We start from the raw sequence: 143,415 nt of genomic DNA, 5'->3' as shown, positions 1-143,415 counted from the left end.
CGGACGTGGGTTACTGACCTGGTAGCCTGGCTGCCCCTGGGTGGGTCCGGGATGGGCGTGAGGTTCTGGGGGCGCTCCGTCTCTGGGCTGGGGCCCTGGCCGGGCCTCGGGGGCTTGGGTCCTGGTTGGTGTGTTGCCGGGTGTTGTGGGCGGGTGGGTGCATGGGGGCCCAGCCCTGGAGCAGGGTGCCGCCGGTGCGTCGAGCCACCTGGGGGACTCTTCAACTGGGGAGCTGGCCCCAGGGAGGGGTCACTTGCCCCTCCCTTCCTTCCCTCCCCATCTTCAGCTGCCTCCCTCTTCCCGCTCCACCACAACCACCCACACATGCAGGGCCTTGGAGTAGGGGTATGTCACCAGGGTGCAGAGGAGGCTACCCCCCCTCCCCCTCTGTCCCCTTCTGGCTGCCTCTGCCTCAATTTTATCCCACAACTTAGACATTCACATTACTCACACTCTCATTACACATACATATAGGATCTTGGGGGTGGGCACGCTACACGGACTCCAAAAGACCATCAGTGTGTACACCTCACCCTTGGCGTCGTTGCCCACCTCTCAATTTTAAATACACATAGACATTGAGGGCTAGCAGGAGGGGCTATGCGCCTACCTGCTGCTGTCTGGCAGGTAGCTCCATGCCCTCCTGGGTTTTAAATGCACCTTAGAACACACATGCATCAACACTACAATGAGCGGGTGGAGGGAGGTTTGGAGTCTTCTCTCACCCCCATTCTCTGCGGCCTGCTGGAGCGGGGGGGCTAGGAGGAGTTGGCCGTCCGACTGCGGTCTGGAGTGTGGGGCCTCCCTGCTGCTGCGGAGTCGGGGCGGTCTGCCTCCCCCCACCGCAGGGAAAAGGGTAACACCACCTGGGTCTGGGTGCAGTTCCCCCCTCCAGGGGCAAGGGTACCTAGACCCAGTTCGTAGAGTACGCTTGGGGAGTGTGATCGTGCGTACAGCGTCTCTTTATGTCTGTCTCCACGTTGGTTGAGTGTGGAGTAAGTGCATATGAGAGCATGAGGGTGGGAATGGATGTTTGTATCTGTGTATGCCTGTATGTCTTTGTCTATATGTCAGGTTGGGTATCAGACGCCACCTCTCTGGGGACATCTCAGGCCCTCCAAGGTTTGGAGGTCTATCTCCCCCCACCACCACTTCCCCTGCCAGTGGCGGACTCCCTCAGACATCGGTGCGTTGGTGGTTCTTTGTGTCTGGGGATGGGCGTCCAGGTACACACCGGCTCACTCCTTGGCGGCCGCTTATCGGGGCCTGGAGCCTGGGGCTCGCTCGGGCCACTTCGGAGGTGGGGTGCCCCCAGCCTCTCGGCCTGGGGCTCGGTCACTCAGGCACAGCTGGCTGCCGGTGGAGCTCACGGGCGCGTCACTGCAACTCCCCCTGGCTTCTGCTCCGCGGCTGCTGAGTGAGCCCTCATCTGGGACTCTCCTCAGCTCTTTCTGGGACAGTGGCGCGGCTGCCCCTCTGTTGGTCTTCCTTGGTCTCTTGTGTTCTGGGGGCCTCTGGATGTCTGGAGTTTTGATCTCCTCCATACCTGCTTCATGCCCTGGAGGACGGGGCAGTGGCCCCCCCATACCCTCTAGCAGATCATTACATGAAGGAACCTTTTAAAAAAACAAGCTCGTCCATGCTCACAGGTGTACACACGGGTGATCACACCCACAAACTACACCCTTTTTGGCTCCTACCTCAAAGCACACTGTGTGCTGTCGATCTTACGTGCTGCACAATAATGTTTAATATTTAGTATTTACTGTCATATTCCCATATATCATTGTGATGTTGTTTATTCTATTACTCTTGTTCTCTTCTGCTTGTTTTCTTTTTTCTTTTTCAACAGGTGATCCAGGTGATCGATATATGCATTTTTTTCCCCCCTGCTTATTCTGTTGGTTTTTGCTTTTTGCCCTTCTCCCCCATCCCTCTTCTCAGCTGTTTCTCTTTCCCTCTTTCTTTCTCCCCTTCTTTCCTCCAGTCAAGTCTGTCCCGTATTCAGCAAGTGAAAATAAAATAAACAATAAAAGGTGAATCAAATGGACCATTATGGCAAGGCTGGGATGGTCAATTTGGTAAAGTAAATCCGTTGGGTATCTTTCTTTGCCTTTAGACAATAATTCTGATGGCAAAAGAGCCAAACGGGACAGGCAAAAAAAAAAGAAAAAGAAACAAGAATCTGGTAAAGTGTCTTAGTTTTTACATTCATCGGGTCCCAATCAGCCCAAATATCAAAGCGAAATTAAAAATGCATGCCATGAAAGAGTTCATAGGAGGTTGAATTGAATTGAATTGAATTGAATGAATGCTTTATTGGCCATATGCAGGTTGCCCTGCAGAGGAATAGGACCCCCCTAACATAGAGTCATCTCGTTTCTGACACTGTAACAAACTAAAAATATATCCATTTCCTTTTTAATTCAAGTTTCATTAAGAGTTCAATTGGATTTTGGTCAGCCGCGCGTGGGGGCCAGTCAGTGGTATCAATTTACTCAATCATTCAGGAACTTTCCTTCATACTCTCGAGCTATAAATTTATTCTTCTTCCTGCTCCTTTTCATGCATGGAAACAGTGTTACTTTAATTGAAAGGAAGGTTGTGTGTAGGAAATGAACTACTGCTGTATCATGTGTGAAACAAAATAAAAAATGAAATGAAATGACCCACAGCAGCAGGCTGTCTAGCCTTCAGCTCTGTCACCACCAGTCACTGCCCTTACATCAGAATAGCCTCTGTCGACTGGCAACCCTGAAATAAGATAAGATAAGATAGAACTTTATTAATCCCTCGGGTGGGTTCCTCTGGGAAATTCGACTTCCAAAAAGCACAGCAACGACCGAAGTTACAGTTACAGAATTGTTATATATATATATATATATATATATATATATATATATATATATATATATATATATATATATATATATATATATGTTACAGGTACCGGGTGGCAGCACCTGTAGACAGCTATATATGTGTCCTGTAAACAGGAAAGAAATGATCAGACAGGGAGACGTGGCTTGCCGTTTCCTGAATACTCCGCCATTATTTATTCAAATTCACAATTATGCACTCCTTTCATTACTTTTACAGTATTACAACTGTGTATTTACTTATTCTTAACATAGCTCACACACACATTCTCCATAACACATTCCAATGTTATAAACATGACCAATTTTCTTGTAAGACTTGGTTCAAAATGAATTCCAACAAGACAAATCTATAAATCTCAAATAGCTTGAAAGAATGGTATAATCAGCACCATCTTGACATGTGCACTGAATTCACGGAAACACTTTATGGCAGAAACAAGATACTAAAACAATACAGGATAACGGTGGAGCCGATCACTAACATCACAGAGCATAGGAGGTGTGCGACCCAAACTAACATGCTAACCTTAGCATGCTGCTAAAGCCGTAAACAAATACTTACAAAAGTGTAATTTACTGTACTACACAATGTTGTACGCTTTCACTTTCCAACCGTAATGGTTAGTCTATGCTATATAATGGATGTGATTGCTATTATATTCTATTTCGGGCACGATACGAACCTGTAAACAGGAAAGAAATGATCAGACAGGGAGACGTGGCTTGCCGTTTCCTGAATACTCCGCCATTATGAGAAAACAGCGCGGAGCATGCGCTTCAGGCTGCTAACAACAGGCCAAACCATGGTCTCACACTGCCACCTATTGGTATAAAAATGAAGCGTCCACTACAAATATCCCAGGGTAGTTACCAAGTTTCCTGTTACAATTACTGTAGTTATTTAGGGCATTTCCAAATGGAAATATCACTTACATTGAAAGTGAAATTACTTAAATTAATTCACATAAATGTGATCACACATTAGTGGGTATCACATATATATATACACACACACACACACACACACACATATATAAATACAGAGACAAATATAAATAAAATATACAAATGGGATAAATAGAATAAATAGGAATAAAAAATAAAAATACAAGTGAATTGCACATTTCAAGTATTGAGTCTATTGCACTGCTGACTATTTACAAAAGTATTGCACAAGGTATTGTACAGTGAGGTGAAGAGGCACTACAGCTTAGTTGTTTCCCCCTCCTTTGTCCTCCTGTTTCTCCTCCCTCTCCCCTCCAGAGAGGAGTTAAACAGTTTGATGGCGTGTGGGACAAAGGAGTTTTTAAGTCTGTTAGTTCTTGTCTTGGGGAGAAGCAACCTGTCACTGAACAGACTCTTCTGATTGTTTATGGCCGTGTGCAGAGGATGCCCAGCATTGTTCATAATGTCCATCAGTTTCTTTAATGTCCTTTTCTCTGCCACTGTCACCAGAGTGTCCAGCTTCATGCCGACCACAGAGCCAGCCTTCCTGATCAGTTTCTCCAGCCTGCATGAGTCCTTCTTTGCTGTGCTGCTCCCCCAGCAAAGTACAGAGAAGTGGAAAAAACTGTAAAAATGTAGCCCGAAAGTTTGCTTGTTTTCTGTTAATTTTTCTGTTTCTTTTTAATTTTTATTTATTTTTATTTTTGGGGGGTGGGGGGTTAACCCTCTTAGGTCTCAAATGTGTTGATTTTTAAAAATAACCCACCTCATACCATAATAATAAAAAATGTTTATGTTGTTCTCCACCTTCAACTTAACCAGGCCACACCTCTGCAGTGGAGCCCATCACTTCAACAGCCATCGTTCCAGGACACACTCTAGAATCCAGCATGCTTTTGGAATGATGAAGACCAGGTTCGAGGCCATCTTCCTGCAAACAGATGCACCACACCTTGGTATCTGATGTAAGTAATGACCAACCACCACACCGTCACTACTATTAACAGGCAGGTAAGCAAAAAATATATAAATCTAGGATTCCTGTTTTTTCACAGTGCTTTGTTAACCTTTTTTTTGTTGTTTTTGTTGAAGAGTTCCTTGTTTTATATTATAGTAGTAATATTTTGTATCCACCATCTTTTATCTTTGCACTTCTCTGAATCCATCTATGTGATGTGGCAGTGGACAATGGAAAGAAGCATCCCAAACACTCTCTGCAGCCCACCCTGTGTGACCACCCTGTGCTTACCAAAACCAGACTTCCTGTTAGGGCAAATATCAGGTTTGCTATTCTATTAAAATTCAAAGCTTTTTATTCTTGGGATTTTTTTTGTTAGAATTCCATTTCCTTCTCATTCAGCAATCAGCCATTAAAAATGTTTCTAGTTAGCTAACAGATTACTTAGTAAATAATAAGCAATAAACAAATACTGTAAATAAACACACTGATGCAAAATACCATTTGTGTAAATCTGTTTATTCATTAAACATCAGTTAGAAGTTAAAATAACTTCTTGAACTTTTAATTTAATTTAATTTTAAATTAGTTTATAAGAACACAGCTTAATCTGTGTTGAAAATAATCTATCCATGCTTTCCCTGCTGGTTTTTTTTTAAACCTTTATTTATACAAGCAGTCTCATTGCAGCTCAGTGTCTTCTTTAAAAGAGAGATTTTTTCCAGACAAACATATTAAAACTACAAAAATAACAGATACAATAAAATAGCTCAATTTGTCTTGTGTACACAGACAAAAACAAGTTCCCAGTGATGATTTCACAAAATCATTTGTACGTCTTTTGAAATCTGCAAGTGAAATCATTTGAGCGAGCTTCAAATCCTTCTGCAATGTATTTCATGAAGACGGGACAGAAAAGGAGAATGGCTTCTTCTCAAGCTCTGAATGTAATGATGTCCTGAGGCTGCAATCTATGACAGAAATGTTTGCGTAACATGTACTCTGATAAATATGAGGGAGGTAAACCAGAAATAGATTTATAGATAAAGTGATACCAATGAAACATCCTGCCCAGAGGCCCAGTCAACCAGAGCATATACAGTACAGTAGTGTGTTAAAGGTCTACAGCCAGTTATAAATATTAATGCTCCATGACAGAATCCAACAGATAAAGAGAGTGAGCAGAGGTATTCATGTAAATTATGTCACTGTAATTCTGGAGGGGTAAAAAAAATTTTTTTTACTTGTGGTGAGAAACATGATCTGTTTCTGAAAATGAACCCGAACTTCAGCCTCAGTTTCTTTCACAGATAGTCAATCTGTGGCTTTAAGAAAAGATTGACATCAATTACAACACCTAGGTATTTGTAGGAGGCTACAGTTTCAATGGAAATGCCTGCAGCAGATACTAGAGAAGGAAATACTGCTGGCACCCTTTTTCTTTTGAGAACATCATGAGTTTGTATTTTTCTGCATTTAAAACCAGTCTAAGCTGACTGAGATTGAGACTGAATACTGTCAAAAGCTTGCTCTTGTTTAAAAACCAACTCGAAAATAAATAATTGTATCATCTGCATAAAAATGGACAGATGCATCTTGATTTCCCCCATTGACATAAATAGTAAATAAAGTAGGCCCCAGGAGAGAACCCTGTGGCACTCCATTAGAGACATTTAAAAACTGGAAGAGAGACCACTGAGCTGTACGCACTGCTTACAGTACGAAAGATAATGTCGTGGTCCGCCAGTCCTTGCCAGTCGAGCTGCCATGTATTTGGATTTGTGTTGTCTACTTTCCTCTGTGCAAGTTTGTGTGTGTATGGCGATGTTCACGTTTTGGTGCAACACTAGGCCTGGATAGTTTTCTTGCCTTGGAGCCAGCCACACCCGTGTAGTAATCACACTCGCCTGATGCTGTTTAGCCTTGGCAAGGGATCACTATCAAACAGAGTAGCTGAGCTACAGACGATGCTGGATCGTTGTTGTACACAGTCAGTACTCCAGCTCGTCAGGTGAAAGTCGTTGTGATAAGAGTACTTACTGCAGTGTCTTATTGTTTCCAGGTGAATTACAGAAACGTGTGGAAGGAGCTGCGCACCATTTTACATAGACACAGCTGTAAGTTGTTTTGTCACCACGGACCATGGTGAGAAGTCACTGCACGGGAGCTGGGAATCATCACAAGGAGAGATCACTCACTGTGATTAATTTGCACCGTTTATCTTGAATTACTGTAAATAAGCACACTTTCAGAAACCTGACAGATAATTAGAGAAACAGCCAACTGCCTGGTTTGAAAGGCCTATTTCCAGTAATCGTTGGCATAAAGTGCCATGGTCAACAGTGTCAAACGCTTTTGATGGATCATATAAAAAGAGCTGCAGAGTAGATCTTTGCGTCCAGGGCTTCACTGAGAACTTTTAGGGAGGCAGTTACAGTACTGACGGATGGTGAATGCTCAGGCATAGTCAGTATGTCTTCCATCGTCTGCACAGGTGAATGTCCATTTTTTGTGTTTGTTGTCACTCTAATAGGTTCTTTGGTCTGGTATGACTGAGATGCAGGGTGTTGCTCATGGTCCAGGTTCCTTCTCACGGTCCTTTCAACAGGTGCTCTTAGCCAGTACCCCGAGCAATCACTCTCAGAACCGCTGTCAGAGTTATCCCACATGTCTGTTTGTCTTTGTGCATCTGCAGATCTTTCCATCCTTCGTCTGTTGCGTGTTGTCTTTCCAATCGCAGGCTTTGCCAGGGGGGGAGTGACTTGAACAGGTAAGTCATTTACAAGTAACAGCAGATTACGATGCAATGTTCGGGTTCTTTTTGGGTCTCCAGCTTCAGGATGGACTACGTAAACTGGGCTATCTGCTAGCTGCTCTTTTACTATATAAATAGTCCTCTCCCAATATGATCTCAACTTGCCAGGTCCTCCCCGCTCACTGAGGTTTCTGACCAGAACTCTGTCTCCTGGCTTAAGCATGACTCCTTTTGCCTTTTTATCATATGTTATTTTGCCTCTTGCACTAGACTTCTTGCTATTTTCACTAGCAATCCGATAAGCTTCCGACATTCGTTCGGCCCATTTCTTGGCATATCCTGTAGGTGAGTATGTTTCATTCTCCCCCTTCAATCCAAACAGCAGATCAACTGGTAGATGCGGGTGTCGTCCATAGAGGAGATAGAATGGTGAGTAGCCGGTGGACTCATGTCGAGTACAGTTGTACGCATGTACAAGATGTGGGAGGTGGTCTTTCCACTGTACTTTTTCCTTTTCGGTTAATGTTCTCAACATCTGGAGTATTGTCCTGTTGAGACGTTCTGAAGGGTTACTTTGAGGATGGTAAGGTGATGTTCTAGAATGTCCGACACCAGATAATTTCTGTAGTGTCCTGAACAGTTCATTCTCAAATTCACGACCCTGGTCGTGATGTAGTTTGGATGGGTATCCAAATCTGGGTATGAAATCCTGGAAAATCCGTTCAGCAGCTGTTTTCCCACTCTTGTTCCTTGTGGGGTATGCTTGAGCAAATCTAGTGAAATGGTCAATTACCACGAGAATATACTCATACCCTCCACGGCTGGCTTCCAAATGCAAAAAGTCAATACACACCAGTTCTAAAGGGTAGTCCGATCTTATACTACCCATGGGAGCCCTGACGTGTGTTACTGGTTTCTTGGACATGATACAGGGACACTTCTGGGTCACATAGGCTTCAATGTCCTTAGCCATAAAGGGCCAATAGAATCTGTCCCTTGCGAGATGTAGCACTCGGTCTGTCCCAACATGACCCATCGTGTCATGTAAATGTCTTAATGCTAAAGTCCTGTACTTGGCAGGAAGCACTAATTGTCTTCTGTCACTGGTACATCTATACAAGAGGTCATTTTCAAGATGTAATTTACCCCACTCGTGGAGGAGTTTATGGGCAGTTCCTCTTACCATCTTGCGTATTTCATCTGTCAGTTTTGCTCCATCTAGTTTCAGCTTGAGGATTTGGCCAATGGCTGGATCCTCTCTTTGAGCTTTAACTAGATCATCATGGCTGATGCTCAGCGAGTTGATATGAGGCTGCTGATGGGGGTCCAGAGAAGAGATATTGAGCATGGCTACCCAAGCAACATCTTTCTGTCTGGCCACCTGGCTTCCATCCCAGACTGCCTTCACTGCCTCATCTGGAAATCCCTCTGTACAAGCAGTTTCATATTTCTCTATATCCAAGGGGAGACGAGAAAGAGTGTCTGCGTCTACATTTGACTTTCCTGGCCTGTATCTGATGTCGAACCGGAAATCTGAGAGCTCTCCAACCCACCTATGTCCCACTGCGTTTAACTTTGCGGTACTCATTACATAGGTTAGGGGGTTGTTATCTGTATAAACTGTGAAGTGTGGGGCATAGTACAGGTAGTCACGGAATTTTTCACATACAGCCCATTTCAACGCAAGGAACTCTAATTTTCCACTATGCAGGTGGTAATTGCGTTCTGCTTGTGTCAGAGTCCTAGATCCATAGCCAATTACTCTCAATTTCCCATGTTGACGCTGATACAGGACAGCTCCTAAGCCCTGGTCAGATGCATCTGTATGCAATGTGAAAGGCAGGCTAAAATCAGGATATGTCAGAACAGGGGGGTTGGTGAGGAGGGTTACCAACTGTTCTAACGCTCTCTGGTGTTTTAGAGTCCACTCAACGTGCTCTCGAGAGGACAGCTGTGAGTGTTTGCTGTTTCTCACAGATTTTGGACACTGAGTTTTGCCTGGCTTGGTCTGAAGGAGTTCATAGATTGGTTTAGCTATCCGGGAAAAATCCTGGATATACGAGCGGTAGTAGCTTAGAAAGCCTGCCAGCTTCCTCACATCACCAACTGTTTGAGGTGTCTTAGATGTCAGGGTTTTGACAGCCTCCAGGTCTGCCGGGTCTATTCTGACTCCTTCAGCGGACACAAGCCGACCCACATATCTGACTTCTTGTTTGAAGAGGTCACATTTCTCCGGCCTCAATTTTACTCCATGTTCTTGGAGTGCCTGGAGAACCTTGCGGAGGGTCTCAACATGGTCGTCAAATGTTTTTGCATAGCAAAGTACATCGTCGAGGTATGGGATGCAACATTCATCTCTAAGAGAGCCAAGCATCTCTTCCATGCTCCGCTGAAAAGCAGCTGGGGCATTTGTGAGACCAAATGGGATGCGAACCCATTCATAAAGACCCCATGGTGTTATGAAGGCAGTGAGGTGGCGAGAGCCCTCAGCTACAAAACCCTGGTGGTAAGCTTTTCCTTGGTCTAAGATGCTAAACCATGAGTACCCACCCAGAGTATCAATCAGATCCTGTATCCTGGGCAGTGGGTGTCGATCAGGAACAGTCTTTTTGTTCAGAAGGCGATAGTCTATGCATAAGCGTAAACTGCCATCTTTCTTTCTGACACAGACGACTGGGGCGGCGTACGGGGACTGAGACTTTACTATCCAGCCTTTTACCAAAAGTTCTTGTATGTACTCTTTAACCTCTTTAAAAAGTGGCTTAGGGATGGATGAGTAGGTTTTCTGAACAGGGATATCATCTTTCAAGTTGATTGCCATTTGCAAACTGGGTATGCATCCTATATCACTACTGTCACGAGCAAAAGCCCCAGCTTCCTCGCAAAGCATTTTGTTAACTTTTGCCTGTTGTTCCTCATTAAGATGGCTGATGTCGACAGGAGGCTGCCATAGGGGTAAGTTGGTATGAGTAGATGTAGAGGTGGCACTATTGGCTGTCACTGTGGGCTTAGATTCTCCTAGTGAGTCCATTGTAATCACCTTCTCAACAGAATGAATACTGCCAAGGGCTGTTTTCCTTGGTAGTGTGATGTTATGTTTTGTGTTGTTGCCCACAGGTACCTCTACAAAGGGCCTCTTGGTGCTTTGCACTTCAAGCAGTCCTTCACAGACATCTAGCTCAGCAAGCTGTGTGTTGTTATCATCAGGCTCAAAGAGGAAAACAGATTCGGACAGGTTCATGGCAGGTGAGACTGGACACTTAACCCAAATCACCTGACCCGCTGGAATAAGGGTGTCATACCTGCCAGTCCGCAGGCGTCCACATTGTGCAGGGGCTTCATCAGCCTTGATGAGGTTTACCAGGAGCTCTGCCTTTTCTGTTGGTATTGACATGGCATTGCAAAGCAGGGTGACGAGAGTTGGCATGAACCGTCCTGGTTGTTCCTGCACAAGTTCCTCCATCACATTGAAACCCAGCAGCGGTCTCTCCAAAACAAAACTGCTTACAAGAAAAGGCACAGTTATTGACAAATTAGGGTCTTCATTCCCTCTCAAATTAACTGTGATTGGCACCCAGCCATCAAATGGGAGAGTGTCACCATTCACAGCACGGACTTTTAACTCTTCTTCATTATCAATGACTTCATCAAGTGACCTTACAGGTGTATCTGGTAGATACTTATTTTTCCACTCTCTGTCAATCATGCTCACTTGAGCTCCCGTGTCCAACAAAGCACTAACTGCTAAACCATTTAGATGGCACTGGGTGAGCGCTTTTTTTCCAATTAGTTTGGCTAATTTTTCACTTTTACTGTTGGGTGAACTGCCAAGAAGTATAGCAGATTTATTTTCTTGGTTATTCTGTCTCTGGGTTGGCACTACATTATGTTTGGTGTCAGCGTCACACTTTGCCAAACTTACAGCAACAGTCTCACTAGTACTACATAGGTCAGATTGGGACGGAGAGTGGGACACGGTCACTGTTTGTCCCATGACAGGGACCGGCTCCCGTTTCCCTGACGTATTGTTTTCTTCATGCAGCCAACTGCGCGGTGGCCTTCCTCACCACAGTGAAAACAGTGGGGACAGTCGGGGCGGTCTTGTTCTATGCACTTTTCACAGCCATACTTTCTTTCTCTGTGGTGATCGGTTTTGATTTTCTTGTACTGGCTGCTCTGTTCAGCTGTTATTTGTAGTGACTGTGTCATTTGTTCAACAATGCTTGCAAGTTTTTCGACTTTCTCTGACAGCTGCTGGATCATATCCACCTTAGGTCTTTTTCCTGCATTTTCCTCTTTCAATACAGGACACTGCATACCGTTAATCTCAACTTGTGTGCTGTGCACATTGGTGTTTCTCTGACGGGTGACTGATCCTAGACGACGCTGTCTTTCACTTTCATCACTCATTACTTTCTTCATTTGTTTAAGGATAGTCTCATCTGTGACATTGGCATCTGCAAGGAGTGGCTTTAACTCTCTACGAATGTCACTATGTTTGTGGCCCAGTCCTTGATACACAGTATGAAGAAATACATCCTGAACTGTACTGGCTGAGTACTTTACATCTGAGTTGGTATGTTTCGAGGTGAGCAAGATCTTTTGTTTGAGACCTATGACTCGATACAGAAACTGTTGTGGTGTCTCACTGTCACTTTGTTTGGTGCACATGAGTTCCTGGAAGAGTTCTGTGTTGTTTTGCTCACCAAGGTGAGAATGGAGGAAGTCTTTAAGCTCCTCTACTGTCAGTGCATCCTTGTTCATTAGCATGTCTTTGAAATTACCAGGTTTGATAACTCTCATGACAGCCCTCACAATTTCGGCATCATTAAACTGTTCTTTGAGACCCTCTTCAATCTGGCGGCAGATGCTGTTATAACTGATGTCTGATCCCTGGTCTCCAATCTGGCCCCCGTGAATCTTAAACTCCCTGCGATGGAGGTAAGACAAGTCTCTTAGGGACACCACCTTGTCATGTCTCATGGGTGCTTGAGTTTCAACTAAGCTGTCATTGTGTGGTGTGCTTCTACAATGAGCCTGTGATGGTGTCTGAGAGGTGAGTTGAGAACCTGATGTGGGCATGTACTGCTTAATTTTCTTAGAGAGCTCTTCGTAACTGAAGAGTATTTTTTGTAGTTCTATATCACGTTGGGAAACAGCAGTAGAGCTGGTATTCTGGGTCACACTGTCAGTTACTTCTGTACCACTATTATGACCATCTTCTAAAAACATTGCATTAGTTGGACTCATTTCAACACTGACATCATGAGGCTGAGCATTTGGACATAGATCACATGAATCATTACCAGTGGCAGCCTGTATCTGCAAATCAGAAACATGACCCTGGGTAACAGCATCAACAACATCTTTCAGTGACAATAAGTGTGACATGCCCTGATCTTCTGACTCTAATAAAGCCTTACTGCACATGAAACCACTGATGTACTCGAAGCAGCTGTCTTCATCCCCTGACTTAAGGCAAGACTGATCCACTCCTGGCACTGGACCCAGAGACTTGGCAATCTGGAACAGTTCATCAGCAGAGAGGGTGAGAAGGTCTTTCTTGATGGCCCACACCAAGCTCCTCCTCTCACCTTCCGCCATGGTTGCTTCCCTATCCCTTGCAGTGGGTCACACAATGTCAGCTTTCGTACAGTTTTTGCCTTGATGGGGGATGGTCCGAGCACCAAGCAGCACCAAGCAGCACCAAGCAGTCCTTATTTATCTTTTTTTCCTTACTACTTGTCCATTGCGCTAGTTGTGACACATGGCCAATGCATTTCCTGCACAATCAGTAGCATCTATTCTCCATCAGGCAGCAGCAGGTGTAGGTAACAACCAGCAGACTGGACTTGTCGGTGTTTTCTTGCCACTCTTGGCCCAAAGTACCGGTATTACTGGATCAGCTCCCAGCCTCAAAGGCAGGACTGATCCCGGACGAGCCCCCAGAAAACTGTTACAGGTACCGGGTGGCAGCACCTGTAGACAGCTATATATGTGTCCTGTAAACAGGAAAGAAATGATCAGACAGGGAGACGTGGCTTGCCGTTTCCTGAATACTCCGCCATTATTTATTCAAATTCACAATTATGCACTCCTTTCATTACTTTTACAGTATTACAACTGTGTATTTACTTATTCTTAACATAGCTCACACACACATTCTCCATAACACATTCCAATGTTATAAACATGACCAATTTTCTTGTAAGACTTGGTTCAAAATGAATTCCAACAAGACAAATCTATAAATCTCAAATAGCTTGAAAGAATGGTATAATCAGCACCATCTTGACATGTGCACTGAATTCACGGAAACACTTTATGGCAGAAACAAGATACTAAAACAATACAGGATAACGGTGGAGCCGATCACTAACATCACAGAGCATAGGAGGTGTGCGACCCAAACTAACATGCTAACCTTAGCATGCTGCTAAAGCCGTAAACAAATACTTACAAAAGTGTAATTTACTGTACTACACAATGTTGTACGCTTTCACTTTCCAACCGTAATGGTTAGTCTATGCTATATAATGGATGTGATTGCTATTATATTCTATTTCGGGCACGATACGAACCTGTAAACAGGAAAGAAATGATCAGACAGGGAGACGTGGCTTGCCGTTTCCTGAATACTCCGCCATTATGAGAAAACAGCGCGGAGCATGCGCTTCAGGCTGCTAACAACAGGCCAAACCATGGTCTCACACTGCCACCTATTGGTATAAAAATGAAGCGTCCACTACAAATATCCCAGGGTAGTTACCAAGTTTCCTGTTACAATTACTGTAGTTATTTAGGGCATTTCCAAATGGAAATATCACTTACATTGAAAGTGAAATTACTTAAATTAATTCACATAAATGTGATCACACATTAGTGGGTATCACATATATATATACACACACACACACACACACACACATATATAAATACAGAGACAAATATAAATAAAATATACAAATGGGATAAATAGAATAAATAGGAATAAAAAATAAAAATACAAGTGAATTGCACATTTCAAGTATTGAGTCTATTGCACTGCTGACTATTTACAAAAGTATTGCACAAGGTATTGTACAGTGAGGTGAAGAGGCACTACAGCTTAGTTGTTTCCCCCTCCTTTGTCCTCCTGTTTCTCCTCCCTCTCCCCTCCAGAGAGGAGTTAAACAGTTTGATGGCGTGTGGGACAAAGGAGTTTTTAAGTCTGTTAGTTCTTGTCTTGGGGAGAAGCAACCTGTCACTGAACAGACTCTTCTGATTGTTTATGGCCGTGTGCAGAGGATGCCCAGCATTGTTCATAATGTCCATCAGTTTCTTTAATGTCCTTTTCTCTGCCACTGTCACCAGAGTGTCCAGCTTCATGCCGACCACAGAGCCAGCCTTCCTGATCAGTTTCTCCAGCCTGCATGAGTCCTTCTTTGCTGTGCTGCTCCCCCAGCAAAGTACAGAGAAGTGGAAAAAACTGTAAAAATGTAGCCCGAAAGTTTGCTTGTTTTCTGTTAATTTTTCTGTTTCTTTTTAATTTTTATTTATTTTTATTTTTGGGGGGTGGGGGGTTAACCCTCTTAGGTCTCAAATGTGTTGATTTTTAAAAATAACCCACCTCATACCATAATAATAAAAAATGTTTATGTTGTTCTCCACCTTCAACTTAACCAGGCCACACCTCTGCAGTGGAGCCCATCACTTCAACAGCCATCGTTCCAGGACACACTCTAGAATCCAGCATGCTTTTGGAATGATGAAGACCAGGTTCGAGGCCATCTTCCTGCAAACAGATGCACCACACCTTGGTATCTGATGTAAGTAATGACCAACCACCACACCGTCACTACTATTAACAGGCAGGTAAGCAAAAAATATATAAATCTAGGATTCCTGTTTTTTCACAGTGCTTTGTTAACCTTTTTTTTGTTGTTTTTGTTGAAGAGTTCCTTGTTTTATATTATAGTAGTAATATTTTGTATCCACCATCTTTTATCTTTGCACTTCTCTGAATCCATCTATGTGATGTGGCAGTGGACAATGGAAAGAAGCATCCCAAACACTCTCTGCAGCCCACCCTGTGTGACCACCCTGTGCTTACCAAAACCAGACTTCCTGTTAGGGCAAATATCAGGTTTGCTATTCTATTAAAATTCAAAGCTTTTTATTCTTGGGATTTTTTTTGTTAGAATTCCATTTCCTTCTCATTCAGCAATCAGCCATTAAAAATGTTTCTAGTTAGCTAACAGATTACTTAGTAAATAATAAGCAATAAACAAATACTGTAAATAAACACACTGATGCAAAATACCATTTGTGTAAATCTGTTTATTCATTAAACATCAGTTAGAAGTTAAAATAACTTCTTGAACTTTTAATTTAATTTAATTTTAAATTAGTTTATAAGAACACAGCTTAATCTGTGTTGAAAATAATCTATCCATGCTTTCCCTGCTGGTTTTTTTTTAAACCTTTATTTATACAAGCAGTCTCATTGCAGCTCAGTGTCTTCTTTAAAAGAGAGATTTTTTCCAGACAAACATATTAAAACTACAAAAATAACAGATACAATAAAATAGCTCAATTTGTCTTGTGTACACAGACAAAAACAAGTTCCCAGTGATGATTTCACAAAATCATTTGTACGTCTTTTGAAATCTGCAAGTGAAATCATTTGAGCGAGCTTCAAATCCTTCTGCAATGTATTTCATGAAGACGGGACAGAAAAGGAGAATGGCTTCTTCTCAAGCTCTGAATGTAATGATGTCCTGAGGCTGCAATCTATGACAGAAATGTTTGCGTAACATGTACTCTGATAAATATGAGGGAGGTAAACCAGAAATAGATTTATAGATAAAGTGATACCAATGAAACATCCTGCCCAGAGGCCCAGTCAACCAGAGCATATACAGTACAGTAGTGTGTTAAAGGTCTACAGCCAGTTATAAATATTAATGCTCCATGACAGAATCCAACAGATAAAGAGAGTGAGCAGAGGTATTCATGTAAATTATGTCACTGTAATTCTGGAGGGGTAAAAAAAATTTTTTTTACTTGTGGTGAGAAACATGATCTGTTTCTGAAAATGAACCCGAACTTCAGCCTCAGTTTCTTTCACAGATAGTCAATCTGTGGCTTTAAGAAAAGATTGACATCAATTACAACACCTAGGTATTTGTAGGAGGCTACAGTTTCAATGGAAATGCCTGCAGCAGATACTAGAGAAGGAAATACTGCTGGCACCCTTTTTCTTTTGAGAACATCATGAGTTTGTATTTTTCTGCATTTAAAACCAGTCTAAGCTGACTGAGATTGAGACTGAATACTGTCAAAAGCTTGCTCTTGTTTAAAAACCAACTCGAAAATAAATAATTGTATCATCTGCATAAAAATGGACAGATGCATCTTGATTTCCCCCATTGACATAAATAGTAAATAAAGTAGGCCCCAGGAGAGAACCCTGTGGCACTCCATTAGAGACATTTAAAAACTGGAAGAGAGACCACTGAGCTGTACGCACTGCTTACAGTACGAAAGATAATGTCGTGGTCCGCCAGTCCTTGCCAGTCGAGCTGCCATGTATTTGGATTTGTGTTGTCTACTTTCCTCTGTGCAAGTTTGTGTGTGTATGGCGATGTTCACGTTTTGGTGCAACACTAGGCCTGGATAGTTTTCTTGCCTTGGAGCCAGCCACACCCGTGTAGTAATCACACTCGCCTGATGCTGTTTAGCCTTGGCAAGGGATCACTATCAAACAGAGTAGCTGAGCTACAGACGATGCTGGATCGTTGTTGTACACAGTCAGTACTCCAGCTCGTCAGGTGAAAGTCGTTGTGATAAGAGTACTTACTGCAGTGTCTTATTGTTTCCAGGTGAATTACAGAAACGTGTGGAAGGAGCTGCGCACCATTTTACATAGACACAGCTGTAAGTTGTTTTGTCACCACGGACCATGGTGAGAAGTCACTGCACGGGAGCTGGGAATCATCACAAGGAGAGATCACTCACTGTGATTAATTTGCACCGTTTATCTTGAATTACTGTAAATAAGCACACTTTCAGAAACCTGACAGATAATTAGAGAAACAGCCAACTGCCTGGTTTGAAAGGCCTATTTCCAGTAATCGTTGGCATAAAGTGCCATGGTCAACAGTGTCAAACGCTTTTGATGGATCATATAAAAAGAGCTGCAGAGTAGATCTTTGCGTCCAGGGCTTCACTGAGAACTTTTAGGGAGGCAGTTACAGTACTGTGCAGTTTTCTAAAACCAGATTGGAAAGGAGATAAAATACTATTTTAATACAGATAATTTTTAAGTTGATTATTTACCAGCCTTTCAAGAACCTTAGGTACGACACAAAGTTTGGAAATTGGCCAGTAGTTATTAGTCATGGAAGAACCACCACCTTTCCATAGGGGGAGTACAAAGGTGCACCTCCACATCCCTGCTAAAGTGTTCTGTTGTATAGAAAGATTAAAAATATAAAAAAAAACTGGCTCAGCTATGATATTTGTAGCCAGGCAAAAGACAAAAGGAGAACCGGCTGACCTTTTGGCCGTGCAGTGTCCTTGGGGATAGAAACAATTAGGACAGGAGGCCTAGTTGAAGAGCTCTCTCCTAGCACCTCATTCATAAGGACAAACCAGGTCAGCTGCAGTGGGCTTCTCACTGACTCCCTCTCCTGAACTAGATCCTTTCAATCCCGAAGACAAAGGAAATCAAAAAGGCAGCTGACAAAAAGACTAAAAATAAACATAAACTTCTTTTTAAAGATCATTTGTTCATAGAACTAAAAACAGGAAGAATACTGTCTGGAACAATATATCCTGGCTGCAATGATATCAAACGTTCTGTATAGGATGAGGGTTAATAAAACTGTACTCATGTGCACAAGGTGCTTATGAGTATAGTTTAAACTGACAGATTATTTACTCTCATACTTCAGAACCACAGGGGCAGAATCTTTGGTGAAAAGGAAATTTTCATCTGTCATTTGGATGAAATGAGCTGTTGGAACCTAAAACACGATGTTTAAATTCTTACTTTATATGAGTAAGAATTTAAACATCTAGTATTATCTAAAATGTGTTTCTTCATTTTTCTGGCCAGAGTGAGGTCAGTTTAAAAATAGAGCCTACAAAAAAAATGCTTCATGTTACCCAAAATTCATTTTTTACTTCCATAACGTTCTTCTTCTGTAACAATTATATTATTTGTATGTGTCATTTTTTTTGTATTTGTTATATCCTTGTGTATTTTTGATGATGAAAGTTATTTATTTAAAAAAAAATTAATCTGAAATACTTGTTTTGTGAAATCTTAAATAAATGTGAAAAGATGCTAGAGTGTGAACTAATTAACACAAAGAATGAACATATGGGGATAATATGTTAAAAGCAATTTATTACTGCTTAATTAATATTGAGGTAGTGTGCAAGTTATAAACAGTGATAATGGTTATATAATATTAATAACTAGCTACAACAGAAAGTGTTAATAATGTGGCAACTTGTTTGTTAGACAAATGTGTAAACAGTAGAGCCACAGTTTACACAAATTCAAATTTTATTTGTCACACACACAACCAAACACAGAATAACATGAGGTGAAATGCTTATTGCTGTGCAATGCCCGACCAGAACTGACAGTAATATTTACAGATTTAACTCAGAAATTTACAGTAAGATGTGCAAATAACAGTTTGCATAAGAAATTATTAATAAAAATTAATTATAAATCATAAGAAGTGTGCAAAAGGAAAAACTAGAGTGCGTGTGGAGATGCGTGTGAAAGCGTCCAGTCCTACAGTGATGTGATGTGTGTGGGCGAGTTCAGTCCTACACCTGGTTTAGGGCCCGAATAGCTTGGGGGAAGAAGCTCCTCCTCATTCTCTCTATTTTGGGCTTAAGGGAGTGGAAGCGCTTCCCAGACCTCAACAGTGAGAAGAGTCCATTGTTGGGATGGGAGAGGTCCATCATAATCTCCCTGGTGTTAGTCTTGCACCGCTTAGTGTAAACGGACAGCAGGTCAGGAAGCTCTGATTGAATGATGTGTTCGGCCGAGCGCACCACTCTTTGCAGATCTTGTTTGTCCTGCTTGGTGCTGTTCCCAAACCAGGTGCAGATGTTTCCCGTCAGGACTGTAATATTTCATGTATATAGATATTCTTTGACAGTGCTTTTTTTTCTTGTTCTAATGTTGTCATGGTCCTGGGTCCCCTGACCCAACGTTTTTAGTTCCTTGTGATGTTTGTAATATTGTACTTGTGTGAGTTATTCTATGGTTTCTAGTTTCGATCCCTTGCCCTTCATGTTTCTCTGTGTCCCCTCTGTTCTGTGTAGTCTGTGTCTGCATGTTTGAGTTCCCCTCTGTGTCTCTCGGTTCTTAGAGTCCTCTGCCTTATGGTTTATGTCTCTGTGTTTCTTAGTTGCTGTCTCCACTGTGTCAAGTGTGCGTCTCTGTATGATACTTCCTGTTTTACTTTGATGGTCTGTGTCTTATGTGAATGTGTCCTGCTTCGCTTGTCTCGTCAGTCCTGATTTCTCCCAGCTGTGCCCTCCTCCTGTGTCTCATTCCCCTCGTTACTTCCCAGTGTATTTAAACCCTGTGTTTCTCTGAGTCGGTGTCGCGTCGTCCCTCATGCTGTGTGGATCTCCCTGTGAGTGCTTAGTTTGTTGTTCCCAGTTTAGTTTGGCTGTTTTTTCCCTGCCAGCAAATAAAGCTGTGTTTTGAGTTTACCTCCCCGAGTCTGTGAGTCCTGCATTTTGGGTCCAACTCCTGCCTGCCGCACAGCGATTCATGACAGTACGACGCGACCAGACATGGACCCAGCAGCACTCAACCCACCAGAAGAACTGCGTCTGGACATAATCTACTCCGTGGAAAGACTCCTGCATCTGTGGCTCGAACATGAGGGGAAGGAATTTCGCCGTGCTGTGGAAACCAGACTACAGCGTTTAATCTCTGGTCTTCCTTGGCTATTCAGTGCGCTCCACCCACTCGAACAGGATTTAATCCTAAATGAGCTCCACCTTCATCCCCCAGCTCCTACTGCCCACCTGCCTGAAGGGCCGGACGTGGAGCTGCTCGGCCCGTCAGAGCCATCATCAAAAAAGAAACGGCGTTCCCACCGCCGACACCCACCGCCACAGCCGGACCCCGAGACTTCTGAGTTGCTAGCTGTGGTGAGTGGAAGGGACAATCAGGAGTTTCCTGACTCTGGGACTGTTTATTCCGGGGCTGTGTTTTTTCACTTAGCTGCCCAGCCAGAAGCGCTAGCTCCGTCTCCTGTGTCCCCGCTAGCACAGTCGTTAACTCCACCACAAGCTCTGTTTTCACCCCTACCATCACTTCAGTCTCCCTCAGTTCAGTCTGCCACTCAGTTACCTCCTCAGTTGACTTTAGCTCAGTCGTCTACTCAACCACCAACTCCACTCTCACCACAACCGTCACTGCAGTCTCTAGTGCAGTCCCCTGCAGCTCAGCTTTCCCCAGTGCAGTCTCCAGTGTCCCCAGTGCAGTCTCCAGTGTCCCCAGTGCAGTCTCCAGTGTCCCCAGTGCAGCCTCCCTTAGCACAGTCATCCACTCAATCACCAGTTCCACTTTTCCCCCAACTATCATTACTACCTCTAGCTCGGTCTCCTGTGCACTCACCTCTGGTTCATTCTCCTGTGAAGTCAGCAACTCCACCGCCTACTCCACTCTCACCACCACCGTTACAACAGACATCAGTGCAGTCCCCTGTGCCAGTGCAGACGCCCTCAGTTCAGTCTCCCGTGCAGTTATCTACTTCACCACCATTAGTAGCTCAGGTCCCCGTGTCTCCAGTAGCTCAGCTCCCACTCTCACCCGTGTCTCCAGTAGCTCAGCTCCCACTCTCACCCGTGTCTCCAGTAGCTCAGCTCCCACTCTCACCCGTGTCTCCAGTAGCTCAGCTCCCACTCTCACCCGTGTCTCCAGTAGCTCAGCTCCCACTCTCACCCGTGTCTCCAGTAGCTCAGCTCCCACTCTCACCCGTGTCTCCAGTAGCTCAGCTCCCACTCTCACCCGTGTCTCCAGTAGCTCAGCTCCCACTCTCACCCGTGTCTCCAGTAGCTCAGCTCCCAGTCTCTGCTCAGTTAGCTGGCCAGCAGCCACTCTCTGCTCAGTCTCCTGTGTCGCCAGTTTTGCTCATTCACTCCACGCAGGGAGGTACCTTAATTTCTACTCAGGGCACTTTTCATGGTTTAGCCGCCGTTGGCACAGTTTGCCACTCCAGGGCTTCCCCAGAGGCTGGGTCTCAGTCCCCAGCTGATTCTGGACCCCTGCAGTTTAAACAGCCCCCTAAGAACTGCACCATGTTAGCATTGCCTGGGCAGAGTCAGTGCTTGGTGCGGCGCCAGTTGGCCTCATGTCCGCCCCCTGAACTGTTTCCACGTCGCCGCCGTTGCCGTCCGCATGGTCGGCCCCCTGAACTGCACTGTGTTTGGGCTGTTTTCTTGGGCTCCGGTGTTTGCTGTGCTCTTCTTTTGTTTTCTGTCCCGAGCCCTCCGTCCTGGGCCCCCGCTGCCCGCCCTGGGTTGTTTTCTGTTTGGTTTTGTTTTTCTGTGTTTGGGCTGTCTGGAGCCAGCCCTTAAGGGGGGGTACTGTCATGGTCCTGGGTCCCCTGACCCAACGTTTTTAGTTCCTTGTGATGTTTGTAATATTGTACTTGTGTGAGTTATTCTATGGTTTCTAGTTTCGATCCCTTGCCCTTCATGTTTCTCTGTGTCCCCTCTGTTCTGTGTAGTCTGTGTCTGCATGTTTGAGTTCCCCTCTGTGTCTCTCGGTTCTTAGAGTCCTCTGCCTTATGGTTTATGTCTCTGTGTTTCTTAGTTGCTGTCTCCACTGTGTCAAGTGTGCGTCTCTGTATGATACTTCCTGTTTTACTTTGATGGTCCGTGTCTTATGTGAATGTGTCCTGCTTCGCTTGTCTCGTCAGTCCTGATTTCTCCCAGCTGTGCCCTCCTCCTGTGTCTCATTAACCCCGTTTCTTCCCAGTGTATTTAAACCCTGTGTTTCTCTGAGTCGGTGTCGCGTCGTCCCTCATGCTGTGTGGATCTCCCTGTGTCTCTCTGTGAGTGCTTAGTTTGTTGTTCCCAGTTTAGTTTGGCTGTTTTTTCCCTGCCAGCAAATAAAGCTGTGTTTTGAGTTTACCTCCCCGAGTCTGAGTCCTGCATTTTGGGTCCAACTCCTGCCTGCCGCACAGCGATTCATGACAAATGTGATGTTTTGTGAATACAGAGAAAAGTAGTTACGAGTTTGTGTTACAGAAAATTTTAGGTCTGCACATAGATTCAAGTCTCTCAAATCACCAGCGGCAATCTCCAAATTGATCATGTTTTTTTTTTTCTTTTTTTCTTATCTTGTGGAACAAACTACTTACGTGACCTGAGATCTGCCACATCTGCATGCAAATGTAAACTAAACATTTCTCAAGGTTCTCATTGGTTACTCTGTCTGCATGCAAGTCTGGGTGGGTGGGGGTCTTTGTGGTTTGTCTTTGGGTTGGATGTGGGTTCTGAGTAAATGTTTTCATATGCATTTGTTTGAATGCAAAGCATGTTAAGATGATTTGAGCGCCAAAAACCGACGTTTTCATCAGGTGTAAACTCACAACCAACCCAGCCAGATTAACTCATTTATCAATACAAACAATGTTTTGGTAAATCTTACAGTTAAAGTTGGATCCGGTGACCCTTAATCCTCTTTTAGTTACGCTGCAGTAGAGGTATGTGTTTATAGACCACTCTGTGTTTAACCATTAGTTATTATCAATAACTCATCCTGGCTCATCCTGTTAATGCAGCATATTTATATTCAGTGGCATTAGAACATTTTTGCTAACAAAATAATATAAATACAGAGGCAAAACAAACAACATAGTAAACGCATTTCTCATACAAGGCATAGTAGATTACAGTCAAACTAACTCATCGGCCAGTCCATTTTCAGACCCTTTCTTGTCTTTTATGTCTAAACTGTATTCCTGCAGCATGAGGGCCCAGCACGTAAGGTGCTAGTTGTGATTGAACATGTGTGCCAAGAGTACAAGAGGGTTATGATCAGTAAACACCTCAATAGGTAACGAACTGGACCCTAGGTAGACATGGAAATGTTGAAGGGCCAGCAGCAACGCCAAAGACTAGTGAGCCTCCCTGAAAGCCTGCCTCAGGTATGCTTTTATCCACACCTGACTAGGTGTGGCAATTAGCAATATCTGAACACACTGAAGAGATTAGGGGCTGTAGAGGGGTGTAACACAGTTAGTCCCACTGAGACTCAGGGTCTCATTTACGAGAGATACCTGTTGCAAACTTTATCTCTTAAAAAACATTACATTTGTTGATGAATGTGAGCTGTGTATTTGAATTTACTTAAATACATAAGATATTTTAATTTTGGTTTTGGCATCTGCTGTCTGCTAAGATATTAACATTGTTTTTTCTTTTTATGGCTAAAGACTGTCAGAGCTGTAGTGGTTAACTCAATCAGCTCACATCGCACATGTGAACATTATTAAATAAATAAAATAAAATAAAGCTGTGTGTGTGTGTGTGTGTGTGTGTGTGTGTATTACTCCGTTGTTTGCTGTCTTGGCTACAGGGCATGTTAATCTGTTAATTACATTTAAAAAATTCAGTTTTGAAAAGATTTTAATTTCTTAAGGATAAATATTATTTTTATACAAACCTACCCTACCCGCTGTGAAAAAGGAATTGACCTCTAACACTAATAACTGGTTGTTCCACACTTTTCAGCAAAAATCCCGAAACGTTGATTCTGTTCATCTGGGATTTCCTTCCCTGGATGATAACTGGGACGAGTCTGTCACATCACTGCGAAGGATTTTTCTCCATTCTTGTTTGCAGACTTATTCAGTCATGGCTTCAGTATGAAAAACTTGTTTAAGATCAGGCCAAAGTATCTCAATCAAATTTAAGTTTGGAATTTAAATAGACAACTGCAAAAATGTTTTTTTTTTAATTGAATTTAATGTAATTTATTTAAGCTCAGGGGTCGACTTAGTCTACAGTAATTAGGTCTGGCGGTAATCAGCCCTGATGCAGCTAGTGAAATGGAAAATTTATTTTCAAAAGATGATTATGTTTTGGTGCGTAAGTTTATTTGTAAATAGTTGCAATTTTATTTATTTTAATTTAAATCTAATAGAAAATAAAGTGTTGAAATAATGGAGGTCTATGTATTTCCTCAAGTGACTATATTAAGGTTTGCACACATCAGTGCACTTTTTAAGGACTATTGTCATTTCATGTGATTTCTTAATCTTTTCTTAATATTCAAATATGTAAAGCCAAGCATTATATTAGTTACTGACAGCTTTATGCAAATAAACTGAGAGGAGAAGATTTAGATAGAGATATACCAGTCATGATAGACTGTTTTAATTTTGTGGTAATAAATACAATGTTGAAAGAAAGCCAGTGTTTTATGCATAAACTATTCATGTGTAAAAGTTAGTTATGGCATATGTGATACATTATTGAATAGTGTGTGTCTCTACAGCGTGTGTTGGAGGACAACAGGGTTGGTTTGTGCATCCAGACAGTCTTGTTTGCTGGTTAGCATGCCCTTTAATTTTGCATTCAGTTTGATACAGATGTAAAGCACTGAAATTCATGAATCTGTTGTTTAAGTAAATATTCAAAACAAGTGAAAGCTCCAAAATCATCTTTTTCCCCCCTTAAACACTTTAAAACCCAGTTCGGAATGGATATTTTTATGTTTCCTGAGAATATGTCTGAAGCAGAAGCATATGTACGAGTACAGTTTCCTGTTTAGATAGACTATCTGGTTTCAAAAATACAACCCAGAGGTTTGTGGCTTCATTTCTGTTAAACTTGCTCCTAACTTGAGCTGATGGTTGAGTCAGTTATGCCTTAACTCTGATCGGTCCACTGATAAATGTGGTCACGACACCACTGTATGAGTCATACGCTTCAAAGTGAGATCAAGAAGAAATCAAACAGATTTTCAATAAAAAAAGGAATTGAAAAACATTTTGTTACTTTAAAACTAGTTAATTTATTTTTACAATTTTATTTAATTCACTTTATGTTAGTGTCTCTTAGTGAACCAGACAAACACACAAACTGATTTAGAAGGAGTTATAATATGTAACTTGTGTGAACCTTGGCATTCATTATTTGCTTTGTTAACACTGACCTGTAAATCATTCAAGCATAAAAAAGGAAACTAGACTAACTGCATGTGGTGCAGTAAAGGTGATTATATCCATGTTGAACTAACAGCGTCAGAACAGCGGCCCTCGTTCTATGATTACGGTTACTAATGCCACATCAATTACAGCTTCCAACTCACATGACCCCTATTTTAGTTTCTTTACATTGGCTTCCAGTTGATTTTGGATTCTCACGCTTGCATGCAGAGCACTAAACGGACAAGTTCGTGACTACTTATCTGAACTTCTTGGTACAAACACTGCTGCTTGCTGTCTTCCCTCGCAAGCTCAAAATCTAAGACTGAATACTGTAGGTGACAGAGCTTTTCAGTCTGCGGCACCAAGGCTTTGAAACACCTCATCTCCCCGGCTTTGTTTAGGTGGCTCCTCGTAGTCTCTTATAAAACAGTTAAAAACGTTTCTGTTTATTCAGGACTTGTGCTGACATTTTTTTTTAATCTATGTTATTTTTAATTATTTTCTAACATAGTTCTCTATTGATATTGCATTGTGACTGTTATGTCTGTGTTATATAAACAATCTTACTTTACTATATTAATAAAATCAAACTGAACTGCATTAAAAGTGATTTGATTAATGTGCATCAACGTAGGATGAAAAAAAGTGTTTTCTTTCAACCTGCTGAGACCCCTTGAACAGAGTGTATCTCTTAGAAAATGAGATATCTCTTGGAAGTCTTTTAGTGACCTATTTTGCTTTCACCTAATGTGCGGTTGGGCGTAAATGTATTTCCGCAGCTAACCAAAGGGCACTTGAGAATATTTTTTTCCAGTTACTCACAGCTCTGAAAAGTCTCCAGCCACAAAGCCACAGAGCCATACACTCATTTTCTCTCATATACTCATTTTATACCTGTGACCACAGTTCAGGCAACATTCACATGTAAAATCTGACTGTAAAATAGATGGATAATTTCATTAGAGTGACTAGTAGATATCCATTACCATTCGCTTGGATGTGTTTTTAAAGCAAATTTCTTGTGTTTTTATGCATATTTTATATATTATATCTTGTATATAATCTTTCTACACTCTGCAACATTCACTCCAAATGAATGTTTACTTGCTATATATGCAAAATATTCTTATTTACATTTATTGCACAGCCTTTATAATTCCCCTTCATGTCATTGTAATTTTTACGCAAATGCCATTCTCTCTATTTTAAGGATGCTTTTTTTTTTCAACTTCTAGATGCTGTGTGATAAAATATACCTGGTTTGTTGTTTTCCTGTCTTCTCACTTAAATCTTTCCATTCTAAGAATTATTATTTTTTTGCTGATATGAGCTGATGTTTGCTCTGCTAATGATTGCTATATGTGCTGCTTCCAGTATTAGTTTTCTAGTATATAATGTTCTCAGACATATAAAAGATCAAGAGGTTGATATTTGGTAGAATTTATTCAAGAAAAATTTTTGTTGCTGATGATACAGCAACAATTTTTATGGTAATTTGTTCAAATTAAAACTTTAAAATATTTTTTTGATATTTTCTACCTATTAATTTTATTATTTTAGTATCAGAACTTGGCAATCTGTCTTTGCTTGTATTCAGAAAGGATCATGGTCATTTAGTCTGAAATCAACATGGGCCGTCTGCTCAACTGTCCCTGATTTCCATAAAAATGTTATGACCCAACATTTCATCTGTCACGGTTCTGGGTCTTTCTGACTCAGCTTTTTGAGTTCATGTGTTTTTATATTATGGTTTATGTTTTGAGTCCTTTGTTGTACTGTGTTTGTTATTTCCCTAGGTTTCAGTTATGGTTATCATAGGTTTATTTCTTAGGTTTTATAATATGGCTTCTCTGTGTTCTATGTTGTGCCTACTGTGCCTTTCTGTACCACGTTTCAGGTTCCTATGTTCTGTCTCCCCAGTTGCTGTTAAGTTTACATGTATAGAGTTCAGTCAGTGTCTCATGTCAGTGTTTTTAGTTTTGCTTCCCTTGTCTCGTCCAGCCTGATTACTCCCAGCTGTGATCTGCTTCTGTGTCTCATTCCCTCGTTATCCCTCAGTATATTTAAGCCCTGTGTTTCTCTACGTTCACACTGCAGGCGAAAGTGCATCAAATCCGATTTTTTTGACCCTATGCGACCCATATCCGATCATGGTATGACAGTATGAACGGCACAAATCCGATCTGGGTCACTTTCGTATGTGGTACTGAATCTGATACATATCCGATGTTTTAGAAAGCGACTGCTGTTTGAACGGTCATGTCGCATTAAATCCGTCTTTTACGTCACTGACACAAGACAGACGGCAAGCGCCCGAGAAGACATCGCGAACTCCTGGGCGTCCATCGTATATGTTAGTGAAACTGTTGGGAAGATAATGTTGGAGAAACGTGAACATTTTATTTGTACTGTATAATCTGCAGATTCTGACAGAAATCTGCAACTATCCTTTAAATCACCGCTCCTCTCTTAAACAGCAATAAGGATCATTATTATGTTATTTATATTGTTACGTAAATAACAAAATAACTTAAAGCAAAAATTGGGAAACGTAAAGTCCGAAGTCTTTATATTAAGGGCCATCAGTCAAACAATATTGTTTGCTCTGGGTCTAAACAGAGCGCGTTGTGTGTGACGTCTTCTTTTGCGCATGCGGGCCGCTTTGAGGGTTCACACTAGAGCGCGTTTGCTGTCGCATTTTATTTGTAGTGTGAACAAGCAGACCAAAAAATTGGATTTGATCAAAAAATCGGAATTGAGCATTAAGACCTGCAGTGTGAACGTAGCCTAAGTCAGTGTCGTAGTCTCCCTCATGGCTGTGTTTCCCTGTGTGTTAGTTATCTATGTCCCAGTTTAGTTTTGTTATATTTTTTGTGACAATCTGCAATAAAGCAACTTCATGAGTTTAATTCCTGTGTGGTGAGTTTTGCGTTTCCTTCTCCTGCCTGCACACAGCCGAAACATGACATCAACATAAATATTCCTCCAAATTTTTGATTCATACTTCTGAATTTTAGATTTTCAATTTTAATTCTTGCAAAAACTAAAAAATGTCATTGTCATTCAATTTTCAAAGTAGATTGAAAAATTATGGCAACATATGCCACAAAAACAAAAATATCAGATATCAATAATCATTACCCAGAAAATTATTTTGTTAAATATGTACACATTTTTCCATTCAAGACCACTCGAATTTCAATATTTTCTGCTCTGGTATATCTTTTTTGCATAAAGATGTTATAGTACAAAGGGTGAATATATATTTTATATATGGATTGCTGTTGATTTTATTTGGGCATGAATATCTCCTATCGTCCTTTCTTACAGTCAGCATGAGTCAGGATGTGTTCTCTGGGACTGATATTTAAAAAATAGAAATCTCTTGGCTATTCAAGATCCTGAATTTCAAGATGGCACTCGAATTATGATTGAGAAAATACATTTGTTAAACAAATACACATAGAACCATTCTACCTACCTACCATTTTGAGGCCTTCTGTGATAAATACCATAGTCGATAAATACCATAGTGGCCTAAAAGTCGGTTGACTGACCTAAAAAAAAAAAAACTGTTTAAGTAAATTGGAGAGGGTTTAACAGAAAATGTTCGGAAATGCTTTGCTGATGTTTAACAAAATTATTATTTTTAAATTTTAGTTAGAATAATCTAAGAACTCCAGAATTGTATTGTTTTCAGACAGTCTGCTCATGTATTTTGATTTTGTGATACAACTTGTCATATTTGCAATCAGCATGATTTTTGTCACTTCTGATGAAGAATTTCTTGTTGAAAAAAAGCATACAACAGGCTTTATTTTGCATTCAAAATGAACTATTTAGAAATTGTCACCATATGTTATCCTGATTCAGTTTTATGGTAAGAATGACTAGTTAAAACAGTAATAGTAATATAGTAATAGAGTAGTACATTTAAAAAATAGTTTTTGTGATATTTATGCTCACATATTTCCAAAGTTTTCAAAATGCAAAAAATATAAAGCAAAAATTTCACAGTAATGATCATCACACTTTGGATCAGAGCTGCTTAGATCTTGGGGGGAAATGCACGTGTTTAACGTAATTGTTGTCTTAGTTATAATTAAGGTATCATTGAGAAACTCCTGAATTTCGCTCTATTTGGATTCCATTATAGACTTGAATTTCTTCTATTTTGATTGGAACAATTATTATTTGCTGAATTTAGCTTCAGTCTTCAGTCTGTAAATACCTCATTCAGAAATTGTCGCTGTCTTTTGCAATATTAATTTTTTCATTAGTATGTGCTTACATACTGATTTTTGCAGGAGAGCTAGACTCCAAGCTTTTTTTTTTTTTTTTTTTAACAATAAAATTTCACAGTACTCGTTATGCTTGTAATATCTTCAAGATTTAGACCAAAACGGGAGATGGTTGGGTAGAAAATCTTAAAAAATTGGCTGATTTGAAGTGGAATACCCAATATGACCCTGTTTGAGGCAGATATTATATGATGATTGTGAAGTCTATACTGTAATCAGTAGTCTATGTCATAAATCTGTAATGTGTAAATAGTTAGAACTCTGTTTCTAGATGAGCCTGCGTCAACATTTTTGGAATTAATTAATTAACAGTCAGTTATTAATCATTGAATCAATAGTTGATCAATTCACAATTTTTATAAAATCTCTAGTGTGTGTAAAAGCGTCATAGTGAGTTTGAGTTCAACGAAGAGAAAAGCATAAAAAGGTGCTGCATAAGAAATAAGTGCACTTGTGTGTTAGTTTTCTTTTAAATTAAGACAATATTCGGCAGTCTAAATTTGGCGCGTATGTTGCTCATTTCCATTTTTGGTGGGCGAAGCCACGGCAATATAAAGCTGAGAACATCATTTGTCTGTCTCACTCTCAAGTCATGAGCTGTGGTGATGATGTGGTTCCTCCTCCTGCTTCTCCACCTTGCTCACATTGGGCTGATGATCTCAGGCAAGTTAATTTAATTTATTTCATTCTGAATACGATTAATTATTGTTATTTGTTAGATTTAAGAAAGTATCTTAAAAATGTCTGTGAAGTATTTAACATCTTTGAAATACTGTTTTAAAAAAAGCTCAGTGTGTGTGTGTGTGTGTGTGTGGATCTGAACTGATTTGAGATTTAATACTCAATTTAAAGCCAAAGTAATAAAATAAATATGCTATTTTCTTGCAAAATATATTGAAGTAAGTTTGTGTCGAAGTAGGAAGTGTTGTGTCCTCTAATGTGATATACCAAATTGCACCACTAGAGAGTAGTATTGTGAAAACGTGCTGTGGAGAAAATAGATGAAAAACATCTGAGAGAGCTGATGAATGCGCTTGTAACACCCTACTACATCCAACTATGTAGGTTTATGTGCTGCGATCATTAAAGAGCCACTTGTTCCTTGCAGAGGACTTGTTTCATTATCAGTCACCATTACAGGAAGGAATCTTTAAAATATTTTTGAAATCCTAACAATGTTTTACAATGGGAATCCCCCTCTCTATTCAAAAAGTTATGTGAAATGGTTATATTTCTATAGCTTTTTTTTTTTGCAAAGATGAGGTGTTGCGGGAAATTCGGAATTTCAAAAATTCACAGTCAACAAAAAGCTTTAACTTTTCAAATGTATGTGGAGATCTATTTTTTTATTTAGAGAAAAATGACTACTTAAAGAGCAGCATGAGGTCCAGTGATGAGCATTGTCACCTTACAGAGTGCTAGGTTTGAATCAATGATGGGCCTTTTCTTCGTGGAGCTGGCACAGCCGGCTTGTGTCTGCATGGGTTATCTCTGGGTACTCTGACTTCCTCTCACAGTCCAAAGATATCCGTGCAGTAGGTTAATTGGTAAATCTAAATCAGCTGTGGGTGTAAACACGAGTGTCTCCATGTGTTAGCTCTACAACAGATTGGTGACCTGTCCAGGGTGTTATCTGCCTCTTTCCCTATGACGGCTTAATTCCGACTTCCCAGAAGTTTTATAAGCAGACCTGTTTGGATTAAGACTTAGTGGATTCAAAATAATAATGATGATGATAATAATAATAATAATAATAATAATAATAATAATAATAATAATAATAATAATAATGAACAAAAACAATGTTTAGAAATATCTTGCTAGATATATTAAAATAATAAAGTAAAACATAAAAGCATACAAAACAAAAACAAAATGTTTTGTTATGGCAGGAGCTCAAATTCTTTACAAAATTTTAACATTTTATCCTTTGCAGTTCCCAAAAGTAAGTCATGAAACAAATCATAATTCTTATAATAATACTTTGCTGTATAAACCTTGTATGTTCCTAGCTGAGGACAAACTGATTCTAAAAAACAAAGGAGGCTACCCATGTGAAGGCTACCTTGAAGTCTACCATAACAACATATGGGGTTATGTTGGGGATAGACTCTGGAGCAACAACACTGAAAAAGTGGTTTGTAAGAGCACTCACTGTGGGGAACCTGTGGAGAACTCAGTAACAGATATTCCCAAGCCTTCTGAAGACAGACCGATCTGGCTCAATGAACTGGAGTGCAAAGGACACGAGAGCGCTCTGTGGAAATGTAAACATCCTGGTTGGAACTACAGCGATTACTCAAAGGTCACAGTGAAAAAACTTAAGTGTTCAAGTAAGTTTTTCAAATTTTTCTCTGTTTTTGTTATTTATTTATTTATTTATTTTTGGTGAGCTCAGTGACAATGACTCTTAGCTAAAAGTTGTTAAGGGAAATCAATTGTGGTGTTTGTTTGGTTGTTTTGTGTGGGGTTTTTTTGTGTTTTTTTTTTATCTGTGTTTATATTTGGCTGATAATTGAGTGTGCTCTTCAAGGTAATATCACATTAAGCCTGGATGGACCCAAATGTGCTGGAGCTGTCCAGTACTCTGTTGATGGCATAACTCAGGGTTACTTTTGTAACAACAACATTGGTATGTCTTCTCTTTTTGTTAATTATATATATATATATATATATATATATATATATATATATATATATTTCAAAGGGCAGGGCTGTTTAAATATTTTCAATATTGCTCTCTCTCAATTTGATTTGCAATACGTTCTATCATTTTTTTATGTTTTGCGATGTTTTTGATGAACAAACAATAAATTATTCCTCTCTTAAAAAGGTGAAAAAGAAGCCAGGCTTCTGTGTAAAAATCTCGGGTGTGGTGGACTCAGAGAAATTCCTCCCTCAGAGAGGGGGGATAGGGAAAGATTCAAAAAAGCATCAAAGATGAAGCTTGATTGTTCGGCTTTTAAAAACGGAGACCCAGATCATCTGTGGCAGTGTGCGAATGGCAATGATGATTCAGCATCATGCAAAACTTTCTCTGTCATATGTGAAGGTAACACACACACACACACACACACACACACACACACACACACACATATGGTGAAAGTGTTTTTATGAACAGGTTATACGAGACTGCAGCTCAAAGGAAACCAGTCAAATGTGTGTTCTGGGCAGCTGGAAAAAGAAGAAAATAACAACTGGGTACCTGTTCAACAGGACAACTTTGATTTTGATGTGTGCCAGCAAATGCACTGCGGTAACTCTCTCAGCCCAAACAAAAACCTTAATGTGACATGCACAGGTAATTCAACACATCTATATTCCAACACAAACAACTTCCAAGCAAACACTTCACACTGTGAAACTGCTCTCTCTCTCTCTCTCTCTCTCTCTCTCTCTCTCTCTCTCTCTCTCTCTCTCTCTCCCTCAGATAAAGTTAAAGTAGTTCTGAAGGACTCTGGTAAAGACAGCAAGTGCTATGGTACAGTTAATATTGAAGTGAAAGGTTCAGTTAATCCTGTGTGTGCCTCCACCTGGACTAAAAAGGAAGCTGAATTGGTCTGCAAGGAGCTTGGATGTGGGGAAGTGAGTTTTCAAGTTTAGTCACCATAAGTTACCTGGTGTTCTGATACATGGATACTGAGTGTATCAGAAACTGTCCATACAGCAGTGCTATGGACTTTATTGTGATAAGTGTACTAACGTGCACCATTAATACTTAATTAATAATGATTATCAATGAAATAACATAAACTCATAAATGCTCTGTTCTAGCTGATTTATACTAAAGTCGAACGTCAAAATTCAAGAGGGATAATGGACCGTGTGAGCTGCAAAGGCAATGAGTCCTCACTGTGGCACTGTCAGTCTCAGCATGGCAAGAACATCCAGTGTTCAAAACAACCTTATGTGGTGTGTTCAGGTGAGATACAGCAGTGGAAATGTACAGAGTGGCTGCTGATGGCCTTTGTCTACTTTTATAATGGGATTTTAAATCCTGCAATAAATTCTCTGTCGAGAGAGAAAATGAGTTACTTCATTCAGTGAAATTGTGACATTGTTAAATTCTGATTTTATTTTTCCAAAATGTGTTCAGTAAGAGTTTAATTTAATGTATTTATTCTTTTTGTGTTTCGTGGCTGATAAATCTCTTATTGTCGTGGTACAGACAGTGTGGAGGTGAACCTGGCAGATGGTCCTGGAAGGTGTGCTGGGAGATTGGAGATAAAGCATGAGGGCCAGTGGAAGAAAGTTCCTGCAAAAGAATGGACAGAGGCTCAATCAGCAGCTGTCTGCAAACAACTGCAATGTGGGGAAAAAGGCAAAACTGAAAAGTTCAGTCAGGGTTCTGGTAGCTTCCTGTCAATAACGTGTCCGAGAAATAAGAAGATATCAAAGATATCTGAGTGTTTAACAGAAAACTCAAACAACCAATTTTCGGATCGGGAAACGGAAGCAGCTGGAATCACCTGTGAGGGTGAGTGTAATGTTATAATTTCTCTGCCCTTCAGTGACATCAGCCGGAAAAACGGTTTCCTTTCTTAAAGGAAGAATTTTTGTATCTTTGGCTTTTTAATTGCTTAACACTGATTATATTGGTGAAGTTTGATCAAAACGGGAAATACTAAATTACTAATATACGACAAAATCTTAGAACCAGGAAAAAGCCATTTTCATTCATCGATGTGAGGCAGAAGAAAAGAAAATGTGTTTTTTCCCCTCAGCTTATTCTTGACCTCATTCAGGCTCAAGAGTCCTTCTATACCTACAGTTTAATACTTGCAAACTAAGAAATGGATTTTTGTTAATCTGTTTTGATCAGAAAAGTGAAATAAGACACTACAACTTTCATTGATCATGCCATATTACCATTTTTTCTTTAACATGCTGCCTTGACTTTTTACTCAAATGTAATTTACAAAATTATTTTTGGAAAGTCACATGCTTCGTAAAGAAAGTCTTAAAGCCAATGCCCATTTTTTGCTTATAAAGACAGATAAAACTGAGTATATTTTAATCTTATAAATATTAAATTGGCCTCCAGTTAAATCTTTACTTGATCCAGAATGCTGCAGCGAGAGTACAAGAGAGAGTAGATTTGTCGTATCTTGGCTTCTCTTGATTGGAACCCTAGATCAAATTTAAATCCATCTCTTCACATACAAGGTCTTCAATAATCATCTTAAAGAACTACATTGGCAGTTGAGCACTTCCCTCTCAGACTACAGGCTTGTGGTTCCTAAAAGTGGAATAGAAGGCAGAGCACTCAGATTTCAGGCTCGTTTTCTGTGGAATCACCTCCCAGTTTGGATTTGGTAGACAGACACTGAAAGAAACTACGTCCCGGGTCTGGTCCGTGGATCGGGTTTCTCCAAGGCGTGGGCGTCTATAAGCAGAGTTTTGTCTTTACCCTATAAGATTCAAAATTATTCTTAAGTAACACTCAGCAATATATTCTCAAGTAGCACTCAGGTATGCCGTCAGCGGGTTAGTTACGACGTCGGGAGCAGCTGGGAGAACAAAACGACACAGAGACTGTCCGGGTTGCTTTCCCAAAATCAACTCAAAGTTGTATTCCTTTGCGCAGCGGTATTTATAGACAGAAAGGTTCGTGTGTCAACAAGTTTCAAGTTAGAACCATATAAGGAAGGTCCCCCCCCCGCTCCGAAAGGGGCCTTCTACAATCGTATCTCAACATACCTTTAACAGGTCCGTTAAACACTTAGACAGTTAGAATCCTTTGTTCTACAATTGCAGTAAAATGCACTCTCAAGGCCTATAAATCTTATACAGAGATCTGCTACAACCTGAGTTCTGACACAATCCAGATGGTCTTTACATAAACATCCTCTGCAAGGGAGTGATAAGTAAAAGAGTGATTTGTTGGTGTTTTCCTTCCAACCTTAGTATCTACTTTCACACCATAAAATCTTCAGTTGACACAGCAAGAGGAGATGAGGTTCAAACAAAGGGCATTGCAGAAACAGGGTCCTTTGTATAATATCATCAAAAGAATACCCAGTACATGCTCCAATAATACTAAATTATCTAACAGACACCTTCTCTGCTTTTAAGATTAGGCTTCAAACCTTCCTTTTTGATAAAGCTTATAATTAGTGTTCAATAAGGTGATCCCGAATAATCACTTAGTTATGCTGGAATAAGCCCAGACTGTGGTATATCTCCATTCAGCTTCTTTCACCAAGTATGTATTTATGCACCACTTTCCTATTTTTGTGTCTATGTCTTTGTGAACCACTGACCTTTCAACAGGTAGATGACCTGCACAGCCACTTACTGTATATCATGTTTCTCTCTTTGTGTCCATCAGGTCACAAGGTGGTGTTTTTAAGTGGAACCTGTTCTGGTCACGTGGGGATAGAGCATGGCAGAGAAATCTACTGGCTCTCTGGGTCTAAAGAGACATGGAACCAAGAGTCTGCAGACACAGTGTGTCAGCAGATGCATTGTGGGAACGCTTCCAGGTTTTCTTTCAATTCTAGGGCTGATATGATTAATAAAGTTTGGAAAAACTCTTTTAGCTGCTCATCCAGAAAAAAGTCTCTTTTTGAGTGTAGCCGAACTACACCTCTGCCTCCTGACCACCATAATTCTACTGCCTATGTGAAATGTTCAGGTAATGTGAAATATGAAGGAGTTAAAGTATAAAACTAAGAATAAGGTCATTATGGAATTGATTTATTGTGTCACAGAAGAGACAATTTATTTATAACAGACTTTACCTTTTAATGTCCATAGATGTACATTCACCTCCTTGTTTTCTCTCAATCAAATTTCTACTATTTTCTATTTTTTCTGAAACCTAGCTTGGTCTAAGAAGTTGTGAAATATCTGCTGATACTAGTTTCCTCTTAAATTTAACTTTTTCATGTCACAACAGGAAATATTAAGATGAGGTTGACGAACAGCTGCTGGGGAAAAGTCAGGATTCGTGTAGAAGAGAAGGAAGGAGATATGTGTGGAGACACCTGGACAGAAGACAAGTCTGTGAAGCTGTGTGAAAAGCTGAACTGTGGGACGCCCATAAAAGCCCACAACAGTCCCAAAGATGGTGATATCCTCTTTAAGAGTTTACACCCGACAAATCAGACTACTGACCTGACACAGAGCATCTTTGTCAAAAACCAGGACAATGATAAGTCCTGTAAACAAAAACCAGCCTATGTTGTTTGCTCAGGTAATTAATTGTTTTTTTTAAAAAAAACAAACTATTTTTAGATTGCAAACATATAATAAATGTTGTGACTTTCCTTGGCAGAATGTTTCATTTTCAACTAATTTGCCTCCTTTGGAAAAAATTGCCAGTTTTATTGTTGCAGTTTATTGGATTGTTGAATTTTTGTCACTAAGTTACAGGATACCAGAATTTAAAAAACAAAAAGAGACTGATTTTTGCTTTAACATGAATCTGTTTTTAAATATTCCTTCAAATCCTTTTTGTGTTAAAGAAGCAAATTTGAATTTTTCTGAAGTTACCTTTTCATCTTTTCACTATGACTATGATGGATAATTAAAAATAAAGTGACAACATTACTAATTTGTTTCAGGTAGTGTCAAGCCCAGATTTAGCATTCCCAGTTACAAATGCTTTGGAAACGTAGAGGTGGAGTATGAGGGGAAGTGGATCCCTGTGTGCGAGGATGCTCTCAAAGACACTAACAATGGAAACACCATCTGTCAGGAGCTTAAATGTGGTGATGCTGTCGAGACTCTTCCCTACTTTGGACCTGCACCAGCAGATAAATTAGCCATTTCAAACCTAAACTGCACTGCAAATGCTAACAGTCCATTATCTGCATGCAGCAGTATTACTGCTTCTACAGCTGCCTGCAAACACAGTGGCCTCCGATGCTCTGGTGTGTATAATGATCTTTGTGTCAGCAGTTTCTGAATTATTCTTTGCTCCTTCAGCCTAATTTTAAAATAAAGGCTTTGAAACTGAATTGAAATTGAAACAAACTGAGACTAGTTTGTATTTCAGAAAAATGTTGAGATAAAAATAATGCTGCATTCAAACTTTGACATGGTCGCCTTGAAAGGTTACTTTTAGTGAAATAAAGGGTAGAATGTTAACATCCTCACCTCCATTAATGATATTTGTTCTACTCAGTTTTACTCTTTTCTTCTCTGCTTGTTGTCCATGTCACCAGTACGGCTCTGCCACACAGTCTGACTCACTTAATGTCTGGAATCAGCTGGAAACAGCTGGCCTGTGCAGTCTGATGGTTATAGAAATATCGCTGTCATCAGTTGTCATCTCTTTGTTATCACTCTATAAAATCATTTTATTTACACAGCAGTCAGAAGGGTAGCTAAACTTCAAAAGTGTAAAACTTTAAGTTGATGCAGGATCATAATGTAATTTCTGTGTGCAGAGTGTGTTATTTATATCATTCAGATCCTGTTGGTTACATCATGTTTTGTGAACTTTTTATTTCTCTTGTCTGTCTCAGAATGGAGGACGATGGTACCTGACAAAAAGGCCTGTAGTGGAACAGTGTTGGTTCACTGGAGACAGGGACTCAGTGCTGTTTCCAGAGAAAACTTCAATGAAACTGAGAAGGAAAAGCTTTGCCAGGATATGGACTGTGGTGGATACCAATCAACAAATGAAATCCACCCCCAAACAATTGAAATAGATTCTTTTTGGAACAAAAGCTTCAGCTGTGGTGAAAATCCAGGAAGCATTTGGGAATGTGAAAATAAAACCACACCCTCAAGGAAGGAGCCCGTCTTTATTGAATGCAAAAGTAAGATTTATATCAGCAGGACTGATCTTAAATGATCACAGACATTTTACATTTGCACTGGAAACACTGAAGAGTGAAACAAGACACTCGGAGTGTGAAGGAGAATTATTCCAGATACACTGGATAAAGTAACAAACCAAAGCTAAAAGTGTTAAATGAACTATTTGATTATGGACTTGTGCTTCATATTTTGACTTTGCAGTGCAGAGAAGATTAACTGATCATTTCTACCTCAGTGCTTTATGTCTTTATCAATACTTGACTGCAGTGTTTATTGCTTTCCTTCCCAGAGGAGCCCAATGTCAGCCTTTCACAGGGCTGCCGTGGGGAAGTGAGGATAGATGACGTTCCAGTGTGTGCTAGTAACTGGGATCTATCCTATGCACACAAAGTTTGCCAAGAAAACCTTTGTGGCAATGCTGTCTTCATTGAATCCAAAGCTCCATCAAAGGGTTCAGGTAACATTTACCATGTCAGCTGTGAAAAGTACCATTCCATCATTGGCCAGTGCAGGAGGACTAAAGGAAAGTGTGACAAAAATGTGGTGTTCATTACTTGTAGTGGTAAGTGTGAGTCCATACACCTCTCTTTCCATAAACTCATCCCTATATACAGTACATACATGTATGTCCTCTCTTAATTATGGTAGTATTTTAATTCATTATCTTTGAGTAATTTTTCTTTCTTTCTTCTTACAAAAGGAAAGTTGTTTTGTTTTTTTTTTAAATAAAATAAAAATGACATTTTCAAGTTGTTTATGCCACTGTTAAGGAACTTATTCCAGTTTCTGTAACAATGACCATTTGGCTGGTTCAGTAGAAAAGTCATCTCAGAAATTTTAAAAATGTACAAGTTATTTTTGTTCATTTTTTAAACACATTATGAACACAAGCAGACCATCTCTAACATCATATTTGCCAGACAGAAGTGGATGAGCTTGTTTCCTTCTTTAAACACAGTTTCTTTGCTTTTACAGAAAGTGTAAAGTTCCGCACGACTGAAAAACATGGAGGTGTCCTTTATGTCAATTATCGAGATAAGTGGGAAAGAGTATGTCCATTTAGGGCGGAAGAGAAAGAGTATGTCCAAAACTTAACGGCAAAGCTCTGTGAAGAAATTAATAATGAGACCCATAGCGGCTCTACGGAAGACAAACAGGTAAATCTTTACATTCTGTTTCTTGAAACCGGTCACTAATTTATCTCGTATGCTACAAACCAATATCATGGACAGTTTCCTGGCTCTGCGTTTCAGCTTATTTAAATCTAATAATGAAGAATGGAATGTGATTTTTATATTATTTAGGTTTATGAAATGGAAAGAAATGTATGGGAGGTTTAGCTGACTAAATACAAAATGCTCAAAGATTTTTAAGTTAAAAACTTACTGGACACTTTGCTGACACGTAATTTGCAGAAATATAAAATAAATTGAATGTCCCAATACTTTTGGTCACTTTAGTGACTTCTTTTGCTGTGTGTTGCTTTGATGCTTCAGTCAGGCCTGTTTTTCACTGCCAGAGAAATTTCAGTGTTTTCTATTCCGGCTGTATCACTAAATGTGAAAAAGTTTAAATTTGATTCAAGGTCAGCTTAGAAACAACACTGGAGTTCACTGATGTTACCATGGATGTCAAGCGCTCTGTCAAACAACGTTCCTGCGGAAACGTTTCTCCAGCTGAAATACTTTGTAAGACAAACCACAAATCCTTTCTCAATAAGTTCTATTGTTTTCAAAAATATTCATTCAACATGTTTTGCAGAGAAGAGATTTTTTAAAATGGGTAACTCTGAGCTTACTTACCTTGAGGTGGTGCAGATAAACAAGATGAGTCAAGTACAGCTCTCAGTGTGACTGAATCCAGAATAAATAAAGTGGTTGTTTTTGATTTCAGGCTACGAGCCACCCCCTACACCTCCACCACCTCCTTCTACACCAATAGCACCTATTATCGTGGGTGTGGGATTTCTTCTTGTTGTTGTGATCTTAATTTTGGTATTTTTACGATTCTATCTCAAGAGAGCCAGGAAGTCCAACGTTTCACGTGAGTATCTTTATTACATGACTTAAACACATGGCTTGTTTCACTTTTAATGAATTACTTTAAAAAGTGTAAAAAACCTGCCTGAACATGAGAACATAATCCAGAAAAAGGTGTTTGAGAGGTTTTTTTGCCACAAGAGGCACTATTTGAATTCAGAATTCAGTCAGTATGTTGGAGACTCAACATACTGACTGAATTCTGAATTCAAATAGTGCCATCGCTACTGCTGACAAAACAAGGAACGCATCATCTCATTCAAACATTGCTCACTTTAAAAACTTAGGGAAACATTGTGAAAACTACCCAAACTTGTGCTTGTGTCTTGTATTTCCTGCTCGCATACTCAGGACTGGACTGTTACAAAAAATCAGCCCTTAGTTTTTCTTTTTAATCTCCTTGCTAAAGTTGTTTTTGGGTTAGTTCTTAGTTGAACTGCACTACAGTATGTGACAATTAATAGCTAAACTTTATCTGTTGACAGTGGCTCATGGACAAAGTGGCCATTCATTTTACTTTTGTTGGGACTGCTGTCCCTCCCCCTGCACTTCTCCACGGCAGCCTCCTGTTACTGTGAGGGTTTGTTACTACAGCAGTTGTTGCTGGAACAGCAGCAGCCCCGATAACAAGTGGCCTAATATGATATATTTTGCTGCATTTATTTTTACGTTTCTTTTCCTTTTCTCAGCTTTTCAGCTCCACCTTTTTGCCACTCCGTCCATACTAAATTCTGTTCTGCAAGTTGTGTGAGCACACATGGAAAGTAGGGGAGGGCCTAGTTTAAAGATTTGAAAACAACAACCTGAAAGGAAAATGTAACCCTGTTTTTTCATAACAAAAAGTAATCTTATCTGAACAATAACACTGTTGCTTACATTCAAAGTGCCTGTATTAAAAATGAATAAATTGCCTGCTGACAGTGCTTTTATGGCTGATTCCAGATTAGCGCACCAGTCTTTTTCTGTACCCTGGTACATTGGTACATCACTGGTACATTAACACAGTGCACTGTTGTTATGTAACACTGTAACCTTTCAGCAAGAATGCTGCAAGACAAAGAAATGGAGTTTGAAAGTGGGGAATATGAAGATGTCACGAACAAAGAAAATGAGATGGAAGACTTAAGTCATGGCAGTGAGTCATTCATTTATTAATTTGTTTATTGATTGATTGATTATTTTTTTCATTCATTCATTCATGTTTTCTAAATACTTTATTGCTTCTGATCACAGTGCCCTTTAAATACTGTACACCATGTTTGTTTGTTGTAGGTCTTGCTACTTCTTATATTTCTATGTCCATGGTTATATTTTAAACAAATATTTCTTATCACTGCATATCAATATTCCATTTTTTCTGCTTTTGCAAGTTATTTCTGCTTAATCATACTGTGTCAAGAACAAAACCTTACCTCAGTTAAATCTGGATTTTACCCCGTCTGATGTCGTCTCTTTGTGCAGCCCTACTGCTCCCCCCTGCTGACTACTTGAAGGCGCACAATTTCAATTTCACCGTGGACTTGAACAGAGATATAAAACATATATGAAATGAAAAATTATCTTTCAAACTGACTTTCATGGCAGAGATCATTGGTAATAACAGTTAAGCCTCTGGATACAAAGAGCAGCAGTTTTTAGTGAAAGTCTATGGCTGTCAATCTTAAATTACATGGTAGGCCACTTACAGGAACCAGTAAAATCCCACTTTCTATCAGCCTAAAGAAATGTAACTACACATTTAAAATAATAATAAGGGCAATTTAAATAGTATTTCTTAGTTTTCTGCATGATAAAAAAAGAAATGCTGCCGTAGTAAATGTCAAATTTGAATTGCAATCATCAAATGTGTAATATTACAGAAAAATAGAAAGTTTCTATTAATTCACAGGAAATACCCTGATGGGTTTTTTTTTTTTTTTCAATTTAGACCGACTGTAAAAAATGAAATAGTAAATCATAAAGACAGGAACTTCTCTATGATTTAATGGTTTATCTTTTGCAGTACTTAATTCATTTTGTGCAGTATAAACATCCTTGGGGGACCTATTTTTCAGCATGAGAAGCTGCAAAAATTAATTAATTAAATAATTGTTTTTCTAAAACAATTTGCCTGTCTTAGATTTATCTCAGATTGTTTCCAAGTGGGAGTTCTTTTTAAAAAGCCAACATGATGTAAGTGTTCTCTTGCTATTTTTCATTCAGGAACCAGATCAGAGGCTGAATTAATCTCAGAGAAGGATGGGCAGAATGTTTCCTCTTATGAGGATGTTGAAGCAGATGAGGCTCGACCCCTGACCTTTCAAGGCACTACTGTCATCAACATCAACACGCATGAAGGTGTCCATAATGAAAGCACTGGGGTTCTAAACTAGTTCGATCACAGTGTTTTCACATTTCAATAACAGTAAATGGCAATTTGGAAAATCAGTGAGTCTAATCTCTGTTTAACACATGTCATCTGTTTTTCTTTGTGACAGACGGGGTGACCTACGAAGTGGAAGATCCACAGGAGAATTATGACGACATCGATACAATCCCTGGAACCACACAGACTACAGCAGAGGTCCATGAAAGCCTTGAAACATCACATGACTTAAACTCAGCTGCCCCAGGATTGGTGGAGAGAGATGAGGACTACCTAGAGCCAGATGTGGATGGGTGAGCCGAATGTGGCTTTAGAAACTACTTTTAAAAATCAGTCTCAAAAAGTGGCTCATGTCCAAATTCACCTTCATTTCTCTCAAATAAATATCAAATGAAAAGCAATATTAAAATCTTTAAATTCAACATACATTTACTGAAATGGGTGAAGGAAACTTCCATTTGATGGAGGAACAGTGCAAAACGACTGAAAATCTATCTTTTGATACTGTATAGCAAAAAAACTTAAAATGTACAATGTTTTATAATGCCAGCCGCTTCTTCCTGCTTCTAGTCTATAGGCTTACCTAACTGTCTTGTTACTTTTATATTCAGCATAGAAATGTGTGTAATATCAATATTCTCATCAAACTCTGAGTATAAAAATACAAGTGTATTTCTCACAATATTAAGCTATTGTTCTAAATATAGTATATTCTTTAAAGCATAAATATAAAGAATTCAATATCTTGTGGTTGTCGTCTTTTTGTGATATTGTTTCATTTTAATGCAATGTGTCATTAAATGGTCCAACATGAAATACCAATGCAGTTGGTATTTCTTAACTGGTCTGTTAACAGCTTATCTTAACGATGCTCAACTTGACAAAAAAACTAAACAAAAAAACCCAACACCCAATTATTATTATTATTATTATTATTATTGATTATTTCCCCCATGACTACAGCTTTTTTGTGGCTAATTTTCACATTCCTGACAACTGTTCACAGTGCACATTTTTCTATAACTCACCCAATTTGTGTATTGTTTGTATTGAGACTTAATTACGGCATGATTAAGGTTGTGATTGATGTGAATGACATGTTTCATCCTGTTTAGCTTCTCTGGGTAGGTACATTTTGTTTTGAAACTAGTCAACAGTAGCATGTGATTAGAAATCTCTGTGAATTATGGATGTACATTGCTAACAGAACTAACTAGCTAGCATGACCGTTAGCTACTAACTCATTATTTTGTTCTTACCATGAGTCACTGGAGTGATGAATAACACTGCTTTACTCACAGAGCTTTAAATTATTGACATTTTTAGGTTTAATAATTAAAGAATATCTAGTGAAGCCTCGGAGACTCTGGGATTTTGGAAATGGCTTAGATGTTGAGTATCAAACTGTATGTTATGTATGCTATATATAGTTTGATACACAGCACAATAAGCCGTTTTATCAATAGGACAACGCTTTAGAGTCTCTGAAGTTCTGAAACTTGTTACGTTCCATTCTTACAGGTTGTTGACTCTTTCACCAGTGTTTGGGTTGAAAATATTTTGAATACAGTTACATCATCATGCACTTTAATGTTCTCTATTGCAATTTATAATTTTCCCCAGTGGTTAAACTTGGAGCAACTGCTTGCTGCAAATGTTAACATGGGTAAGCTCATCATTGAGGTGCAGCTTTTAGGACATTGACAGATTTACTAAGGCCTCAGATGTTTGGTCAGAGCAAAGGGCCAGTGAGAAGAGAGCCAAAGGGACTAATTGTAAAGAGCATTCTGTCACAAGCAGCACTGATGTCAGATGCCTTGCTGAGGAGCCATGATGTAGGATTAAGTCTGCTGTGTAGCTGAAGTTGAAATAGATTCAGCATAGTTGTCTGCAAAGGTGGCAAATCCATTCTGGACTTAAATATTTGTGCAAAGCAAACTTAACCTTGTGTTATACAAATGCAATAAAATGTTATTAGTACATGATAATACAAACTTTTATAGAGTTTGTATGTAAGTTTTCATTTTAATCAATGTATTCAGTTTGAATTAGTTATATATAAACACGAGCAGAGAAAAGGAAGGAGAATTTTTAAAGATACCTTTATATTCTTTTCCCTACATCGCTCAGGGTGACTTTGCCTCTGTGGATTCCCATTCATTTCCTATGGCGGAACACCACAGATGTAACAAAGTTGATTAAAACACTCAAAATTCAATGAAAGAGGTGCTCATCGCTTTTAGATGTTCAAGTGCCTAGTGTGGAGGATGTCATAAGGCCTCGAGGCAATCGGATGTAACCCCCCCCCCCCCCCCCCCCCCAATATTTATGACTGTTTCATTTGTAAATTGGTCAGATTTGACCCGAATACAACGGGAAGGTAAGAGGGAGAATAAGCAGATGAATGCATTTTCCTTTTCATAGAATGATACAAATAACCATAATAACTATATAACATATAATCATTAATTGCAGTTAAAAAAGAGTGTGTTTATCCAACACACACAGCCTTCTTCAGTTCTTAGGTTTTACATATGACAACAAAAAAGAATCAATTGAGTTTCTGCAAGCTATAAAATTAGTTCAGAACATTATATAACATATTATTACACCATGCTACTGTTTATTTCACAAAAACTGAATATAAATATGAAAGCAGTGCATGAAAAACGTCATGACTCCACAGCTTGTAGAACTACCTCATAGCACCAGGAGTAACTTCAACTAATTGTTTTCTTTTTCAAATAATTTACAGTGAAAAGCGTGATGAGTGCCCCCAAGTGTCCTTTTCTTGAGACATTTTTTTATTTATTTGTGTGTGCATGTGGAGTCCTGCCTGTGCCCCTCAACAATAACATTTAACTATTAATCACAATTTTGCTAAATAAAAGGATGTGCTTGCATCAGTCACATGATGACCATTAACCAATGCTCACCCTTGACATTAGAGCGCGCTGGCTAGTTAATTAATGATGTGACTGATGTTTTCTGAGGTGTTAGGAGACACACTGTCTGCTCAAATCCAGCTAAATACAGTCAAATTGATTGGGTGGCATTTTATTTCATAACATAGATGGACAGTCACCTTAATATACAGCCAAAGCAACCCAGCAGTTTATTAAAGCAAAGAAGGTCAATATTCTTAAATGGGCAGTCAGTTATTTGATCTTAACCCAATTGAGCATGCATTTCACTTGTTGAAGACTAAACTTTGAACAGAAAAGCCCACTATGTCTAAATAAATAAATAGATCTGGGTAAATTCCTAGATGATTAAACATGCAACTATTATGCTGGTAATAACTGACTAATGACTAAAGAAAATCAACAGCCTATTTATGCAAGATAATTCATAATTTTATTGGGTAGGGGGGGGGGGGGGGGAGGTTCATTGTAATTATTGTTATTTAACTCTGTCATGCATGAATTATGACAACCTCATTTTTTCTTAAGTATTTTTATTCATCTTTTCATGCCTAAAGATGAATAAAAATACTTGATTGAGGTTGTCATAATTCATACATGAAAGGTTTAGAAATGAAAATGTTATTTTTATTTATTACTTTTGAGCCCCTGAAATGAAGAGATTGAGTTAAAAAAATAGTTTCTCACATTTCGGGGAGGGGGGGTCGAAAACACATATAGATCTTGTGTGTTGCTCAGTAGCATTCAATATTTATATTTATGCTTATCTTGGTTATTGCTGTGGTTTCCCTACTGTGTTGTTCTGTTCTTGCTTGTTTTCTTTTTTCCCAGCAGGTGATCTAGCAGATTTTTTGTGTCTTTTCTCACTGTCCCGCTTCCCCTCTGTTTTTCTTTCCCTCTCCTTTTCTTCAGCTTCTATTGTCTGTCTTTCCCTTTTCTATCCCCTGGTCATGTCTGTTCCGTTTGTAATAACTTAAAAGATAAAAATAAACAAACAAACAAACCAAATAATAAAGATCAATCAAGTGGGCCAGTCTGGCAAAGCCATAATGATAAAGTGTTTGTGAGTTTGTGATAAAGTCATACAATCTATTGTAAAATATTTTTTCCAGTATCTTAGACAACTGCGGTGGTAAAGAGATGGGCCAACAGTTTGTGAGAAGACGTTTATCTTCAGGTTTATATATTGGAAATAACCTTTGCAATTTTCATCTTATCAGATAATAAACCATTCTGTAGTGACTGATTACAAATGTAGGTACATTTGTAATCACTGCCCCGGGGCAGTGGCCACCCTACCCATTAGCTCACAGCAACAAGGTCCCAGTTTTGAATCATCTGGCCTGCTGGGGCCTTCTTATGTGGGGTTTGTGGTAGCTAATATTGTTTCTTTTTGTGCTGCAGTGTCTAATCTATTTGTTTTAGTTCCTGTTGAATATATTATGTTTTATGTTCTTTTTATAAATTTCCCGAATGTCCTTTCTATCCCTGCTGCTTAACTTAAGAATGGAGGGCACTTGTACCACCAGTAATAAAAGTCAGTAAGACCTGTGGCGGACTAGTAGTCAGTTACTCAGGAGGAACAATAAAAACCTGTTTCCTAAAGTGCTAAAACTATGAATCCTTTCCCAGTCACTCATAATGGTTTTCAAAATATTCATTCACGTGTTTACCAAGGTGTGTATTCTGTAAATCTGAACTTGCTTACTTTGATTGATGTGATATAGATAAACAAAATAAATCAAGTCACAGACTCACAGTCACTGTGAGTGAATGTAGAAAAATTAAATAGGACTATGTTTGATTTCAGGCTATGTGATGACATTTCCACTACAACCAGTGCCCCTTTTCTATATTCATATCACCTGTTATTGTAGGTGTGAGACTTCTTATAGAGACACCGTTTTGTATATATAAAATTCTGAGTGTTCAAACACCCAAGAAGTCTAAAGTTTCACGTGAGTATATTGATTGCATCAGTTAGAATTAACTGACTAATAGCTTGTTTCAGTTTTAATGAATTGCCATGAAGTGTAAAAACCCTTACTGAGCAAAAAGTTTATCCTAATCATCCAAGTTTAAAGTAAAAGTGTGTTGTAGGCTTTTTGCCAGGAGAGGGCAGTCTTTCAACATACTGACTACTCTGTACTCCTCAGCTTACAGCCATTTCTAATAATACCTTTACTGCTGATGACTGAACAAACAGCACAGGTCAGCCAATCATTTGTTTACTTGATTAAAAATGCAAAAACACAACTGGGAAAATGACCCAGACCTGTGCTTGTGTTTTTTATGTTCTTGTGCTGTGTACTGGTGCATTAGCACAGTGTATTAGTGAAACAGTTGTTATGTACTATATCAGTAAATGTGTAATACTGTAACCTTTCAGCAAGATCGCTGTCAGGGAAAGAATTGGAGTCTAAAAGTGGGGAATATGAAGATGTCTGAAGAAAGAAAATGAGATGCACAACTTCAGTCTGTCATGGCCTGTGGCTGCAGGGTGCGTGTTGTAGAGAATGAAGACCCAAATGCTGACAAGCAGAGGTTAACTTAACAAAAAGTGAGACATTTTGTTTATGTTAGCTGATTACAAACATAAACCAGACAAGAAAGCCAACACTTGGAAATACCTTGACAACATGGAGAAGGATTAACAAACTATCCAACAAAGGGCTGAGAAAGACAGAGACAATGTGCACACTGAAGAGTGACGAGGGAAGTGGAAACACATGGGAAAACAGCAAGAATGCATTAGAAATAACAAGACAAGGGAAGCAAAACTGAACACACTGAACACAGAACAAGTGAATGCCAAAATAAAACAGAAGTACGCAAACACGCAAACACTGACAGGAACACACAAGGGGAGAAACAAGGAAACATATAAGGGAGACGAAACACATACGTGACTAAGAGACTGAGTCCAAGGGAAGCGAGGAAAACAAACATGAGATGTAGAGGGAATAAACAGAGACGTGACTGGGGAAACATATACACAGAGGACATGACAGACTCTTACAGGAGACATAGCGATGACACAAAGACAAGAAAAAGAAATACAAAAAAACTCACAGACATAAAAGAACTAAACTCCAGGCTAAACTATATAAACGTGAACTTAGAACATCTGCATAATGCAACGGAAAGAATCATGTATACAAAATAAACTAAAAATGCTGAGTCAAAGACCAGTCGTGATTGAGCCAAACCTTGTTGTGATTTGACACTATATAAATAATACTGAATTGAATTTAAAGTGCTACTGCTCCTCCCTGTTGACCACTTGAAGGTACATAATTTCATTTTTGCCTCCATTTTACCTTGTGTCATAACAGAGAAACAGATATGACGTGTAAAATTGATCAATTTGTTCAGTTTTTCTAATCTGCATTTTTTAAAAATTTTTAAACATGTTATTGATCAAAGTCTGGAGCTTTGTATTATTTAAATACTGTACATTATATAGGTAATTATTATTACCTATATATCTATATATATTATTTAATGTGATAAGAATAGTGCTGTTAAAATTAACGTGTTAACATAGATGGATCGGGGTGGATCGTCTGGCTGAGTGGTGCGACAGAAACAACCTGCTGCTTAACACCGAGAAGACCAAGGAGCTCATCGTGGACTACAGGAGGAATGCTGACCCACATCCACCCATCCACATTAAGGGGACGGCTGTGGAGCGTGTGAGCAGCTTCAAGTTCCTGGGAGTCCACATCTCCGAGGATCTCACCTGGACGACCAACTGCTCCAAGCTGGTCAAGAAGGCTCACCAGCGCCTCTTCTTCTTGAGGACTCTGAGGAAGAACCACCTGTCCTCAGACATCCTGGTGAACTTCTATCGCTGCACCATCGAGAGCATCCTGACCAACTGTATAACAGTCTGGTACGGGAACTGCTCTGCCTCGGACCAGAAGGCGTTGCAGAGGGTCGTGAAAACTGCCCAGCGCATCGCCGGAGCACCACTTCCTGCCATAAAAGACATCTACAGGAAGCGGCGTCTGAAAAGGGCTGGGAAAATCATCAAAGACCCCAGTTACCCATCACATGGACTCTTCACCCTCCTGCCCTCTGGGAGGCGCCACAGGAGCCTCCGGACTAAGACCACCAGGTACCGGAACAGCTTCTTCCCCACAGCTGTCAGACTCCTGAACTCTGCCTCCTGACATCTGACCCACGTTAAACTCATGGACTGAACATACACACACCCACAATGGACAACTGTACCCTCAAACACAATAATAACATGGACTGAACCACCACTCACAACCACTAGCACTTTATATAGCCTCTGTAGAAACTATCTACACCCTCACTTATCTTAACTGCACTACTGTATAGCTCTGTGTAAATAATCATTCTGTACATTCGATAATCTTTAATCCTACAACTGTTTACAACTTGCATAGTTCCCATTTCTGTATAGCTGTATATCCCAGATTCTGTAAAGTTATTTATTTCATATTCTGTATAGTTTTTCATATTTATATCCTGTTCATATCCTGTACATAGCTTGTACTCACTACAGCCTGTACATACTTATAGTTATAGAATATTCACAACATACTTCATACCGTGTACATTATAACATACCATAATAGACCCATTTCTGTAATATACTCACATATCTATATTATTGCTAATATATATTGTAATATATCTATATCACTAAAGCACTTCTGGATGGATGCAAACTGCATTTCGTTGCCCTGTACCTGTGCATGTGCAATGACAATAAAGTTGAATTCTATTCTATTCTATTCTATTCTAGATTAAGCGTCATCACAATTAACGCGATAAAAAAAATGAACGCTATCAACGCATCTGGAGTGCAGCATGACTCAAAATCCCTGAAATGTTTCTGTCAACGCATTTCGGGCAGTTTGCCCAAGTAGTTACCTTCTCACGGAGCATCGGGGGCTCAGTAAGAACACACACTTTACATAGCTTTGGTTCCTCGTCTCAATGACTTGAAGTGCCTCCCCAAGAGTGACAGAGAGAGAGTGGATAAATGTTTACAGAGCTTTTTTGAATGTTCAAAATGTTCAGTGTTTTTACTCTGTCTGTTTGCTCATGCAAAATGAAATGTTATTAATATAGAATAAAAATGAATGATATTTATTCGTGATTAATCAAAATTAATCCACAGTAACTGTGTGATGAATCTCATTTAAAATTGTAATTGTTTGAGAGCACTAATATATATATTATATATTAGTCTATGCTTACCTACTAGTATGTAGGTTTTTTAAAAAGTTGTATTTCACAGGAGAGAACCTGTGCAAAAAGAAAACTATTCAAATTCTCTTGGAATTTAAGCACACATTCCTTGTGTTTATTCTCCATTTAATTCGTTATATTGTATAAATGTCTGTTACAAGCTTAAATATAAAGTTGAAGTGTAATTGCAGCCAGGCTATTGATCAAGTAATAGTGATTAATCGTGATTAATTACAGAAAATTGTGAGATTAATTTGTTATTTTTTTTAATCTATTGACAGCATTAGGTAAGAAGTAAAATCTTTGACACTGTTTAATTTGACATTGAAAATATGCCATAAACTGCTGTCAGTGTCGGGTCATTTCTACAAGGAGGAACAGGATGAGCACTGCTAGAGCTGCAAAATTACGTCCATCAAGTCACTGGTGTGAAAGTCCCTGACCAAACAATCAAAACTTAAGTTCAAAGGGATTTGTGTCTCCTGGTGGGATCAAACTAGAAATCTTTTTAGGCAAATACTACGCTATGAAGCCACTGGACCATAATATTTCTTATTTATAATTATTCCTTGACAGTTCTTTCATTTTTATTGTTTTAATTTGATGTTTTATTGTTATATAGAGAGACATATGGAAAAGGGTTAGGGCCACTGGGGAAAAAATTCTGAATTCTGAGAAAAAAAGTCAAATTCTGACTATTTTCTCAAAAAAAAAACCAAACTAAAGCTGTCTCCAGTTTGTTTGTTTCTTCCAGTGGCCCTAATCTTCTTCCAAAGAAAAATACTGAGATGTTTATGTTTTCAGAAAGTTTGAAACCTGCTTCTAGACTGAAGTCTCTCAAGTTATCAGTGGTGGGCTCCAGACTGATGATGTTATTGATTAGTTTGGTGTCTGTTCAGTGGAACAAACTGCCTACATGACCTGAAAGCTTCCACATCTGCATCTGCATTCTAGAACATTTCTCAGTGTTATCGTTACTTACACTGTGTTTGCGTGTGTGTGTGTTGAGGGGGGGTTCATGCTTGGGTTAGATGTGGTTTCTGGGTAAATGTTTTTAAATGCATTTATCTGAATGCAAAGCACGTTAAGATGACTTGAGATAAAACGTGCTGCATAACAAAACTGACTTGTTGTTTAAACAGTGGTTCCTGAACTTCAGATGTAAACTCACAACCAAACCTGGCAGATGTTCCCCTTCATCAACAGGAATGCTTAACAAACATGTTTTTTTTTTAAATTTAATATTATTTAACCAATCACAAAATCTCATTTAAGCTGAATCACAAGTTAATTGTAATTAACAGTAACATTTTTAATGGTTAGCTCACCACAGTGATTATACTGTTAAAACACGTACATGTAGGTCGGCACACACTCAGCTTTAACATCATTCTGCGCTCCTGGCTGTCTTTGTATAAGCATGCTGTCTGTGCAGATGCTTGCATGAAGAGCCGAAGTTGTGTTAGGTGTATAATTCAGCTGTATCTTTCGTGGATGTAGTTGGCACTTCAGGTGAAAGAAAATGTGTCTTTTATCCTTGTGTGCAGATAACTGAAGAACCTTTGCAATCCAAGTAACGGCACAATTGTGACTGGAATTTAATTAATTTAGTACAGAAATTAATTAATTTTAGTAATTAATTTAGTGTGATATTACTAAATTAATGACACTGTAAACTACTAAAAAGTCATTTAATGCTACAGTAAATAACAGAAAAGTATTGTTGTACTTTTCTGTTATTTACAGTGTCCTTATTAATTCATTTTCTACTATCTTTATGATAATGCCATTTTTTTTAAGTTTGTCATGGACTGATTTGTTTAGATGATGGTGATTTGTTCTTGTCTTGGGAAATTTGAGGTAACTTATGTAGTTATCCATTATCCTTTTAATTTACAGAACTTCTATGTGGAGTTCTTCAAGGCTCCATGCTGGGACTTATTCTGTTTTTAATATACATTCTTTCTTGAGGCCAGATGATACAGCAGTTTCCTGATGTTTCTTATCATCTTTTTGCTGATGATATTCAGCTATACTACTCAGCCTTCTGAAATTCATAAAAGAATTTGTGTAAAACTTTCCAGACCAATAGATGTAATATCTTTGTTTCTCAGTTCATCTTGAGTTTCTTTAGATTGTGGAATGATGTGTTGACTTTTGAGATTGTTCACCTTGCTACACTTTTTAAGACAGGTTTTATTTAACTGAACTTGTTTGGCAGTAATCAGGCCAGGGTGTGGCTGGTACAAGAGAAAATGCATTTTTAAAACATTATTATGATTTTTGTGCATGTTGTAAAAGAGGATGTCTGAGTAACTTGTGAATGGGTGGATGACTGAATGTAGTGTAAAGCGCTTTGGGGTCCTATGGACTAGAAAAGCGCTATACAAATGCAGGCCATTTACCATTTTCATGTGATTTTTTTTTCATTTTTAAATACTTGAAACCAAGCAATGTATTAGTCCCTGGCAGTTGCTACAGTTTGTGGTAATGTATGGTATGTGTAAAAGTCACACAGTTTTGTTTAACACTGTGTGTATCTGTAGTGTGTTGGGGGCTGTGCACACAGAGAGTCTTGTTTGCTGGTTAGCGTGTCCTTTAATATTGTATTCAATGTCATACAAACATACGAATATTGAACGAATATTTACAGTAAATGTTTAAAGCAAATTAAAACCCAATATAGGATCTATTTAAAAAAAACAACAACTTTTAAACACAGGTACAGTAGGAGTTGATACTTTCATATTTTTCTGAGAATATATCTGAAGCAGAAGCGTATGTGATCACAGTTTCCTGCCTAGATAGTCGTTCTGGTTTCAAAAATACAACCCAGAGGTTTGTGGCTTCATTTCTGTTAAGCTACCTCCAAACTAGAGCTCATGGTTGTGTCAGTTATGCTTCATTTCTGATCACGTCACTGGTAAATGTGGTCAAGACACCTCTGTGTGAGTCTTACGCTTAGATGTAGGATCAAACAGATTTTCCCACCAACAATTTATTAAAAAAGAAATAAATAAATAAAAAAAGGCAACCTTTCTTTTAGGGGGCATGCATATTTGAAAAAGTCACCCACTGATGTCAAAACTTTATGTTGCATTAACATTAGTGTCTTAATTTTTAGACACTAGCAAAATAATGTAAAGGAAGATATAGTATTTGTATTAACTCCTCCGAACCTTGACATCACTTTTTTGATTTGTTAAACTACCTGTAAATCATTTTAGCTCAAAAAAGGCACCTAACTCAAAGGATGAACGACTGTGCCCACACGTAACATACAAGTGAGCATAAAAATGCATATTTAGACACCATGTTACTGTGTTTCCATTTCTTTGGCTGCATTTAATTAAATTTGACAAATATAGCAGTTTATTAGACATCAAGCAATATTTCTGCAGCAACACTCTAAGTCCCAGAGAACTTTTTGGTGAGAAGAAGTTTCAGGCCTAAATAATTATTTATTGTAGATGAATAGTATCTGAAACACATGTCATCAAGAGACAGGAAAAAATCCAGGAAAGACCTGATATCTGTGACCTGACTGATGCATCTGCCACTTCAGTTGTTCTTTTTACTGTTTACCAAAGTTTAATCAGTGGAAGGGTGACTGTCAGGAAGCCATAAGGAAACAGGGAGAAAACTGTTGAGGTATGCCAAAGTACACAAGAACTAGAGTAAAAATCAGTGGCAAAAGGGGGTTATAGAGCCATAAACCAATATGAAGAGCTTGGTTCGAATCAAAGAAAAACTTTGTATGTCCTTCAAAAAGCTTGGAAAACTATTTCTCTACACTAAATATTCAAACTACAAGTTCATAATTTGTTGAAGACTAAAGGTGGACATATCAAATATTGACCTTCAAGCTTTTGAGAATTCTACATGCTCTCTTTTTGCCTCTTTATACCGTATCTCCATCTTGTCATGTTTCATGCACCCATTTTCCAAGCAAAATAAAGACTTTTACACAGCAGTGTAGTAACATTAGAGACAGACTTGATAGGTGTGTGTAATGTGTTCCTCCTTGTGTTCTACAGTTTCTGAAAAAAGTAGAAATAATCTTAATGACAGCTGGGATAGGCTCCAGCGCCCCCCGCGACTCTGAAAAGGAGAAGCGGAAGCGAATGGATGGATGGATGAATCTTAATGCTAAAAGTATATCAGTTAGCAGTTGCTAACAGCAGTAACCATTCTAGCACATGCAGCATATGGCACAATGACAGTGATTGCATCCATACACATGCTGCATTAAGGGCAAGCATAAGTCTTGTTCTACTATTATTACTCCTGCCGCCACACTAATATCTTCCAATTAATCCTAACATTATCCTCCAATTTTACACAAAAGGCAGTTAAACAACTACTTGGTGGCCAGGACTCCAGAGTGGATGAGGTTTACTAGTTTATAATGAAGGTTACTGCAGCCACATTAGTTACAACTTCCAACTTTATCCAGAATCCTGTACATTTCGTATGTTTGGCACGGTATAAAAAGTATGACGTGTTTTGATCCTTTGAGACAGCTAGCATCAAGCAGATAATTCTTAAAAAACAGATAACTCCTTTAATGACTTATTTCTTTTCTGTCTAATGGCACCAGTAGCACCTGGATTTTTGTTGCCCTGGTGGTGAATGTAGTTTAGCAAGTTACTAAAGTGCACTTGAGAATATTTTTTGCAGTTAGTCACAGCTCTGAGAAGTCTCTAGCCACAAACCCACAGCCCTGTGCAGTTCTCTCATACTTTCAGTTTACACCTGGGACCACAGTTTAAGCAAATTCAAATGTAAAACTTGTAAACATCAGAATGGATATTATCATTAGAGTAACTGTACTCACAGCTTATCATGATATGCATGGATAGCTATTTACTTCTCCTAAGGCTACATATATAAGGCTACATAAGTCATTTTCTTTCAACATTTTTACACAAATTTTCTGCATTTTGTGCAGAAGAGACAAATTTGGACAATTTCCAAAAGTTATGTAGCAGAATTTCCCAAGTACAGTAAAATGAAGCACTTAGAATACTTTTTAATATTAAATTCTAAGTCTCATTTAGTAGGATGAATGTGACACGTGTAACACAAAAACAAAAATATTAATGGATTACCCTGCGCCCCCCCCCAATTTTGGAGTTTTCAGATGGTACACTTGTTTAACTCAGAAAATAATTGACTAACTTGAATGTATGCAAATTTACATTTTAATATTTTCTTCTCTGCCACCTCCGATTATTTAAAAAAATAAATAAATATGGTTCAAAGTTTGAATATACAGTCTGTGTAAATTACTGTTAATTTTAGCTTCATATATAAAATACCTTTTTACACATCTATTTTTTAAAAGACCTGTTGACCCTCATTCATGGCATTTTTCTTGCACATTGAAATCGAACGTAATGTTTACTGAATATTAAAGACAAAGATCTGTATCTGTATTTGGGTATTGCCTGTGTATTAGCTAATTAAATTATACATATATATAATAATAATAATAATAATAATAATAATGATTGCATTTATATAGCGCTTTCGGGACCCCTCAAAGCGCTTTACAATTCCACTATTCATTCACTCTCACATTCACACACTGGTGGAGGCAGCTACAGTTGTAGCCACAGCTGCCCTGGGGCAGACTGACAGAGGCGAGGCTGTCATATCGCGCCATCGGCCCCTCTGGCCAACACCAGTAGGTGGTAGGTGAAGTGTCTTGCCCAAGGACACAACGACCGAGACTGTCCGAGCTGGGGCTCGAACCGGCAACCTTCCGATTACAAGACGAACATTATTTATATATTAAAAAAGAAATAATTCAAGCAGTTTCGTATTTGAAAACACATGAATAAAATACAACTTCACACAATTTTGAACAGTATAAAGTTATATTTCATGATAATGCTAAAACAGAATATTTTTTAACATTTAATAGTCACAATATCAAAGGCTGCACCACATGCAAACAAAAAATGAATAAATAAATTAGTACATAGTCTAACCTGAATTTTCCAGTTAATATTCAAAATCATATTCTGTTAATTATGTGTATATTTTTCATTTTCAAAACCTATTCTGCCTACCTACAATACTGCCTACTACTGCCATCAAGATAATTTAGACTAAGAGGCAAATATTCATATATTTAGCAAAATATTTCCTCAGTTACATCGAGAATAGTTGTAACAATGTGTGAAGAAATGGACCGAAAGGGTTTTTTTTTGTTTGTTTTGTATTTATGTTTTTTTAAATATGTATCTTGGAAAGTATAAAAGCTAAAAAATTAACAGTAATCATTATGTATGTTCAACAGTTGACATAAAAACTGTCGAAGGTTTAACAGAAGATGTTCTAAAAAATTTCATAATTTGAGACAAGTGACCCAGGTCTCCATAACAAAAAATACGCTAATTTGTACCAGAAACTGATTCATGCTGAGTGTAAGAAAAACCAGTGAAAATTGTAGGCTTTTCTCTAAAAGACTTTTTCATCTTCAAACATGGTTTCAGATTTCGATGTTCCAAACAATGGCCTGAAAGGGGCTCAATGTATAAAGGAAAATTTCACAGCACTTGCTTTACATGTTCAAACTTTGTGCAATAGAATGTTTATGTGAAATGGACAAGTTGAAGGAGAAATTTGGCTGATGTGAGATGGAATGACCCGCTTCTAAAAAATCTGATATTTCTCTAAGATGATGTTTGGTTTTCCTGATGATTACTGTATTTGCTGTTCCCTAAAGCAGCCTTTGTATTTAAGGACATAATGCTCTTACATATCAGAATTACTGAAAAAGGTTGATATTCAACTTTATTGAATTTATGTTTTATCAATAGTTGACCAATTTCACATTCTTATGGACGGTATGTTCTACCGTTGATATGTTTAAACATTTTTTCAATTTCGCAGCATCATAGTGAGTTTAAATTGAAAAGGGTATTGTATATGAAATCAGAGCACTTTTGTGTTAGTTTTCTTTTAGCCTAAGATAATATTTGTAACTTTGGCGCGTATGCTGCTCATTTCCTTTTTGGTGGGCGAAGCCACGGCTATATAAAGCCCAGCACATCGTTTGTCTGTCTCACTCTCAAGTCATGAGCTGTGGTGATGATGTGGTTCCTGCTCCTGTTTCTTCACATCGCTCACGTTGAGCTGGTGATCTCACAAGGTAAGTTTAGTTTCTTTAATTCTGGATGTTATTAATAGTAATAAATATTATTATGAATTTGAATTATGAATGAGTCTTTAAAATGTCTATAGAAATTAAAAACTATAGAAATTAATAATTAATAAATTAATTAATTGATAATTAGCAGAGGTGGGACCAAGTCATTGTTTTGCAAGTCTCAAGTAAGTCTCAAGTCTTTATCCTCAAGTCTCAAGTCAAGTCTCAAGTAATGTCAGGCAAGTCAGAGTCGAGTCTCAAGTCACTGGTGTAAAAGTCCGAGTCAAGTCACAAGTCTGAAACTTTGAATTTCAAGTCCTTTCGAGTCTTAAAAAAAAACAAACGAAAAAATAATGTTGCAGTTATATGCTAAATGTAAATATTAGACCATGTAATTTTAAAATCTGTGTTTTTCTCAACACATACAAAATAGTGAACTTAGAAAATATACACAAATTGTGAAATTGCACCTCTTTAAAATGCAGCTCAATTAAACTTAGCTCCAAGAATAATTTTCACCGACAGTTCTGAGATAAGCTGCATGTTATTCTTGGATGCGGTTGTAGGACCAGCTTTAAAATCGCATGACAAAAATATCATACACATTAAAAAAAACTGTATCACCAACGTAGCCTGGAAAACATTTGCTAGTTAGATGAAGTCAGCTATCTCATCTTAGCATATTTATATGCATATTTATAATTATACGGTTCTTGGAGTGAGTGCATACACTCATGAAGTTTAGTAACTTCAGGTCACTGCAACAAGCCCAGGTACAGTTTACCGACGGATGGGTGCAGGACCTTGAAATGCACCGTGTAGAACGAAAGACCATCGTACGTATCATAAGTTTACCAGTCTCACAAATTGTCGTCATAAATACACATTCGTTAACCGTTTATTAATATAACCTTTGAGCTCAACGGTAATTAATTAGTAGTGGAAATAATTTCTGGTACCCATCACAGAAATGTAGCAGTGACAATAATATTGTATGCTGTAATCGTACTGGACAATTAGTGATACAAAACAACTGTTTTATCCTGTGAATAAAAGTATATGTTTTTGTCAGTGTACCATAATAACAGAAGCGAAACGCAATATTGTGTCAGGACAATTTACTATTTATGCACAATAAATAAAGGAGCATAGCGCGACAATTTCTGTTCAGCGCCAGACTTGCTTGTAACCTATATCACCAATTATGTTAAGAAAAATGACGCATTAACTACAACAGCAGACTGACCTTTGTGTAAATGCTTGGAGCAGACTAACCTGTGAGCTGGAGTGTTCTAGGACGTTATATTTGATCTTTGAATGGCTGCAATCCAGTCGCCTCTTTGTTACTTCGGAAACATGGCTCGAACAATTTCTCTTCAACGACATAATCCGATAACAACCGATCTCTTTACCCGTCGGCTTCCCGTGGCTGTCATGCGACCGGCTATTGCAGTTAATAATACAACAGCTTCTTGCCATTTTTGTGTTTCTTTTTATCGCTGTGTGACTGATTTTAATTGAAAGCCTGCGTGCGCTAGTACCGCTTGCCACGAGTTCCCAGAATCCTTTGCGGTTCTACCCGTGAATGACGTCACATTTTCAATCTCTATATAATATGCGTGTTAAATTTTATATTTGGGGTAAAATATCAAGTCTTTTCAAGTAAACCGGTTCAAGTCCAATTCAAGTCCCAAGTCATTGGTGTAAAAGTCCAAGTCAAGTCACAAGTCTTAGAACATTTTTTCAAGTCAAGTCTAAAGTCATAAAATTAATGACTCGAGTCTGACTCGAGTCCAAGTCATGTGACTCGAGTCCACACCTCTGATAATTAGTATACAATATTAATACTTTAAAAGAGTTAGAATGTAGATTTCAAACAAAGAAAACAATCAGTGTTATTTGTTTACACTCGCTACAATATCTTTCAAAGCTTAATGTAAAAATTGGTCTTTTTTGTGGGGCTAAACATAAAATACAGAATGGCAAAAATTCACAACCGCTAAAAGCTTCCATTGCTAAATCTATGTATGTTTCTATTTATAAAGACGTATAAACAAACATAGTGGGAAGCATGGCGGTGAAAGAAAATACCGGGTTCCAATCTAGTCTGGCGTCCACTTTAAGCTTTTTTTTTTATTGTGATTTTTGCATAATCCTTTCTGTGTGGAGCTGGCACAGCCACCTGTGTCTGCATGGGTTATCTCTGGGTACTCTGACTTCCTCTCACAGTCCAAACACATACATGCAGTAGGTTAATTGGTAAATCTAAATTAACTGTGTGTGTAATGTAAACACGAGTTTCTCCATATGTTAACAGATTGGTGACCTGTCCAGGGTGTTATCTGCCTCTTTCCCCATGACAGCTGGATTCCGACCGCCCAGAAATTTTATAAGCAGAATTGTTTGGATTAAGACTTAATGGATTCATAATAATAATAATAATAATAATAATAATAATAATAATAATAATAATAATAATAATGATACACAAAAACAATGTGTTTAGAAATATCTTGCTAAATATATTACAATAATAAAGTAAAACGTAAAGGCATACAAAACAAAAAATTATTATTATTATTATTTTTACTTGTATTCAGATGTTATGGCACAAACAAAGGTTTAAAATTTTATCCTTTGCAGTTCCCAAAAGTAAGTCATGAAACAAATCATAATTCTTATAATAATACTTTGCTGTATAAACCTTGTATGTTCCTAGCTGAGGACAAACTGATTCTAAAAAACAAAGGAGGCTACCCATGTGAAGGCTACCTTGAAGTCTACCATAACAACATATCGGGTTATGTTGGGGATACACACTGGGACAAGAACACTGAAAAAGTGGTTTGTAAGAGCACTCACTGTGGGGAACCTGTGGAGAACCCAGTAATAGACATTCTTAAGCCTTCTGAAGACAGACCGATCTGGCTCAATGAACTGAAGTGTGAAGGACACGAGAGCGCTCTGTGGGAATGTAAACATCCTGGTTGGAACTACAGCCATTACCCAAAGCTCACAGTGAAAAAAATTACATGTTCAAGTAAGTTTTTCAGATTTTTGTTTCTGTTGTTTTTTTGTTGTTGTTGGTGGGCTTTTTTAGTGAGCTCAGTGACAATGACTCTTAGCTAAAGGTTGTTAAGGTACATTAACTATATTGGAAATGACTTGATAAGATCGATTGTGATGTTTGTTGGTTTTTTGTCTGTGTTTGTATTTGGCTGGTTTATGATTGTGCTCTTCAAGGTAATATCACAATAAGCCTGAATGGACCCAAATGTGCTGGAGCTGTCCAGTACTCCATTGATGGCAAATCGGGTTACTTTTGTAAAGACAGATTGGGTAAGAGTGTGATTCATTCATGTATACATTTGTAGGTTCTTTTCTAAATGTTAACTGTACATAACTTCAGAGGAGAAACAAAGATAACTTTTTCTCAGTAAAATGCAAATGCAGTAAACAATACACAGCAACTTAGAGACAGCGTTTAAGATCAGCGTAATGCAATTATGGTTAAATAAATTCTAAACTAATGTCAGATAGTTTTAAATTTTAATTGACTCATATTTTCCAATAATGGTTGTAATTAAGTTACTTATTAAAATATCATTCAGTGAAGATTTTCACTAAGACAAATAATGATGATATATTTAATGTATAATCCCAATCGAAAATAAAAATGAAGATACTTAAGGAAAGTTACTTTTCACCATTGATACTTTTATATTCAAACACTATAGTCGCAGAATTAGAAGCTTCAACATTGTCTTGTTAAGCCTGAAATACTAAAGTATCACACTAAAGACAATCTCTTTGTGCTAAATTATCAGATTCATGCTACTATCAAATATCTTCTGTGTTTCAAAGGACAGAAGAGTTCCACTACTGTGAAAGATTCTTCTTGTTATTTAATGGTGTACTACTTCGATCACATTTTAAAATGTTGTACACTATTTTTGATTAACAAAGAATATATAATTCCTCTCTCTTAAAGAAAAAAAAGAAGCCGATCTTCTGTGTAAATATCTCGGGTGTGGTGAATTCAAAGAAATTCTTACCTTAAAATGGATGGATAGTGAAAGAAGCTCATCAAAGATGGAGCTCGATTGTTCAGCCTTTCAAAATGCAGACCCAGATCATCTGTGGCAGTGTGTGAATGGCAAACAGGACAATTCAGCATCATGCAAACCTGTTTCTGTCATATGTGAAGGTAACACACAGACACACACACACACTTACACATTATGTAAACCGATTTTAAAGCTGTGATAAAAACTGTTAAATATTAAATATGGTGGTGAATTCAGAAAGTGTTTTTATGAACAGGTCATACGAGATTGCAGCTCAAAGGATATCCGTCAAATGTGTGTTCTGGGCAGCTGGAGAAAGAAGAAAATAACAACTGGGTACCTGTTCAACAGGACAACTTTGATTTTGATGTGTGCCAGCAAATGCACTGCGGTAACTCTCTCAGCCCAAACAACAGCACAAACAAAAACCTTAATGTGACATGCACAGGTAATTCAACACATCTATATTCCAACACAAACAACTTCCAAGCAAACACTTCACACTGTGAAACTGCTCTCTCTCTCTCTCTCTCTCTCTCTCTCTCTCTCTCTCTCTCTCTCTCTCTCTCAGATGAAGTTAAAGTAGTTCTGAAGCACTCTGGCAAAGACAGCAAGTGCTATGGTACAGTTAATATTGAAGTGAATGATTCAGTTAATCCTGTGTGTGCCTCCACCTGGACTAAAACTGAAGCTGAATTGGTCTGCAAGGAGCTTGGATGTGGGGAAGTGAGTTTTCAAGTTTAGTCACCATAAGTTACCTGTTGTTCTGATACATGGATACTGAGCGTTCATGTATCAGAAACTGTCCATACAGCAGTGCTACTGGATTTATTGTGATAAGTGTACTAACGTGCACCATTAATACTGGATGATTATCAATGAAATAACATAAACTCATAAATGCTTTGTTCTAGCTGATTTATACTGAAGAACATCAGAATTCAGGAGGGATAATGGACCATGTGAGCTGCAAAGGCAGTGAGTCCTCACTGTGGCACTGTCAGGCTCAGCATGGCAAGAACATCCAGTGTTCAAAACAACCTTATGTGGTGTGTTCAGGTGAGATACAGCAGTGGAAATGTACAGAGTGGCTGCTGATGGCCTTTGTCTGCTTTTATAATGGGATTTTAAATCCTGCAATAAATTCTATGTCGAGAGAGAAAATGAGTTACTTCATTCAGTGAAATTGTGACATTGTTAAATTCTGATTAAATTTTCCCAAAATGTGTTCAGTAAGAGTTTAATTTAATGTATTTATTCTTTTTGTGTTTCGTGGCTGATAAATCTCTTATTGTCGTGGTACAGACAGTGTGGAGGTGAAACTGGCAGATGGTCCTGGAAGATGTGCTGGAAGATTGGAGATAAAGCATGAGGGCCAGTGGAAGAAAGTTCTTGCAAAAGAATGGACAGAGGCTCAATCAGCAGCTGTCTGCAAACAACTGCAATGTGGGGAAAAAGGCAAAACTGAAAAATTCAGTCAGGGTTCTGGTAGCTTCCTGTCAATAACGTGTCCAAGAAATAAGAAGATAGCAAAGATATCTGAGTGTTTAACAGAAAACTCAAACAACCAATTTTCGGATCGGGAAACGGAAGCAGCTGGAATCACCTGTGAGGGTGAGTGTTATTTTTTTTATTTCTCTGCCCTTCAGTGACATCAACCAGAAAAACAATTTCCTTCCTTAAAGGAAGGCTTTATGTCTATATCTTTGGTCTTTTAGTTGCTGAACAAGTCACAGATGATATTGGTGTGATGGATCAAGACAGGAAAAGCTGCAGACACACTAAAATATGATAAATTGTTAAAACCAGGAAAACAACATTTTCGTTCATCAATGTCAGTCAGAAGAAAAGCTCAGCTTAGTTAACTTCACTTTTTATTCCTACAGCTCCTTCAGGCTCAAAAGTCCTTCCATGCCTACAATTTAATTTTCATTGTTCATTCCATTTTAACATTTTTTTCTTTAAAATACTTGACTGTTTACACAAATATTTAATTAAAAGATTATTTTGGCACAGTTACATGCTTAGTAATGAAAGTCTTACAGACAATGCTAATTTTTACCTATAAATAGAGATAAAACTAAGCACATTTTAACCTTATAAACGTTAAATTAGCCAAAAATTAAATTCGCCAGTAAAAAACAGTTGATTCAGAATGCTGCAGCACAAGTACTGACATGGACTAACAGTATCAGAATCAGAATCAGAATCAGAATACTTTATTGATCCCTGGGGGAAATTATTTTTTGTTACAGTGCTCCATTTTAAACCAACATTAAGACAAGACAGACAATACGCTAACTAAGAATAGTACAATATATACATATATATACATACATACATACATACATACATAAGTCACTTATAAATAAATATTTGGAAAAGAAACATGTGTAGTTGTAGCAGCAAACAGTGTGTTAAGTGGATGCGTTGTACAGGGAGATGGCCACAGGCAGGAATGATTTCCTGTGTCGTTCAGTGGTGCTTTTCGGTAATCTCAGTCTCTCACTGAACGAGCTCCTGTGACTGACCAACATGTCATGGAGTGGGTGGGAGGTGTTATCCAACATTGTCTTTATCTTGGACAGCATCCGCCTCTCCGACACCACCTTGAGGGAGTCCAGCTCCATCCCCACAACATTGCTGGCCTTACGGATCAGTTTATTAAGTCTGTTGGCATCTGCGACCCTCAGCCTGCTCCCCCAGCATGCAACAGCATAGAGGATCGCACTGGCCACCACAGACTCATAGAAAATCCTCAGCATTTTCTGGCAGATGTTGAAGGACCTCAGTCGCCTCAAAAAATAGAGACGACTCTGGCCCTTCCTGTAAAGTGCTGTGGTGTTTTTAGCCCAGTCCAGTTTATTGTCAATGTATACTCCAAGGTATTTATAGTCCTCCACAATGTCAACACTGACCCCCTGGATTGAAACAGGGGTCAAGTGTTTCCTGGTCTTCCTGAAGTCCACGATCAGTTCCTTGGTCTTTGCCACGTTGAGCTGCAGATGATTCTGCTCACACCACGTGACAAAGGAGTCGACCACAGCCCGGTACTCTGTCTCATCATCCCTGCTGATGCATCCAACCACCGCAGAGTCATCAGAAAACTTCTGAAGATGGCAGGTCTCTGTGCAGTGGCTGAAGTCTGTGGTGTAGAGGGTGAAGAGGAAGGGGGAGAGGACAGTCCCCTGTGGTGCCCCTGTGTTGCTAATCACCTTGTCAGACACACACTGTGGGAGACGTACATATTGTGGTCTTCCTGTCAGGTAATCAACAATCCAGGACACCAGAGAAGCATCCACCTGCATCGCTGCTAACTTATCACCCAGGAGGGTCGGCCTGATGGTGTTGAAAGCACTGGAAAAGTCAAAAAACATGACCCTCACAGTGCTCGCCGGCTGGTCCAGATGGGTGTAGACACGATTGAGCAGGTAGATGATGGCGTCCTCTGTTCCGAGACGAGGCTGATAAGCGAACTGAAGGGGATCCAGATGTGGTCTTACTATGGGTCGCAGCTGGTCCAGGATGAGCCTTTCCAGGGTCTTCATGATGTGGGAGGTCAGTGCCACGGGCCTGTAATCCTGGGGGCCACTGGGACGAGGCGTCTTTGGTACAGGGACGAGGCATGATGTCTTCCACATCACCGGGACCCTCTGCAGACTCAGACTCAGCATAAACAGTTTATGAAAGACTCCACACAGCTGGGGGGCACAGGCCTTGAGGACAAGGGGACTCACTCCGTCTGGTCCAGCAGACTTGCCTGAGTGAAGTCTCCTCATTTGCATCTCAACCTGGTATTGAGTGAAGGTGATGGGTGGGGGAGGGGTGTCAGGAATCTCACAGGAGGCAACATGTGAAGAGAGAGGCTGGCACAGTGGTGTGGCTCTGGATTCCAGGCTGACTGCAGGTGAGGTTGTGGGGGTGGGAGCAGACACTGTGGTGTCGAATCTATTGAAAAACAGATTCAACTCGTCGGCTCTATTCTCACCTCCCTCAGCTCCCCTGCTGTTGGTTGGCCTGAATCCAGTGATGGTCTTCATGCCCCTCCACACCTCTCTCATGCTGTTCTGCTGGAGTTTCCACTCCAGCTTCCTCCTGTAATTGTCCTTAGCCTCTCTGATCTTGTCCTTTAGTAACACCTGGACCTTCCTCACCTCCTCTTTGTTGCCCCCTCTGAAAGCCCTCTTCTTGTTGTTGAGGAGGGCATTGATGTCCTTAGTCACCCACGGCTTGTTATTTGGGTAACAATGAACAGTCTGAGCTGGAACAATGGAGCCGGTGCAGAAAGTTATGTAGTCTGTGATACACTCAGTAAGCCCATTGATGTCCTCGGCGTGAGGCTCACAGAGTGTTTCCCAGTCGGTCACCTCGAAACAGCCCTGTAGTTCCGCTATTGCCTCCTCTGACCACCTCCTAACAGTCCTGGTGGTCACAGGTTCCCTCCTCACAATTGGCACATAGCGGGGGGTGAGGTGAATCAGGTTATGATCTGACCTACCAAGTGGGGGGAGGGAGGAGGAGCTGTATGCATCCTTGACGTTAGCATACAGTAAGTCTAAAGTTTTCTCTCCCCTGGTGGGACAGTCCACATATTGTTTGAATGTTGGTAGTGTATTGTCCAGTGATACATGGTTGAAGTCACCCGAGATCACAATAAAGGCACTCAGGTGCTGAGTCTGTAGCCGAGCTATGGCAGAGTGGATAATGTCACATGCAGCTGTGGGGTTAGCAGAGGGGGGAACATAAACAGCCACCAAGATGACGTGAGAGAATTCCCTGGGTAAATAATACGGCCTGAGTCCAACAGCACACAGTTCAGTGTCCGGGCAACAAATCCTTTCTTTGATTGTTATGTTGGCAGGGTTACACCACCGGTTGTTAACTAAAACAGCAAGCCCACCTCCTTTACGCTTACCGCTAGCGATGCTGTCCCTGTCCGCCCGAACAGTGTGGAAGCCTTCCACGGAAGCATTCTCATCGGGAATGACCTGGTGCAGCCATGATTCGGTGAAACACATCAGGCTACACTCTCGGTATTCCCTCTGACTCCGTACCAGTGCTGAGAGCTCGTCGATTTTACTTGCCAACGATCGCACATTTCCCATCACGATAGACGGCAGACACGGTTTAAACCTCCTCCTCGCTTCGAGCCTCCGCTGTCTCACCGTCACCTTTTTTCTTCTCTTCTGTCCTTGACCTCTGCATCCCCGATGTGTTTTCCTCCAAATTTCAGCTGGTACTTCTGCGGGCACTTCTGCGGGCCTGGCCAGCGAGCCGGCCGGCATCAGGGCGATCAGCTGATCTCTGGAGTAAACAGTCCGTGCGTGTAGGAGATGTGCCGCGGTCCCGTTCCATGATAAAAGTAACAGTTCCACGGCCACCAGAAGAACAAAAACTCTCTCAATCCACATGATTGAGTAAGAGATAGAAAACGGAGGAAAATACAAGTCAGAAAAAAAAAAGAATACGTAAGAAAAAAGAGCTAAACTAAGAGAAAAGCAGGAGCGACTGTAACAGGCTGCACGCTGGTTGGCGCATGCGCACAGTAGAGAGCAGATTTGTGATTTATTGGCTTCTCTTCATTGGATCCCTAGAACAAATTCCCTCTCAGACTACAGACTACTTATGGTTCCTAAAAGTGGAATAGAAGGCAGAGCTTTCAGCTTTCAGGCCCCTCTTCCTCTGGAATTACTTCCCAGTTTGGATTTGGTAGGCAGGCACCTTGTCTACATTTAAGATTAGGCTTCAAACCTTCCTTTTTGATAAAGCTTATAATTAGTGCTCAATAAGGTGACCCCGAATAATCACTTAGTTATGCTGGAATAAGCCCAGACTGTGGTATATCTCCATTCAGCTTCTTTCACCAAGTATGTATTTATGCACCACTTTCCTATTTTTGTGTCTATGTCTTTGTGAACCACTGACCTTTCAACAGGTAGACGACCTGCACAGCCACTTACTGTATATCATGTTTCTCTCTTTGTGTCCATCAGGTCACAAGGTGGTGTTTTTAAGTGGAACCTGTTCTGGTCACGTGGGGATAGAGCATGGCAGAAAAATCTACTGGCTCTCTGGGTCTAAAGAGACATGGAACCAAGAGTCTGCAGACACAGTGTGTCAGCAGATGCATTGTGGGAACGCTTCCAGGTTTTCTTTCAATTCTAGGGCTGATATGATTAATAAAGTTTGGAAAAACTCTTTTAGCTGCTCATCCAGAAAAAAGTCTCTTTTTGAGTGTAACCAAACTACACCTCTGCCTCCTGACCACCATAATTCTACTGCTTATGTGAAATGTTCAGGTAATGTGAAATATGAATGAGTTAAAGTATAAAACTAAGAATAAGGTCAATATGGAATTGATTTATTGTGTCACTAGTTGTAATGTGATCCACTCAGAGGACACAATTTATTTATAACAGACTTTACCTTTTAATGTCCATAGATGTACATTCACCTCCTTGTTTTCTCTCAATCAAATTTCTACTATTTTCTATTTTTTCTGAAACCTAGCTTGGTCTAAGAAGTTGTGAAATATCTGCTGATACTAGTTTCCTCTTAAATTTAACTTTTTCATGTCACAACAGGAAATATTGAGATGAGGTTGATGAACAGCTGCTGGGGAAAAGTCAGGATTCGTGTAGAAGAGAAGGAAGGAGATATGTGTGCAGACACCTGGACAGAAGACAAGTCTGTGAAGCTGTGTGAAAAGATGAACTGTGGGACGCCCATAAAAGCCCACAACAGTCCCAAAGATGGTGATATCCTCTTTAAGAGTTTACACCCGACAAATCAGACTACTGACCTGACACAGAGCATCTTTGTCAAAAACCAGGACAATGATAAGTCCTGTAAACAAAAACCAGCCTATGTTGTTTGCTCAGGTAATTAATTGTTTTTTTTAAAAAACTATTTTTAGATTGCAAACATATAATAAATGTTGTGACTTTCCTTGGCAGAATGTTTCATTTTCAACTAATTTGCCTCCTTTGGAAAAAATTGCCAGTTTTATTGTTGCAGTTTATTGGATTGTTGAATTTTTGTCACTAAGTTACAGGATACCAGAATTTAAAAAACAAAAAGAGACTGATTTTTGCTTTAACATGAATCTGTTTTTAAATATTCCTTCAAATCCTTTTTGTGTTAAAGAAGCAAATTTGAATTTTTCTGAAGTTACCTTTTCATCTTTTCACTACGACTATGATGGATAATTAAAAATAAAGTGACAACATTACTAATTTGTTTCAGGTAGTGTCAAGCCCAGATTTAGCATTCCCAGTTACAAATGCTTTGGAAACGTAGAGGTGGAGTATGAGGGGAAGTGGATCCCTGTGTGCGAGGATGCTCTCAAAGACACTAACAATGGAAACACCATCTGTCAGGAGCTTAAATGTGGTGATGCTGTGGAGACTCTTCCCTACTTTGGACCTGCACCAGCAGAGAAATTAGCCATTTCAAACCTAAACTGCATTGCAAATGCTAACAGTCCATTATCTGCATGCAGCAGTATTACTGCTTCTACAGCTGCCTGCAAACACAGTGGCCTCCGATGCTCTGGTGTGTATAATGATCTTTGTGTCAGCAGTTTCTGAATTATTCTTTGCTCCTTCAGCCTAATTTTAAAATAAAGGCTTTGAAACTGAATTGAAATTGAAACAAACTGAGACTAGTTTGTATTTCAGAAAAATGTTGAGATAAAAATAATGCTGCTTTCAAACTTTGACATGCTCGCCTTGAAAGGTTACTGTTAGTGAAATAAAGGGTAGAATATTAACATCCTCACCTCCATTAATGATATTTGTTCTACTCAGTTTTACTCTTTTCTTTTCTGCTTGTTGTCCATGTCACCAGTACGGCTCTGCCACACAGTCTGACTCACTTAATGTCTGGAATCAGCTGGAAACAGCTGGCCTGTGCAGTCTGATGGTTATAGAAATATCGCTGTCATCAGTTGTCATCTCTTTGTTATCACTCTATAAAATCATTTTATTTACACAGCAGTCAGAAGGGTAGCTAAACTTCAAAAGTGTAAAACTTTAAGTTGATGCAGGATCATAATGTCATTTCTGTGTGCAGAGTGTGTTATTTATATCATTCAGATCCTGTTGGTTACATCATGTTTTGTGAACTTTTTATTTCTCTTGTCTGTCTCAGAATGGAGGACGATGGTACCTGACAAAAAGGCCTGTAGTGGAACAGTGTTGGTTCACTGGAGACAGGGACTCAGTGCTGTTTCCAGAGAAAACTTCAATGAAACTGAGAAGGAAAAGCTTTGCCAGGATATGGACTGTGGTGGATACCAATCAACAAATAAAATCCACCCCCAAACAATTGAAATAGATTCTTTTTGGAACAAAAGCTTCAGCTGTGGTGAAAATCCAGGAAGCATTTGGGAATGTGAAAATAAATCCACACCCTCAAGGAAGGAGCCTGTCTTTATTGAATGCAAAAGTAAGATTTATATCAGCAGGACTGATCTTAAATGATCACAGACTTTTTACATTTGCACTGGAAACACTGAAGAGTGAAACAAGACACTCGGAGTGTGAAGGAGAATTATTCCAGATACACTGGATAAAGTAACAAACCAAAGCTAAAAGTGTTAAATGAACTATTTGATTATGGACTTGTGCTTCATATTTTGACTTTGCAGTGCAGAGAAGATTAACTGATCATTTCTACCTCAGTGCTTTATGTCTTTATCAATACTTGACTGCAGTGTTTATTGCTTTCCTTCCCAGAGGAGCCCAGTGTCAGCCTTTCACAGGGCTGCCGTGGGGAAGTGAGGATAGATGGCGTTCCAGTGTGTGCTAGTAACTGGGATCTATCCTACGCACACAAAGTTTGCCAAGAAAAGCTTTGTGGCAATGCTGTCTTCATTGAATCCAAAGCTCCATCAAAGGGTTCAGGTAACATTTACCATGTCAGCTGTGAAAAGTACCATTCCATCATTGGCCAGTGCAGGAGGACTAAAGGAAAGTGTGACAAAAATGTGGTGTTCATTACTTGTAGTGGTAAGTGTGAGTCCATACACCTCTCTTTCCATAAACTCATCCCTATATACAGTACATACATGTATGTCCTCTCTTAATTCTGGTAGTATTTTAATTCATTATCTTGGGGTAATTGTTACAGTTTTTTGTTTTTTGCAAAAGGAAACATGACAACGACATTCTCAAATTGCTTATGCCACTGTTAAGGAACTTATTCCAGTTTCTGTAACAATGACCATTTGGCTTGTTCATTAGAAAAGTCATCTCAGAAATTTAAAAAATGTACAAATTATTTTTGTTCATTTTTTAAACACATTATGAACGCAAGCAGATCATCTCTAACATCATATTTGCCAGACAGAAGTGGATGAGCTTGTTTCCTTCTTTAAACACAGTTTCTTTGCTTTTACAGAAAGTGTAAAGTTCCGCACCGCTGAAAAACATGGAGGTGTCCTTTATGTCATTTATCGAGATAAGTGGGAAAGAGTATGTCCATTTAATCGTTCCGCAGTGTTAGAGAGAAAGCTCTGTGAAGAGATTAAGAAAGAAAACCATAGCATCTCTACGGAAGACAAACAGGTAAATCTTTACATTCTGTTTCTTGAAACCGGTCACTAATCTTTCTCGTATGCTACAAACCAGTATCATGGACAGTTTCCTGGCTCTGTGTCTCAGTTTATTTAAATCTAATAATGAAGACTGGAATGTGATTTTTATATTATTTAGGTTTATGAAATGGAAAGAAATGTATGGGAGGTTTAGCTGACTAAATACAAAATGCTCCAAGATTTTTAAGTTAAAAACTTACTGGACACTTTGCTGACACAAAGTTGCAGAAACGTAAAAGAAATGGACTGTCCTACCTTTGGTTTGGACTTCTAGTGACTTCTTTTGCTGTGTGTTGCTTTGATGCTTCAGTCAGGCCTGCTTTTTACTGCCAGAGATATTTTAGTGTTTTTTGTTCTGGCTGTATCACTAAATGTGAAAAAGTTTAAATTTGATTCAAGATAAACTTAGAAACAACACTGGAGTTCACTGATGTTACCATGGACATCAAGCGCTCTGTCAAACAACGTTCCTGTGAAAAAGTTTCTCCAGCTACAATCATTTGTCCCGGTAAGAGAATTCATGAATCCTTTCTTAATATCTTCTATTGGTTTCAGAAATATTCCTTCACATGTTTTGCAGAGAAGAGACTTTTTTTAAAATCTGTAACTCTGAGCTTACTTACCTTGAGGTGGTGCAGATAAACATGATGAACCAACTACAGCTCTCACTGTGACTGGATCCAGAAACACCTAAGTGGCTTTGCTTTATTTCAGGCTATGTGAAACCAACTCCCACGCCAACATCACCCTCACCACCCCCACCACCCTCACCAACCTCACCACCTCCTTCTACATCCATAGCACCTATTATCGTGGGTGTGGGATTTCTTCTTGTTGTAATAATTTTGATTTCTGTATTTATACGATTTTGTGTCAAGAGAGCCAGGAAGTCCAAAGTTTCATGTGAGTATATTTATTACATGGCTTGTTTCTCTTTTAACAAATTACCTTAGAACGTATCAAAAACTAAACTGAACATGAGATCCATCCTCATCATCCAAGTTTAAAGAAAAAGGCGTTGGAGGCTTTTTGCCACAAGAGGGCAGTCTTTCAGCATACTGACTGAATTCTGACTTCAGACAGCATTTTAAATAACACAGTCACTGTTGCTGACTGAACAAGCAGCACATTAGCAAAGTCGAAGATTGCTTACTTGATTGAAAATGTACATACAAAACGTGTAGAATTACCCAAACCTGTGCGTGTGTTGCGATTTTCCTTGTCTTGTGTTGTACCCTGGTACACTGGTACATCACTGGTTCAATAGCACAGTGCATTGGTTAGACAGCTGTAGTTATGTACTCTATCAGTAAATGTGTAATACATTAATCTTTCAGCAAAAATGCTGCCTGGGAAAGAACTGGAGTTTGAAAGTGGGGAATATGAGGATGTCATAGACAAAGAAAATGAGATGGAAGACCTCAGTCATGGTAGTGTGTCATTTATTCATTCATTTGTTTATTGATTGATTGATTATTTTGTTCATTCATTCAGTTTTTTCATATTCGTGTTATTAATCCTAATCAAAGTCTAGATTTTAGTGTCATTTAAACATAACTAAAACTCATTATTTGTATTGTGGTAATGATGTGGTAATTTAAGAAGCAGTAATACCTAAAACACTGTTATACTTTACACTGATAATATTAATCATTATTACATATTAATACACCAATTGAAGTTATGTCTACTTAATTGCACTATATCATCAACTTGAGAGGTTCTGGCTATAGAAATGAAAACCTTACCTGAATTAAATTTGGCTTTACTTTTTGATGTTGTCTTCTTGCCTTGAGCTACTGCTTCTCCCTGATGTCCACTTAAAGGTGCACAATTTCCCTTTCAGCGTGGGCCTAAACAGAGATATAAAACAGATTTCAAATTACTGCACTAGTCAAGGTTCCGTTTTCATTAAAAATATGCACATATCTGAGATGTGGGCGTTTTGGGGGAAACTTTTTTTGTGTTCTCATGTTATTTTTCATTCAGGAGTCAGATCAGAGGCGGAAATGATCTCAGAGAAAGATGGGCAAAGTGTTTCCTCTTTACCTTATGAGGATATTGAAGCAGATGAGGCTCGACCCCTGACCTTCTCAGGCACGACTGCTCCTGCTGCCCGAGACATCAACGTTCATGAAGGTGTCCATAATGAAAGTACTAGCACTATCACAGTGTTTTGACTAATCAATGTTTAACATTTGCAATCTGATTTTCTTTGTGACAGATGGGGTGACTTACGAAGGGGAAGATTCACAGGAAAGTTATGACGACATTGGTATGATTACTGAAACTGCACAGACTACACCAGAGGTTCACAACAGCTCCCAAACAATTGATGACTTAAACACAGCAGCCCCAGGATTGGTGGAGAGAGATGAGGACTACCTAGAGCCAGATGTGGATGGGTGAGCCAAATATGGCTTTAGCACCTACTTAAAAAATCAGATCATGTAAAATTTGCTTTCCTTAAATGATATTATTTTAAATGGCTAAAAGAAAATTCAATTTGACCCAAAACCTCAGTGTAAAAAGTAGCAAAATCTGTCTTTTGATAAAGTTTGGCAAAAAACTTGAAATGTATAATATATAAAAAGAATGTTAAGTACTAGTATTCTATCTTTCTATTTTTTTGTTTGTTTGTAAACCTATAATTGAATGTAAGGTTTTTATAAACATCCTTACAGTGTTTCATATGTAACATTTATTATAATTAAATCTTTTATAATTATTACATTTTTAGGTTTGAACCTTTAAGTACTTCTAGTGATGCCTCAGAGACTCAGGAATTTGGGAAATGGTTTAGATGTTGAGTATCAAACTGTATGTTATGTATGCTATATATAGTTTGATACACAGCACAATAAGCCGTTTTATCCATAAGATGTCGGTTTTAGAGTCTCTGAAGTTCTAAAACTGAAAATAAAATGTCCCATTCTTTTAGGTTGTTGACTTGTTTGTTTGTTTGTTTCTTTCTTTCTTTCTTTCTTTCTTTCTTTCTTTCTTTTTTAAAATCAATGCTTCGATTCAGAGTGTTTTGAATAAAAATTCATTATCACACAATTTAATGTTCTATGTAATAACTTAATAATTTCTCCTGGTGATCAAAGCTAGAGTCATTGCTTGCTACCAATGTTAACATGAATAAGGTCATTGCTAAGGCACTGACAGACCAGCTAGCGCAGCTATTAGAAGACCACTGAGAAGAGAGACAGCGATACAAGCAAGGGGACTAATTTGTAAGCAGTGCCCCTCATATCTCGTGTAAACATCACATCTAGCATCCCTGTCAGAGGCCTTGTTGAGGGATCATGGTGTAGCTGAAGCTGAAATAGATACAGCCTTCTCCAGACCTTCTCCAGAAAGTGATGCATATCTGTCTAATATGAAGAAATATGATAATATGATAAACCTTTACTGCAGTCTATAAAGAGTCTATAAAGTCTATAAAGGGTTTAGAGTAGTTATAAAACAGCTACCCGATCACCTGCAGAGGAATGGTTTATTCAGCCAGATTTAAAAGTCATCACAGTACAGAAAAAGCATCAGTGAAGGTCACAAATTATCAGATAGTTGACTATTATCTGTGCTTGTTCTAGTTGGCCTCAGTACTGTTGATCATAATATTTCATTACAGAGATTAGATCATGCTGTAGGTATTAAAAGTAGTGAACTGCAGTGGTTTGAATGATACCCATCTAATAGACTTTAATGTGTTCATTTCAATGGGGGAGTCTTCTTCATGCATAGTGGTTAATTATGAAGTTCCAAAAGTTTCTATGCTAGGACCCATTCTGGTTACATTATACATACTTCCCCAAGGCAGTTTTATTAGAGGGCATAGCATAAATTTTTATTGCTATGCAGATTGTCACTCCACCCTTTGGAGAAAGCTCATTTCCACCACTTGTATCCACAATCTTGTTCTTTCAGTCACTACCCAAAGCTTGTGACCATAGGTGACGGTAGGTACGTAGACTGACCGGTATATTGAAAGATTCGCTTTACGCTCAGCTCTCTCTTCACCACGATGGACCTGTGTGGTGTCAGCATCACTGAAGCCGCAGCACGAATCTGTCTGACCATCTCCTGCTTGCTTCTCCCCTCATCTGTGAACAAGACCCTGAGATCCTCCACTTGGGGCCGTAACTCTTCCCTTACCCGGCGTGGGCACTCCACCCTTTTCTGGTTGGGGACCATGGCCTCAGATTTGGAGGTGCTGATTCTCATTCCTACTGCTTCACACTCAGCTGCGATGGTGAGTGTGAAGTGGTCTGCCAATTCAGAGGTACCCCCCCCCCCCCCCCCCCCGATCTCCAGGAAACATTGTAGAGGCATGTCAACCAAGACAGCCATACACATCCAGAGTCTTCAGGAATTTAGGGCAAACTTCGTCCGGATGATCTGATATCCTCGTATCGGTGTTGTTCCCACATCATCATAATAAATGTTGTTCCAGATTCAACATTGCAAGTGACCAGTCACATTGTTGTGACGTCCCCCTTTTGTGCCTTTGAAAAATACCGCCTTAAAAAAATCTAATTCACTTGCGAGAAGAGAAACCGCTTCTGTCCGCAGATCCAGGAACTTGAATTCTTTGCATTTCAGGATACTTTTCTTTAATAAACAGTAAGCATTATACATCCTTACAGAGGCGGTTTCTCTTCTCGCAAGTGAAGTAGATTTGTTTTTTTTCGAGGTCGCGGATGATGTCAGGAGAAGGTGATTGGTCACTTGCAATGTTGAACCTGGAACAACATTATTTATGATGACGAGGAAACAACACCAACACGAGGATATCAGATCGTCCAACTTCGTCCACCTAAGTGGCCCTGCCACCAAGGAGTTGTTTAGCTGCCTCAGTAACCTCCCTCCCAGAGATTGATGAGTTTCCTCCTCATCCCCAAACTCTGCTTTCTCTATGGAAAACGTGAGTGGGATTAAGAAGGTCCTCAAAGTATTCCTTCCTCAGTTGAGGTCAGCAGTGCTCCCTTCGTACTATACATAGTGCAGGTATAGCACCACTTTCCCCTCCTGAGTCACCTGATAGTTTGCCAGAATCTCTTCGAGGCAGTCCAAAAGTCTTTTCTATGGCCTTTCTGAACTCCTCCCAAATTGAGCCACTGCCAGAGCTCGTGCCAGGTCTGTCCAGCATCCTCCCCTACCTGATTACTCAACACTAGATGGTGATCAGTTGACAGCTCAGCACCTCTCTTCAATCGAGTGTCCAGAACATATGGCTGCAGATCTTGATGATATAATTACAAAATAGATCATCCACCTGCAGCCTAGAGTATCCTGTTGCCATGTATACATATGGACACCCTTATGTCGAACATGCTGTTCATTTTGGAAAAACTGTGGTTTGCATAGAAGTCAAGTAACAGAACACCATTCAGGTTCAGATCTGGAAGGCCATTCTTCCCAATCATGATTCCCATGATGCACTTAGCATTTCTCTTTCTCTCACCTCTTTTCACCCACAATACGTTTATACTCTAAACCTAATTATCAGTTATTGTTAACCTCTGGGTCTCTTCCACAGCATGTTTTTTGTCCTGTCACCCCCAACCAAGAGGACTGCCCCTCTCTGACCAGGGCTGGACTGGGACAAAAAATCATTCCAGGCATTTTGACTAGAGACCGGCCCACCAGGTATTATAGGAAAAACCATAAAGCCTTTGAATGAAAACAAACGTTGTTGTGACAGTGATGTACACTGTCTTGTTGGTACATATGTATCAATCTAATAAACTTAAACCTACACCATCCTCCCTATTCTGGTATTCTAAACAGTACTTAGCCGAAACCCAAAGACTGCTTGGTTGAGTTAACTTCCTGAACTATCTACAACATATGGTGGAAACCTGAAATTAAGACAGAGAAGACTAGAGGTGAGACATGATCATTACTGAATATTAAAAATAATAAATGACAGATTTAGTGATATTTTCATAAACTATTTATTTACCACATCAATAAACAGCATGGCAGGGCAAAATATTTTTTCTAACATGGCAACCTTTTAAAAGTGAAAGGAGACAGAAAGACAGGTGAGAAAGAATAAAACTTAACTGACTTTTTGATGGCATTTTACACAAAGTACTAATACAGTATCTAGAAAATGTGGGAAAATACTGGCATCATGTACAGTACTTTCTTCTGAAGAAATTATGTTGGGACCCTGAAAAAAACTTACTATGTACAATAATGGATTTCTATAAATTTGACATCAGATGAAAACTTTGGTTGTAAGATTCGGATAATTATTTGTTAAAAGCTAGAAATTTTAAATGAGAATAAGAAAGAAAAGTATTTCTTTGTGCCCCCTTTCCCTGTTAATGCTCTACCTGGCCCCCTGGCAAAACTTTGCTAGACCCGCCCCTGCACAGTTACCAGCTGTCAGCTACATAGAAAAGGATCCTGGTGTAAGTTGTCTCTCAGAAACAGTTCATAGCTTTCCTTCAACCCATTCATGTCACCTAAAAGGTAAACCTGTTTCTCCATCACCTGTTCAGCTCTGATGATTCAGTAAGAACATCTCCTGGTTTCATCTTCATGTTTCCCTCTCACCAGATAACCAAACAAACATCAGCTGATACTAGAAAGTAATATTAAATAAATTCTAACAACAGCTTATTAAGTTTAAAGGCGCTGCTGCTGTTTAACGCGACCTCTGCTAGTTTCCTCTTTCTAGCGCAAAGCGGGAGATAAACAAGCAAGAGAGACGGGACTTGTGGCAGAAACGCCAATCAGCCGATCATTGATCAGTTTCATGACTGAAGTAGCAGCAGGAGAGGGAGGTTTGAGAATGAGAGAAGAAGAGGCAGCTGACAGCGTAAAAGACAGAATAACTCCAGCTTTTTGTCTTTTTTTTTATTGTAGCTGAAGTACGGGACTAATCCCGTTTATTTTCAGCTCAATACGAAACGCATAATATTAACTCTGAATACCAGAGGATTCCGTTTTTTGCTGGACGGTAGGCAACTCTACTAACTAACCATATGAATAAAATAAAGTTCACCAGTAACATCATAGCACCCAACTGTATAGAAACTCCGTCATGCTAGAGTACACAGTACGAGTTATTGTAACTGACTGTAAAAAGTCAGCACAACGAAAATAAACTCCACGTAAACTTGGTTTATATCTGACCCAGATAGACTGCAGGTCATAACTTCTTACCTGAAGCTCATTTCACCTGACAGTCGGACCTGCGGCCGCCTTGGGTCTCTCCACCTCCGCCTCCCCTTTCCCCCATCCACCTGCTGGCCTCCACCACTTGCTAAGTTTACTGAATCTGTGAAAGCTCCACCATAGCCACTACCAAACAATTGAGTTATTTTTACACGTCTGCCAGCATCTATCCAATCCGCCACCTTTCACTGTTTACACGGTTACGGAAAAAAAGACAACAACAAAACATTGGTCCATTTAAAACGAAAAATTACCATGCCCGATGGCCAGTCCAGCTATGTCGCTGACCCTGGTTCTGCCAGAGGTTTCTTTCTGTTAAAAAAGAATTTTTCCTTCCCACCGTAACCAAAGTGCTTGCTTTTAGGGGATCGTTTGATTGTTGGGGTTTTCTCTGTGTAATTGTTGGGTCCTTATCTTTCAATATTAATGTGAAATATGCTGAGCGACATTCAAACGATGGACTGATGTCTTCTTCATGTCACGGGGCCAAGTGGCCTGTACTGAACAGGACTCAGGTGCAGAAACCCAGAGCAGAGACAGCAGATGATGTAACAATTTATTAGGCTAAAGTGCAAAAAAGAAAACGTAGCAAAGACAAAAAAAACAATAAGACGTGGAGTTTGACGAGGTGTGGCCCGGGGAACGTGGCTAGGGCGAGGGAATGAGGCCTGAGATGCGGAGTGGAGCTGAGCAGGGAACAGTCACACTGAAGAGAGAAGATAGAGGAGTTAGCGAGGTAGTGGAGGCAGCTCTGAAGTGGCCAGTTGTAAGAGTAGCAATTCTTACTTGCAGTAGGGGACAGGGAGTGTTGAGAGGGGGGGTGATGAGAATCCAGGGGAGGCTGAGTGGCGTGGAAAGGCTGGCCTGAGATCCGGGGCTTCAGATGGAGTGTGATGGCAGGTAGTGATGGGACGTTCTGTATCGAGGCTTCGGAGCGTGTGTCGAGTAATGGAGGGGGCGTTTCCGCGAAGCGCGTATCGAGGCTTGCTTCATTTATGGGAGGAGCTGAAAATGATGACGTCCGAAGCCTCGCTGCCCGGCTGTACCACGTGACTGGTTCATGAAGTGGTTCGAACTTTGCCGCGAGATATGACAGCGATATAAACCCCTCAGACTACATTCAAAAATGTGGGTGTTTGATGGAGAGTTGCGGTTAGTGAGAGTTTGGAGACCGTTTGGAGGTTTATGAGAGTGAGGAAAGTCAGGAGAGAATGGAGCCAGCTAAGAAGAGGAGGATGTCCTCCCCTGTGTGGGAACATTTTGATCTTATTCCTCCCAACAAGGTAAATTTCTACAGAAGATGTATTTCCATGATACTGATGGTGCAATACAATTTATGTTGAGCTGTCTTGACTTTTGTACAAGGTGAAGTGTTTGCTATGTGCCAGGGAGCTGGGATATAACAACAACACCTCATCCATGCTTAGGCACTACAGAGCTTTGCATGAGAATAAGGGGGACACCGATTGTGGAGCAAGACCAGGTGAGCCATCAAATGCAATGATAATATAGGATGCAGTAATGTTACTAAATGATATAACAATATTATACAACTGTTATAAGTTACGTGTGTGATATTTATATTTGTGCTTTATCTTTATTGTCTTTCCTCAGGAGAACAATCTCAAATAGATGAAGACCTGGTCAGCATGGTGATTGAGGACTCCCAGCCATTTAGCATTGTGGAGGACAAAGGATTCAAAAGATTTGTTAAATCATTAAATCCTAGCTATGTTCTCCCCACTAAAAAGGTCGTAAAAGCAGTGAAAATTTAGTTTTTACAGAATAAAATGTGAACAGGCAGGACTGAGGCCTCAGTGTGTAGCTGTCCATACCTCAACGTTACAAAAGCACAACTACTGTCCACACCCCAACCACACCTCACCTCACAGTAAATGATCATTTCCATTTCAAGCATTTCCAAATAATCATTTCCCATACTGCCACTATAAATATACACAGTATACTGCCATCACTACAATATACATGTTTTACACACTCCTTTTGTTGTTGACATTTACAGGCTGTGTGCAAAATGCCACACTCTTCAAATTCATGCCAGCTATTATTTTTACGTCCAGTAGGTGTCCTGCTAGAGCAAATGAAGCTTCATGAAGCTTCGCGTTGGGGTGAACCAATTGGATGAAAAGCTTCAGTGCTTCATGAAGCTTCATCTGCCCATCACTAATGGCAGGAGGGCAGGCAGGTGAGGCATAGAGAGATTTTCAGAATGATTGCTTGGTATCCTGAGTCCGGAGGTGGAGCATGAGCCAAGATGAATCCAGCAACTGCAGCACAAGAGAGTTAACAAGTAGATCACAGCAAGAACTTGAGGTATAAGGCCTGTTACCAACATGTGTTGATGACGAACTGGCAGTGAATGAACATCAACGTGTGGTTTAAATCCCTCTGGCTTGATTGCCTGCAATAGGCTCCAGGTGTGCAGGAGCTGGAGTTGGCCCTGCCCAGGGGCGGATCCCAGGTCAGTTCAGGAGCCTTATGGAAATTCCAGCCACCCACCGCAGACCATGACACTTCAATTTTAAACCAACATTTAGTAAGTTAATATTAATGTAACCAAATGACAGATGTATTACTTGTTAAACAAATGTGTAAGCTACTACACTATGGTGCCACTGGACCAATATATATTTAGGTTTTTTTTTCAAACTTGTTTTGTTTTTCTTGTTGTAATCTCATGAGTTCCTATATTAACTGAGATCTTAAACATCTGCATCCACATTCAAAACCACATAAAAAACCAAAATATTTCTCAGCCTTCTCATTGGTTACTCTGTGTGTACGTGTGTTCCTGTGTGCGTAAGTTGGGTACATTTTGTGCACTGGAGGAGGGGAAGACATTATGTGTCTGTGGTTTACGTGTTTGGGGTGGATGTGGGTTCTGAGTAAACATTTTCACATGCATTTAGTGGAATCCAAAGCATGCTCAGATGACTTGAGGTAAAATTTGTTACATAAAAAAGACCAAATAAACCTCTTGTTTTAACTGTGTTTCTCAAACCTTTTCATCAAGTGTAAACCCACATCCAACCCTGCCAGATATTCTCCTTCATCAACACAACCAGGAATGTTTCAAATATATACGTTTTTGTAAACCCAATATTATTTAGCCGTCATTGACTAAGTGTGCATGAAATCTCTTTACAGACAGTTTCAAGTGTTTATAGTAGTTCATTTAAGTTGCAATGCACGCCATGCACACATAACCTTAGTCTGAAATTGTGGTCATAAATTTTTTGTACTTGTAAATCAAATGTTGAATTTGTGTACTGAGTTTTGTAACCTTGTAAACCAAAATTTCTGAAAGTTTTATGTTTATGTTTTATGTTTGTGCATCTACAGATGAGAATTTGTGTGTGTAAAAAAAGTTATGTGTTTGTAAAAAATATTTACACGAGTTACAATTTTTTTTTATTAAGGTCTGGTTGCAGATACAAAGCAAAAAACTATGTGCACTCAGGTTCCCTAATCCTAAAGTAATAATGCTATTTCTAACCACTGATATACCAAAACTTTATCCTTTCAGCAGCTACTGAAAGTTAGTGGACCTAGCTTCTATGGGATATTTATATAGAGATTTATATAGAGATCTTCCAGCTTCAAACTGTATTACCCTTCCAGGACCTGAAGCTCCGTAGAGGACCCCTCCAACAGCCAAACCCATCTGTTCTCTGATTGGATTGTTAAATTTGTGATTGACATTACATTGACCAATCAGCTTAAAGGAAGAAAAATCGGGTCAAAATTTGTACTTGTAAGTTGAAATCCACGTGCAGTGAGGAAACCTGAGCGCAAAGTTTTACACGTAGTTTTTTGCTTTGTATCTGTAACCAGACTTTAACAAAAAAAAATTGAAACTCGTGTAAATGGTTTTTTGCAAAAACAAATCTTTTTTACACACAGACAAGTTCCCATCTGTAGATGCACAAACATAAAACTTTCAGATATACTACTTAGATAGGTATACCAAACAACCTGAATCTGAGGGCATGTGACTCCATCTATATCCAATTACAAGTTCTCTGCCTACATTGCTGATCACTTGCTGAGGCTCCAAAGGGGTCCTGTCTTCTTTGTCACTGGCCTTCAGAGGGTCCCCCGGCCAATGTCACTCCCCAGCCAAGCTACAGGGGTGTCCTGGCACCTCTGCCAACACAAGCCTCCATAGAATGTCCTCCAGACATGCTGACCTCAGTGTAGTGGTAACACTACACCAAAGGTGCGTAGTGTGTACAAACACACTACACACCTTTGGAGTGGAAATCGCAAGTTCAATTTCCAGCACAGTGTCCTGGCTAGACCTCCCATGCTAAAAATCAATCCTTGGAATGGCGTGACTATACCTGCAGCTGTGTATGATTGTCTAGGTGACAAATAAAGCTCGGTTTTTGTTGTTGTTTTTCACAAGGCACCAGAGGATCTCCACCACTGATGTTGACCTCCAGCTAAGTAAAGCTGAGCTGTCCCATGTCCTTCTAATTTGTCTTGCCTCCACTACTGGTTTCCTGGCCAAATTCCAAATGTTTTTGTAAAGGTTAAATTACATCATGGGCGTTATCATTTAATATTTTCCAAACTTCATCTTATGAAATGTGTTTCTTTTTTTTCATATATATATCTTAATTTTTTTTGCAAATATGTTGTCATGTTTTTGCATCTAGTTTAAGATCTTGGCTGTCTTTTCTGGATGTGGTTGAAGAGTCCTGGTGTCTGTAATGCTGTTTAACACGATTTTGCACACAGTTTTGCTGCCATCATTATTTAGCAAAAAACAAAAACAAACCAAAAAAAAAAAATCATTGTCTGCTATCCTGGCTGCAGGGCATGCTCATGTGTTAATTACATATAGAATTGCTATGAAATCTGACACATTACTGAATAATAATATAACATTTTTTGAGCCACCCATAAGTTGACTCGCTGGTGTGTTTCACATGCCCCGATGCATAACCCATTGCATTTGTCTTCTGAGTTCTTGAAAAAGTCGCACAGTCTTGTGGAACAGTGTGTGTTTCCATAGTGTGCATTGACCTACAACAGGGTTTGTTTGTGCACCCCGAGAGTCTTGTTTGGTGGGTAGCATGCCCTTTAATTTTGTATTCAGTTTGATACAGTAAAATTCATGAATTTACTGTTTAAGTAAATATTTAAAACACATGAAAGCATACATCTATTTTTTTTTTAAATACACACCTTTAAACACAGTTGGGAGCTGATTTTCTCCTGAGAATATATCTGAAGCAGAAGCATATGTGATCACTGTTTCCTGCCTAGATAAACGATCTGGTTTCAGAAATGCAACCCAGAGGTTTGTGGCTTTATTTCTTTTAAGCTAGTCTGGAGTTGATGGTGATACTTATGCTTCATTTCTGATCAGGTCCCTGATAAATGTGGTCAAGTTGCCTCTGTGTGAATCTTATACTTAGATGTGAGTAGAGATGGACCGATCCGATATTACGTATCGGTATCGGTCCGATACTGACCTAAATTACTGGATCGGATATCGGAGAAAAATAAAAATTGTAATCCGATCCATTAAATATCACGAAAGCACCTCATAAAACTTGCAACACGCGTAACTCACCTCAGAACGTTAGCACGTCGGAGCAGTATGCATCACGTGATAGAGCGGCTGTGGCATTTGTGACCTGTCGGTGGTCTGGATAGCATGTGGAGCTTCGCTAGCAACCCGGCATTTCATCTCCGACAAAGTTATCCCCGAGAGAAGTAAAGCAAGTGTGTAAGTCCATCTCTGAATGTTTGTAAAGCATTCCTGCGTAAAGCTTAACAAGCGACTGCCTCTTCTTGCTGCTACTTCAATCATGAAACTGCTTAATGATCAGCTGATCGGCTTTTCTGTCGCGACTCCGTCTCTCTGGTTTGTTTTTGGCCCACTTTGCACCAGAAAGAGGAAACCAGCGGCTGAACAACAGCAGCGCTTGATAAGCTGTTGTTAGAATGTATTTATTATTACTTTCTACTCGAGGATCTTTTGTAGCTGACGGCTGGTAACTGTGCAGGGGCGGATCTAGCAAAGTTTAGCCAGGGGGGCCGATAGGGCATTAACAGGGAAAAGAGGGCACAAAGACATACTTTTCTTTCTTATTCTCATTTAAAATGTCTAGCTTTTAGTAAATAATTATCTGACACCCAAAGTTTTAATTTGATGTAAAATGAATAGAAGTCAATTACTGTATATAGTGACTATTAAGTCTAATATATATACCCTAGTAAGCTATAGTACTTTTTCCTTTGGGAAGGTACCATCTGTGCAGTCTGCAATTTTGTTGAAGAAAGATGTTGAATCTATTTAATATTTCTTGAAAAATAATTGATTTCTGTGCATTTTTTTTTTCACACTGCATCAAATTAAGGTTGATTACGTCGATTAAGCATCATGAGGTGGAGCGTGAGGGGTGGTTCCCTATTTTTTATTTATTTATTTTTGTTGTTCCTGGGAGTTGGAACCCTATTAGTTAGGTTGCTTAATATTTACGCTAAGTACTCTTTAAAATACCAGAATAGGGAGGATGGTGTAGGTTTAAGTTTATTAGATTGATCAGTATTGCTGAACTATGAATTTTTTTTTTTTTTGCATACAGGTATAACAGAATAGCTTTAGTGTAGTTGTTGTTTTAAACTTGAGTATGAACTTATACAAAATGCAGCAAGATATTTAAAAAAAAAACAGTTTTGTTGATTAAAAAACACTATATCGGATTCATATCGGTATCGGCAGATATCCAAATTTATGATATCGGAATCGGTATCGGACATAAAAAAGTGGTATCGTGCCATCTCTAGATGTGAGAATAAATTCTCAGAATGTTCTCATGTAATAATCAGATTTTCACAAAAACTATTACAAAACAACTTTTTTTCAGGGACCATGCATTGAAAAAGTCACCAACTGAGGTCCAACATTTTATTACTTTACCATTAGTTTATTTATATTCAGATTTTTATTACATTTTCTTTTAAGTTTGGTTAGTGTGTCTTAGTGACAGGAATTAAGAGAGGCCACAGACACATGTAAAATAATTTAGAGTGAGTTATAATATGTAAGCTTGACAATGCTCCTTTGCTGTATTAAACCACTTAACCTTGACGTATAAATCATTCAAACATAACCAATGCACCTAACTCAAAGAATGAACGACTGTCGGATCAACATATAACAGAAAGGTTGGTACCTTTAGACAGGATGTTAGTAGCAGCATGTGGCAAAAACATGTGTTCTGTTCCCATTTCTTTATCTGCATGTAAAATAAAGTAGGAAAATGACACAGGGGAAAAAATTTTTATTTTTGCAGCAACAAAGAGATTCTGATGATGATGATGATGCAGGCCTAAAAATGATTTACTGTGTTCCCAAGAAATAGGAAAAAATGCAGCACAGCGCAAATATCAGTGACAAATTGTAATTAGTATGTACAGACGAGATCAAGAGGGAACAGCAGTGAGTGTCCAAAGCCATTTATAAAAATAGTGGATGCTCTGTCGTAGCTTGGGGCTGCATTTCAGCTTGTGGTGTTGCAGAATTGTCACAAATAACGGAATTATGAATGCAGGAAATGACTGCTTGGAACAGTGCTGGGTCAGGCATCCTATCAGCAGTTGAACTGGAGTTAAATCAGTCTGTTAGCATTTCTTTTAAAATTATTAATTTAAAAAAAACAGCTATTGAATCAGCTATTAAAGGTTGAATTTACAGTTTATCAGTAAATTAAATTTCACATTCTCATAAAATCAGTAGTGTGATTTACTGTTGATATGTTTACACATTTTCTCAGTGTTACAGCATCAGAGTGAGTTTAAGTTTAACATAAAAAGGTGCTGTATAAGAAATTAGAGCACTTGTGTTTTCTTTCAATCTAAGTTAACATTTGTGAGTCTAACTTTGGCGCATATTCTGCTCATTTCCTTTTTTGTGGGTGAAGCCACGGGAATATAAGGTTGAACATATCATTTGTCTGCCTCACTCTCAAGTCATAAGCTGTGGTGATGATGTGGTTCCTGCTCCCCCTTCTCCGCCTCACTCACATTGAGCTGGTGATCTCACAAGGCAAGTTAATTTAGTTTCTTTAACTTTGAATAGTAGTAATATTATTAATTAATAGCATTATTTTAAATTAAAAATCTTTAAAATATCTTTGAAATCTTTAAAATGTTTAAAGTGAAATCTCCCTGTGTGTGTGTGTGTGTGTGTGTGTGTGTGTGTGTGTGTGTGTGTGTGTGTGTGTGTGTGTTCAGGTGAGTTACAGCAGTGATAAAAACTGTTAAATATTAAATATGGTGGTGAATTCAGAAAGTGTTTTTATGAACAGGTTATACGAGACTGCAGCTCAAAGGAAACCAGTCAAATGTGTGTTCTGGGCAGCTGGAAAAAGAAGAAAATAACAACTGGGTACCTGTTCAACAGGACAACTTTGATTTTGATGTGTGCCAGCAAATGCACTGCGGTAACTCTCTCAGCCCAAACAAAAACCTTAATGTGACATGCACAGGTAATTCAACACATCTATATTCCAACACAAACAACTTCCAAGCAAACACTTCACACTGTGAAACTGCTCTCTCTCTCTCTCTCTCTCTCTCTCTCTCTCTCTCTCTCAGATAAAGTTAAAGTAGTTCTGAAGCACTCTGGCAAAGACAGCAAGTGCTATGGTACAGTTAATATTGAAGTGAATGATTCAGTTAATCCTGTGTGTGCCTCCTCCTGGACTAAAACTGAAGCTGAATTGGTCTGCAAGGAGCTTGGATGTGGGGAAGTGAGTTTTCAAGTTTAGTCACCATAAGTTACCTGTTGTTCTGATACATGGATACTGAGCGTTCATGTATCAGAAACTGTCCATACAGCAGTGCTACTGGATTTATTGTGATAAGTGTACTAACGTGCACCATTAATACTGGATGATTATCAATGAAATAACATAAACTCATAAATGCTTTGTTCTAGCTGATTTATACTGAAGAACATCAGAATTCAGGAGGGATAATGGACCATGTGAGCTGCAAAGGCAGTGAGTCCTCACTGTGGCACTGTCAGTCTCAGCATGGCAAGAACATCCAGTGTTCAAAACAACCTTATGTGGTGTGTTCAGGTGAGATACAGCAGTGGAAATGTACAGAGTGGCTGCTGATGGCCTTTGTCTACTTTTATAATGGGATTTTAAATCCTGCAATAAATTCTATGTCGAGAGAGAAAATGAGTTACTTCATTCAGTGAAATTGTGACATTGTTAAATTCTGATTATATTTTTCCCAAAATGTGTTCAGTAAGAGTTTAATTTAATGTATTTATTCTTTTTGTGTTTCGTGGCTGATAAATCTCTTATTGTCGTGGTACAGACAGTGTGGAGGTGAAACTGGCAGATGGTCCTGGAAGATGTGCTGGAAGATTGGAGATAAAGCATGAGGGCCAGTGGAAGAAAGTTCTTGCAAAAGAATGGACAGAGGCTCAATCAGCAGCTGTCTGCAAACAACTGCAATGTGGGGAAAAAGGCAAAACTGAAAAATTCAGTCAGGGTTCTGGTAGCTTCCTGTCAATAACGTGTCCGAGAAATAAGAAGATATCAAAGATATCTGAGTGTTTAACAGAAAACTCAAACAACCAATTTTCGGATCGGGAAGCGGAAGCAGCTGGAATCACCTGTGAGGGTGAGTGTCACGTGCCCTTTGACCTTGTTGCTGTGTATAACTGTTATAAGTAATTACACATGTGTCACAAATGATAGTGCTTTCCCAAAGTAAACATACTGAAATATAATAAAATGCTAGAACCAGGAAAAAGACATTTTCATTCATCGATGTCAGTCAGAAGAAAAAAGTGTTTTTTCCCTCTGCTTAGTTACATGCTTCTATTTATTAAATCATCAAGTCTAAGGTCTAAATACACTTACCTGTGAAAATCCAACTAGAAACCCAAATAAACAATTTGTCTTTTTGCAGTGTTGGTCCACGGTATAATTGGCCATTTTTGACTACTTTTGATGTTTCCTCTACATTTCACCTTAAAAACTATTTACTTTGCCTTGTTTGGTATCATTGTTTTCAGCACAGCCTCACGTGTCTGAATTTACAGTTATGTTTTCATTTTGACATGCTGTATTAACACAATTGATCTAAAATCAGACAAAAAAACATAAAATCAGAGTAGAAAAAGTTATATTTTTTACTGTAACAACCACAAACATGTTTAATGAATCATATTTCATAACTTTAAATGCAAATATAAATTGTCAATTTTAAAATTCTATGCACAAGTTTTGCAAACAACAAAGTTATTTGCATCCATTTACCTTGACTTTTTAAATAACAATTTCAAACTATTTACATAACAATCAGCTGTTCTGCCTTCAATAAGATGCCACACAAATTATTTGTGCCACTCCAAATATTTCTGTCCACTATAAAGGAGAACATCACAGCCTGATACCTGCAGGTCTGACAGCAGCAGGTGTATCACTCCTGTTTCTACCTGGAGACAGCAGTCGCCTCATTGTTCTGACACACAACACAAAACTATCCACAACACTACACACTAACTACACAAGACAACACATTAACTACACACTCCAAACACACTAAATGTCACAAATCTCTCTCTCTCGCCGTCACTCCTAAAACCTCTGTTTTTGTTTTTTTGTTTTTGTTTTTGCTCATAAGCAGAGAGTGCTTGCTAACGCTGTCCTTAGACAGTAAACGTGACAAAACTATTCAGGAAAAAACGCCACGTATATATTGTTTATCATGACTCTGGTTTTACGTGGCCTATCAACACAATTTAAAAACTGGTATATATCACCTTGTTGCTTTGTCTTTAAGTGGTCATGTGATTGGCTTACCACGACTACTTTATTCTTCCTCAGTCAAACAGCAGCACTCATGTGATTGTTTTGCCCCCTTAGCTCCAGGTGTTGTGCTAGACAGCGATCGTGATTACCGTCCGCGGGAGCGCGCGCAGCTGCTTAAAGCTGTAGCGTCCAGATTACTTACAGCTACTTCCATGCAACTGATATAAGATGCGGTAAGCTGAAGACAGCTTCAACCGTCTGTTTGTTGAAAAATAGTAACGGACCGCGTTTTCTTCTTAGTAACTGTAACGGCGTTGTAACGATTGGAATAGTAATTAGTTAGATTACTCGTTACTGAAAAAAGTAACGCCGTTAGTAACGCCGTTACTTGTAACGCCTTTATTCCCATCACTGGTCTTTTGTGAAAAAGTCATTAGGCTTTTTTGGGTGCCAAATGTCTTTGTCAGTAGATTAGCAGACTAATTACAGACAAAACAATGTTTTCCCAATAGTGGAGTGTTTACCAGCCACTCACACCTTGGCCAATAGAATAGAATAGAATAGTCTTTTATTGTCATTGTAAATTTACCACAAAATTGTGGGGGCTCCTCGTCAAGTGTGCAGAAATAAAATATAAATAGTAAGACAACAGGAATAAATAACAAGCATTCTTCATTGCTTTTAATGTCTTTAAATTTCCTTCACCTTAATTCTAAAAAATCTGAGGTTGTCAGTTGTTACAGTAAAACCGAATCATCATTTAAGAGCCTTCGTATCATTTTTGGTACTGATTTGAAATTTGAATCTCACATCTCAACGCTCACCCAGTCTATTTCTCTCATTTAATTAGGAAACATCACAAATTTCAGACCCTTACTGACACTTAGCTTTGTGGAACTTTTATTGCACGCTTTAATTTTCTGTTGTCTTGAGTACTGTGACTCACTTGTCACATGCACCTCTCGGTCCTCTTTAGCTCGTGTTTAGCTGGTCCAGAATGCAGCACCTACACTGCAAACAAAAACTAGCTGGTGCTCATACATATATATAATGCTTTTCTACTCCTTTAGAGCACCCAGAGTGTGTTTTGCTGAAAGTAGTAGAGAATCATTATTCTGCTCAGCTATCAGCAAACACATTCAGCATTTTAAAGTCAAAGCGCTTTTTACTACAAGCCCAATTAACCCAGTCACAAGCACACATTCATGCAGTGCTTTAATCCTGTGTCTAAGGGCTTTGTCTAACATTCACACATGAACGAATGACCTTTCAACAGGTAGACGACCTGCACAGCCACTTACTGTATATCATGTTTCTCTCTTTGTGTCCATCAGGTCACAAGGTGGTGTTTTTAAGTGGAACCTGTTCTGGTCACGTGGGGATAGAGCATGGCAGAGAAATCTACTGGCTCTCTGGGTCTAAAGAGACATGGAACCAAGAGTCTGCAGACACAGTGTGTCAGCAGATGCATTGTGGGAACGCTTCCAGGTTTTCTTTCAATTCTAGGGCTGATATGATTAATAAAGTTTGGAAAAACTCTTTTAGCTGCTCATCCAGAAAAAAGTCTCTTTTTGAGTGTAACCAAACTACACCTCTGCCTCCTGACCACCATAATTCTACTGCTTATGTGAAATGTTCAGGTAATGTGAAATATGAAGGAGTTAAAGTATAAAACTAAGAATAAGGTCAATATGGAATTGATTTATTGTGTCACTAGTTGTAATGTGATCCACTCAGAGGACACAATTTATTTATAACAGACTTTACCTTTTAATGTCCATAGATGTACATTCACCTCCTTGTTTTCTCTCAATCAAATTTCTACTATTTTCTATTTTTTCTGAAACCTAGCTTGGTCTAAGAAGTTGTGAAATATCTGCTGATACTAGTTTCCTCTTAAATTTAACTTTTTCATGTCACAACAGGAAATATTGAGATGAGGTTGACGAACAGCTGCTGGGGAAAAGTCAGGATTCGTGTAGAAGAGAAGGAAGGAGATATGTGTGCAGACACCTGGACAGAAGACAAGTCTGTGAAGCTGTGTGAAAAGATGAACTGTGGGACGCCCATAAAAGCCCACAACAGTCCCAAAGATGGTGATATCCTCTTTAAGAGTTTACACCCGACAAATCAGACTACTGACCTGACACAGAGCATCTTTGTCAAAAACCAGGACAATGATAAGTCCTGTAAACAAAAACCAGCCTATGTTGTTTGCTCAGGTAATTGTTTTTTTAAAAGTAACTTTATATTACAAAAATATAATAAATGTCATAACTTGCTTTTTAAAAAGTTTCATTTTCAACTGATTTGGACCCTTTGGAATAAAGTGCCAGTTTTATTGGTTTGTTGATTCTTCAGTAACTAAGTTACAGGATAACAGAATGTAAAAAACAAACAAAAAGACATAAGTCTGTTTTTAAATGTTCCTTCAAATGTTTTAAAAATATCTTTTTAAATACTGTTTTTATAATTAAGCTCATTTGTGTTAAAGAAGCAAATATAAATCTTTCTGAAGCTATCAGACTGAAATTCTTTACACTAAGATGATGATAGTTCTTGTTGCTTAAAATTCTAATTAAAAATAAAATAAGACTATTATAAATATATGGTATTATTATTTTTGTTTTGTTTTCTTGCAGGTAGGGTCAAGCCCAGATTTAGCATTCCCAGTTACAAATGCTTTGGAAACGTAGAGGTGGAGTATGAGGGGAAGTGGATCCCTGTGTGCGAGGATGCTCTCAAAGACACTAACAATGGAAACACCATCTGTCAGGAGCTTAAATGTGGTGATGCTGTGGAGACTCTTCCCTACTTTGGACCTGCACCAGCAGATAAATTAGCCATTTCAAACCTAAACTGCATTGCAAATGCTAACAGTCCATTATCTGCATGCAGCAGTATTACTGCTTCTACAGCTGCCTGCAAACACAGTGGCCTCCGATGCTCTGGTGTGTATAATGATCTTTGTGTCAGCAGTTTCTGAATTATTCTTTGCTCCTTCAGCCTAATTTTAAAATAAAGGCTTTGAAACTGAATTGAAATTGAAACAAACTGAGACTAGTTTGTATTTCAGAAAAATGTTGAGATAAAAATAATGCTGCTTTCAAACTTTGACATGCTCGCCTTCAAAGGTTACTGTTAGTGCAATAAAGGGTAGAATATTAACATCCTCACCTCCATTAATGATATTTGTTCTACTCAGTTTTACTCTTTTCTTCTCTGCTTGTTGTCCATGTCACCAGTATGGCTCTGCCACACAGTCTGACTCACTTAATGTCTGGAATCAGCTGGAAACAGCTGGCCTGTGCAGTCTGATGGTTATAGAAATATCGCTGTCATCAGTTGTCATCTCTTTGTTATCACTCTATAAAATCATTTTATTTACGCAGCAGTCAGAAGGGTAGCTAAACTTCAAAAGTGTAAAACTTTAAGTTGATGCAGGATCATAATGTCATTTCTGTGTGCAGAGTGTGTTATTTATATCATTCAGATCCTGTTGGTTACATCATGTTTTGTGAACTTTTTATTTCTCTTGTCTGTCTCAGAATGGAGGACGATGGTACCTGACAAAAAGGCCTGTAGTGGAACAGTGTTGGTTCACTGGAGACAGGGACTCAGTGCTGTTTCCAGAGAAAACTTCAATGAAACTGAGAAGGAAAAGCTTTGCCAGGATATGGACTGTGGTGGATACCAATCAACAAATGAAATCCACCCCCAAACAATTGAAATAGATTCTTTTTGGAACAAAAGCTTCAGCTGTGGTGAAAATCCAGGAAGCATTTGGGAATGTGAAAATAAATCCACACCCTCAAGGAATGAGCCTGTCTTTATTGAATGCAAAAGTAAGATTTATATCAGCAGGACTGATCTTAAATGATCACAGACTTTTTACATTTGCACTGGAAACACTGAAGAGTGAAACAAGACACTCGGAGTGTGAAGGAGAATTATTCCAGATACACTGGATAAAGTAACAAACCAAAGCTAAAAGTGTTAAATGAACTATTTGATTATGGACTTGTGCTTCATATTTTGACTTTGCAGTGCAGAGAAGATTAACTGATCATTTCTACCTCAGTGCTTTATGTCTTTATCAATACTTGACTGCAGTGTTTATTGCTTTCCTTCCCAGAGGAGCCCAGTGTCAGCCTTTCACAGGGCTGTCGTGGGGAAGTGAGGATAGATGACGTTCCAGTGTGTGCTAGTAACTGGGATCTATCCTATGCACACAAAGTTTGCCAAGAAAACCTTTGTGGCAATGCTGTCTTCATTGAATCCAAAGCTCCATCAAAGGGTTCAGGTAACATTTACCATGTCAGCTGTGAAAAGTACCATTCCATCATTGGCCAGTGCAGGAGGACTAAAGGAAAGTGTGACACAAATGTGGTGTTCATTACTTGTAGTGGTAAGTGTGAGTCCATGCACCTCTCTTTCCATAAACTCATCCCTATATACAGTACATACATGTATGTCCTCTCTTAATTCTGGTAGTATTTTAATTTATTATCTTGGGGTAATTTTTAGGTATTTATTTTATAAAACAGAAGATTATTTCTTTAAAATAAAAATGACATTGTCAAGCTCATTATAAGATATAAGAAATCTGAGTTATTTATTGAAAATCTTTTAAAAATATGTTGAACACATGTTTTACACTTCAACTTTAATAAATGCAGAGTGATGACAGGTGCTTGCTTTGCTCCTAGTGATTTTGCTAAAGCTAAGGTGACCATCTCTAACATCATATTTGTCAGACAGAAGTGGATGAGCTTGTTTTCTTCTTTAAACACAGTTTCTTTGCTTTTACAGAAAGTGTAAAGTTCCGCACGACTGAAAAACATGGAGGTGTCCTTGAAGTCAATTATCGAGATAAGTGGGAAAGAGTATGTCCATTTAATCGTTCCCCAGTGTTAGAGACAAAGCTCTGTAAAGAAATTAATGAGACCCATAGCGGCTCTACGGAAATCAAACAGGTAAACCTCTCCATTTTACGTCTTGAATCGGTCACTGATTTGTCTCATATTCTACAAACCAAAATCATGGACAGTTTCCTGGCTCTGTGTCTCAGCTTAATCTAATAATGAAGACTGGAATCTCACATTTTAAATATTTAGGTTTATAAAATGGAAAGAAATGCATGAGACTTGTATCTGAATAAACACAAATTGACCAAATGTTTGAAGTTAAAAACTTTCTGGACACTTTGCTGACACAAAGTTTGCAGAAATATAAAAGAAATTGAATGTCCCAATACTTTTGGTCTGGACTTCTAGTGACTTCTGCTGTGTGTTGCTTCAGTCCGGCCTGTTTTTTACTGCCAGAGAAATTTCAGTGTCTTTTATTCTGGCTGTATCTCTAAATGTGAAAAAGTTTAAATTTGATTCAAGGTCAACTTAGAAACAACACTGGAGTTCACTGATGTTACCATGGACGTCAAGTACGCCGTCAAACAACGTTCCTGTGGAAAAGTTTCTTCAGCTACAATATTTTGTGAAGGTAAGATAAACCATGAATCCATCAATCAATTACTTGTTTTTGACAGAAAGACACTTTTTGTATTCTGTAAATCTGAGCTGACTTACTTTGATCAGTGTGATACAGATAAATTATGACTGAAACTCACTGTGACTGAATCCAGAAAAAATAATAAACTGGCTGTGTGTGATTTCAGGCTATGAAAAATGGACTCCCACACCACCACCGCTGCCACCACTTTCCTCTATATCCATAGCACCTATTATCATGGGTGTGAGATTTCTTCTTGTAGTGATCTTGACTTTTGTATTTGTACGATTTTGTGTCAAGAGAGCCAGGAGCTCCAGAGCTTCATGTGAGTGTATTTATTACACAACTTACACACATGGCTTGTCTCACTTTTAATTGAAAACCTTAAAAAGTGTAAAGATCCCGATTGAACATGAGATCATACTTTATATTCCAAGTTTAAAACCAAAAAGGGTGTTGCAGACTGCCACAAGAGGGCAGTCTTTACAGGCATTTCAAATATCACCATCACTGCTGCTGACTGAACGAGCAGCCCATCAGCTCAACCAAACATTGCTTGATTGAAAATGTAAATACAGAAGAGAAAAATTAAGCACACCTGTTCTTGTGCTGTGTTTTTCCTGCTCTTGTGCTCCTTGTTACCTCACTGGTACATTAGCACTGTGCATTGGTGAGACAGCTGTTGTTATGTACTGTATGAGTAAATGTGAAATGCTGTAACCTTTCAGTAAGAATGCTGCCTGGGAAAGAACTGGAGTTTGAAGGTGGGAAACATGAAGATGTCATTGACAAAGAAAATGAGATGGAAGACTTCAGTTGTACTGGTGAGTCATTAAGTCTTTCATTCGTTTTTTCTTGTCTATTTTTCCCTAAACAAATCTTTAGCTTAGTGTCATTTACATACTGTACATCATTAAGATCATATTTTAGTTTGGAAATATAAAAAGCAGTAACACCTTTAACACTTTTTTACTTTACACTGATAATTTTACTTATCATTAGAGATATTATTTGAACAAATTATTATTATTATTTTTGCTTTTGTAAGTTATTTCTACCTAATTGATTTGCATCAAGAACTTCAGGCTCTCTGCTCATAAAAAACAAAACCTCACCTTCTGATGTTGTCTCCTTGTGCACTAGCACTGCTGCTCCCTGCTGACCGTTCGAAGACATACACTTTCAATTTAACCAAAATTTGAACAGAGCTGAACAGAGATATAAAACAGATGCAAATGCAAAATTCTCGTATCATTGGTGAGGAGAGTTAGGTGTCTGTCTGTAGTCCAGAGTGTCAAAACCCCAGAAATCGTCAGGAGCATGACCACGAACAGCGCTTATTTGATTAATTGAAAATATGTCAAAAGTGAAAACAATCTGCCAGCCAATCAGCCACCATGTTTCCACTCACAGTCCAGTGAAAATGCAAATATTTTTAAGCTGTAAACACACAGCTTTCCCTCGCCAGATGTGCCTCATTGCAAAGCAGCACTTTTTAACATAATGCAGTCTAAGTCTGTGATAATAATCTTAAAGTAGTCATTTATTATCTTTTGTGTTTATTTCTTCTCATGGTTGTAGCTTTTTTTTCTGCAGCTAATTTAGGGCTAATTTTCACAGTCATGACAACTGTTCACAGAACACATTTTTCTATAAGTCACCCAATTTGTTTATTTTTCTTAAACTTAAGAATAATTAAGGTTGTGACTGTTGTGAGTGTCAGGTGGGTGATCTTTCAGTCTGTTTAGCTACATTTTGTACATTTTGTTTTAAGACTAGCCTCTTGAGCCCCAGCACCTCCGGTGCCAGGGGCAAAAAGGGGTGAGATCTTGTTTATTTGGCTGTAACAAGAGCTTGGTAATAAAAGTCCCGTTAACCTCTGAATCTCAGCTAAGAGCTCATATTAACCATTTCTACAATCTCCAAACACAGTGAAAGCAGCAAACTAGTCAAAGCCTGGCACATTTGTCAAAAAAATCAACACACTGATTCAGAAACTGATTCAGAAAAGTTTGTTCACTCTCACCCCCGTTCTCTGTGACCTGCTGGAGCAGGGGGGCTAGGACTAGGAGGAGGAGTTGGCCGTCCGACTGCGGTCTGGAGTGTGGAGCCTTCCTGCTGCTGCGGAGTCGGGGCGGTCTGCCTCCCCCCACCGCAGGGAAAAGGGAAACACCACCTGGGTCTGGGTGCAGTTCCCCCCTCCAGGGGCGGGGGCACCTAGACCCGGTTTGTAGAGTACGCTTGGGGAGTGTGATCGTGTGTACAACGTCTCTTTATGTCTGTCTCCACGTTGGTTGAGTGTGGAGTAAGTGCATATGAGAGCATGAGGGTGGGAATGGATGTTTGTATCTGTGTGTGCCTGTATGTCTGTGTCTATATGTCAGGTTGGGTGTCAGGCGCCACCTCTCTGGGGACATCTCAGGCCCTCCAAGGTTTGGAGGTCTATCTCCCCCCACCACCACTTCCCCTGCCAGTGGCGGACTCCCTCAGACATCGGTGCGTTGGTGGTTCTTTGTGTCCGGGGATGGGCGTCCAGGTACACACCGGCTCACTCCTTGGCGGCCGCTTATCGGGGCCTGGAGCCTGGGGCTCGCTCGGGCCACTTCGGAGGTGGGGTGCCCCCGGCCTCTCGGCCTGGGGCTCGGTCACTCAGGCGCAGCTGGCTGCCGGCGGAGCTCACGGGCGCGTCACTGCAACTCCCCCTGGCTTCTGCTCTGCGGCTGCTGAGTGAGCCCTCATCTGGGACTCTCCTCAGCTCTTTCTGGGACAGTGGCGCGGCTGCCCCTCTGTTGGTCTTCCTTGGTCTCTTGTGTTCTGGGGGCCTCTGGATGTCTGGAGTTTTGATCTCCTCCATACCTGCTTCATGCCCTGGAGGACGGGGCTGTGGCCCCCCCACACCCTCTAGCAGATTATTACATGAAGGAACCTTTTAAAAAACAAAAAACAAGCGCGTCCATGCTCACAGGTGTACACACGGTTGATCACACCCACAAACTACACCCTTTTTGGCTCCTACCTCAAAGCACATTGTGTTCTGTTGATCTTATGTGCTGCACAATAATGTTTAATATTTAGTATTTACTGTCATATTCCCATATATCATTGTGATGTTGTTTATTCTATTACTCTTTTTCTCTTCTGCTTGTTTTCTTTTTTCTTTCTCAGCAGGTGACCCAGGTGATCGATAGATGCATTTTTTTTTCTCTGCCCGTTCTGTTGGTTTTTGTCTTTTGCCCTTCTCCCCCGTCCCTCTTCTCAGCTGTTTCTCTTTCCCTCTTTCTTTCTCCCCTTCTTTCCCCCAGTCAAGTCTGTCCCGTATTCAGTAAGTGAAAATAAAATAAACCAATAAAAGGTGAATCAAATGGACCATTACGGCAAGGCTGGGATGGTCAATTTGGTAAAGTAAATCCGTTGGGCATCTTTCTTTGCCTTTAGACAACAATTCTGATGGCAAAAGAGCCAAACGGGACAGGCCAAAAAAAAAAAAAAAAAAAAAAAAAAAAAGTTTGTTCAAAAAAACATTTTAGGCATGTAAATAAAGTTAAATCATTTCTGCTGTTCAATAAATTTCAACTGACATATATTGCCAAAATGTAGCAAACTGCAAAAAGCCTGGCTTTCTATTCATTAAAAGTGCTGCAGTCTTTGACTGTTTCACTTCAGGAGCGTTAATCTCTTCACAGATAATGTCGATATGTTGATTCTTTTTTCTGGAGTTAAATGTGAACCGAAGCATATTTTCAAACTGTTTATGTGCAATAAAATCCAAAAATAAATTATACTTACTTTTTCTTTATTCCAGCCTCTGTAACTTTGATCTAGTAACATTTGCTGTAATATTTACACCTCTGATGAAATCTCACAAATATTAGCTTTTGTCACGGTCTGGCTGGCAGACCGTGGGGATGTGGGGAAAGGAGGACCCAAAACGCAGACTCTGCGATGCAAACAGTGCTCTTTATTTACAGTGGAAAGCTGTAAACACAATAACTCCCCGTTGCTCCCTCGAACCCCGTGCGCGTGCTTCCCTCCGATATCTGTGCTCGTGCTCCCCGCTGTTGTGTTTCCGCACCCCCGTGCGTGCTGCCTCTCCGGACCACTCCTCCTCCTGTAGGGAAACCAGAGACGCAGCCGTCAACACTAACCAGCACATATACGCACAGCACAGACCTACGCTAACACACACTGACTTGGTAAGATAACTCAATGATCCCGCGTCGGTGGGAGCTCCAAGACTCTCCTAAGTAGCTCCCCCGACGAGCCCTGATCAGCGGCAGGTGTGTGGCTTCGGGTGTGGCCAGTCCCTCCGCAGGGCCACACCCCTCAGGCCTGCAGGTGGCCGAGCTCCATCCTCCAGGCACACCCGCAGACATACACACCCATACCTCGCCTAAACATATGAGTGGGACACAGACTAACACAGCACAGAGAAACACACATATGTACACGCACAGAGAAGGAGAAACGACACCAAAAATACATAATAATAATAATAATACGCAGGTCCATGACTGCCCAGGGATCCTGGGTCGCCCAGTCCCAGGACCCTGACAGTACCCCCCCTCTAAGGGTCGGCTCCCGACGACCCAAAAACACAAACCAAAAACAGTACAACCAACCCAGGGCGGGCGGCGGGAGGTCCAGGACGGAGGGCAGAACCAAAACAAGCAAAAACCCCCAAAGAAAACAACCCCCCCAAGGTCACAGTCCCAGAGTCCGACCGCGCATCCCGCAGCGGAGCAACAAAAAGAAAAAACGCCACAAAACAGTCTCAGGCGGCCCATCAACATAACAAAAGAGTTCAGGGGGCCTACCTCGAGCCCAACGGCGGCGACGTAGCAGCTCCGGCGGACGGCCCCGGGTCCGGTGTTCCAGATCAACTGGCGTTTAGATCAACTGGCGTTGGTCGAACAGATGTGCGGCAGTCTTGCGTTTCAGGAGCTGCTACCGACAAACCAGCAAAAAAACGCCAAATGTGTCATCTGTGACACTTGTGAGGTTGTCTCAAACACACTCCGTCAGTCTTGATGCTGTTGAACAACAAAATGTTTAAAAATGTGGCGAGTTTACCTGGTGATATCCTCATGCGCGACGCGATCGCGAAAACAGCAAACAAGTAACACCACGCCGTTGTTGTTCACAGGACAGCAAGAGTAAACGATCGGGAGACTCTTGTCGTCGTTATCGTTCCACTCGCACGGTTTATGTCACCGAATTCAGCGTTTTTGCTCCACAACTAAAGCGAGCAGTTTGCTCTGTGCACCAACATGGAGTCGAGTCAACCAGCGCCACCTCTGGCCAAGTGCCACAGCCTACAGCCAGATCAACCTGTGACACACATCTGCAGCACGTTTGAATTCGTGTCATGCACATTTGTACCTTTCAATTGTGTGTTTGTGCGTCATGCAAATAAACCTTTGAAATGAATGAAATGATATCATGTATTTATTATCAGCCTACATTTGTACAAAATGCCAAATGACATACACATAGTCATAAGAATCACCATCCTGATATCAACACTTATGCCCATAAGAAAAATGTCGTGAACACACTAATATTTCACCAGTGTTGTAACATCACATGTCGTTAGCGTAGTCTGTCTGTGTCTTCCCTCTGCAAACAAACATGTTAGAGTTGGTTGTGATATACAGTCTGCATAAGTGTGGTCAATCTAATAAACATTTATAAGGAGATGGCAGTTACTGTGAATGTACAGCAGGTGATTAGTAATAAACAGTCAGACAATGACCCTGACAATCTCATTCAATCTTGCAGATTGCACCTTCTGTGGAAAGTGGTACCACACGGTGTGTGTGGACTTCCCCTGTGCAGAAGGCGACTACAAATGTTGTGGGTGCTAAATAAACAGAAACAAATGATCCCTGTTGTCTTTGCTTACTGATTGTTGTCAGTGTTGACAATCCACATTGCTGGCATTGCATCTTTCAACATATTTGTGGGCAGATTTAGATGCACCACGTGTGAGTGCAGCCACTCAGCCTTTACTCAATGTGATCATAGCAGCAGGTGCAGATGTGTGTCACAAGTTAATCTAGTGGTAGGCTATGGTACTTGGCCACAGGTGGCAGCAGTGGACTGACCTGCATTGGGGACTGGTCCAGCTGCTATGTGGTAGTCAGTAGATGGGCTCCACATTGGGGATTATATGCAAGTTTTGGGGACTGTTTATTGCTGATCACTGTGTGACTGCTGTACATTCAGCGTAGCTGCCATCCCCTTACGGATCGTTATGGGATTGACCACACTTATGCAGACTGTATATCACAACCAACTCTAACATGTTTGTTTGCAGAGGGCAGACACAGACAGACTACGCTAACGACATGTGATGTTACAACACTGGTGAAATATTAGTGTGTTCACGACATTTTTCTTATGGGCATAAGTGTTGATATCAGGATGGTGATTCTTATGACTATGTGTATGTCATTTGGCATTTTGTACAAATGTAGGCTGATAATAAATACATGATATCATTTCATTCATTTCAAAGGTTTATTTGCATGACGCACAAACACACAATTGAAAGGTACAAATGTGCATGACACGAATTCAAACGTGCTGCAGATGTGTGTCACAGGTTGATCTGGCTGTAGGCTGTGGCACTTGGCCAGAGGTGGCGCTGGTTGACTCGACTCCATGTTGGTGCACAGAGCAAACTGCTCGCTTTAGTTGTGGAGCAAAAACGCTGAATTCGGAGAAATAAACCGTGCGAGGGGAACGATAACGACGACAAGGGTCTCCCGATCGTTTACTCTTGCTGTCCTGTGGACAACAACGGCGTGGTGTTACTTGTTTGCTGTTTTCGCGATCGCGTCGCGCATGAGGATATCACCAGGTAAACTCGCCACATTTTTAAACATTTTGTTGTTCAACAGCATCAAGACTGACGGAGTGTGTTTGAGACAACCTCACAAGTGTCACAGGTGACACATTTGGCGTTTTTTTGCTGGTTTGTCGGTAGCAGCTCCTGAAACGCAAGACTGCCACACATCTGTTCGACCAACGCCAGTTGATCTAAACGCCAGTTGATCTGGAACACCGGCTCGGGCATGCTGAGCTCCTCCGGCTCGCTGAGCTGCTCCTCGGCTGGCGGCTCGCTGAGCTCCGGCTCCCGCTCGAGCGCGAGCTCCTCCGGCTCGCCGGGCTTCTCGGCTGGCAGCGCGAGCTCCTCCTTGGCTGGCAGCGCGAGCTCCTCCCGTTCGCTGAGCACCCACTGGGGCCCGCAGAGCTCCCACTCGGGCAAGGCAGTTGCGGGTGGTGAGGTAGCGGCCAGTGAAGCAGACGGCTGAGGGGCGACTGCAGGCGGATGAGTCGACGGCTGCGCTTTAGCCACAGATGGATGATCCGGAGGCGACGATGGTGTGGCAGCCACTCCCGGTAGACTGGACAGCGATGCAGGGACAGATGGGTGAAATGATGGCAGAGGTGGTCCGGCCGGCATATCGACCTCCAACTGAGGATGAAGGTGAGAGGCTGACAGGACTGAAGACTGAGCCACCAGCTGGGCAGCAGGCTGAGGTGAGGGTGAGATGGCTACTATGAAGGGTGGAGAGGATGAAAATGTTACAGCTGGCCCAACAAATTCCAGGGGTCCAGAGGCAACTGAGACCTCCAGTTCGGTCTCTGGGGAAGCCCTGGGGAGAACCTCCGTCTCCATGCGGCCAGACTGAGCCAAAAAGTCATTTGGGTCTGTATGCTCGGAGCTCCCTAGCTCCCAGCTTACAGTCTCAGAGGGAATATTTGCTGGGTCTTTGGAGGTACAGCAAACAGTTTCTATTTTTATGTTTACAGAAAGGGAATTTATAACACCGGCAGAGTCCATTTTACTCACTGTGGCATCCAGAGCCGCTGGTCCTGAGTCTTCGACCAGCACAGGAGTGAGTGTAGAGGTGGTTGAACGCTGCTTGCGAGGACGCCTTCTCCTCCGTGAAGGCGGGGCCGGGTGTATGGAAACAGTCTTCTGCTGTTCATCTGGGTTGTGAGTTTCAATGACATGATTAATAGACACAAACGAGTCGGGTTTACTCACTGCGGTGATGAGCGCTGTCGGTCCGTTGCCAGCTGACCGGGCTGAAACCGCAGGAGTAGGTTGAGGCGTAATGGAATGGCGGTGGAGAGTGCGGCATGCCTTCTGTAATGGCGGATCAAACGATTGTGCCGCGAGCATCGACGGGAAAGCCCTCCGCCGACGCGTGAAAAACCAAGCGGCTAGAGTCTCTAGGAGAGCAGCCGAACTGTCCGTGCTAGGACCACCCAAGCCAAATAGTTCGAAACTCGAGCTCTCCCTTAAACTAGCGACCAGGTGCCTAAGTTTGTGAATGTCCAGAATGTTCGTGGTGAAGGTAGTGGATGAGAGGTAATTGTCAAAGAACACTACCTGTATATGTCTCTTGGGTGGGTCTACAGCCTGGATTACGCTCCGGCAGTAATCCCATAGCTGCGTGAGCGATCTCTCCTCCGTGGCAACTCCTGAGTTTGCTGGGTCCATGGTGGGTGGCGGGATCATTCTGTCACGGTCTGGCTGGCAGACCGTGGGGATGTGGGGAAAGGAGGACCCAAAACGCAGACTCTGCGATGCAAACAGTGCTCTTTATTTACAGTGGAAAGCTGTAAACACAATAACTCCCCGTTGCTCCCTCGAACCCCGTGCGCGTGCTTCCCTCCGATATCTGTGCTCGTGCTCCCCGCTGTTGTGTTTCCGCACCCCTGTGCGTGCTGCCTCTCCGGACCACTCCTCCTCCTGTAGGGAAACCAGAGACGCAGCCGTCAACACTAACCAGCACATATACGCACAGCACAGACCTACGCTAACACACACTGACTTGGTAAGATAACTCAATGATCCCGCGTCGGTGGGAGCTACAAGACTCTCCTAAGTAGCTCCCCCGACGAGCCCTGATCAGCGGCAGGTGTGTGGCTTCGGGTGTGGCCAGTCCCTCCGCAGGGCCACACCCCTCAGGCCTGCAGGTGGCCGAGCTCCATCCTCCAGGCACACCCGCAGACATACACACCCATACCTCGCCTAAACATATGAGTGGGACACAGACTAACACAGCACAGAGAAACACACATATGTACACGCACAGAGAAGGAGAAACGACACCAAAAATACATAATAATAATACGCAGGTCCATGACTGCCCAGGGATCCTGGGTCGCCCAGTCCCAGGACCCTGACAGCTTTATTTTGATACCAAGATTGTTTAAACAGAGTTTGTAATTGCAGAAAAATACAGGCTCAGAAAGCCACTTGGTGAATAACAGGCTAGTCAGCATTAGCATGCCATTTGAAATCAGGATGAATTATGGGTGTATTGCTGACTAAAACTTACTAGCCAATATTACTGTTGAGCTGACATTACATTTTGTTCTTACCATGGGAAACTGGATAGATGAATACCACTGACATAAAATGAGTGACATTTTTAGGTTTGCTCCTCTGTGTACATCTAATGCCTGAGAGATAAGCTGTTTCATCAACAAGACGTTTTGAGAGTCACTGGAGTTCTGAAACTGAAACAACGTTCTCTATTATGACTTAAGAATTTATGCCAATGGTCAAAATTAGAGCAGGTGCTTACTACAAATGTTAACCCGAGTCAGGCCATCGTTGAGGCACTGACAGACCGGCTAGTGCAGCTTTTATAAGACTGACAGACCTACTAAGGCCTCGGATGCTTGGTTAGGAGTTAGCCAAGGGCCACTGAGAAGAGAGCCAACGATACACCCAAAGGGACTAATTTGTAAGCAGTGACCCTCATGTCATATGTAAACATCACAGCCAGCATTGCTGTTAGAGGCCTTGCTGAGGGATCATGGTGTAGGATTAAGTCTGCTGTGTAGCTGAAGCTGAAATAGATACAGCAGAGACATAGTGGTCCTCAAGTGATCCCGATGACAATTACCGTACAGAGTCTCAAGTGTCATATGTCCAGAGAAGGAACCAGTTGGGACTTAGAAGCCATATACACAGTGTTGTTTATTTGGAAATATAAAATGAGAAATCATGTTTCTTAACAATAGAAATCATGTCTGTCCACAGCCTGTTTGTTTGTTTGTTTTTATTATTGTTGTTTGGTTTACACACTTGTTACCTCCAAATCATGCTTATTGTAGATGCTGTCCACACACACACACATGCACACACACACTTATTGGAATCAATGTTTTTAAAAATAGATAAACCAAATGTAACTTCTCATAAAATTTCCACTCTAAAAATCTAATATGTAGAAAGAACAATAAACATAATAAAAAGTTTACTGCAAGTTCTGAAGTCTGCAGAATCACGAACTTGGTGTGATGCCTTGTTACATAGAACACACATGAAAATATTATTTTAATCTTCTTTTCATGTATGTGAGAAGCAGCACATACATGTGAAAAAGTGTAAGCCTCCTTTCATATTACCTTAAGTTTTGAATATTTATCACAGTCACATGTTTCAGATCAGCAAAAAAATTTAAGATTAGACAAACATAACCAAAGTAAATATAAAATGCAGTTTTTAAATGACGATTTCATAGATTAATGCAGAAAGGTTATCCAAACCTCCCTGGTCCTGTGTGAAAAAATTATTGCCCCTCTTGTTAAAGAGTTATTCACAGATGAATTAACTGTGAATAACTACATTTTTTGGAAAGCTCAGTTCAGTTTGACACTCTGGCCTGATTACTGGTAGAATTGGTGAATCAAGTAATCAGTTAAATAGAACCTGACTGACAAAGTGAAACAGGCTAGAAGACCTCAAAAATCAACACATCATGCCACGATCTAAAATAACACCTGAGAAACAAAATCACTGACATCTGTTAGTCTGGAAAGGGTTACAAGCCATTTCTAAGGCTTTGGGACTCCAGCGATCCACGGTCAGGGTCATTATACACAAATAGGGAAAACCTGGAACAGTGGTGAGCTTCCCAGGAGTGACTAGCCGACCAAAATTACCTCAAGAGTGGAGCTAAAATTCATTCAGGAGGTCATTGTGGCTGAATTATGAAAATTCTCCAAAGATGAGTGGCCCAAAATTCCTTCACAGCGCTGTAAAAGACTCATTGCTAGTTGTTGCAAATGCTTGATTGCAGTTGTTTCTATTAACGGTGGCCCAACCAATTATTAACTAATAAACACATTTCATTTAAAATGTGGATCTGAAAAAATAGGAAATTAGGAAGGGGGCAAAAACACACCACTCTACAGTCAGTGAGCCAAATTCCTCCACTGGCTTTGCTACTAATACACTGCCTGTATTAGTTTTTGTATGACAGGCCTGGAAGTGCACTTGGGTCCCAGAGTGAATTGAAAGAAGACCCCAGTTTGTGTACTGTCCTAAAAATATAGTAAAGTTGGAGTAGAGTTGGAAAAACACATTAAAGACTCTGGTCAGTCTGGTTCTTCCATCCTCAGATCCTGAAACATTCCAATCAGAAAGCAACACTGGTGTCCCGTGTACGTGAACAGCAACAGCAAGACATCTATCAGTGGAGAACAAGCTGCATGAGATTATGCATGTAACCTTGTTAAAGAAAGGTCAATAAAGTATGGCAGATGGGGTACAAAAAATAACTCGTGAGGTCATGAATTTGATCTGTTTTATGTAACTGTGTGTATTTCAGCCGTGACCTGCAATCACAGCATTGTAAGATGGTGAAAGATGTCTATCTGTGAATGGTACTCATGACCAATCGTCACTGATCAGTGGTCATGACAATTTGCATATTAATGATCGTCAGTGGTGCTAGTTTCATTCATTATGCAGATTTACTGTGTATAAATTTGGGGAAACCTGCATTCAGCTGAGACTGAAGAAGAATGTTTCTCCCGCTGAAAACGCTGCGTCCAGATAAACAGAATCAACTTCTTGGGGTTTCTCTTTGTACATAAGACAGAAATAACCATATAACTACAGAACATATAATCATGAATTGTATATTTTTGCATGCTAGGTACACACACTTTTTTTTAAATGTTTAGTTTTTACATATAAGAACATAAAGAAAAATCATCTGGTCTTCATCATTATTACACCATGTCATTGTTTATTTCACAGAAACTAAGTGAAAATACAAAAGCAGTGTATGAAAAACTAGAAGCACTCTGCTGCAACTGCGTTAGTTGTTTTCTGTATGTCAGTTTCTCATTGTTTCGGTTTCTCTGCAACCGTCTCTGTTCCCTCCTTTTTTTTTTTTTTTTCATCTGTTTTCTCATTTTATGCTGTTTTTGCAGGAATCAAGCATAAATTTCATAGATGAAGCTGTTGAGCAATTATTAGGTCATTTGTATTTCTGGTGGACGTAAATTCAAATAAAATTCAACTCTGTCCCTGCAGGCACAGTCTATGTGTTATACTACTCAAAACCTCAAATATACTGTATGTACTAGTGGTGCACGGTTTTAAGTCACGGATCGGATTTTTGGATCAGCAAAAAAAGAAAAAAGACATAAATTTAACATTTACTTATTGAATTATTTTTTGTCTGTTAAAAACATTCAACTCAACACTCATTCCACTCAATTATTTAAAAAAATATGGTACAATATAGGGCAGTACAGGGCTTTGTATCTACCACTAAATTCAATTCAATTCAATTGTATTTATAAAGCACAAAATCACAACAACAGTTGCCTCAAGGTGCTTTATATTGTAAGTTAGACCCTACAATAATACATACCGCTCATTCTATCGCACTCTGCTGTGATATAATGAGCTGTCACGGTCACGTAGCTTTCCATTGCTACACCCATTTGTAGTAGTTAAGGCAACAGAAGATGCCTGGGACAGTTCAGCCATAACTTTAAACACCCCAATAGCTTTTGTAATAGCTTTTGTAATAGCTTTAGCCTGGTCAGATTGGGCAGCAAAGGGCTGCCTAAATACCGCAAACTCCTCTGCTCCGCCACTTGGACCTAAATACCGCAAACTCCTCTGCTCCGCCACTTGGACCTAAATACCGCAAATTCCTCTGCTCCGCCACTTGGACCGCTAAGCTGGCCATAACTATCGCTTGACAGATCCACCACGTGCACCCTACACATACTTTTTTTTCTTCTTTTTCGAATCTTCTGATCACGTGCATGCCGACCTGTGGAGTGGGATCAGTTCAGATTACGAATCAACCTTGATCCGTTGCACCACTAGTATGTACCATAAGGTACACGTATTTTAACATACAGTCTGTATCATCCCATATACAAAAAATACATTACCTTAAAAATAATTAGGTTGTATTGTTAACTTTTATTTAACTTAAATTTCTTTAGTAAAAGTAGCCTGAGCCAAGATAGGCAACATGAATCAGGAACCTCAAAGACTTGAGGAAAGCCCAGAGAAGCACAGGGAGAACATGCAAACTCAAAACACAGGGCCATCTTCTCCTGAGGCACCTCTGCCAATCACCACGCACCAATTTACTGTTACTATATAATTTTTTTATTAGTTAAATGCAACAAATACATGCAGAAAACTCCCGTTTTATTTTTTGTCTGTTTTGCGTACTAGCAGCAAGATGGTGCTGCTTCCTCACAGCAAGAAAGTTCTGGATTCACAGAGTCCTTTACCTCCATATCTGGTGGGTTTCTTTAGTTTCCTTCCACAGTCTAACGATGTTCCTGGTAGTTTTATTGATGATTTTCAGTTCAAATGTGAGATGGATATTTTGAATGGTCAGTAAGACAAGACATTTGCTAGTCTTAGGATGCTTTTACACAAGGACAAAGGCATCAGAATGATATTAAAGATCACTGCAAACCACACGCTGGCTTTGAGCTACATCATATATTTTTATTGTTTTTAAGCAATAAGGAGCTACAAAATCCAGAGAAATGCTGCTTTCTTTTTTCCCTTTTCCCCCGACTTTTACTGCTGATCATTACCCGGTACCTTCTTCAGCCAGTCCTTCTCCACATATGCTCTCACATCTCCCACTGAACACCTTTTTCCTGCATCCAGAGCCAGGAGTTTACCAAACATCTCCATGGCTACTGGAGTGAACCTTTTCCACAAAGGAGGGATGTCCTCCTCAGCGTTAGATCGATTTTCCATTCTCCACCAATCTGCAAACTCTTCGTAGAAGTCATCCGAGTCCACACAGCGTTCCCAGGGGAAGTAGCCTGTGAGGATGCAGAAGATAACCACGCCAAATGCCCAGGTATCCAGACTTGGCTCCACACTCAGAGGTGGAGCAGTCACCTCTTTCTGGCCCTCGGGCAGAGCTACAGAACAAAGTTCAGGGGCCATATAGGGAAGGATTCCTGTGATAAAACGTATCAGGGTTCCTCTCTTCTGGGCAAGTCCAAAGTCCGCCAGCTTCACCTGGCAGCAGAGATTGTCCAGCAGAAGAATATTTTCAGGCTTCACATCACGGTGGACCAAGCCATGGGTGTGGATGAACTCCAAAGCACTGGCGATCTGAAGGACACAGCGTTTTACTGAGGATTCTGGGATACCCACCTAGAACAAATGAAATTGGAGATGGGCTTGTGACCCTAATATAGAAGCTGGATACAGTCGTTTTTAATATATTTCTAGTGCTCATCATTTCTTTCACCAAACATTAAACATCTAAATGTTTTCTTCTGATGAACGTGAGTTCAAGAAATTTGGAAAACCATTCATATTGGTTGTGAAAGGTTTAATTCAGTCAGCCTAAGTTCAAATTAACCCGGTCCGTTAGAATCTTTTAATTCTGTATATTTGATGGGTCTGCCTCTTAATGTTGTAAAATGTCCCAAGTTTATCTTAGGAAGATTTGAATACAGCCATGGCTTATGGACAGCGCTGAAGGGGTCGTCCCCAGATTTCCAGGGCCAACAGCAGAAATCTACTGATTTTCATTTTGATTGACTGGTTTTTTTTTTTTGAGATACAGTGAGATACATTTTCCTTTACATTCCTTTGGTGGCCAGAAGATACATCTTAAGTACATTATTGTATCAACTCTGTCCCTGCAGAGGGACTCAAACATCTTTAGAAAACACACAGAAACACAGGAAACACACATAAACCCGTCAAATGCAGGGCCCTTTTCTCCTGAGGCAACACTGCTAACCACTGAGCCAATATGTTGGCTTACGACAAAATACCTGCAAAACTAATAATATTGCCATCAAATTCAACTGCACTCTGTAGTTCAATTCACAGTTGACGTCTTAACACGCTAAAGTCAGATGGTGCACATGTGACAGTAAATTCAAGTAAATGCTTACATTACATTACAATCTTACAAACCCACTATTATGGCTCTAGTTGTAGTCTTATTTTGCAATTGTTTGACTCACTTTTGGTTGAATGACAGCAAAAAGGTCCCTTCCAATGATCAGCTCCTGGGCAAAGCAGTAATGCTCATTAGACTGGAAGGCGATGCCAAAAAGACCCACAATGCAGGGGTGGCAGGACAGGTGCAAGGAGATGCAGTACTCTCGCAGAAAGCCCTGCAGCTTAGTTGAAGTTTTGGGCATCACTTTCAATGCCATGGGAGTCCCTGCAGATCATTCATGTTTTTGTAATTAGTATCCCAGTTCATACACATGTTTGTGTTACTTTGTTAAACAGATAAATCAAACTGATGACAGTTGAATATGATAATTATTTAAGACACAACAACAGAGTATTTCCAAAACGTAGGCTAGCGTGTATGGGTCACCCCCATACACGCTAGCTGTTTCCAAATTGAGAACCTCCAGGCCTCAAGCCACCCACCCTTTGCAACCCCATGCTATGCATTCAGGCTGTCTACTTTGTCTCCACTGACACCTTTATTGCTCCGCTTTGATTTGACTCAATTGCACTGGGTCATTCAGGTTTCAAGATTTGCACAGAATCAGAAGACATCATACACCTTATGTTTTCTTCAAGTAGCAGTTTTCCCAAATTTTTAACCTGAGGTTTCTTCACTAAAGCATTCTCTCTCTCAGTAGCTTTTATTTTATTTCAACCCACAGAGATGTCTGGCATGACAAAAAGAACAACTTTGGTGACTTTTGGTAGACTATAAATGACTACGTGTTTTTGGTCTTAAGTCTGTTGAATATATACTTTTCAGAAACATTATATGTCATCATATATTGCATCCTTTTGTGATAATACAACAGCTAAGTGCAAATAAAAAACAATTTTCTGCCATGTATTAAGAAATTTTAAAACTCCTAACATTAAAGAAGGTAAATTCTGTAACTGATTTCTCCTGGGAAACAAAAGATTTTTATAACACATAGAAGGAAACCGGTTATACTCTTCTTTAAGAAGAATAAGTGCAGTCATACCTCTAAAGCGATGTGTAACCAGGAGCACTTTCCCATATTTCCCTCGTCCGATCTCTTTGATGACGTTGAAGTGTTCTTGGATTTCCAGGTGACTGAGGCTCTGTGCTGTCAGCTCCATCAACTCATCAATCAGGTTGCCATCAGGGAGGCCCAGCTCAATCATCTTTAGCCAAACATAAAGCAAAAACAAAGCAAGTGCTTTTTCAAATTTAAAATTGCTCTCCCACGAAAAAACAAACAATCAAAAAAACTCAATCCCTTGTTTGTGCAAGCAGCTTGTTGCATGCCATCGAAATTTTGGTCAGAGCTGATGTGATAGAGCCACATAGGGTGTGTGCACAGCCATTAAATACTTTAAAAATATTAACTATGTTAAGATTTTGTTAAAGTTTGAAAAGATAAAAATACTGATTTAAATCCCAAGTTAAGAACATAAATGAGCATATTAAACAAAAGTTTGACTCTGAATCTTTATCCATGGTTAAATCAAAAGCCAGAGCTGAAATTTTTAACCTGAGGTTTGAGACGCCAGCACAATATTCTGCAAGAAAAACCAAATCTACGATTTCAGGTGAAGTAAGAGTGCAGTTTTTTCAAGAAATGGCTCTTTTGTTTCTGAAAAACTTTAATTTCCAGTGTCAAATAAAATTTATACTATCATTCATACTATTAGGGTATTTTTTGATCAAGAACATCTACCAATCCAGTCAGATGGTTGTTATTTATTTATTTTTTAAATCACACACATTGTTATACTTGCTATGCATGAGTAAAACTTTTGAATGACATTTACATTTTTCGCCGAAAACAAAAAATGGGATTGCAGATTTTTTTAGTACCTGTTTTGTCAGTGGTTTGCCATCTTTAGCCATGATTATCATATTAACCATAATAAAATCTTACCTTTGCTCTTTACTGTTCTTGATAAAGTCACTGGAGTTTAAAAAATGGCAATCCAAACAGACACAAAAAATGCATAGGCTTAAACCACCATTCTTACAACTGACAAAATGCAGCTAATCAATATCCTGAACAAGTGCAGGTTAAATGTCTGTGCTGCCTGTCCTTCACTTTCACTGCTGCTGCTGCACGAGTGGACTTGAAAGCTTTTCGTTTCCCAGCATGCAGCTTTCAAATGCTGCGATGGGGTCAGTGCCCACTTTGACAGCTGATTACAAACTGCCACTGGGGAGGGCACGCCCACGTAAACACACATACACGATCACACTAAAACCAACTGCACATGTGCATGTAGTATAAATCTATGAAAAACACAAATTTAAACACATTTTCATAAACCTTACTCAATCCTTCTTTTAATGGAAAAAGCAAATGAAATTACAGTTTCAATATTTGTGGCTCTGTCACACACACACACATACACACACACACATCCTCGCCCCAAACACACACACACAAACAGTGACTTTAGCCTTTTGACAAACCCCATGCAGAAACATGTTTCTTTGTGGTTGAATTAAAATCATCATAAATATAAGTATGGAAATAACCTGGAAATAATATTATTTTTTATTCTTTCCCAGTTACTCTGAAGCACATAAAACATTTCACCCAAATCTAGTTTTAATGGAGGAATGTAGCAAGTTGTGGATACTAGTACTTTTATATCTACCAGTTTTTGCCTGCTTCATACTTCACCAGTGTAGTTTAGATGAAAATATTCTTCTTAAACATATTAAACTCACTGACAGTTGTAAGTGCTTTAGAAAGTAACTTATTACAGGTTGAACTATACAAGAATGATAACAATATCTAAAGTTTATCTTCACTGACTGTAACTGTATCGAGGAAACTGAAATGAATGGACTTTTATTTAAGTATTTTTAGTGTGGTATTGCTACACTGACCTTTTGACTGGGATTTGTTACCACTTTACAAATGAGGCTGAGGTGTCCAAGTAAATATATCATATGACACATGGTTATGATACTCTGATTACATTGCAGATTGGACTCAGTGATCTGTATTTGGAAGAGAGAAAGCAGTTCGCTCTCGAGTTGCATGTTATTTTACTGTGCATGTCTAATGAATGTTGCCATACAGGGTTTGTTTTTACAGTAGCATAACTATAATGAGATTTTTCCTTCTGTACTACAGGAAATAACTAGAGCTGAATGTTGTCTGTGAAGGTTCTCAGTCATCCAGGTCATCGTAGTCAAAGGAGCTTGCAAAGAAAAGCGTCTGGACTTCTTTAAGACTTCTTTAAGACTTCTTTAACTTAAAGAAGTCTTAAAGAAGTCCAGACGCTTTTCTTTGCAAGCTCCTTTGACTAGAGCTGAATGTTGCTTTAACTGTATTGTAACTCTATATTTTTAGGGATATAAACATTGTGTCCTGCAATAGGGGGTAACTGGCTGCCATGATATGAAGTCAGACATGTGAATTCAAACTAATACTTTGCAAAGTCATCACGTGTGTTCCTAATGTCAAATAAAACACTCCTGTCCTGGACAGTTCTGGTGGAATGGCCTATGTTTTTATTTTGTTGGCTGTCTGCTCCACAATTTTTCTTGCTAGATGAATTTGCACCTGAAATGTAATGAACACATTGATGGTTTTTAGAAAGTACTAATTTTGGTCAACACATGCCTTCATCTAGTGTGATCGTGTCAAGCACCTGTAAAGCTATCAGATGATTTGGATTTTAGTGATCCTCTAATTTTCCATCTATCGTCATCAAAAGGATAAAATTTTTATTTATGCATTGCTTTGGTATTAAACAGTGAATACTTTCTGGTAGAAAAGGCCGGCTCATAACCGGCATGCCTCACATTTTACCTGTCTGTGCTCAATGTGCCAGGGTTGGTATGCATTTTTTTTAATCCTCCATTTTTAGACTTAGCTGACCAAATTGTGAATATTTGGTGTAGACTCTACTTATTTGCAAACATCTACAATAGTTGAACGGTCAAAATTGAGGAAACCTCTCAGTTGTTTCTTTTCTTTTCTTTCTTTTTAAAAAAAACAAACAAACATTGTTAGCGTGCTATTCTGGGCATTACACACTAATACAACCCCAAAGAACTACCTGTTTGTCTACGCGATTCCTTGATTTGGTGTGCAAATATGCAGCTTTTCTTTCTTTTCTTTTGTTTTTGTTTGTTTTCTTAAATTTACAATAACTGACAGGTTTTTCATGTTTATTAAATTTTATATGGGCATAAAATAGCCTGTTAATCATCTGTTCTGTGTGCAGAGCCTACTCGTCAAAGCAGAGCTGATAATTATGATTATAAAGGATTTTTATTTTAATAATAAATGCGTTGATATATGTTTGAAATAAGCGTAGCCTTGGATGCATGTTGTTGAAACTTTCACGTGGAAGTGGGTCTTTAAGGGGAAGACAGCACCAGCCCGGTGGGAGGTTTACCATTGTGAGCCATGAATGCACTCAAGCTGTGGCACTTGAACAAACAAATCCTCCAGGCTGTCATCTACAACCCAGTGATGTGTCTGTGGTGGTTTTGCTGCACCTGTGTCTCTGTGACTGTGTGTGTATGTGTTTGTTGCCCCGTGTCATGAACACTTAATCTGAGGGCACAGAGCATCCATGCAAACAGAACTAACAACACAAAGAAACAGATACATTGGCGTGTTGGTCTCTGCAGGGCTACGGTGGGATAATGAGGTGTCACTCACTACTAACCGATTCAAGCGGTTCACACCAGGACAGGAGGAATGGTAACTGAATGTAGTATTTAGCACTTTTCCATCTTACTTGTTTTACAAAGTACTTGTGCAAGCTTGTGTCATTTACCCTGTCACACAAAGTTTTACAGGGTTTTTTTGTTTTGTTGTTTTTGTAAGTATGTGGACCTGATGAAACTATATATAGTGTATCTATTTTTTCACTTCTGTGGATTCCAAAAATATCCTGCTATGTTTGGCAGTAGTCAGCGAACATCATAGCAACGTCCTCAGTCACGCTGCCATCAGTGATTAAAGTTATGTAGTGGAGCATGTTTGAAGTTTATGATCATCATGTTACGCTGTCACCACTGACATGGAGTCATGTCATTTCTGGGATCTTTTTCATCCCAGGATGGTGCGCAGTAGTCTTCACGGCGCCAGACTGAATCCATATTACAGCTTCCTATCCCGTCTTTGATGCCCTCGTGTACTCACAAGAATTAAATTACAGAGCAGAGGAGTCTCACTTCTCAATATTCCTTTCACAGTTTGTAATTATTTCTAATAAAGATGTAGCCTTTAGCAATCATCACATGGATGCCAGTAGCACAGATGCCAGTAATATTACAGAGACTTTCAACAAAATATATGTTTTACCAGCAGGTAAAAATTATGCCACCACTATCATTACCAAATAAACTGCAGGAAAAATTCATATAGCCCACAGTTCTCTAAAGTCAGTGAAAATCTTTTAGGAACACATGGACATTTGGAGAATTCTGTTTATTTGCCATGTTGCACAGTCACACATGACTTCATACAAGATCACTTTCAGCCTTGTGATTCCAGAACTGAGAGCAGGTCTGGGATATGACTGGCTTTTGCTTAACAACCCAGCCTTGAAGTGGGTGAACTCTTTCACTCCATTAACAGTGAAGAACAGCTTGCAGCAGCAAGTCTGTCCAAATCAGCCGATAAGTTTATAAACTTTTAAACTCATCAGCTTCTCCCTTTGAAAGGTTTCATTTCACACATAGGAAAAATCCAAGTAAACTCCAAGTGAACCAAATTGCTTCCGAGTGTGATTACTGTGTATACATCTGCACAAACAAACTACACCAATAGGGAAAACAAACCAGAGTTTGATTTAAAGGGACGAAAGACTGTAGGCCTGAAAGTACCCTTATTTAATCCTGTGAGCTCCCAGACATCATTGGCAGTGAAGGTTCCTGATGTTGGTTATCATTGTATGATCTTTACCTTACAGTATAAAGTATGTTGAGTTGACTGTTTTTGTGATATAAATACAATTAGCTCCATAAATATTTGGACAGAGACAACTTTTTTTAAAAATGTTTGTTCTGTACAGTACCACAATGAATTTTAAATGAAACAACTCAGATGCAGTTGAGGTGCAGACTTTCAGCTTTAATTCAGTGGGTTGAACAATTAGAATGCATAAAAATGTGAGGAACTAAAGAATTTTAACACAACCCCTTCATTTCAGGGGGTCAGAAGTAATTGGAGAAATTAACTGGAAAAAAAATTCATTTCTAATACTTAGTTAAAATCTCTTTGTTGGCAATGACAGCCTTAATTCTTGAACTCATGGACATCACCAGATGCTGGGTTTCCTTCTTCTTAATGCTCTGCTGTTTGTTTGTGGGACTTTCTGTCTGAAGTTTAGTCTTAAACAAGTGAAATGCATGCTTTATATTCCACTGCTTTGCTTTAATAAATTCCTGGGTTGCTTTGGCTTTATGTTTTGGGTCATTGTCTATCTGTATTATGAAGCGGTACCCCATCTGACTGTATTTTGATTGCCAGACAGTATGTCTCTGAACACCTGAGGATTCATTCGGCTGCTTCTGCCTTGTGTCACATCATCAATAAACACATCATTACTAAGTCATGCGTGTCGAAGCCATCACACTGTCTCTGCCATATTTTACAGATGATGTGATATTCTTTGGATCATTAGCTGTTCCACACCATCGCCATACATTTTTCTTTCCATCATTCTGGTAGAGGTTGATCTGGGTCTCTGTTCAAAGAATGTTTTTTCCAGCAGTGTGCAGGCTTTTTTGTCTCTCATGGACATCCAATATTGTAGCAATTTATTTATTGTAGCAATGGGTTTTCACAGCTTAAGTATGGCTAATTTCACCAGCAATTTGACAGCATTTTGTCTGTTCACAGCAAAATCTTCTAAACTGCAAATTGCATATTGCAGACACCACACCTCAAATCAATTTCAGGTCTTTTATTTGCTTCATTCCATTATATAACTATAACTGGAATATGTATCAGTTAACAGGTAAAAAAACAAAAAACTGTCAGAGTCTAAACATATATGGACCTAAGTTGAAAACTTGTTGAAGTTGAAGATGTTAAACCCAAATCAGTGTTATTAGAACATTTGTTATTTTTTTTCATTACTTTTTGAGCATTATTTCCTTTATTGGATAGTGGAGCAGTGAAGATAGACAGAAAGACACACAATAAAGGGCTCATCAGTATCATGAGTGACATTTCACTTCTCTACCTTGCCAGAACCAATGCAGTAATAATATGACCGGATAAACATCATAAACCTGAAGGTAGCTACAGAAATGGATATTTCTGATAACTCTCTGTGGGTTCAAGAGCTTCCAAATATTCTGAGGCAAATATAATTTAGAGAAGCTTTAATGAATCAGTAATTTAATCTATATTGTAACTTTGAAAACCCTGCAAAAACTGTGTTTTTTAAATGAGTGACATTTTTTAAAATGTCTCAGAGTGACACTGAAAAACTAGTTCATGCATTTATTACTTCCAGGCTGGACGACTGTAATTCATTATTATCAGGATGTCCAAAAAACTCACTGAAAAGCCTTCAGCTAATCCAAAATGCTGCAGCAAGAGTACTGACAGGGACTAGAAAGAGAGAGCATATTTCTCCTGTTTTGGCTTCCCTTCATTGGCTTCCTGTTAAATCCAGAATTGAATTCAAAATCCTGCTCCTCACATACAAGGTCTTAAATAATCAGGCCCCATCTTATCTTAATGACCTTGTAGTACCATATCACCCTATTAGAGCACTTCGCTCTCGCTCTGCAGGCCTACTTGTTGTTCCTAGAGTATTTAAAAGTAGAATGGGAGGGAGAGCCTTCAGTTTTCAGGCCTCTTTTCTGTGGAACCAACTTCCAGTTTGGATTCAGGAGACAGACACTATCTCTACTTTCAAGATTAGGCTTAAAACTTTCCTTTTTGCTAAAGCATATAGTTAGGGCTGGACCAGGTGACCCTGAATCCTCCCTTAGTTATGCTGCAATAGACGTAGGCTGCCGGGGGATTCCCATGATGCATTGAGTTTTTCCTTTCCAGTCACCTTTCTCACTCACTATGTATTAATAGACCTCTCTGCATTGAATCATATCTGTTATTAATCTCTGTCTCTCTTCCACAGCATGTCTTTTATCCTGTCTTCCTTCTCTCACCCCAACCGGTCGCAGCAGATGGCCCCGCCCCTCCCTGAGCCTGGTTCTGCCGGAGGTTTCTTCCTGTTAAAAGGGAGTTTTTCCTTCCCACTGTCGCCAAAGTGCTTGCTCACAGAGGGTCATATGATTGTTGGGTTTTTCTCTGTATCTATGAAGCGCCTTGAGGCGACTTTTGTTGTGATTTGGCGCTATATAAATAAAGTTGAACTGAATTGAATAAAAATAAATTTCTTCCTTAAATCTATTGTCACTTTTAGGTCAGAGTTGGTCCTCTGGTATATAAATAAATGTCAGGTGTTTTGCATATCCTACATAGCTGTTCTGAACAATAGCCAAACAGACTACCAGTGACATTTAGTACAAGGCCTCAGTGTTACAATCTAGAAATTTATCCCTGTGTAAAATTACATTAATGTGTCATCACTCCCAAATGTGTCACTCTTATCGCAGACCAAATCTCACAGCTGTTCTCAACTGTGGCTTGGCCAGTAATGTGTGGCTGTGACTACAATCTTCCTGCATGCACGACTTTGCGTGCGTACATGATGTTTTCGTCATTTGGCTAGTTTAGACTTTCTTTTGTGGCTTAGCCTTTCTGTGCATGCATGGTGGTTTCACACACACTGCATATAACATACATTAAAGTACAGACATGTTTGGTAAGCACCTGTTGTGGAAGAAGAGATTCACTAATAAACAGCAATGACTTTGGGCGTAGGACTTTTAGGCGTGAGAAACTGCAACTCTGCAGTCCAACTCTTGGTGACAGATGGTTCGTGTTGTAACACAGTTGTTTATCGCTCTCTTTAGATCACAAACATGCACATACACCCACACACAGAGACACACAACTACACAAGACATTAAGAACATCCACAAACACGTTTTTAAATGCGGCTTTAACATTTCCAGCTGCTGCTTTTAAGTCCTGAACATTACACCTGCCAGAATGATCATTCAAGAAATACTACTTATACTGTTTTTCAAAACATACAAATTATATAACAAGCAGCACAGAGCAGTGGTGCAATGTTTCTGTGTGGAGCTTGCATGGTCTCCCCATGCTTGCCTCAGTTCTCTCCAGACACTCCAGCTTCATCCCACAGTTCAACAACATGTATTGGTAGGTTAACTGGCAATTCAGTCTCCAGTCTATAATAGATGGGAAACTGGTGTGCCCTACTTCTCGCCCTAAACACCTAGGATAGGCTTCATCCATCCATCCATTTTATTTCATGGATGGATGTCAATGGAAATTGAAACAAATTTGTCCTCATTGCACAAATGGTGGCTGCAAATCAGCAGCCCAAGATAGCACCAGTCATATCCACAGTGCTTTGGCTTTTATAGTGGGTGGGAGTGGTAGTGCTTTGTTCATACATTCTATTTATTGTGTAATTGGATGGTTAACTGTCTGTCTAACTCTTTGAAGTATAGTGTTAAAAAGGAAATTTTACCAAAATTGTACATGCCTCATTAACAGGTCTCGATTGGTAATCTGGCATACTGGGAATTTTCCCAGTGGGCTGATGCACTTTTGGGCCGACAGGCCAGCTTGAATGGCCGCTGTGCACCAGCAGCCCATTCAGTAATTTTCATTATTGACACTGGATTGTCCAATCAAATCTGCTAATGCTACCAGCCCCTCCCCTACCTTTACTGTGCACTTGTGCACTGTGTAGGAAACGTTTGGTGTGGAAGAAGTGGCGAAAAGATAGAGCTGAGAAGCTGAGACAAAACAATAGAAAGAAACTAAAAATATATACAGCAAAATGTGTCAAATTAACCGACATGTTAGCTGTCGGGGCTGTTGCACCATGAACAGTAGTACCTGCAACAACTAGTAACCAGGTCACAGTCACAGGATGCTGCTGCTAGTACCAACTGTGGAGAAGTGAGAAAGAGATGGAGGAAGCTGAAATTAACGTGGTAAGAAAATAGATGCAGGAACATAAGAATGAAGGAAGAGATGCAAGGATTAAACTAAAATGAATGGCTACTTTGACCAATGAGCCACTGCTAATATCTGTGTTCTATTATCACTAAAAGTTATCACTAAAAGGCAAACAGACAAAAACAGATTTCTGTGCCCAAAACTGATGTCATCTCTCGCACTAGTTCAGACACACAGAGGTCCCCAAACAAAACTGTAGATGGTGAAAAGCTTTGTCCAATTCACAAGAAAGCCCATCCTCTCTCAGTGTCCAGAGCATTTTGCATGAAAACACTGTTAGATAGGAAAACGTTCTTTTTTTTTTTTTTTTTTTTTTTTTTTTTTTTTTTTTTCTTTTTAAATGACATCAGAAACAGCAGTATGCGACATTACGTGATGGCAGAGCTTCAGTTCATCCTTTGTCATTTTTTTTTTTTTTTTTTTTTTTTTTTAATAAATAGGACAGGGGGAATGAATGAGAGAGAGAGGGGGAGAGAAAGAAAGAAAACCCAAGGGGAGAAGAGACGGTGAGAAGGGGGGGGAAGAGAGACAAAAAAAAAAAAAAAAAAAACTCCTGGGTCACCTGTATGGAGAAAAAACAAACAAACAAACAAACAGAGGAGACAGCAAACAACAAAGAGCAACATAATAATAGAGAAAACAAAGCACCATCACAATAAACTAGCTAGTCATAGATATCAGTATTTACTAAGTAATAAACGATATTGTGCAGCACGCAAGATAGACAGCGCACAGTGTGCTTTGAGGCAGCAGCCAAGAAAGCTTTAGTCCGCGTCTGTGAATACCCATGTGTGCATACCTGTGTGGATCAGCATGCTTGCATTCCAAAGGTTTCTCCATGTAATGATCTGCTAGGGAGTGTGGGGGGGCCACAGCCCCGTCCTCCAGGGTGTGAAGCGGGTATGGAGGAGATCAAAACTCCAGACATCCAGAGGACCCCAGAACACAAGAGACCATGGAAGACCAACAGAGGGGCAGCCGCGCCACTGTTCCAGTAAGAGCTGAGGAGAGTCCCAGATGAGGGCTCACTCAGCAGCCGCGGAGCAGAAGCCAGGGGGGGTTGCAGTGACGCGCCCGTGAGCTCCGCCGGCCCCCAGCTGCGCCTGAGTGACCGAGCCCTAGGCCGAGAGGCCGGGGGCACCCCACCTCCAAAGGGGCCCGAGCGAGCCCCAGGCCCCAGGCCCCGACAAGCGGCCGCCAAGGAGTGAGCCGGTGTGTACCCGGACGCCCACCCCCAGACACAAAGAACCACCAACACACCGACACCTGAGGGAGTCCGCCACCGGCAGGGGAAGTGGTGGTGGGTGGAGATAGGCCTCCAAACCTTGGAGGGCCTGAGGTGTCCCCAGAGAGGTGGCGTCTGATACCCAACCTGACATATAGACACAGACATACAGGCACACACAGACACAAACATCCATTCCCACCCTCATGCTCTCATATGCACTCACTCCACACTCAACCAACGTGGAGACAGACATAAAGAGACGCTGTACACACAATCACACTCCCCAAGCGTACTCTACAAACCGGGTCTAGGTACCCTTGCCCCTGGAGGGGGGAATTGCACCCAGACCCAGGTGGTGTTACCCTTTTCCCTGCGGTGGGGAGAGGCAGACCACCCCGACTCCGCAGCAGCAGGGAGGCCCCACACCCCAGACCGCAGTCGGACGGCCAACTCCTCCTACTAGCCCCCCCGCTCCAGCAGGCCGCAGAGAATGGGGGTGGGAGAAGACTCCAAACCTCCCTCCACCCGCTCATTGTAGTGTTGATGCATATGTGTTCTAAGGTGCAATTAAAACCCAGGAGGGCATGGAGCTACCTGCCAAGGAGCAGCAGGTAAGCGCATGGTCCCTCCTGCTGGCCCTCAATGACTAAGTGTATTTAAAATTGAGAGGTGGGCAACGACGTCAGGGGTGAGGTATACACCCTGATGGTGATTTGGACTCCGTGATTGTGCCCACCCCCAAGATCCTATATGTATGTGTAATGAGAGTGTGAATAATGTGAATGTCTAAGTTGTGGGATAAAATTGAGGCAGAGGCAGCCAGAAGGGGACAGGGGGGGGGGTAGCCTCCTCTGCACCCTGGTGACATACCCCCACTCCAAGGCCCTGCATGTGTGGGTGGTTGTGGAGGAGCGGGAAGAGGGAGGCAGCTGGAGATGGGGAGGGAAGGAAGGGAGGGGCAGGTAACCCCTCCCTGGGGCCAGCTCCCCCGCTGACCCCAGTAGGCACTCCCACCCTCCGCGACCCGCCAGGGAAGGGGGGCCCAGGCCCATCAGACCGGGGCCCAGTGCAGTAGCGCCCCCCGGCTCCACAGAGCCCTGGACAGTCCACCCAACCCCACCACAGAGAAAACTGCACCCACCCCACCAACCACACATCTTCCAGACTACATAAGACGGTAAACGCCCAGGCTGAGATCTTCCTCCACCTCTCCTGTATCTCCCCCTCCTGCAGAGAGTTCCTGAGAGAAGAAAGCTCCTGCCAGATGTGACCATCCCCCCCACCAGTTGAAGAGCCCCCCAGGCGGCTCGATGCACCGGCGGCACCCTGCTCCAGGGCCGGGCCCCCATGCACCCACCCGCCCACAACCCCGGCAACACACCAACCAGGACCCGAGCCCCCGAGGCCCGGCCCGGGCCCCCGCCCAGAGACGGAGCACCCCCAGAACCTCACGCCCATCCCGGACCCACCCAGGGGCAGCCAGGTTGCCAGGTCAGTAACCCACGTCCGTCAGCACAGACCCTCCCCTAGCCCCGCTGCACGCAGCCGCGAGGAAACAGTCACCTGAGAGCCAACAGAGCCCTCAACCGGACGTGACCGCTACCCCGGGTTGAGCCCCCCAAGGAAGATGCCTCCGGGGAACCCCCCGACGCCCTAAGCCTGTCCCTACCCCCTCACCAATCACAACAGTGAAGGCGGGACCAAACTATGACCCCCCACCCCCACTAGGTGATGGAGCTGATAAAAGGGGCCCAGAGCAATTGATCTGATGTGGTGGCAGAGGCTGTGTCAAGACTAATGTAATCTAATAGATAATTTCTATATTGGTTAGAATTAAGATTATTTTTATTTTTCCAGTTCATGAGGACTGTTTTCTTGGCTATGCATAGGGCAGTGAAGATCATATGGGCTATATTCTTTTCTGAAGTGACATTATCTAAGCTGCCCAACAAACACACTAAGGGGGAAGTTGGAATGTTACATTTCAGACATTTTGATAAGTCTTCACATATCTCGCGCCAAAACTTTTGCACTGGTGGACAGAACCAAAGAGCGTGGATGTAATTGTCTGGTGTATTGCCTTGACAGTGTGAGCAGTTGTTGGAAGATGTAAAGCCCATCTTAAACATCCGATGACCTGTATAGTGCACTCTATGAAGTATTTTGTATTGTATTAATTGCAGACTGGGATTTTTAATTAATTTAAAAGTTTTTAAGCAAATCTGAGACCAGAAGTTTTGGTCTAGGTTGACTGATAAATCTGCTTCCCACTTTGCAGTAGGAAGGGATATTGATTCATCTAATTTAGAAAGTGTTCTGTATATTTTAGATAATAATTTGGGGGATTTAAGAGTAAGAAAATGTGCCGCACTTAGTGGTGTTTGTAATTCCACTTGACTGAGGTTAAATTTCTTTTTTACTATGGATTTAATTTGTTGATATTCTAAAAACCTTGTCTTGTTGATCCCATATTGTTCAACTAGTCTGTCAAATGGAATAAATTCTGTTCCCTCTAATATATGTTCTAAGTATTTAATTCCTTTACAACTCCATTCTGGGAAATTAATCATATTATTGTTTTGTAATATGTCAGGGTTATTCCAGATAGGTGTACGTTTGCATGGGATTAATGAAGACTCCGTTATTTTTAGAAACTCCCACCATGCTGTTAGAGAAAAGCTGATGTTGATACTTTTAAAGCATTCATGTCTTTTGATGTTTGAGCTAATAAATGGTAGGTCTGAAATCTCTAGATCCTTGCATAGTGCCTGTTCAACATCTAGCCAGGGCTCAACTAAGAAGGTATGTTTTAACCATTCTGAGATGAACTGAAGCCTGTTGGCTAAGAAGTATTGGTGAAAATTAGGCAGATCTAATCCTCCTCTATCCTTGGTTCTTTGTAGCGTTTTTAAGCTAATACGCGGGGGTTTATCTTTCCAAAGGAATTTGGAAATATATGAATCCAGAGATCTGAACCAATCTTGTGATGGTTTGTTAGGGATCATCAAAAATAAGTAATTTATTTTTGGCAAGATCATCATTTTTATAGTGGCGACCCTTCCCATGAGTGATATGGGTAAAGATTTCCATCTAGTCAGATCGCCTTCTACTTTCTTTAGAAGTGGGATGTGGTTTAGTTTAGTTAAGTCTGAAAGCTTAGGAGAGACATTAATACCTAAATATTTAATATTTCCGGATTGCAGTGGGGCAGAGGAAGAATTATGGAAGGAGCAGTTAATGGGGAGAACTGTAGATTTTGGCCAGTTAATTGAATAATCTGAAACTCTTGAAAACCAGTTTATTAAAGTAATTACCTCAGAGAGGTTGGTTTGTGTGTTTTGCAGAAAAAGCAACACATCATCCGCATAGAGACTGATTTTATGTTCTATGTTCTTACATTTTATGCCCTTAATTGTTGTAGCCTGTCTAAATGCTGCTGCTAGAGGTTCGATAAAAATTGCAAAAAGTGAGGGGGAGAGTGGGCATCCCTGTCTGGTGCCCCTCAGGAGACAGAAGCTGGAGGATGTCTGGTCATTTGTTCTGATACGAGCCGTTGGGGAATTGTATAATATTCTTATCCAGTTTATGAAAGAGTTTCCAAAACCAAATTTGTGTAAAGTTGCGAATAAAAATTTCCAATTAACTCTGTCAAATGCTTTTTCTGCATCTAGAGATAATATTATGGCTTCGATGTTTTTATCGTATGAGTAGTCTATTAAATTAAGTAATCTACGAGAGTTTGTTGAGGAGTGCCGACCTTTTATGAAACCAGTTTGGTCAGGATGAATTAAGAGGGGGGTCATTTTCTCTAATCTCTTTGAGAGAGCTTTGCAGATTATTTTAAGGTCTACATTTAAAAGAGAAATTGGACGATAGCTTGAGGGAAATAAAGGGTCTTTGCCTGGTTTTAGCAGGAGACTAATGTTGGCAGAATTCATATTTGGTGGTAGTCTGCCCTTTTCCTCGATTTCCTGCAACATGCTGTGGAATACTGGTGCCAAAATTGTCCAGAATTCTTTGTAGAATTCTGCAGGGAAGCCGTCTGGACCTGGAGCCTTATTATTGGGCATACTTATCAGGGCTTCCTGGAGTTCACTTGGCGTCAGTGGTGAATCCAATTCCATTGCTTGACTGTCTAGTAATTTTGGAAGAGTTACGTTGTCAAGAAACAGATCAATTTCATTTTTAGATGGGTTTATTTGTGGTGAGTATAAAGTTTCATAGAAATCCCTAAAAATGTTGTTTATTCTTCCAGGATCATATATTGTGTTCCCCGATAAATCTTTAGCAGCACATATAGTTGTTTTTTCTTTATTTATTTTTAGCTGGTTAGCTAGAAATCGACCTGATTTGTTACTGTGTTCAAAATTCTGCAAGCGAAGTCTTTGTATAAGGAATTGTGTTTTTTTATTAATAATTTCATTTAATTCTAGTTTTGTTTTGCATATTTTGTTCAATGTTTCCTGATCTTGGTCGCACGCGTAGGCTTCTTCTAGTGATTTGATGTTTTTTTCTAATTCCTGAATATTTTTGTTTTCTTCTTTCTTTTTGTGTGATGAGAAAGAAATTATTTTACCTCTCATCACAGCTTTCCCTGCTTCCCATAGAACAGAAGCAGATATTCCGGGAGTGTCATTAAAGTCTAAATATGAAGTCCATTCCTTTTTAAAGTATTTAATAAAGTCTTCATCTTTAAGTAGTGATATATTAAATCTCCAGTTTTTACTTGGCGTAGTATTATTCTTGTGCATTAGTGTTAAAGATACAGGAGCATGATCGCTGACAGCTATAGGATGAATCTCAGTGTCTGAAATGTCACACAGCAGTGAGCTGCTGACCAAAAAATAATCCAGACGAGAGTAAGAGTGATGAACATGCGAGAAAAAAGTATATTCCTTACTGGTGGGGTGAAGAGAGCGCCATGCATCGCAAAGACCAAAGTCGTTCATATACTGTTTGATTATATTTGTGGACTGCCAATTACGCTGAGTTCCTGTTGTGTTGAGCCTATCCATTTCTTCATTTAGTCCAAGGTTGAGGTCACCGCCAAGAATGAGTGTGCAATCAAGGTGTTCAGAGAGTGCACTAAAAAAACCGTGGAAAACGTTCTTAAAAGAAAACGACTTTTGCTTCAGATGCTGTACCTCATCTTCACACATAGCAAAGAACTGTAAAGCCAAGGTACAGTGTTCTGAGTGCAACGATGAGAAGCACTTCATGGCTGTCCACCCAGGACCAGCTCCCTGGCTAAAAGAAACCGAACCGGCAGCAGATTCAATGGTGGCAGGGAGCCTGACACCATTGAATCAGAGGAGATAACTTCTAAATGCACTCAGGTTTGTGGTGTGAATGAAGCAGGCAGTTCATGTTCTAAAATCTGTCTCGTTAATGTCTACCCAGCAGGCCACCCACATCAAGTAGTAAGGCTTTATGCCATCCATGATGAACAAAGTAAGTAATAGATCACTAGTACGTCCTGAGTTCTTCGAGTTGTTTAATGACTGCAGCCCTAGTTCCCCTTACTCGCTTAAGACATATGCAGGTACCAAAGAGACAATGGGTAGAAGAGCTACAGGTTATGTAGTGGCAGCTTTAGATGGTTCAGTCCACATCCCACTGCCTAGCCTAATTGAGTGCAAAAATATCCCAAATGACAGAGACGAGATCCCCACACCCAGTGCAGCTAGACACCACAGCCATCTAAAGTCAGTGGCTCACCTCATTCCTGCCTTGGACTCTAACGCCCCCATACTAATGCTTCTTGGACGGGATATCATTAGAGTTCACAAAGTCCGCAAACAGATAAGTGGCCCTAACAACGCACCCTATGCTCAAAAATTGGACCTAGGATGGGTCATAGTAGGAAACGTGTGTTTAGGTGACGTCCACAAAACTCCTGCAGTAAGGACTCTGTTCACAAATGCAACTGAAAGGGGACGTCCCACAGCGTTCGAGCCATGTCCTAATGTTTTCAACGTAAAAGAGAAACATTGTGGGATACAAGTTCCACTCAACTTCAGCTCCCAGCTGGCAGACAATGCTTATGAACCTGATCATTTAGGATGTAATGCGTTCAAACAAACCAGAAACGACAACTACATCTCACCTTCCATCCAGGACAATGCCTTCTTAAAAATAATGGAGGAAGGACTAACAAAAGATACAGATAACCACAGGCCCTGAATTGCCTAATGTCTCTTCTTCGCACCTTTGAAAAGAAAAAAGAGATGAAGGAACATTTCATCACTTTCATGGACAAAATATTCATTCAAACATGCAGAGATTGAAAAGATTGAAAAGAGGACGAGGAATGTTGGTATCTGCCACTATTTGGTGTCTACCATCCCCGTAAACCCGGTCGTCTTCGACAGCAGCGCCAAGTATGAAGGCGTATCCCTGAATGATGTTCTGTTAACAGGACCAGATTTTAATAACTCATTGCTTGGGGTCCTAATACGCTTCAGAAAAGAAGCCGTTGCCTTCACAGCAGACATCGAACAGATGTTCTACTGTTTCAACGTGCGAGAGCAAGACAGGAATTACTTACGCTTCTTGTGATTCCGCGACAATGACATTTCCAAAGAAATTGTGGAGTATAGAATGACGGTCCACGTCTTTGGAAACAGCCCATCGCCAGCAGTGGCCATATATGGCCTGCACCAGTCTGGCCTACGCGTCGAACCAGACTGCGATGCAGATGTGAAGCAGTTTGTCATGCGCGACTTCTACGTTGATGACGGATCAAAATCTCTACCTTAAAAAGGCCATATCTCTACTCCAAAGAACCCGAGATGCACTTGCAAACTCAAATTTAAGACTGCATAAAGTAGCAGCAAACAGAAAGGAAGTACTAGAGGCATTCCCGACTCAAGATCATGCCAAAAATCTAAAAAACCTAGACTTTGAAGCTGATTCAGTGCCCATGCAGCGTAGCCTAGGTCTGAGTCAAAGCCCTTTATTAGACAAGGTGTTCTATCAACAATAAACAGCCTCTATGATCCGCTGGGCTTTGTAGCACCAGTCACCATACAGGGAAAATCAATTCTACGTGAACTTACAGCTGAAAATGGGGACTGGGATGCTCCACTGCCTCCCGAAATGGAAGAGTCCTGGACACAGTGGAAAGACTCACTCAAAGACCTGCCTAACATGACCATTCCCAGAGCATACACAGACATTTCCCCTTCAACAGCCGTGAAAAAAGAGTTGTGTTTTTTCAGACGCATCTACCAAAGCCATAGCTGCAGTGGCCTACTTAAAAGTGGCAGATGCAGAAGGACACAGTCAAGTAGGCTTCGTAATGGGTAAGGCTAGCTAGCACAACGCCCAGATCAGACTATTCCAAGATTAGAGCTTAGTGCTGCCGTTTTAGCGGTTGAGCTCGCAGATCTTATCTCAGATGAACTTGACTATAAACTAGCTCACACTACCTTCTACACAGACAGTAAAGTAGTCCTAGGTTACATCTACAACGAGTCTAGAAGATTTTATGTCTATGTCAGTAATCGTGTGACTAGGATCCGCAGATCTTCTCAGCCATGCCAGTGGCACTATGTAGCTAGCAGTCAGAACCCTGCAGATCACACCACTCGTTCTGTTCCTGCTAGTGATGTGTCGGTCGCGAACAAAATGGCTCTTAGAGCCGGAGCTTTGACGTGAACGACGCGAGCCGGCTCCTTATTGTGAGCCGTGGGGGGTTTTTTTTTCTTTCTCTCACCCTCTCTCTCGCTCTTTTTTTCCGCTTCACTCCGCATGCAAGCCTTGTGCTTTGCGCTGGGCAGAGGGGGGAGAGGCGGTAGTTACACTTGCATTAGCACAGGAACAGAGCAGGACGGAGAGAGAGAGAAAGAGAGCCAGGGACAACAACATCACATTAGAAAGGTATAGTAATAATCCACAACTATTTTCAGTTGCGGATGATAAAGGATTCAGGTTTATTCATGCAGATCTATATGACAGAGAATATGCATGTTCTTTTTGTTTTCATATTTTAATTTATATTTAATTGTGTAGTGGCTTGCAGTGTTTTGTGTTGCTTCATTTTAAATTTGTTTAAAAGGAAAAAGCTGAAAATTTAAATAGTTAAAAGTTGAAATGTGACTAGTTGGTTTTTGTATTTGTCATGGTCCGTGGTCCTGTGTCTGTGGAATGCGTGATGCTCGGGTAGCCACACCCCCGGGCTGGGCCATCACCGGCACACCTGCTCTCCATCGCGGTGATTACATGAAGATCTACTTAACCCGGCACTGACGGATGCTCCACGCCAGTCCGTTAGTCACCTCACAGTGGTAACTAGACTTCCACGAAAGCGTGCATTCACTTCTGGTTGGAACTGTGTTTAATCCGCCTACTTGTGTCCAGGTTTCGACTCGGCGTCTGCCACCTGCCTGTCCTCCGGCTCAACTGGATCACTCGGTGCATCATCTGGCCCATTCGCTATCCCCTTCAGACTTCCTGCTCACGGACTGCCACACTTCCCTCCCGAGCTCCCACGGTCCCGTTCTATCGTAAGCCCCCTACTCTAACTCAGTCCTGATGTGTTTTCCCCGCTTCCTGGCTCCCTAGTAATCATCTCCCCTTTCTATTGCAGCCTCCCATGGTCCTGATCCTTTTGTGTACGCGCGCCGCGGTGCATGACAGTATTATATGATTTATTTATTACATTTTATGTGGAGTGAATAAATAAAACTGTATTTACGGTGGCCCCTAGAGACAAAGCAGCACGTACAAACTTCAAAACACGTATGAACCCTGAAGCACGTAAAAACTCCAAAACACGTACAAAACGCAACAGAAGTGCTCCAGGATGCTAGGCGCAGTGTTAAGCGTTTGTTACCTAGCCAGCAAGTACCAACGACCGGATTTGGTGTGTGGTAGTAACAGGTAAATGAACTTTTTTTTAAAAATTTTTGAATATATATGAGTGCTTGTGTATAAATACACAAATAATACACATATGCTTTCAATTGTGTAATTTAAGTGATGTAGGTAGCTCTGTTTTGAAGTTCAGTTAACGCTAGAAATGTGTTTTGGAGTTTGTACGTGTTTTGTCTCTAGGGGCCACCCTATATATTTATATATAAACATTAGGGGTGCAACGATACACAAAATTCACGGTTCGGTTCGATACTTTGGTGTCACAGTTCGATATTTTTTCGATACAAAAAAAATGTTCATGCCTTTTTAATTTGTCATTTATTAAAATTATAAATATATATTTTAACTCAAAAGTACAGTTTTTAAATTTAACCCTAACCCTTGTGCGTGTTTTTTATTTTGACAGCGAATGCGCACCTGCGGACCACTTATGTGCAGCCCTGGTTATTTAGCTCGTCATATTGCAGCCACAGAAATTATTTTGGCCATGAAACGCCAAAGATGGCGCCGAGTATGGCAGCCTTGTCGCGAGCTCCCCCAAGCAACAGCTTTTTTCTGTGTTTAATTTTACTTTTCCTTCATTTTTTCGCGAGTAGCACATGTCTCCTTGTGTACGACCGACAAACCTTACTGGACATAAAAGACGGTCTTTCTTATAACTTTCCGGAGTTCAAATTTTGCAACACGGACGCTCCGTTTGCAGACCCCCCATTCATCTCACCTGAGACGCCTTTGTTCTCTGGCCCTGGAGGCCGCAAACGCCGACGCAGAGGGAGAAGATCTGGCGTTCTGGTTCGACTGAGACGGCGCACTAACAGACCACCGTTACCCAGTTTATTACTGGCTAATGTGCAGTCTCTGGAGAACAAGCTGTGCGAGCTTCGGGCACGGATCTCATTCCAGCGAGAGATGCGGGACTGCTGCGTGATCTGCCTCACAGAAACCTGGCTATCGGACAAGGTACCGGACTCCGCAATACAACTATCGGGGTTCTCCGTGCATCGCGCGGACAGGTCACAGGATCTTACTGGGAAAAGCAGAGGCGGTGGTGTATGTTTCATGATCAACAACAGCTGGTGTGATTATGCGAACGTGCACCCGGTCAAATCCTTCTGCTCACCGGACCTGGAGTACCTGATGATTAAGTGCCGGCCATTCTGGCTACCGAGGGAATTTACAGCAGTGATTATTACGGCTGTTTACATTCCCCCACAAGCCGACACTGACCGAGCACTCAGGGAACTGTACAGCGCGATCAGCAGCGAGGAAACCGCACACCCAGAGGCAGCGTTTATCACAGCCGGAGACTTTAATAAGGGAAACCTGAAGAAAGTCTCACCCAAACTCCACTAACACATCCATTTTAACACTCGTGGAGATCGGCTACTCGACCACTGCTACACCTCTTTCCGGGATGCGTACAAAGCCCTCCCCCACGCCCCATTTGGCCAATCAGATCACCGCTCCATCCTGCTCCTGCCCGCCTACAGGCAGAAGCTGAAACAGGAAGCTCCAACCCGGAGGGCGGTGCACTGTTGGACGGACCAATCGGAGTCTGCGCTGCGGGACTGTTTTGATCACGCGGACTGGGAAATGTTTCACGTGGCTGCTAGGGACATTGATGAATACACAGACTCAGTCTGCGGATTTATCAGGAAATGCGTGGAAGATGTCGTCCCATCCAGAACAGTTAAATCCTTCCCAAATCAAAAACCCTGGATTAACGGAGATGTTCGTGCAGCACGGAGCACCGCCTTTGCCTCCGCGAACACATCGGACTACAAACACGCACATTACCAACTCCGGAAGACGATCAAAGCAGCCAAACGTGAGTACAGGGACAGGGTAGAACAACAGTTTGACAACCCTCGGAGTATGTGGCAGGGACTAAACACGATCACAGACTTTAGAGGGAAAACCAGCACACCGCAGACCACGGCCTCTCTGTGTGAGGATCTAAACGTATTCTACGCTAGATTCGACACAGCGAACACCATGAGACCGGACAGTGTGCGCACCGCGGATGACGTCAGTGCGCACACTGTGTCTGAGGAGGATGTGCGGAGGTGCTTCAGGAAGGTGAACGCACGCAAAGCTACTGGTCCGGACGGGATTCCCGGCCGCGTCCTCAAGTCATGCGCGGCTCAGCTGGCTGGAGTGTTCACGCACATCTTCAACCTTTCCCTCTCTCTGTCTGTAGTCCTAGCCTGCTTCAAAATGGCCACCATCGTCCCTGTACCCAAATCCTCCACCATCTCCTCATTGAACGACTGGCGACCTGTAGCCCTGACCCCCATCGTAAGCAAATGCTTCGAGAAGCTGGTCAGGGACTTCATCTGCTCTGCACTACCCGACTCACTGGACCCTCTACAGTTTGCATACCGCCACAACAGGTCCACTGATGATGCCATAGCCCTGACACTACACACTGCCCTGTCACACCTGGAGAAGAGAGACACGTATGTGAGAATGCTGTTTGTAGATTACAGCTCAGCATTCAATACCATCGTTCCCTCGAAGCTGGACAGGAAACTGCAGGATCTAGGACTGAGCAGCTCCCTCTGCAGCTGGATCCTTAGCTTCCTGTCTGACAGACGCCAAGTGGTCAGACTGGGCAGCATCACCTCATCCCCCGTCACACTGAACACTGGTGCTCCACAGGGGTGTGTACTGAGCCCTCTCCTGTACTCACTCTACACCTACGACTGCACGGCCACTAACAACTCCAACATCATTGTGAAGTTTGCGGACGACACTACAGTGGTGGGTCTTATCACCAACAGTGATGAGACAGCTTACAGGGAGGAGGTCAGCGCCCTGACCCACTGGTGTCAAGACAACCATCTCACCCTCAACGTCGCAAAGACAAAGGAGTTGATAGTGGACTTCCGGAGGTGCAGAGAAGTACACACCCCCATCACCATCAACGGCGCTGCTGTGGAGAGAGTGAGCAGCTTCCGGTTCCTTGGTGTACATCTGGCTGAGGATCTTACGTGGTCAGTACACACAAACAAAACAGTGAAGAAGGCGCAGCAACGCCTCTTCTTTCTCAGGAGACTGAAAAGATTCGGCATGAGCCCCCGCATCCTCAGGACCTTCTATCACTGTGCCATTGAGAGCATCCTCACTGGATGCATCACCACCTGGTATGGCAACAGCACCGCCTACAACTGCAAAGCTCTCCAGCGAGTAGTGCGGTGCTCTGAACGGATAATTGGAGGTGAGCTTCCCTCCCTCCAAGACATCTACAGGAAGCGGTGCCTGAGGAAAGCGGGGAGGATCATCAAGGACTCCAGTCACCCCAGCCATAAACTGTTCAGACTGCTTCCATCAGGAAGGAGGTTCTGCAGCATCCGGTCCCGTACCAGCAGACTGAGAGACAGATTTTTCCATCCGGCCATCAGACTGCTGAACACGTCATAGACACCTCACCTTCACTACTGGAACTTTAACATTATGCACTCCATACTGTACAGTAACGCCACTGTTTTGCACATGTCTCACTCTGTATATTTTATTTTATATATTTTATTTATTGTTTACTCTATTTAATTTGTAAAATATGTGTACACACACACACACACACACACACACGTAGAAAAATATTTAGTATACACATCCAGAAATGCATATACTAGAGTTTCATGTTTCTATTATCCATGTTTTAGGAATGGTGGTTTCATGTATAGTTCAGTTCCATGTTTCATTTTCTGTCTCTGTGTTGAGTCCATGTCTCTGAGTTGTGATTCATGTTTCCTGTTTTATTGTGAAAGTCTTTGTCTTATGTTAGTGTGTGCAGCTTTGTTCCCCATGTCTCGTTAGCCCTGATCTCTCCCAGCTGTGTCTCCCTTCTGTGGCCCATTTCCTCATTACTACCCTGTGTATTTAAGCCCTGTGTTTTCCCATGCTCAGTGTCGCGTCGTACCCTCAGATTATCCCTGTGTGTTTTTGGTTTCAGTGTTCAGTCCTCACTTCATGTTTTGTTTTCTGGCCAGCAATAAAGCTGAGGTTTTTGAGTTGCATTCCGTTTTCTGAGTCCTGCATTTGGATCCTCCTCTCTGCCTGCCCGCACACAGAGCCCTGACAGTGAAGGTAAGCGCGTCATGGACAAAAGTAAAACAGTATGTCGGATGTGCCACGCAATGCTCAATTACATGGGTGGGAACTACTGTGTTAGCGCAGTTAGCTCGTTAACGTGTTGACATCGTCCAGCCCCACGCACTGGCCAATCTGCGGTAACTCGTTAACGGAGATTTGCAGTGTTGTGGCGTTAACGTCATTTCAGATGAACGCTGACAGCACTAGTGGGAACAAAATCAATATGACTGCACATTTACGCCTACATCACCCTAGTGCAAAGATAAGTGGAAGCAGACAAAAACAACAAGCACGCATGCTACAAACTTTACCCGAGTCATTTAGACAGCCGTTAGCACATGATTCTCCTTATGGGGATCAAATCAAATCAAATCACTTTTATTGTCACATCACATGTGCAGGCACACTGGCGGCACAGCACATGCGAGTGAAATTCTTGTGTGCGAGCCCCACAAGCAACAGAGATGTGCAAACACAACAACACAAACGAGCAAAATACAAGAATGAACCAACCTGAAACTAATAAATATATGTACAATATATAATAGTGTATGCATTTCTGGATGTGTATACTAAATATTTTCCTACGTGTGTGTGTGTGTGTGTGTGTGTGTGTGTGTGTGTGTATACACATTTTTACAAATTAAATAGTAAAAAAAAAAAATAATAATAATAATAATAATAATAATAAAATATATAAAATATACAGAGTTGAATATGTGCAGAACAAGTGGCATTTATATACAGTGTGGAATGCATAATGTTGAAGTTCCAGTAGTGAAGCTGAGGTGTCTATGACGTGTTCAGCAGTCTGATGGCCTGATGGAAAAAGCTGTCTCTCAGTCTGCTGGTACGGGACCGGATGCTGCAGAACCTCCTTCCTGATGGAAGCAGTCTGAACAGTTTATGGCTGGGGTGACTGGAGTCCTTGATGATCCTCCCCGCTTTCCTCAGGCACCGCTTCCTGTAGATGTCTTGGAGGGAGGGAAGCTCACCTCCAATTATCCGTTCAGAGCACCGCACTACTCGCTGGAGAGCTTTGCAGTTGTAGGCGGTGCTGTTGCCATACCAGGTGGTGATGCATCCAGTGAGGATGCTCTCAATGGCACAGTGATAGAAGGTCCTGAGGATGCGGGGGCTCATGCCGAATCTTTTCAGTCTCCTGAGAAAGAAGAGGCGCTGCTGCGCCTTCTTCACTGTTTTGTTTGTGTGTACTGACCACGTAAGATCCTCAGCCAGATGTACTCCAAGGAACCGGAAGCTGCTCACTCTCTCCACAGCAGCGCCGTTGATGGTGATGGGGGTGTGTACTTCTCTGCACCTCCGGAAGTCCACTATCAACTCCTTTGTCTTTGCGACGTTGAGGGTGAGATGGTTGTCTTGACACCAGTGGGTCAGGGCGCTGACCTCCTCCCTGTAAGCCGTCTCATCACCGTTGGTGATAAGACCCACCACTGTAGTGTCGTCCGCAAACTTCACAATGATGTTGGAGCTGTTAGTGGCTGTGCAGTCGTAGGTGTAGAGTGAGTACAGGAGAGGGCTCAGTACACACCCCTGTGGAGCACCAGTGTTCAGTGTGATGGGGGATGAGGTGATGCTGCCCAGTCTGACCACCTGGCGTCTGTCAGACAGGAAGCTAAGGATCCAGCTGCAGAGGGAGCTGCTCAGTCCTAGATCCTGCAGTTTCCTGTCCAGCTTCGAGGGAACGATGGTATTGAATGCTGAGCTGTAATCTACAAACAGCATCCTCACATACGTGTCTCTCTTCTCCAGGTGTGACAGGGCAGTGTGTAGTGTCAGGGCTATGGCATCATCAGTGGACCTGTTGTGGCGGTATGCAAACTGTAGAGGGTCCAGTGAGTCGGGTAGTGCAGAGCAGATGAAGTCCCTGACCAGCTTCTCGAAGCATTTGCTTACGATGGGGGTCAGGGCTACAGGTCGCCAGTCGTTCAATGAGGAGATGGTGGAGGATTTGGGTACAGGGACGATGGTGGCCATTTTGAAGCAGGCTGGGACTACAGACCGAGAGAGGGAAAGGTTGAAGATGTGCGTGAACACTCCAGCCAGCTGAGCCGCGCATGACCTGAGGACGCGGCCGGGAATCCCGTCCGGACCAGTAGCTTTGCGTGCGTTCACCTTCCTGAAGCACTTCCGCACATCCTCCTCAGACACAGTGTGCGCACTGACGTCATCCGCGGTGCGCACACTGTCCGGTCTCATGGTGTTCGCTGTGTCCTGATATATTTAATATGCTGCTGAGAGTATACCCCAGAAGAAGCGTATAGTATAGCTTTTATTTTGGAAAGAGCCATTTCTCTGTAATAAACTCTCTTTTCCAAAGATGAGTGTTTTCTCAATCAGATAGAATTATTTATTTTATCCCCTTGTTGTTTCAGCAACATTAAATTTAAAAACTGTACATTTGAGTTAAAATATATATTTATAATTTTAATAAAGACAAATTAAAAAAGCATGAACATTTTTTTTGTATCGAAAAAATATCAAACCGTGATACCAAAGTATCGAACCGAACCGAACCGTGAATTTTGTGTATCGTTGCACCCCTATTCAGCACCTGTCGAACATCTTCTGGGACAAATGGAGAAAAGAGTTTCTTCCTACCCTCCAGCCACGCTGCAAATGGCAATCAAGCCAGCCTAACATGAGCTTAGGACAGTCAAGTGCCAAGAAATGAATGGCCTCTTCGTCTCATAACTAAGGTGTTCCCAAGTAAAGATGGTAAAATACGTACCATGGAAATTAAGTTAGCCAAATCAGATGGTACAAAGGTGTTAACCAGACCTATCTCAGAGATTGTACCTTTGGTGCCTTCTTAACATGTTGTTTACCCCAATATTTAATTGTGGCGTTTATTCACACCAGGCGGGGAGTGTTCTGTTATCACTAAAAGTTGTAAAATGTTGTATCTGTCACGGCTCGGGGCAGCGGCCGTGTGAAGAGTGGAAAGGAGGACTCAAACGCAGCGCTTCCTTAGATGTGAAGGTGATTTATTGACAATACTGAACATAAAGTGGAGATGGCAAACAGAACTAAGGACGAACTAAACTGGGAGAAACTACACAAAGGGAGTGGCAAACCTGAACATGAAGGGAGAACAGCAGGGAGAGCACGCAGGGGATTCACCGGGTATGAACACAGACGACGCGACGAGGAGCAGAGGAAAACACACACTATAAGTACACAGAGAGACACTGGGAAATCACACACAGGTGGGGGAAACAGCTGGACCTGATTAACCTGACGAGACAGGGGAACACAAACACCAGGGACCAATAGAGGGAGCACAAACCCAGAACCCAGTATCTAAAATCCCAAACACAAACCATCCCAAAACAGCCCATGAATAATAAAGAGAATAATACCAATAAAGAACACAAACACAAAGTCACTGAGTCATGGTCGCAGGACCATGACAGTATCACTAAAATATCATTCTCTGTCAGTTGTTATTTTTTATGTGTTTACAGCGCCATCTGTGATTGCTCCAAGTAATGCACTTTAGAAACGGCTTTATTTTGGAAGAAACTTTATTGAACAGGAAGTCCGCTCAGTCAAGCAAAGCAAGTGAGCAAGAAGAAGGGAAACATATCGGCACACAGTTTATGGTGTCCTGTTGGAAAAAATACTGTCCACATCTTCTGTTTATGGTTGTATCACCGGTATGTACTTAAAGTATAAGTTGCAACTTTGTTTTTTGTACAATATGTTGCCCGCTAATGCAGTATTTGGCTGTAAAGCTATATCTTTTGTTAAGCTAGTTACCTGTGATTTTGGAGGTCATCTGGGATAGCATCAGTAGTAGTTTAAAAAGTTTACATGACATATGCTATGTAGTAGCAAGGTGGTATAAAAATGCATATTATGCTGCACATATGTATGTCATGACTGTATTTTTTGTCTTGTTTTTAGTTTTACCCTTTTGAATGTAAGTAAACCTGTTGACAATGCTCATCGGTCTTCAGAGTGGTGATATAAGAAAGGTGTTGACGCCCCTGCATCAGACATGCACCATAACTGGCACCAACCTGTTATGGCTTCAGTTATCTGTCTCTCGTCCATATCCAAAGTAGGCTTGGTTTGCATTGAGGGTCTAGCCTATAGTGATGGGTCGTTCGCGAACGAAATGGCTCTTAGAGCCGGATCTTTGACGTGAACGACGCGAGCCGGCTCCTCGAGCCGTCACGTGGGGGGTTTTTTTTCCGCTTCACTCTGCACGCGAGCTTTGTGCTTTACGCTGGGCAGAGGGGGGGAGAGGCGGTACTCAGTAGCACAGGAACAGAGCCAGAGGGAGAGAGAGAGAAAGGGACATCAACGTCACATTAGAAAGGTATAGTAATTAGGGATGGGTACCAGTATCCGGTGCCATGATGGCACCGGTTCTGACATAAACGGTAGTAACCAGACCGAAAAGGAGCGCACATTTCGGTGCTTTATTTCGGTGCTTTTTTTCCTGAGATGTCATACACTTTGAATTCTAGCCAATCATTTTACGTTTCCGAGGATAGTAGGCGGGTCCAGGTACGTACGTTCTTTTAGAGCAGAGCTACAGATTAAAAATGCCCAAGGCGAAGCGGTCAAAAGTCTGGCTGTACTTCACAGCAAAATATGCAAACACAGCAGCCTGCAGTAAGTGCTTTAAGCTGATACTGTGATACTGTCAAAGGAGGTAACACCTCGAATCCGATGAAACACCTGGCGATGCATAGTGTCTTTTTTAAAAGCCGAAAAATGCGCCGTATTTGATAGCTTGCTGCGAGACCTCACAACGAGCACATCTACTGCGGGTGGGTTGCCTGTTATTGGACCTGGAGTCACCAACATCCCCCAAAAACCCAAAGAGGAGAGTCCTGGCCCCTAGCCCTGCCAGTGTAGCAGAAATGATGACGGATGATGATGGCAGCAGCAGCCGTTCTTCTCTGCGTGAGTAGCTTAATGTTGTTCGTGTGTAATTTACGTTGAGTAGGCTAACCATGTTATTACATTAATGCATGTAAGGTGAACTAGCAAACACCGTCGTAGTTACATGCGGCTGTCTTCTTGTTTGATGACAGATACTCCCTTCACCCTGGCCAAAAAGGCTAAAATGACCAAAGAAAAAGTGGAAAACAGTTAAACATGAGACGTTTTTAGACAAAGTTGGTGTTTTTTCCATTGATTAAGCACTGCTTCCAGCCAAGAGTGATACCATATATGCCCTCTAGCTGCAGAAAAGGCTAACATTGTTATCTTTTTACAAAAAAACAGCTGAACATGAGAGGTTGTTGGACCAATTTTGTGTTCTCCATTCTTTAAGCACCGGTTTGAGCACCGTTTAAGCACCGGCACAGTTTCAAAAGTACCGGTTTGGCACCGGTATCGGATAAAACCTAAACGATACCCATCCCTAATAGTAATCATCCACAACTATTTTTGGTTGCAGATGATAAAGGATTCAGAAAGTTTATTCATGCGGGCCCATATGACAGAGAATATGCATGTTCTTTTTGTTTTCATATTATAATTTATATTAAATTGTGTTATGGTTTGCAGTGTTTTGTGTTGTTTTCACTTTCAATTCAATGCAATTCAATTCAATTTTATTTATATAGCGCCAAATCACAACAAAAGTCGCCTCAAGGCGCTTCATAGATACAGAGAAAAACCCAACAATCATATGACCCCCTATGAGCAAGCACTTTGGCGACAGTGGGAAGGAAAAACTCCCTTTTAACAGGAAGAAACCTCCGGCAGAACCAGGCTCAGGGAGGGGCGGCCATCTGCTGCGACCGGTTGGGGTGAGAGAAGGAAGACAGGATAAAAGACATGCTGTGGAAGAGAGACAGAGGTTAATAACAGATATGATTCAATGCAGAGAGGTCTATTAATACATAGTGAGTGAGAAAGGTGACTGGAAAGGAAAAACTCAATGCATCATGGGAATCCCCCGGCAGCCTACGTCTATTGCAGCATAACTAAGGGAGGATTCAGGATCCCCTGGTCCAGCCCTAACTATATGCTTTAGCAAAAAGGAAAGTTTTAAGCCTAATCTTGAAAGTAGAGATAGTGTCTGTCTCCCGAATCCAAACTGGAAGCTGGTTCCACAGAAGAGGGGCCTGAAAACTGAAGGCTCTCCCTCCCATTCTACTTTTAAATACTCTAGGAACAACAAGTAGGCCTGCAGAGCGAGAGCGAAGTGCTCTAATAGGGTGATATGGTACTACAAGGTCATTAAGATAAGATGGGGCCTGATTATTTAAGACCTTGTATGTGAGGAGCAGGATTTTGAATTCAATTCTGGATTTAACAGGAAGCCAATGAAGGGAAGCCAAAACAGGAGAAATATGCTCTCTCTTTCTAGTCCCTGTCAGGACTCTTGCTGCAGCATTTTGGATTAGTTGAAGGCTTTTCAGCGAGTTTTTTGGACATCCTGATAATAATGAGTTACAGTAGTCCAGCCTGGAAGTAATAAATACATGAACTAGTTTTTCAGCGTCACTCTGAGACAGGATATTTCTAATTTTAGAGATGTTGCGCAAATGGAAGAACGCAGTCTTACATATTTGTTTAATATGTGCATTGAAGGACATGTCCTGGTCAAAAATGACTCCAAGGTTCCTCACAGTGTTACTGGAGGCCAAGGTAATGCCATCCAGAGTAAGAATCTGGTTAGATACCATATTTCTAAGATTTTCAGGGCCGAGTACAATAACCTCAGTTTTATCTGAATTAAGAAGCAGAAAGTTAGCGGCCATCCAGGTCTTTATGTCTTTAAGACATTCCTGCAGTCTAACTAATTGGTGTGTGTTATCTGGCTTCATGGACAGATAGAGCTGGGTGTCATCGGCATAACAGTGAAAATGTATGCTATGTCTTCTAATGATGCTGCCTAAGGGAAGCATGTATAATGTAAACAGAATTGGTCCTAGCACTGAACCCTGTGGAACTCCATAATTAACCTCAGTGTGTGAAGAGGACTCTCCATTTACATGCACAAATTGGAGTCTATTAGATAGATATGATACAAACCACTGCAGTGCAGTACCTGTAATACCTACAGCATGTTCTAATCGCTCTAATAGGATATTATGGTCAACAGTATCGAACGCTGCACTGAGGTCTAGCAGGACAAGCACAGAGATGAGTCCACTGTCAGAGGCCATAAGAAGATCATTTGTAACCTTCACTAAAGCTGTTTCTGTGCTGTGATGAGCTCTGAAACCTGACTGAAACTCTTCAAATAAACCATTCCTCTGCAGATGATCTGTTAGCTGTTTGACAACTACTCTTTCAAGGATTTTTGATATAAAAGGAAGGTTGGAGATTGGCCTATAATTAGCTAAGACTGCTGGGTCTAGAGATGGCTTTTTGAGTAAAGGTTTAACTACAGCCAGCTTGAAGGCCTGTGGTACATAGCCGATTATTAGAGATAGGTTGATCATATTTAAGATCGAAGAATTAATTAATGGCAGGACTTCTTTGAGCAGTTTTGTAGGAATGGGGTCTAAAAGACACGTTGAAGGTTTGGAGGAAGTAATTATTGAAGTTAACTCAGAAAGATCAATTGGAGAAAAAGAGTCTACCATCAATGGTACTAAGAGTAGCTGTAGATAATATTACATCTGTGGGATGATTACTGGTAATTTTTTCTCTAATGATAAAAATTTTATTTGTGAAGAAGTTCATGAAGTCATTACTAATTAACGTTAAAGGGATGGTTGGCTCAAAAGAGCTCTGACTTTTTGTCAGCCTGGCTACAGTGCTGAAGAGAAACCTGGGGTTGTTCTTATTTTCTTACTTTAAATTTGTAAAAGGAGAAAGCTGAAAATTTAAATAGTTAAAAGTTGAAATGTGAATAGTTGATTTTTGTATTAGGGAGAGGTAAGTGACGGAAGTGACGGACAAGGTAAGCGACTCATGTTGTAACTGACGTCAGACGCCGGAGATTTTGGCGGAAAATTAAAGCAAATGGTAGTTTAGATTTGAACAAATTCATTTAAGCTTCAGTATTACCAAATACACTTATCAATTGTCTTATAACTAACACTATTTGTCTAAATAATCTCCAACACCCTGGAGAACAACGAGGAGAGTTTAGAGGCTCTCCAAGATTATATTGATCAGTGCTTTCAGG

The 143,415-nt window shown here is 40.6% G+C and overlaps 4 protein-coding genes and 3 long non-coding RNA genes across 8 annotated transcripts; 6 read left to right on the top strand and 1 right to left on the bottom strand.

Annotated features, from left to right (window-relative positions):
• The first annotated feature begins 4,655 nt into the window (after positions 1 to 4,655).
• LOC143414234 (uncharacterized) lies at positions 4,656 to 7,101 on the top strand. The gene is made up of 3 exons (XR_013094730.1): positions 4,656 to 4,792; positions 5,010 to 5,109; positions 6,848 to 7,101. It is a non-coding gene; the product is annotated as an uncharacterized LOC143414234 (long non-coding RNA).
• Positions 7,102 to 15,283: 8,182 nt separating this feature from the next.
• LOC143414428 (uncharacterized) lies at positions 15,284 to 18,695 on the top strand. The gene is made up of 3 exons (XR_013095052.1): positions 15,284 to 15,348; positions 15,566 to 15,665; positions 17,404 to 18,695. It is a non-coding gene; the product is annotated as an uncharacterized LOC143414428 (long non-coding RNA).
• An 11,925-nt stretch (positions 18,696 to 30,620) lies between these two features.
• On the top strand, positions 30,621 to 43,931 carry LOC101468623 (scavenger receptor cysteine-rich type 1 protein M130). The gene is made up of 19 exons (XM_024799282.2): positions 30,621 to 30,695; positions 32,045 to 32,365; positions 32,566 to 32,664; positions 32,866 to 33,084; positions 33,157 to 33,336; positions 33,466 to 33,620; positions 33,810 to 33,957; positions 34,204 to 34,512; positions 36,367 to 36,672; positions 36,937 to 37,233; positions 37,604 to 37,912; positions 38,510 to 38,806; positions 39,097 to 39,369; positions 39,783 to 39,964; positions 40,393 to 40,495; positions 40,701 to 40,850; positions 41,886 to 41,981; positions 43,049 to 43,183; positions 43,324 to 43,931. Exons 1-19 carry the CDS (start codon positions 30,638 to 30,640, stop codon positions 43,506 to 43,508), a joined length of 3,822 nt encoding a protein of 1,273 aa, XP_024655050.2. The 5' UTR covers positions 30,621 to 30,637; the 3' UTR covers positions 43,509 to 43,931.
• Positions 43,932 to 58,468: 14,537 nt separating this feature from the next.
• LOC106675196 (scavenger receptor cysteine-rich type 1 protein M130) lies at positions 58,469 to 96,909 on the top strand. Its single transcript, XM_076878391.1, has 16 exons — positions 58,469 to 58,526; positions 61,243 to 61,497; positions 61,767 to 61,862; positions 62,847 to 63,038; positions 88,020 to 88,174; positions 88,363 to 88,507; positions 88,755 to 89,063; positions 91,534 to 91,839; positions 92,125 to 92,421; positions 92,842 to 93,150; positions 93,748 to 94,044; positions 94,335 to 94,607; positions 95,012 to 95,085; positions 95,590 to 95,698; positions 96,436 to 96,531; positions 96,851 to 96,909. The coding sequence occupies exons 1-16, from the start codon at positions 58,469 to 58,471 to the stop codon at positions 96,907 to 96,909; spliced, it is 3,030 nt and encodes a 1,009-aa protein (XP_076734506.1).
• LOC143414251 (uncharacterized) lies at positions 64,136 to 69,211 on the top strand. Its single transcript, XR_013094753.1, has 3 exons — positions 64,136 to 64,204; positions 68,584 to 68,889; positions 69,175 to 69,211. It is a non-coding gene; the product is annotated as an uncharacterized LOC143414251 (long non-coding RNA).
• LOC106675186 (scavenger receptor cysteine-rich type 1 protein M130) lies at positions 69,240 to 74,597 on the top strand. Its single transcript, XM_024799280.2, has 9 exons — positions 69,240 to 69,471; positions 69,836 to 70,144; positions 70,742 to 71,038; positions 71,329 to 71,601; positions 71,993 to 72,056; positions 72,903 to 73,000; positions 73,526 to 73,618; positions 74,178 to 74,327; positions 74,413 to 74,597. Exons 1-9 carry the CDS (start codon positions 69,249 to 69,251, stop codon positions 74,595 to 74,597), a joined length of 1,692 nt encoding a protein of 563 aa, XP_024655048.2. The 5' UTR covers positions 69,240 to 69,248.
• A 12,076-nt stretch (positions 96,910 to 108,985) lies between the features above and the next one.
• Positions 108,986 to 113,112, bottom strand: si:dkey-8e10.3 (serine/threonine-protein kinase SBK1). Of its 2 annotated transcripts, none has more exons than XM_004565459.4 (4): positions 112,898 to 113,112; positions 111,995 to 112,157; positions 111,011 to 111,213; positions 108,986 to 110,183 (listed from the first exon to the last, which is right to left on the bottom strand). In XM_004565459.4, the coding sequence occupies exons 2-4, from the start codon at positions 112,155 to 112,157 to the stop codon at positions 109,590 to 109,592; spliced, it is 960 nt and encodes a 319-aa protein (XP_004565516.1). In that variant the 5' UTR covers positions 112,898 to 113,112; the 3' UTR covers positions 108,986 to 109,589. The 2 variants fall into 2 exon arrangements, with proteins under 2 accessions (XP_004565516.1, XP_004565517.1); XM_004565460.3 differs by having other exon boundaries at positions 108,986 to 110,141.
• Positions 113,113 to 143,415: the final 30,303 nt, after the last annotated feature.

This window comes from Maylandia zebra, linkage group LG20, assembly GCF_041146795.1.
Source record: "Maylandia zebra isolate NMK-2024a linkage group LG20, Mzebra_GT3a, whole genome shotgun sequence".
NCBI lineage: Eukaryota > Metazoa > Chordata > Actinopteri > Cichliformes > Cichlidae > Maylandia > Maylandia zebra.
Note: the sequence above shows the minus strand (reverse complement) of the source record. Positions and strands in the feature narration are given on the sequence as shown.

What these genes read in the sequence shown, in the direction of transcription:
- LOC101468623 (XM_024799282.2), top strand. Translation starts at nt 30,638, where the DNA reads ATGATGTGGTTCCTCCTCCTGCTTCTCCACCTTGCTCACATTGGGCTG. An exon ending in AGCCTATGTTGTTTGCTCAG is followed by an intron (nt 37,234 to 37,603) that starts GTAATTAATTGT and finishes AATTTGTTTCAG; the next exon opens with GTAGTGTCAAGCCCAGATTT. An exon ending in CAGTGGCCTCCGATGCTCTG is followed by an intron (nt 37,913 to 38,509) that starts GTGTGTATAATG and finishes TGTCTGTCTCAG; the next exon opens with AATGGAGGACGATGGTACCT.
- LOC106675196 (XM_076878391.1), top strand. Translation starts at nt 58,469, where the DNA reads ATGTGGTTCCTGCTCCTGTTTCTTCACATCGCTCACGTTGAGCTGGTG. An exon ending in CCTTAATGTGACATGCACAG is followed by an intron (nt 63,039 to 88,019) that starts GTAATTCAACAC and finishes TCTCTCTCTCAG; the next exon opens with ATAAAGTTAAAGTAGTTCTG. An exon ending in GGAAGACTTCAGTTGTACTG is followed by an intron (nt 96,532 to 96,850) that starts GTGAGTCATTAA and finishes CTTGTGCACTAG; the next exon opens with CACTGCTGCTCCCTGCTGAC.
- LOC106675186 (XM_024799280.2), top strand. Translation starts at nt 69,249, where the DNA reads ATGTGTGCAGACACCTGGACAGAAGACAAGTCTGTGAAGCTGTGTGAA. An exon ending in GGTGTTCATTACTTGTAGTG is followed by an intron (nt 71,602 to 71,992) that starts GTAAGTGTGAGT and finishes TTGCTTTTACAG; the next exon opens with AAAGTGTAAAGTTCCGCACC. An exon ending in GATGGAAGACCTCAGTCATG is followed by an intron (nt 73,619 to 74,177) that starts GTAGTGTGTCAT and finishes TTTTTCATTCAG; the next exon opens with GAGTCAGATCAGAGGCGGAA.
- si:dkey-8e10.3 (XM_004565459.4), bottom strand. Translation starts at nt 112,157, where the DNA reads ATGATTGAGCTGGGCCTCCCTGATGGCAACCTGATTGATGAGTTGATG. An exon ending in GGTTACACATCGCTTTAGAG is followed by an intron (nt 111,214 to 111,994) that starts GTATGACTGCAC and finishes AATGATCTGCAG; the next exon opens with GGACTCCCATGGCATTGAAA. An exon ending in TTGCTGTCATTCAACCAAAA is followed by an intron (nt 110,184 to 111,010) that starts GTGAGTCAAACA and finishes CATTTGTTCTAG; the next exon opens with GTGGGTATCCCAGAATCCTC.